The sequence below is a fragment of the Phodopus roborovskii genome, unplaced genomic scaffold (assembly GCF_943737965.1).
Source record: "Phodopus roborovskii unplaced genomic scaffold, PHOROB, whole genome shotgun sequence".
Classification (NCBI taxonomy): Eukaryota; Metazoa; Chordata; class Mammalia; order Rodentia; family Cricetidae; genus Phodopus; species Phodopus roborovskii.
Window position 1 is genome coordinate 18,415,006 of NW_026126514.1, and position 144,179 is coordinate 18,559,184.

Genomic DNA, 144,179 nt, shown 5'->3' on the forward strand with positions numbered 1-144,179 from the left:
CCCAGGAGTGCCAGGCAGACTTTAGAGTTGTAAGAAGCCTGGCCAGTGAGAGTCTTGACTTCCCAGCAACTGCTTACTGCATGCATAGCCATGGAGTCTCAGACTAACTTTGGGAATCTTGAGTCTCATGGATACCCTCCTCCTCAAGGAGGATATTTCAGTTTTCTACAGAATAGCCTGGCACTATTTTGAGTGTTGTAGATAACATTATTTGATGAAACTCTCAGAACAATTGTGTGCTCACCTTCACTTTAGGGATGCAGGCGCTGTGGGTGAGTGTCATCACTGGCCCAGGCACACACAGCTTACATGGTATGACCCATAACCCAGACATTCATGGCTAGCTGCTGCATTCTGCCAGAGAATGTCTCTGCTCTCAAGTCATCCAAGGGGCAGAGAGTGGAGGCTACTTAAGAATGCATTCTTATGTCTGACATGTCTTTCATCTTAACGCTCACCGAATCCCTCATGCTTCTCCTCCCTATGTGTCCCAGTCACTGTGCAAACACTGTCCAGCCCTGCTCGTATTCACAGCTTTGCCATCTATGGTTTTAGTCACTCGTGACCAACAACAGTCTGAAAATATCAAATAGAAGCTGCAGGAAACAATTTTTAAGTTTAAGATTGTCTGGCCCGGACATGGTTGTACATGTCTGTAGACCCAATACTCTAGAAGCAAAGGTGGGAGGATCTTTGCAAGTTCAAGGTCATCCTGGTTTACAGTGAGTTTCAGGCCATTCAGTGCTATATAGTGAAACTCTATCTTAAAAAAAAAAATCAAGAAAATGAAATATATGTGCTCTGAATAGTGTGCTATAATAAAGGGCCATCCCGATCCATCCTCCCCATGAATCATCCCTTTGTTCAGGATATCCCACTCAGTATTTTACCTGCTCCATTTGCCCATTAGCCACAGATTATCAGTCCCACAGTCTCAATGCATCACAGTCCTTCTGTTCAAGAAGCCTTGATTTTACTTAAGGTTGGCAGGGTGGAGAGGTCATGAATCAAAGGGTCTGGACTGTTGCTTTGTTGGGTGCTCCTATTGTTCATTCATAGCCATCACCCCAAATTCCATGTTTGCCCCCCAAAGCTGGTTCTTCAGAGACATGCAAGATCTAGGTAGTCCCAATTTAAGACAATACATTGCAAGATCTGTGACATGGTAGCAGTAGCTGCAATGCACACAGTGCTCCCTAGTGTGTCCATAAAGATTGTAAGGTGGTGTAATCTGAGAACTTATTTGTCTAATTACTTTCATCCCCTATATTCTAATCAGAACTCTGGATACAATAGCAGCCCCCCCCATCTGAGTTGAGTATATGGGTGAAAGATAAATGCATGCATTAGAGGCAGAAAGGATGCCATTTCCAGAAAATAGCGGATTGCTGGCAAGTCATGTCATCATTCCTGGGAGAAAACACTGGGAGCAGAAAGTCCATTAACCTTAGCACCAGAGAAGAATAAAGAGTAGCTAACTGGCTTCATTAAGTAGTGAGGAGAAGGGAACCTGGCAGGGATGGAGGGGACAAATAAAAGAAGGCAGAAAAAGTGCCCCATTAGGGGGCAAGAAAAAGACCAGACAGAGGGCAGCAGCTGGTGGCAGTGTGCCCCATGCCACTCTGTGACACTTCAACTCAGACCAGTGACTTTTACATAACCATATATATATATATATATATATATATATATATATTGTGTGTGTGTGTGTGTGTGTGTGTGTGTATGTGTGCAGGCACCTGTGTGGAGGTCAGAGAACACCTTTGGGAATCATTTCTCAGGTGCTACCCATGTGCTGTAATTAATTAATTAATTAATTAATTAATTTGAGATTGGGTCATTTATTGGTTTAGAACTTGCAAAGCAGGCTAAACTGGATGGCCAGCAAGCCCCTGGGCACCTCCTGTCTCCACCTCTCCCGTGCAGGGATTACAGAGGAGCCACTTGGCTTCTGGAGACTGCACTCAGGTCCAGCAAGCCCTTTACTGCTTGAGAAATCACTCCGGTGCTCTGCTTCCCTTTTAATAAGAAGCAAAGATGGTTCTTAGAAATGAGAGGTGATCCATAGTGTTTCGATTACGTAAAAACAGATGTGCTATGTAGCTATTCTGAAAAGTTATAGCAGTCAGGGACACTGATATTCTGCAGCACAGTTTGTAGCCACACACTGTAAAGTCTCAGTGTGTGGAGGCACATGCCAAAGCATTGCAAACCTGCACACTTCATGTCAAGGTCAGCTTAGGGGGCTGTGTAAAACCCAGAGGCACAGCCCTGCTCTAGGAAATGCATGGAGAACATTCTCCTTCAAGATCCCTGGGAACTTTCTGCCCCTAAAATATGTACAAACTTAGAAAGAACTTCTCTGGAGACAGTTTTCTCTCATTAAAACCCTTTATTTGCATACCAGGAACGACAGTATTTTTCTTTTTGTTTTTGTTTTTTTTTTCTAGTACAGTAGCTGTATGCATCTATAGTTGTAGTTAGTGTAAACTATTTGTTACAAGTCACTAGAACTCTAACCAGCGGGGTGGATTTAATAGAGAGAGTAGTAACTAGCGGCCCAGCCATCGAGTCTCATTAGAGCATAAATCAAAGGTCAAACTAGTGTTGTTCTGCAACAGTGTCCTGGAGCCACGAGAACCCGAGACAGACACAGACAGGATAGCACCCATTCAATAAATTAGGTTCTAACTAGAAAAAACTATAACGACAGATGGCCCAGAAGCACAAGAGTAGAGAATGAGCTATTTACATAGATTACTTTTTGCCAAAGCAATGTCAGCTCTCCCATCCCTCCTCTGTGGTCCTACCCTTGTTCTAGTGGGTTTCTTGGCTCAGTGGAAAATATGTAGGCAACTCATCAGACATTTGTTTTCCAGGTCCTGCGTTCTCTAAAACTTCGTGTCAAACGAAAGCATCTGAAGGGTACGTGTCTACCCTGCTAGGAGCAGTAACAGGGATAGCAGCATGGGTATTCTGCACTCAGTCCCAGGAATAACATCCACGCTCATGCTTTTCCAAACCTGATTTGAGCTTCCTTAGAAAGTCAGGCTGTGAGTGGATGGATTCTGGTTTCTAACAGGCACAGAGAGTATACATCGAGATGGTGTGTTTGTCCTGAGAATGTGCATGTGGTGGTCTGCAACTTAGGAGCCCCAGTGCTGTGACTGGGCCCTGTGCTCTCTGGTCATTTTGTTTTTAACATTCTTTTTTTTTTTTTTTAAGGCTTGTTATGACTGCAGCATTAATGAATAACAATGCTGACATTATTTCTGCCAAAGAAGGGCTCTGTGATGAGTGGCAGCAAGGACCATAATTAAGATAGTGCGGTAGAAAAAGCATTGGGCTGGTACATGTCTGGTGTGATGGCCTAGAGTGGATGGGTTCAGCATGAAGCTAAGGACTTGTCAGTGACATTTTCTTTGACTCTCGACGGTTTCCTTTTTGTACTTAGAACAACTTGAAGTTATTTGTTTGCTTTGTTTCCCTTCTAGAATATAAATTCCCCACTGTCTGGAACACAGAATTCTAGTGTTTTGAACAGTGCCTTGTCCACAGCATTCTTAATTAAAATCTTGCATTAACTAAATGAATCAAATCGTTTAGTCCCCTGGCCTGCCTAGTGTCTAGAGCCTATCTGAAAGCCCTCACCCTACTGTGAACTTGTGCAGCTGATATATTTGTGCTTCAGGGTGGGTGTAGTAGGACTTCTGTATGCCAGGTGCACTCTGCCTACCTCCCGAGAAGTAGCCATGAAGAGCTGACATTGCTTGACAAGAAACAGGGCAAGAACATTCTAGGAGTCAAATGGCAAACTCTAAATTTGTTTTCTTTCCTACCTGCTCTCCTACAGCGTCTTCCAGAGACCAAAAGCTTAAGAAAAAAGTTTCTAGGAGAATTTTCTCTTGGCAGTGCCTGTTAGGTAAGTCAGCAAAACATGATCAGAAAAGAAAAGAAAAACAAAACCAAAAAAAAAAAAAAAAAAAAAAAAACAAAAAACAAAAAACAAAAAAACAAAAAAACTCCAAAACTCACTCTACAAATAAGGCAAAACAATGCAAAAACAAAAACAAAAAGCCCCAAACCCCTAAATTAAAGAAAAAGCAACATGTGAAACAGAGGGAAAAGGGGGGCTGCCGAGGTCCTCTGTGGGTTAGAACATCTGGGTGCGGAAGGAGCGAAGTTGAAATGATGCGGAGAGGCTGATGGGAAAGGGTGGTGCTGCAGGGGCGAAGATGGCAGAAGACCAGCTCCTCTCCTTCTCTGTCTTCTCCCAATTCTGCGTCTGCTGAGGCTGGTGGTTCCCTGCGTCCCTCTGGGACAGCTAGTGCCTCCGCAGCATACCCTTAGGCTATGGAAGCTCTGCTGGAGTAGAAGTCGGGGACCGGAAGCCCAGTGTGGAGCGTGACCTGGGGAGTGAGACTGTAAGCTATGCAGGACTCAGTGCTTACATTCAATTAGTCACAGTGCCGTTTGTGTGCCCTCAATTCGATAAGGGGCCACTCACTTTTCTTAAACATCTATCCTAAAGACATTAAAGGAATTTCTAACAGGATTCCAGCTGCAGTAAGAGCCTGGCCACCATGGTGGACCTCACCTCCAAACCCAGGAGACACAATACCTACGTCTTTTATAGTATTCTGGTTACTGCATTTCTTTTGTCTGAAGACATGGCACTTATCTACAGGTAATGAAACTTTTGGCCTACACGCAGTGGCCACTGCCCAAGTCTATGGGCAAAGAACACATTAGCTTATTCATGAATTCCAGTTATGGGCAAATCTTTCTTTCTGGGACTTTAATAGGAAGAAACATGGGCACTTATGTTGTTGTTGTGCTAATTTCTAGGCAACCTAAAATTATGGTGACTAGCTATGGGAAAATACTAGAAGCATTTCATAAAAATAGCCACTTTTCCCTTTTTGTCCGTACCATCCCTGTCAACTGTCTTTGTCTAAAGATGCTATAACATCCTTGAAAGCCTGAAGCATGACTTGTGTGGTAGTCTTTGCAAGGGAAATGGCTGAAAAGGTAGAATATTTCGAATGAGTTTTTTCTGAGATTCACCTCGACAGCAGTTTAAGCTTTCTGTTTTCTGATGTCAGGCTGGCCTCTGAAGAGTTAGATTCTAGCCTCTCAGACAGCCCCACCTACTTGGAGGCAGAAGGCTGGAGGCAGGGGTTGCTGGGTTGTAGGCGGTTTTATTGCATATGCTCATAGCCAGTAATTGATTTCAAAGCATTTCAAGGCTGTGTCTGAGGATGGGGGCATGAATCATCTACAGGATTTTGATTTTCAAGTCCTATTTTTAAGGCCAGGTTCATGTTCAGTAATTCAAGGACCAGCTCAGGAGGGCTGTGAGGCCCTGGATTCTAACAGTGGTTGGCAGGCCCCACCCACACTCCTTGCAAGCTCCACCAACCCCCTCTGCTGCCCCCTGCCCCAGCCCACTAGCCTCTTTGCCCTTCTCTGCCCACCCAAAGGCCCTTGCGCCTTAGAAACTTGTAAGTTTGGGCAATGCTCCATTTGGGAAACTCCTCCCAGCCTGTGACCCTCTTCCTTCAGGGTTCAGATCAGCAGTGACCTCAACGATGCATGCCCACTGGCCACATGGCTTAACAGCTCTAACTGGAGTATAAGCTTAGGGAGGGTAAGATTTGTATCTGTGTGTGTGTTTTTTTTTTGTTTGTTTGTTTGTTTGTTTTTGTTTTTTCCCCTTTCCCACTGACAGCTATCAAATGTTTACAACAGAGCTGGCACCGTCAAAGGGGCCCTGTAGATATCTGTTGAGTGAAGGAGTGAGAAGAAACTGTTGTTTTGTATCTACAGGAAACTGAAAGTAACTGTGCCTCCCAGCCAACAGCTTGAGGCCAAGTGAAGGAGAGAGGAGCCTCTCCCTCGGAATCGCCTCCTTGGCTTTTGTGCCAGTCTGTTGAAGACATTCAATTCTATTTAGAGATGAAAAAGAGAAGGGTGGAGGAGGCTTGTGTTTCCTGTGGGTGGTTAACTAGACTGTGGCAAGGACATGAGGAGGGGTCTGCTGGTGTGCAGTCCGCGCCTTGGATCAGCCTCCCTCTTGGGGTTGTGGGGATTTTATTGCCCCTGGGCAGACTTTGAAGCAGCAGCTTGAGCAAGCTGCCCTGAGTCCCGGGGCCCTGGTGCTCACCTGCACATTCCTGTTCAGGCTGACAGCAGGGAAGAACAGGCCCTCCACATTCTCAAATGCAATGGGACCTTGCTGCTCATTGTTGATGAAAAACGTTAACGTCTTTCTGTTCAAGTCCAGGAGGACCCCAATGGTGGCCCCTTTTGTTATCCCCCCTTCCGTTCTGTGGGAAAAAAGAAGAAAAATGGAGGCTCATCAGCTTGTTGCCACTCTTAAACCTCCCCGTTTTGGTTTGTCGAACCATTCTTCATTTTTGCTTTTGATATTTGGTACTAGGGGTTGACCCCAGGGCCTCAGGTAGAGTAGGCAGTGCTCTGCCCTGTGTTTATCTCCAGTTCTCTTTTTACTTTTTATTTTGAGACAGGGTCTTATCAGATTGTCCAGGCTGTCCTTGAACTTGCACCACAGCCCAGGCAAGCCGTAAATTTGCAATCCTCCTGCTGCAACTTCCCAGGTAGATGGGACTGTAGACAGGTCCCACCAGACCTAGCCAAACCAGAATTTTGTAACCTGTTTACAATTTCCCCCAGCTTAGCTTTTTTGCACATTTTTTTTTTTTTTTGCTCTGAGACCTTTTGAACATAAAACTTTAAAGCCTTAGATATATTATATACTACTTATATTTGATGTATCCATACTTTACATATGAAAAGATGATTCAGACTTTTTTTCTTGCTCCCCCCCAAATTCCCACTTCCCTGTGGAGACAGCCACCCTCATCACAGACCCTTGTTTACTGTGCCTTGCTGAGGGTGAGCTGGTACACATGGCATCTCTACTACTGATCTATATCAGGGGAAACAGACTACAGAAGCCAGGTCCAAAGTAGCTAGCACATCAGCTATATTGAAGACTTTGCATAAATGCTGTGAATGTGACAGCATTTAATACAGAAGGATGGAATCTAAAAGTCAAATTAAAGGCACATTTATTTAGATGGAACCTGGAACATATGCACGGGCTATTGGACTCAGAGCCTTCTGTTTCCCATTAGGTAGTGAAACACACTCTGAAAAGATGCTAATCTTCTAGCATGTTGAATTAGAAAGAAGACATTAGAGTTTTCTGTAAAAATGACAGCATTGAAGGAGATGCTTCCCTGGGACATAGTTATACTACAGGGAATGCAGTGATTTCCAGAAACCCAAGGATAGACGTCATCTTACAAAGAACTATGCCTTCTGCTGCACCGATGATTCCACAGAAGGACATTTAGATAGGGATGGCCACACCTCTCTTCCCTCCTGAGTTCGAGACCTAGCAAAACTGAACTTCATCTCAGCAGGGCACAGAAATGTATCAGCGTCACTCTTTTCTCCTGCATGCAGAAGACAGACCGGACACCGCCACAGACAGGCTCACAGACTACATTTTGCCATTGACAAATTCATCAGCAACAGCACAAAGAGCATGCATCTTGCGTGCAAGCAGATGTGTTCAGCTTCTGGAATGTGCTTTTCTGCATCATGTGATGGTGCTGCTCTTATTTAGCCCGTCACTCCAAAATCAAGAGGCTAAACACAAGTACATGGGTGATGGTATCAGGAATCTAGTGGCAGAGTCCCCCACAAATGTGAATCACTGAAGGTAGCTGCTGACTGTATCCTGTCAGATTTGATATCAACATATAAACTCTTAGTGTGCTCACTTCCAGGGATAACCAGCAACATAGGCATGAATGGAGCTGGGCAGGATGTGTCTGAGGGCCAGGAAGTTCCAGGAGATTATTGACTATCAAAGGGTTAGTGGCAAGCGGCAGAAGTCGAAATAGAGAAGTTATTATTCTGCCCCTGATGGGCCCACTCTTCCTTTGATCTCACTGAACAGAGTGGTTTTTTTTTTTTTTCTTTTTTTCTTCTGTTGTTTTGTTTTTCAGAAATGCCAAAGAGAATGTATCCTGGGGAAATGCTCGAGAATAAGACAGACCATTGTCCATTAAAAAACACCTTTAGCCCAGAAAATAGGAGAAGAAATACATCTGGAGAGAACACAAACAGATGGGAAAGGAAATAATGTACTGAGTTAAAACTGTCTATACTATGGTGGTAGAGGACAATTTTTAAGGAGATTCTATATCCTGTCTCTTCAGCAACCTGGGTGTTATGATTCACACAGTAACAAGTGAGTTGTTCAAGTTTAAGCTGCCCCACACAGGCATCCCTAACACCAAGTTTAGTTAATGGCTTCTATTCTGAGGAACAGTACTGGTGATAATGACAATAAGAACAGTGGCTTCCATTTCCAGGTACTTCCAACATGAGGCATTTTTGCAAATCTCATCTCATGTAGTCTTCAGACCACTCCTGCATGGAAACATATTATTATATGAATTTGGAGGATTGACAAACCAGGACCAGAAAACATGAAGTACCTTGACCCAAAACACTTTCCTGGTAAATTCTAGGTCTGGGTTTTAGAACCTGGGTTGTTTGTGTACAGTGGATATGCCTGGGGGTTGTCTTTTGTAGCCCTGGGTGGAATTTAACAATGAAGGGCCAGGGAGAAGGCATACAACTCTTCCTCCCTGCAATGTGGGAAGCAGAAGAGTGGACCAAACTGAGAGATGAAGACCACATGCCCTGCTTCCTAATGCTGTCTGTGTTCATAGGCCGTTGAACTGGGGCTCTCCCTCCTGACCCCAAGCCACCATGAAGAAGGCTTGGTGCGGTGCTGCAGGGTACCTGTTGGTGTGCGAGTTGTTGTGCATGAACCAGCTCCGGTTATTGTCCACATACATTGCCCAAGCTTTGTCGTCCTTTCCTAACATCACATCCTTCATGACATCGATGCGAGCCACGCCAAATGCTGGATCAGGGTGGTTGTCATAGCGATCTATGGTTAGCTCCCAGTAGTGGACGCCCTTGGAGAAGCCGGTTTTCCCCAGCACCACCCGGTCATCGTAGCTACTGCAGGTCACGGTCAGGTTGTCATTGGAGAAGATGATGTCCGAGTGTGCCGAGCCAGGGTCAAAAGCAAACCACGCCACTGGGAACAACAGAAGGGAGCTGAGTTATTAGGGTGGCCTCTAAGGTTGTAGCGTGCTTTTGGGCAGTGTGGCACGCAGTGTCACATGTTCATGCTGCCATGCAGGAAGGAGGTGATTGGGGCCAGAGTCACCATAAGTGAACAGATGGGGCACATCCTGGGAGTTGACACTCTGTACCAGGAGTGGATGGAGGACGCAGGGCCCATTCAGCAGGGGTTACCTGGCTTAGACTGCACTCCCAACCAGTTGATCCGGGAGTGAAGTGGCATCAAGTCCCTTCACCTGGTGACTGGCAGACTAGTGCACCAGAGACATAAAGGGTGAGGGGGGTGTGCTAGGATGCCCGTGTAACCCTGAGGCAAGGAAGCTAGGTCTAAAATCCTGGATGGAGGAGGGATAAGACACACTGAGTGAAATCAGGAAATACTCGCAGACGGAAGTACAGAAAACTTCCTCAGCTCTCATACCTGCTCACACAAGCCTTGAAGCTGCAAAGCAACATAAACTAATTTTCATGTGCAACTGTGACTTGGGTGTAGAACGGATCGTTTCCTTTATAATTTGTAGATAAATGTCACTTCTAAAGCTGGCATCTAATATACATCGTAGAAACAGTTTGGACGTTAGGTGGTGATAGGGTGGGTTTTAAAATTAATTAATTAAGTTTTTATTACATACACTGTGTTCTGCATCCATGTACCCCTGTAGGCCAGAAGAGGGCACCTGAACTCGTTACAGATGGTTGTGAGCCACTGTGTGTTTGCTGGGAATTGAACTCAGGACCCCTGGGAGAACAGCCAGTTCTCTTAAGCTCTGAGCCATCTCTCCAGCCCAGGATGAGGTTTTTTGTACACACAGTTGTGCCCCAGTTTCTGCATATTTACTACAAAGAGTGGTCTGCAGAGGTGAGAGTTCTGATATACCGAGCCTGGTCCCCCTTCCCATGCACTTTGTCTCTGCTATTTGTAAAAGAATATTGTTATTCCATACCTGCCAACAGCTTTTTAATGTCAACTGTTGTCATTCCAATGAAAGGCATGGGGGAGAGAAATAGGAAGCAAAATTGACATTGACAAGAAAGTATGTTTCTTTTGATAGACTAATACCAACAAGAGCTCCACTGAGTGGGTTACATACACAACAGCCGGCTGACTCGTGCCTTGACTGACATTTAGTGCTAAAGAGTACATTGCATTGATGCAGAAGAAAGGGGGGTGGTGAAGGGTATAATGTTAAAAGAAAAAAAAAAGACAGGCATTTTTCTGAGAAATTGAGAAACTGTTATAATGGAGTTCAAATGACATTTGGAAAATTTTATTGACATGACAAAGCTGCCACCATTTATTTTGCAAAGGAATTGAGCATAGCAGTCACACAGGCAAAAAGGTAACAATTACAGTAGGTATACTTGCCTAATTGAGAGTAAGATGCAGATTGTGTCTCAAAATTGCATCCTATAAAAAGATACTACACATCAAGGCTATGAAGTGACAAGCAGGTTGATAAAAACTATTTGCATTCATTTAGAAAGCACAACTGACTATAGTCCCCAGAGGCCTGATTCATGAAAAAAAAAAAAAAAAAAAAAAAAAAGACAAAGAACAAAAAAAGCCAACGCCCTTTTTGTGTCCCTTTTCTTTTCTAGGTATAAATTGCTTCCGTGCTCTTTCCAGACAAAAAGTTCATCCTTTTATATCTCGGCAGAAGCTTTGCCAATCGGCTGTAAATGCTACAGCTTAAAAATTTCATTATCTTCCTGGTTTAATTTTGTACACTAACATTAACAAACTGAGGACACCGATTGTGTTAAAGGTGAGAAAAACTTGCTCAATAGAAGTAGGAAAAAAATAATAATCACTGGGTAGTGATAGCCTGCTCTGTGGCAGTTACTGATTTCCTACTAGTTTATGGCAGAAAGCCTTTGTTTGCTGTGACGAGCAAATGGTCCACATACAAAGTGTGGGGTTTAATGCACCTGCTAGTGAATGTCTCATAATTAACAATGGTAGGAATTGAGTGTTGTACAAACAAAGATTATTTATTTTCTGTCTTAGCTTGCTTTGCTCCCCTCACCTAAGAGAGGGGAGGAAGGTTGATGTGGGGTGGGACTGGGCTCAGATCTAAACAGGAATCACTGTGAGACTTCTCTCATCTTCCCTACGGTCTGGTTGCCCTACTGATGAGACCCATATCAAGGAGGAGGAAAGTGATTCGGACTTAAGACGTCCACAGGTGTGTGACCTACAATTTCCAGGGATGCCGAGGACTAGTTTAGGAAAAGTGAGTCTTGGATGGAGAGAACCATGCAAATTTTTTCAATTTAGTATTGTCCTAGCAAGCTGATTTCTAAAACAATAGGAAGGATAAGGCGCTGACTTGAAAGAATTTTACAAGAAGTAATTAGGTGACTTACTATAAAAGAGCACCAAGTTAACAATTTAAATATTATCACCTCTCTTGATTAGCTGACTTTATCCTGGGATACATTCATTTTATTCCATCTCATGGTTGATTTTTTTTTATGTTTAATTTTTGCCAACTGCCTGATTCCTCATTATGAGTCAGAGCAAATATGGAATATAAAGAACTTTAAAGCCAAATTTCATTTGCAGGTTTGGAAATAAATTAGTGGAATCTGAATAGGCTTTCAATTTTTTTTTTAATGAATCATGCCTTGTGGAGTCTTTCCAAAAACAAATATTCTGAACTCTTTTTCTACTAATTCAAAGACAACATAATACATTTATGATTCAACGATACAACTAGAACAAGCCTATTAAATATACCTGCCAAGCATCCGTACCCACATCCCATTTCATTTTATTCTCGAGACGATATACATTACAAAGACTGCAACAGTATTTTGGTACATTAGAGACAAGCGAAGGGCTCCATAACAAAGCATGTGGCAAAGAACAACAAGGAGAAACTTAAAGAACACAAGAAAAATGTCACTTTTCAAGGGAGCTTGAGGTCCCTGCATCCTTTTTGCACTGTCATGCTGTGGCCTTCTTCATTCCAGGATGTGGGATGAGCCAAAGGAAGAAAAGAAAACCCAAAAGAAACCCTTGGGAACGTGAGATGCTTGTCATGTGTATCCATGATTACAATATAGTCCCGAAGAGATCAAATTAGGTCTGCATTTTAGGAATTTGAAGATTCTGTTTGTTAGACAGCTCACTGTAAAATAACCCGAGCCTGGCTTCCCTGGAACCAACCATAATCCCTGTTACATTTTGGCTGTGAGCACCTTCCCGAGGCCTCATATTTTGATCATGGGCCCTGGGTGTCATGACTGAAGGGTTTCTAATTCAGCTATCAGTGGCCCCTGCCCTTTGCTAGGGAAACTGATCTGCTGTGAGCCTGCAGCCCTACCAGTAAGTACACTGCAGGCCTTTGCAGAAAATTCTGCCCCGTGCTTCGCCTGCTTTGTAGGATATATTCTACTATTGGCTATTTTTTTTTTTTAAAAGTCTTCAGTTTTATTTTTGCCAGTAAAGATCTCTTGAGTCTATGTTTAATCAGACCACTCCAGGCTGGATGCACTGATCCAGTCTCCCAGACTCAGCTGGTTTCCTGGATACGGAAGGTTGCAAACCTCCACATTACTGCCATGGCCTCTACTCAGCCAGTGCCTATGCCGTGCTATGGTGCCGCATGTGATGAAGAGAAAGTTTCCCATGGTGGTACCAGCTGATGCAAAAAGAACAACTTCCCGCATCCTGTTCCGATGCCATTACACATGGACCACAGCTCTAAGGTGGGTGGTTCCACCATACAAACAAGAATGCCAGGAAGCTCCCTCAGCCACACTGGAAGCCACAGACACAGACGCAGGTCACCCCCGTCACCACGCACACAGATGGCATGAACAACAAAGGTGTTTCAGAGATGCCTCCAAGACACAGAGATGAAGGAAAAGATCTGAGAGCTTGGCTCACCCGGTGTATTGAGAGACTGTAAAGAAGAATGCAAGCTCAGCTGGTGGGGTGAGGAACGGAAATCAAAGTAGGATCTCCCGGGGAAGCTGGGTTGCAGATTAAGGGTGGAGGAGAAAGGACTCATTCTACGGAGCGGCAATCTTTCCGAAGGCACTGGAAAAGGGAGGGTCTGCTCTTCTGAATCTGTGTCTAAATGTAAGATCAATGCAAACCAGGGGTCAGAAATCTGCTGGCTGCCGTTCCAGGTTCCCGAAGACCACCTAAGCAAAAGGGGTCACACAAAGATCCACCAGCCCAGGAGGCGCCACCCACAGGTATTAGCAAAAGCGTGTCTGAGGCCCAGGATTCTCAGAGGGTGGGGACCCCAGACCAGACAGCCACTGCAACACCGCCCTCAACTGTTTTATATTTCTCTAATGTTTAGCAATAGAAAAACATGAAGGAGGATTTTCCTTTCTGTTAAGTGAAAAACGTCGAGACTTACAGGTACTTTTTACCCATTGATGAGGAAATCAATACCTTTTTGGCTTTTTGTTTTTCCTTCAGCCATTCCTCAAGTTACTATGCATTTAACAGTGGTTTCTTAAAGGGTTCCTATTTAGGAGGTGATAACTTTTAGAAACTCTGGAATATTTTTCCTTTACTAATGCGTTTCCCCCCCCCCCCCCCTTTTTTTATTTTAATGAGAGCACCAAGACTGGATCTTTAAAAGGAGGAAGCAATACAGATTACCCTAGGACAGGCCTGACATCCTCTCTTGTTTCAGAATTATTCTCATGTTCTGTGGACAGACACCATTTAACTCGCCAGAGTTTTCTAACCAAGAGCAGAGTGTGGGCAGGGGGAAATGTCTGCTGCTTCCCAGAAAAGCCTGGCATGACGGCCATCATTGTACTAAAGGGAGATCTTGGGCACCAGCTAGAGTCCTGGTATGCTCAGTTTAATAGTGAAAATTAATCGCAAAGCATAGACATCATGTCAGGCTCCAGACACCCAAGGAAACACTTGCTCATTGAAAAGGGAATTTTGCAGTCCTTCGCCTTAACCCCAGCACTAGGGAGGCAGAGGCTGGCAGATCTCTGTGAACCTGGTCTATGGAGCTAGTTCCAGTACAGCCTCAAAAACAAACAAACAAACAAACAAAACCCAAAAAAACAAAATCCCCCAAAAGACAAAAAAGGAAAGAAGAAAGAAAGAAAAAAGGGAATTTTGTTTTGGTGACCAGTGGGTGTCCCTGGGACTTGTCTTGCTAGTGGCTTGTCTTTGTATACAGCCTTTTCTGATCAAAATGCTGCACTGTGCATTCCGGTTCAAGCAAAAGTGTGTGCTCATGTGTGTGTGTGTGTGTGTGTGTGTGTGTGTGTGTGTGTGTGTGCGCGTGTGCGCGTGCGCGTGCGTGCATTTGTGTGTAGAACATAATCCTATCTAGAGACCTCATAAGAGAGCCTACCACAAGTTTTAATACTGCAAAGAAGCAGCCTTCTTTTCCAAACTCACAATATTAATGTTAGCTTTTCAGACTTTACCCCTGAGGGGAGATTTAATTTTTTCATAAACCAAATATCAAAGAACAGGATAGGAAGCTAAAGCTTTCTATACCCAAGAATAATAATTTAGTAAAGTTTCTACTTAAGCTTCATATAGTTTGGGTGACTTGGGATGCATGATTATTTCTTTGTTCAGATATAATACAATTTTAAAAACGCATTGTTCTTCACATCTATTTATGTATGCACGTGTGCGTGTGTGTGCATGCCCATGTGCGCACATGCATGTATACACTCACATGCACACTCAAGAGCCACAGCACATGTGCAAAGGTCAGAGGCCAGCCTGCAGGAGCTAGTTGTCTACTTGTATCCTGTGGGTGGGTTCTAGGTAACTGAACTCGGATAGTCAGAGTTGGTGGCAGGCGCCTATATCTGCTGAGCTGTCTCACTGGCCTCCACATTATTTATGCCACAATCAACTTAAAGGGAAACTAACCTCTTAGTTTCATGAAAAGATCTGAAATGTGACCACACAGAGCTGCCAGCAGGCAGGGGCTCTTTTTAGTTGGAAAAGACAGTTGCCACTGTATTTGTGACAGTAAATGTTTAATTCACAAGAGTTTGCTTGAAAGTGTACTCTTCACCAGATGTGACAATCAATCCATTACACTGCAGATATTTTTTGGTTTGAAAATTAAGGTAAGTGATGTCTGGAGCGTATTGGATCTCCAAGCAGAGATCTCCATCAATGAGAACTGTATTCAAATGCAAGTGTGTCCTTGGAGAGATGTGCACTCTCCAAGCCCATCATGAGGAACACTCACCATGCTTATTCTCAATGCCACTTTGAGGCAGGGGTGCTAAGTGCAGCCATGGCTATTCTTGGGGTCAATAACAGCAACAAGACAGTTTTTCCCCCTATTCTTTTATGTGGATTGATTGATTGCCTATCAATAAGCCACATTTTCCTTAACTCATCTGATTCTGGAACTTGTCCTCTACCCAAGCAGAGAGGTTCAACAACCATTTGTCCTTTGCTTCTCATCTGTGATCTTTCATACCCAATCAGGTGGGACCTTCCGGAATTTTTCCAAACAAAATGAAGCAAAACAAACCACACACAATCAAACCTACCTTGCTATGGGACCTTTCCAAAGAAATCAGAGGGGAGAGAAGAGATCATTTCCACCCAGTTCCAGCCAGACTAACAGGCACCCTCCTCCCTCCACGCCTCTCCCATGGGGTGTGTTTGTCAGTTGTCCACAGGGCACTTAGGCCACTCAGAAACAGCTGAGGAGGAACCATCACACTTGCCATGAAGTCCCCTGGAGGTTGGATCTCCATCCAGCACCTTGTGTTTGGAGATACGGATCTTTACGACTCAGATGTGCCCTTTTTGGGGTTCCACCCACCAGGTACTATATAGGGCCAAACGGACAGATCACTAGTCCTGTAAACATTTGATGCCAGTCGTCAATCCTCTTTAAATCTTTCTGTTTCTGATATTTGTATAGATATTTCTAACCATGTTTTAACATATGGATTTTCTTTCTGGTCATGCTCCTCTGGACAAGTTCAAAGGCATCATAAGTACAATATGGCAAGATTGTAAACACTATTATCACTTCCTCATTTAGCCAAGGCATGTTTAACTCACATCGAACATAAATACAACCACCCCCGTTTGTATTCTGTGTTATACTGTGGGATACAGGGAGAAAGCGTATCCTACTTCCTCACCTTTCATTCATACAATTATTGATCTCAATAGTCTTCAGGGAGACAGCGCCTTGGCTGTTAGCATTCTCTTGTCAAGACAAAGAAGAATGAGGTTTTTAGTTTTGTTTTCCTGAACACAGGCTAATACTTGTGATGATGCTCATCACCTTTATCTGGCAATCACTGGAGAGAAGATATGGGGTGTCTAGAGACATTGCCACCACGTCACTGTGTGTCTCACATCTCTGGTCCTGCCTGGTTGAATTTTACTAAAAGCCACTCCATGAGAAAGACCAGTAGAAAAGTGTCTTCCTGTGGCTGAAAGTAGAGATTGCACTCTCGTGTGTGTGTGTGTGTGTGTGTGTGTGTGTGTGTGTGTTTATGTTTGTGTGTGCATGTGCAGAGGCCAGAGGACAACTGTAGATGTCATTCCTCAGGCACCATCCATCTTGTACTTTGAGATAAGGTCTCTCGTTGACTTGGAGTTTGCGCATTAAGCTTGCTTGGCCAGCCAGCAAGTCTGAGTTCTCCTATCTTTCTCTCTCCCCAGTGCTGGAATGACAAGTATTATCTACAGGACAAGCACTTTGCTGACTGAGCCATCTCCTCACCCTCACTCATATGGGTAAGTCCAGGAGGAGAACTGTATTCAAATGCAAGTGTGTCCGTTCACACTGCCTATCACCTCCATCAATGAGAACTGTATTCAAATGCAAGTGTGTCTGTTCACACTGCCTATCACCTCCATCAATGAGAACTGTATCCAAATGCAAGTGTGTCTGTTCACACTGCCTATCAGCTCCATCAAGGACTGATGGTTTCCTCTTGCTCTTTCCTAGGCTTCTTTCCCTTCCAACTGGGTTCTGGAATAGAGACTCAGCTGAGAGCAGAAGGCTCTGCTTAAAGGAAGCAATCAAGATTTACCAAAAACAAAGACCTACTGAGGACCACATATGCTCTTTACTGACTTCTAGATCAATAAGAAAAGCTCTCGGTGGTGTACCCTGTTTGTATCATGTTTCTTTTATCTGTTCAACACTTACTTAATAACTATCATGGGCCAGACACTGTTAGAATTTCATGGTTGAAAGGCATGAAGCTGACAGGAGAACTGAAGATAAGAAAAATTAACAGTCAAGAGAAAATGTGTCAATTATCACCTGTAAGTTTTATACTTTGTTTTTTTGTATTCTAACATGAACAGAGAACTAAAACTTTCTAAATATTTGAAAACTTACAATGTTAAGTATTAGAAGATGTAGAATAATTTGTATATGTCCACAGAGGCCAGAAGAAGGCATTGGATCCCATGAAAGCAGAGTTACAGGTGGCTGTGAGCTGCCTAAAACAGGTTCTGGAACGAAACTGGGTCCTCTCCAAGGGCGGTCAGCGCTCTTAAGCACTAGGCTGTCACTCCAGCCTGACAAATTACAATCTTTAACATGCTATTTGGGGGCCTCAAAGGGAGACTGAAGTGACGGAAGTTTCTTATGAACATTCACTAGTCCAGCTTCTTCTGTGTCGAGGTGGAGGCCCTGGGTGTCTTTCTGTCTGGCAGGCACAGCTGTGAGACTGGGCAGCCATTGGGCCACAGCCTCAGGAGGAGGGATGCGTTTCAGAGTACAGCAAACAAGATATCACCGAGAGAGCTGTACAAACAGCAGGAAAGATGAATTCTGCTGCAGTGTGAGCCAGCTGTGAAATAATCTTTTTGGAAGGATTTTAAAAGGGGACAAGGAAGTGCATGAGAAAGCAGGTTATTTTTCTCAAATGATCAAACAAGCAGCCGAAGTCACAATTATGTCCAACTGGTGTGTAATTTATAACAAAAGGGGCTATCTTAAGCTTTCTTCAAAGTGGCAGTAATTGCTGTCGAGTAATGAAAAACAAATCTGTTTTGAAAACCTCTCTTTAAAAAAATGAACCAGCTCTTGGCACCCTGAGGATGGCTGCGTACTTCCCTGATCAATCCTCCACTCCAGTTTGGAACACGATGGCACTGTTTATGAGCAACAACCCTCATCAGGAGGCCTGAGAATCCTTACACTTTAATTAGATTCACAGTTTCACAGGACCAAAGAACACATTTTCTACATCTGCAGTCAGTGACCATCACCTCCTACCTAGAGCATCCACAGTAACACCTGTGGGAACGGGACTCTTTAGGCTAATTACTTGCCTGGGGTGGGGAGCAGAGGATCTACAGAGACACCTGTCTGCCTGGCTTAGGCTGGACATGAAGCCACTTCTACATCTTCTTAGAGCGAAGAGGCTGTTCTTTTTTGCTGAAAGTCTACTGTGATTTTGGGCATTAGTGTCCTATTTCTGCCTAGTGGAGCAGACGAGGCAACTCTACAAGCAGGTTCACTTTGGAAGGTGACTCGGTAGTTTTCATTCTCTTTCCGGAGGTAAAAGCAAGTGACTCATCTCTAACATCACCATAGTGTGTTGCACCAGGTGTCAGATAGAACTGGATCTGAAATGTTACTTTGAACCTCAAAAGCTTATTTTCCCCATATGGGACAGGATAACAGCTTCCTCGGATGGCATGGCAGATATATTAGCAGTCCATCCAAAAATGCCCACATTTGAATCCCCAGAAACCTCTGGATGGGTTGCCTTTCAGAGGAAAAGGGACTTTGCAATCATCTATTATGTTCTTGAGATATGGAGACTGTCTCGGGTTGCCCATGTAATCACAAAGGACCTTACGTAAGGAAGGCAGAGTCAGAAGGAGGCTGGGAGATGCTATGCAGCTAGATCTTAAGATAGAAGAAAGGGCCGAAAGCCAGGAAAGGCAGGTGGCTGCTAGAAGCTGGAAATGACAAGAAGACAGATGTTTTTCTAGAATGTCCTCAAAGAACCCAGTCCTGCTGATACCTCACTTGAGAGTCTGATCTCAAGAAGTGTAGGTCTAAGGGGATATGTGTGTGCCGTCTTACATCATTAGTTTTGTGGTGACTTATGGCAAGAGTAGAAGGCTAATACATTAGGTGCATGGATACCACCGCCTCAGCAGAGCAGGGTGGGTGTTTGGATATTAGTGACAGGTACAAAGGTGTAGTACAGACTGTAGTCTGTTTAACTGCCTTAGGAGTGAATGGTTTAATATATGACTTTATATAGTAAAACAGAAAAACGTGTGTGTGTGTGTGTGTGTGTGTGTGTGTGTGAGAGAGAGAGAGAGAGAGAGAGAGAGGTGGGCATGCCATTTATGCTTTCAGATGGGGTCTCTCAATGAGCCTGGATTTCATTAACCGGTTTAGATCAGGTGGCCAGCAAGCCTGAGGGATTGTCATTCCCACCTTCCTGTGTCTTGGCTTACAGACAGGGGCCGCGGTGCTCAGCTCTTTATGTGGGTGGGTACTGAGAACCTGAATCCAGATCTTCACGCTCGTGCAACATGTACTTTACCAACTGGGTCACCTCCTAGCTCCACAATGAATTCTTTTTATGTGATTTCTCTGCTATATTTCACTATCCCCAGAATGTTTTCTGACTTCCAGGTAGCTGTCATTCTTCCTGGTGCTGTCTGCTGGACAGTGAGGGGGGAACCTCAGCAGCTTGCCACAAAAATGAAGTAAGGTCTAACTAAGGCGGTGGCTTTTGGTTTGTTTGTTTGTGTTTACTTCATGATGTGACTTCGAAGTCTGAAATATGCTTGACATCCACTGAGGGCCCTGGAGGACGCACCAATTTTAAATGCTCTAGATGGAAAGCTTTCCAAAATGTACAACATACTTTTTAAATTTTCACAGAAAGTACTCTGGATCTGGTTGGGAGGAAGTGTATTTTTTATTTAAATTTCTTCTCATTATTTTCTTCCTTGTTCTATGCCCTCAATAGCCTCAACCTCTCTAACAATTCCCCATCGTGTGTGTGTGTGTGTGTGTGTGTGTGTGTGTGTGTGTGTGTGTGATTTCATGTAGCACAGGCTCACTTAACTCACCCTGTGGCCAAGGAAGATCCTTGTCCCTTAACTCTCCTGCCTTCCCCCCCCCCCAGGTGTTGGGATTACAGGTTTGTGCCCCCACATCTGGCTCCCGGCCTTTTGACTAATGTGCTGCTTGGGTCTTAGCAATGAGTTAATGAGTTCATGACCCCTAGGTGCAAACTGGGCACCTAAAAATCAATGGGCCTGGACTCTGTGTCCTTCCCCCTGCTAACCAGAGGACATTCTTCTCTCTTCTTCATTTCAAGAGGGCAGTCTAGACTGCAGGGAGTAACACCACATGCCGCTAGTTATCTGAGCAAGCTGCCATGGAGTGTGCAAAACAGCAGAGGCCCCAAATTCCTAGGAGCAGGTTGTACTTAGAAACATGGGGCTGCTGGTTTCCTGATGTCACTGAAATGCTCTTCTAGTTAGAGCTTTGGAATGATCAAGTTTATTGTTGGTGTTAGTTCAAATAGATTCTGGAAGGTTTTTCCTGGTACATCACAATCCTGTCTACTTGGATTTCTCTCCCTTTATTTCTTTTCTGGGAAGTCCTCCCCCACCTCATTTGATTTTACTACCCACCTACCCTAATGTGTTGTAACTTATTTCATGTGGCTATTATGAATCAATCACAACAGTAACTCTATGAACAAATAAGGTCAAATTCTTTTAGAAACATTTTTATTTTTTTTAGAAGCAACTACCTGTTATTTTAAGTTTAACCTTAAGGTAGTAGTAGAATTAAGGTGATACACTATAGAATGATTGACATGGCCCTGGTATACAGTCTATCTGGAAAGTAATTTGGAAACACAGGTCAAGGGCCTCAAAAATGCTCAGAAATAATTCTACAGCCAAGAACCTATCCAGATGAACCTTCTATATAGAGACTAGAATTGAATAGTAAGTTCTGTGTAGAGGTCTCTATCCTATACTTTACTCTGAGGGACAAGTAAGGGGTGGCTCCTATTCCCCCAGGAGACTGCCAGACATGAATGATGGGAGATGTCATTCTGTAAATATGTTTCTCTTATTGGTTAATGAATAAAGTCCTGTTGGCCAATAGGAAAGCAAGATAGGTGGGACTAGGAGACTAGGAGGAGAGAGGAGGAAGTAGGGAGGAGATTCAAGATGGAGGACTTACAGGGTAGTATGCCGGGCTTTCTCTCCAGTAAGATGAGACCACGTGGAAATATTTAGATTAATAGAAATGGGTTAATATTTAAGACAGAGCTAGCCAATAAGCAATGCTAGTAACAGGCCAACAAATGAACACTAAAAAGTTCCCAGACTTTGAGAAGCTCAGCAGAGCGGAGTTTCAGGATACTTTTGTTTTACAGCCAATTCCTGGCCTCAGGAATATTGCCTGTGCTCCACTCAAGGAGATGCTATTGGTTCTGGCAGGCAGAGGGGAATTACAGGAAAATAAACCAAAGTTTCTCACTGCTTAACACCCCTGCCTGATTATTTTGGGTACAGTGTGTCACCCAGAATGGACTTCAGAACACAGTGTATTAAGAAGCCCTTGTTACATAATGGTTTCACCACCCTTTCACAGATGACTTTAGAGGCAGTGCATGGCCAGGATAGCATTTCAAAGTTTATGGGCCTTATCTTAAGATTTCATTAAAATCCTTCAAGAATCTTAGCTTATTTATTTATTTATTCAATCATTTGAATATGGTGTGGGGTAGGCACTGGCATGCCTACATGGATAGAGAACAATTATCCTGAGTCAGTTTTCTCCTTCTTCATACGGGTCCTGAGGACCGAACTCCAGTACTCAGGCTACATGCAAGCAAGTGCCTTTCCCTGATGAGTTACTCTGCCAGACCCAATTCATTAAAATTAGTGGTCGCTGACATTTATATTTCTTCTTAAGTCCGGATTATTTGGTTTAGATTTGGGACTGGCCTCATTCATGTATCAGTCCTGGACACATTCCCCAGAAACCTGCTTTCAGGGACTAACCTGACTTGAACTCATGTAACATTATTTTTTCCACTAGCTGAAATCACCGTGTATTGTTTTTGGACCAATTATCTTATGTGTGTATTGTCTGGGGTATGTGTATGTTTCTCTAAGATCTGTCCCCTTACTAACCTGGGAGCTCCACGAGGCAAAGGAACAGGCTTCTACACTTTCTACCTGCTGTGTAGTACCATGGCACTTACCAAACTTTCTGATAGACAGACAGAAACATTTGACTTTGAGAGGGGGAAATGATCAAAATTCATAACAATGCAGACATCTGATTCCCCCCTGGATAATGTAACCTCTAGGCCAGCAGGTTTTGTGACAGCGTGTTAGTGACAAATGATTTAAACCACATAATATAAATATGCCATTAACTTGGACTTCCTGTCACATATGAAATGTACCCTTCTTAGATATAGACCTTTGTTTGGAAGTTTGGAAAGAAGTTGATCCTTGCTAAGAAGAATGTAAAAGACTCTATCACAGCAAAAAGCTAGAATAAATCACCCCACCCCAAACCAGCAAAACAAAACAACAACAGCAACAAACTCTGAGGTAAACTTTGCAGAAACTGTAGAAAATAACAGGATAAAGTATAAGTACAACAGAATTCTCAAGTATCTATTACGGCATTTTCTCACCGACTTTCAGAAAACCAAAAAGGACATAATGAGATGGGCTTTCTCTATTGTGATGGATTGATTGAGTCTCTTTTGAAAGAGACAATTCGCTACATTTCCCCTCACTTCCTAAATCCTGTGTCTCTACTTAAATGAGGAGAACAAATAGAACAAACCAAAGTATGGAGAAAGTATGTGTGCGAACTTTATTTCATCATGAGCGAATCACTTCTGGGCAGTAACAGAGAACGGTGATATCTACATGATGACCGGGGTTGACTCGTAGTCACATACATACCTTATATTTGCACATAATATATTTAAAATTCATGGAGGGATGGATTTCTACAATACAGTTTCTTTGTTCGTAGAGAACGTGTTCCGTTAGTTTCACTTAGAAAATGACCCCCAAGTCTGTGACTGTGGTACCGGGGATCGCAGGTCCACATCCTGTAACTAATAATAGACACCAGTATCTCATGAACATTGACAGAGACTAAGAAATGACGCCTTCCTGCAGGATGAAAGGACAGACAGAGTACTCAGATGGTTATGTTAGTAACTGGTTTGGGCATAACTGAGTTCTATAATCTAGAGAGAAGAGAAACAGTTCTCGTGTAGTTCTATTGACATACATTAGTGACACTGCCACGGGCTCTCCCTGCTCTGCTTCCACGCTTGTCCCATGTCACCATGCCACTGTCAATGCACTGGGGAAATGTGGCCAGCACCATCAAGGTCATCTGCATTGCTTCTAGAAAGAATTCTTGGAGGCCCTTAGCATTTAGGCTGGCATTTCAGGAAAAGAGGCAACAGCTCTCAGGCTGGTAGGTCATCCCAGAAGGGAGTTGCTAAAATGTTAAATCTGGGCAAAGAGCTAGTTGTCATGTCACTGTCATCTCTGTGGGTACAGGGTCATGGGAGTGCTTGCTCCTTTACAAAGCCTCTTCCTCGAATGACTCCGCTCGGACTTACCACCCCTCCCCAAAAGCATTGCTTTCACAGCTATGGATCTTTCACCCTCGCTGTGAGACTCAAAGTTGTGCTTGTTTTAAACCATGTGGACCATTTTAGGGGTGACTGACACATTCTGAGGTTTGTGGAAGGTAGGAGAAAACACCGCAGTTCTTCTAGCTAACGTCTTGAACCAAGTCAACATCAGAGAGTAATTGTGGAGGATGCCATTGGGGTAGGAGGTGACTTCCATGATTAAAACAACACCCCAAAGTCTCGGAATGCTGTGGCACCAGCCACACATACCCTTCACAGGTTTAGTCTCATGTGCTCCCACTGCTTGTAAAATCAAGAACCAAAACCAAAAACATTAAAGCCTCAGAGGTTATACCAAGTCATCAAATGTAAGCCTCTTCTAGACAGATTGTCTCTGGTGACCAGGAAATTCATAGCAAAGCCAAGAATCAAATGTCCTCTAGAGAAACAATGCCGTACAGCGGCCCCGGGCAGCCTAACCACCCCTAGAGGGACTGGCAATGACCCATATGTCGAGGTAAAGCAGAGCTGCTGGTCTCTTCCTGTTTGGTGCCCACAGGAAATCTCAGTCCTGGTGCCGATGGCCTGGGCTTTGGGTAGGAAAGGAAATAGTCCAAGCTTGTTAAGCCGGAAGTGGTTAACAGGCTCTAGCACCCCACACCCACCAAAATGATGTTCTAGTCATACAGATCTAAAGTTGGAAAGAATCTATATTCCAGCCCCCTCAGGGGTGAGCAAGAGCTACAAAGACATGGAGAATCATTTGGGCAAGAGCGGCCACTGGTGTGGCGTGGTGGAGAGACTGGGAGCCTGCTCTAGAGCCTTAGACACCAGGGCACATTCAGGCCTTCGTGTTCAGCTTCTTCCACTGTAGCTTAGAGTGTTAGCAAAGGAAGCCACTGGAGCTGCTGATGTGGGGTCTCTGGTTTGCTCAATCCACATCTCACGGGCCTTCTAAAGGCGGGAGAGGGACAGCGGCTCTGGGGCCGGAGACAGCGCAAGTCATGGAAAAAACTTGAGGGATGTGGCTCTGATGGGGTTACCTCCAGGCTGCCAGCCACGTTAGACGCCGCGTAGTTCCCGCTCTGAGGGATACTGCTGAAGGGCCTTACCCTCGGACGTCTGGAGGACCAGTGTCTTGCTGTAGGGGCTGACTCCTGTTTTGTTGAAGGCCTTGACTCGAGCATTGTATGTGCTGTTGAAGTGAAGGCCGTCCACGGTGCACATTGTTTCTTTTCCAACATACACTTCCTGTCAACGGAAAAGAGGACCCCAGCACATGTGAATCCTGAGAGCAACACGGAGGGATTCTGCTCAGCGGGTAGAAGCACTGTTTCCGTACCCACCTGACCCAGACTTGAATTCTGTGAAGTATTGGACTGTTTAATTTGTTTAAAGGCCTCAGTTACTTAATCTGTAAAGTGGGGGCATCAATCCTGCTTTTCAAGGTGGGCATGGAGAGTAATCTAAATTTAGATTTGTAGTGGGCTCAGTAGGTTAAGAGTGACCCATAGCTAGTGTTTAAAACGTCATAATTGGAAGTCTGGTTAAGATTATGCTTATGGTTGGTGTTTATAGAGAACGTAACACCTTTATCCACCAGCGTGGCTTGTAAAAAGCATTTATGAAAACATGAGGGTAGTCTGTAAGCTGTGTCTCTAAGGTCAAGAACTGTCACAAGGATTATACTCAAAGCCACTGGCATGGAGGTTTGCACCACAGTACGGAGGGAGGCTGGGGAGGAAGAGTGACATTTCAGTGGTTTAAAATAAAGCCTGGGTTAATGCATTTTCAGTATAGGTCAGTGGTTTAAAATAAAGCCTGGGTTAATGCATTTTCAGTATAGGTCAGTCATTTGCTTTCCTCCTCAGCTGCTTTGCAAAGTAGACTGAATGTAATGAGTAAGAGCCACCTGCATTCAAGACTCAGTTTAAGGTGGCAGCTGTCCGCTTGTGGTCTTGGAGTACCCGCTGACCAAATCATCACTGCTACAGCGGTTAGGAAAACCTGCACACTCCATTAGCTCATTGGGGCATTCTCAACATTTGTACATATAAATTACCCATGCATGTTATTACAATATGGTTCTCGTTCCCACAGGTAACTGAAATAGGGTCTGAGATTTTGTATTTTTTAACAAGTCCCCAGGTAAAGCCAGGGCTGAATAACTAGATGGGCCCTTGAAGGAGTCATATCCTAACACAAGGGTGACCCCTTCTTATGGTGGCTGAGGAGTAAGTGGAAGGGACCCAGATATGGGAGCCACGGTCGGACTAGAAGGGACCAGAGGCTGATTTCTTTTAATCCTGGGCCCTCAGGAGAGAGAAGAGCCAGTTGGTGTTACGGTTCTGAGTGCAATGTCTACGAAAGGACAGCTAGAAAAGAAACAGCTGTGAAAGATGAGTGGTTTGGTTTAGATGTTAAGTTTAGGCTGGTTCCAGTGTGTCAAAGTGGAAACCTGGGCCTATCAGATAAGATGTGTGCATGAGAGAGATGGCTGGGAAGTCCCAGGCACAGGGAGGCAAGGGTTCTCGGAATGGCAATAGTCTTCGATGGTATCCACGTACGATGACTTTCCCATGCCAGTCAACACATATGTACATAGAGACCTCCCTACCAAATGAGAGAATCTTGAGGAGAATCATAGAGGACTCTTGCTTGAAAGTATTTAACCCTAGCAAAGGAAGAGACAGGCCTCTGCAGGCTTTGTTCTTGGAAGATACTGGCCCAGGTTTTGCTATTGACTGGAAGAAAGCCTCATCTTCTGGGGCTCAGGGTTTGCTTTGAACAGGTTCTCCCCTTCATCAGTGTTGAGATGGGCCTTGGTACCCACAAAGGTCCTCCTTCACAAGGCCCCAGCATGGGAGCTCCCAGGAACAAAAGCTCAGGAAGACTGGGGTTGAGTAGGTAGAAGGCAAGCTCTCTCTCTCTCTCTCTCTCTCTCTCTCTCTCTCTCTCTCTCTCTCTCTCTCTCTCTGTACATGTATGAGTGAAGGATATTTGGGCTGTGAACTTCACTACATTTGATATCAAGTTAAAACCCCAAATTGGCTGGGCACACCGTGAGAGATTTTTGCTTAATTAAATCATTTGAAGTGGGAAGACCCGCCTTGAGTCTGAGCCACACCTGCTGGCAGCCTATATAGACATGGAAGAAGGAAGCCTCTCTCTTTGCCTGCTTGTTTTTGCCCTCACTAGCAAGTCCACACCATCACCTGCACCAGAGCCTACTTCTTCAGGATTCCAGTGTAGACTGAAGAGCAGCTGAGACATCCAGCCTCGTGGACTGAACAACTACTGGATTCACGGCCAGCCATTGCTAGGTTAGCTATACCACAGCCTGTAAGTCATTTTTTAAAATCCCCTTTCTATATATTTATAAAGTCATCCTATAAGTTCTGCCTCTCTAGAGAACCCTGCCTAATACAGTATGTTTGAGACAGAAGCAGGCAAACACAGACAGGCTGCCACATAGAAATCACCAATCTGTGGGCACCACAGCCATGTCTTGACAAAGGAGCATGCCTGCCTCATATCCAGAGGGAACCATGAACTTCCCCGTGTGGTTAATATTCCCTTGCCTTGTGAATGTAATTCTTTTTGGGCACCAGTTCTGTCTGGTGAAAGGATCGGGGCAGGGAGGGGGGACGCCTGGAGAAAGATTTACTAGAAAAGTCCTCTCAACAAGGAGGCTGTAAGAGAAGAGCCTGCCAGCTAAGAAAAGTGCCAGCCCTAAACACTAGAATCTGTCATAGTAGAAACAAGACTTAGCCCATGGTTGATGGTATTATTAGCACTAAAGCATGATAGCGACAGTAACAGCCAGTACTGCAGACTCATCAGGGATACAGCAGCATGCTGGGTTTCCATAGAGATCTAATGGACTCTAAGCACAAAAGCCACCACATACACGCTGTGGTGGTGTGAGAGAAAGTGGCCCCTGAAGGGAGTGGCACTATTAGAAGGTGTGGCCTTGTTGGAGTGGGTGTGGCTTTGTTGGAGGAAGTGTGTCTCTGTGGGGGTGGGCTGTGAGGTCTCCTATGCTTAAGTGATGCCCAGTGACACAGTTGCTTCTGCTGCTTGTGGGTCAAGATGTAGAACTCTTAGCTCCGCCAGCACCACGTCTGCCTGAATAACACCACAAAGATAATGAACTAAACCTCTGAAACTATAAGCCAGCCCCAATTAAGTGTTTCCTTATAGGGGTTGCTGTGGTCATGGTGTCTCTTCACAGCAATACAAACCCTAACTACAACACATGTTACTGTCTGTGGCCCCTCACTGGCATATGTGGACCCAAATTCAGAGAGACAAGAAATAGGCTTTGTCACACAGCTAAGCTGTCTTTTCGAAAGGGCAGGATGATTTGACAGACCCCATCCATCTTTGATAACACAAAATCCCTGCTGGAGTGGTCCACCTCCAGGAAAGATGGGAAGACCGTGTTGTGACTGCACAGTGGGTCTTCTGAGGGAGTCCCTGGCATCACTTAATAAATAGGTTATCTGCTTACCCGGAACTGACCACCACTTCCATCATCCAGCTCCAGAATGTATCCTTCGGCGGCCACGGTGGACAGAGGAGGCTGTTTCCAGGACAGTGTAGCACTATTGTTGTGGGTGCAACACTCCTCTAGCTGTAGGATGGGGGTTGCTGGGACTGGAGAGGAAGCTAAAGAGAAATTAGTGCAGCTCTAGCTTCTGCTGAATTAAAACCAGTTCATTAGTTTATAATGAGAAGCTTCTCCTTGGTAAGGAAGAGGTCTGGAAACACACACACACACACACACACACACACACACACACACACACACGTCTGTCCGTCCATCCATCCATCCATCCATCCATCCATCCATCCATCCACTCAATAATGGTCTTCCAGATATTGTGCCCATAAACAGCAATAGCTGTAGATTTTTGAAATTTGGTACTGAGGGACACAAGCCGTGTCACTCGATTTGAAACTTGTGAAGAACCTGTAGCTTGGAACAGTGAGAGGTCAGGCCCATTGCTTTTTAGGAATAGAACAAGTTGGCTGGTAGCCCAGGAGCAGATCTGAATGTGACAGGGAACTCTTGATGGTTCCAAATCTTGGGAGAATCAGCTGAGTCAACAACCCTCTATAATGTGGACTGATACATTTATATTATTTAAAACTATTAAGTAGCTGAACCTTCAGACACATGAACATAAAAATACTGGTTGACAATTCCAGTTCCTAACCTAGGAACTCAATATGGGTAGCTGAGAGCAATGTTTTTAGCAGCTTTTGAAATTAAGTATTTATTTTATTTTATGTGTATGAGTGTTTTGCATGCATGTGAACATATGTATCCCTTGAATGTCTGGTGGCCATGGAGGTCAGAAGAAGATGCCAGATACCCTGGAACTCGTGTTGCAGACAGTTTTGAGCCACTGAACTGGTTCTGGGAACTGAACTCAAGTCCTTTACGAGAGCTGAAAGTGTTTTTAACCATGGAGCCATCTCTCCGTTCATATATATATGCCCCAGAACATTTCCCCCCAGCCTTGTGTTTAATAACAGGAGAGAATGGGCTGGAATTCAGGTCCAGGGGCATTTAGATGAACAAGTGTTAATTATGGAACACCTGGTGTACTCATCGCCACTGGACGTGACGAGTCATGCACTGAGTTAAATACGTTCCTGCAGTCATTCCAACCTGGATGATGTTGATTTAACAGCAGTTGGGAAACAGGGTGTATGGTGGGTGACCTAGGAGACAAAACCATCTACAATGTATGTGATATGAAGGGTAGAACTTTTAATGAAACCAGATCTGAGCTGCTAAACCCATCATTAAATAAACCAAGTCAGGGGAGTGGTTAATTGTAGGTGACCATTTTAGGACGGGCAGTCTCAAATTTCAATGGCATGGGACAAAATCTTTCAAGAGACCTGTCAGAAGCGGTAACTCCCAAGGGCTGTTGTGAGCATCCACATAGAAACAGGCATCACTTTGTGTTACTGTTGGGGGTGGGGACAGCTTGAAGTCTATTAGCGTGTGAAGTTTTTGTTATTAAAAATATGTTTCCTTTATAAAGGAATACATATTTTATATTTATGGTGGGATTTAGCCAAACTGTTGTCCAGAGGGCTTCTGGAGACATGGATGAATTTCCCTGGGATGTTTATTTTGTTAGGTCTATCATAAATCCATTCCTTGGACTGTCTCATTAGCTCATATTAATCTTTCGTTTTCCTTCGTTCATGCTGCAGGCAAGTGTACACTTCATCAATTACAAAATCAAAGAATACAATCACAAGATGATTTCCATTTAAATCCTACAAGTGCCTGCAACGTCTGAGCAGAAATGAGAGTCTTCATTAGACAAAGGCATCATCGGGTGATTAATTGAAATAAATGATGCCACATATAATTAAAACACTGGAACTTCATTTTGAGTCCCCAGTAGGAAGACTGTGGAAGAATAAATAACTTAGAAATAAAACTGTCGCTAACGTTCAGATCTCAGTATAATCTCAGACTTAGTAAGAAATGAACAAAGTGGTGGTGGTGGGGGGTAAGAGCACTACACGGAAACACTGGATGTCTAAATTGCAATCTGCTGTGTGTCTGAGTCTGTTTCTCTACGTGCTAAGAATAATTTTTTTCATTTTCATCTATTACTTATTTACCCCCCAAATGATGTATATAAAAAGCAAGCTTGTCAAAGTTACAGCCACATTAGCTAAGACTCAGGGTTGACAGAAAAATAGAGTTTTATGGTGGGTGTTATCTTACCCTACTTCATTTTATTAGGTATGAAATAAATACATGCCCTACAAGAAATGCAAAGTATTTTCAATCATTCTGTATTTTATAGATTGGTCATGGGTATAACACAACTGTTTCAGGGCTGATATCCGAGAATGTTTTAATTTATTGAAACTTTCTGTCTGGGGCTTCCGTAACTGCTTTGGTCTTGGTGTCTTGTGTTCATTCTGGGTCATCTTTGGCTTTCCCTTTGTAATTGGTTTCTCTTGGTCTGATCACAATGGTAGCATTTGTGATTCTCTTGGCCTGTAAACACAAACCACAGACTGAAAGTTCTTTTGGATACAAAGTGCTGTCATTTGTGCTTCTGTGGGAAGACTGGTGGTGGTGAGGCTTGGGGCTCCCAATGTTCTACAACAGTGTCTTCTGCTCGTGTTTTCAAATCTCATCATTTGAAGGCTGCTCTCTCCTTATTTAAGTTCTTCTCCTAATTCTTCAGGTCGTGGACACTAAGATCCCTCCAGAATTCCTCTGTGATAATGTTGTGAGGACAAAGAAGGAAGGAAGCTCGCTTCTCACTCCCAGCCAGGCCACAAGCCCCAAGGGACACTTAAGGAATACTTGGGTGGTAAGAGGCTTGCATGCATTCACTTATGGGAGTTTTCACAGCCACCCTCTTCTTATATCTGTTTTATTTACAAAGAAGCTGAAGCTCAGAGTGGTTTCAGGGCTAATAAGTGGTGGGACTGGACCCGGAGGGTGGGAACCACTGCTCTGGAGGAAGTGCATGGCATTTCTAGGAAGTTATCGCTGGTCCACTAGAAGAGACCATCACACATGTTCTGAGGACAGTCATTTCAGCCTCCAAACTTTGATTGCTTGTGCATGTGTGTGTGTATGTGTGTGTGTGTGTTCACCCATCCCTGCCAGCCCTCTCCTGCCATACACAGAAGAGTCTGTTCAGATAACTCTGTCCTTCACTATGTCCTTAGGACATAACAAGTTAATGAAGATTAATTTATCCTCATGGGAGCAGAGGCACTTAAAGGAATTAACAATCATTCAGTCTATGTGCTAAAAGGCTGGTGGAGTTTTAGGTCACAGTTTTGTCCTGGTATAGATTGAACATTCAGACAATCGATTTTAGCAACACACATTAAATGCTCCATGTGCTCACAATTCTAGGGTAGTATTCTTCAGAGAAAGTAGATGCCTGAAACCTGTTCTTACCCGTATAGCAGAACCTTTGGAAGACTACAAAAGGACTCTGAAAAACTACTCCCATGATCCAGGAGAGAGTGGACAATACCAACTGAGAATTTGGAAATTGATTCTTAAAATGATCTCTAATAAAAGCAGGAGACAAAATTTGGTATGCCATTTTTATACAATTAAAGACAAGGAGCCCAAACATTACCCCCAAAGGTTTGGAAAGAAGGTGAGGTGGTCTTCTATTCAAGGGACAACCAGAATTACGCCAGAACAATCAGCCATCAGAACAAGGAAAGCCCAGTGTTCTGTAGATGGAGTTCACCTGCTTAGGGAGACAGCGCCCTTTGCGGAAGACGATTTTTGCTAAGCAGCAGCTGCCTGAATAGAAACCCATGGACACTCACAGCCAATCCATCTTCCACAGTAACAAAAGGAAAACATGTCTTTGACAAGGTTTCAAAACCAGGAAGATTTGAATTTTTTTTTTTTTTTTGTCAAGAAACAGGCAGATATTTTCTGCATAAAAACGTCAGAAGTTTAAATGCATACTTTATGTTACTTAAAAATATTTTGAGTTTTTATTGTGTCCATGTAACATCGTTAGAAAAACATATCTAATGACATTGTAATTTCATAATGGGCAGATTGTGTTAATATTATTCCAAGTGCTATTTAATTTGAACCTTTTGTACTTGGACTTAGGATGCAGTTTGCGGGAATATTTTTACTGACAAGCTGTGAAAGGGTTCATTGGGTGGACTAAGAGTTCCTGTAGGCAAGGAGACAATGAGCAAGCTAACCTCACACTAGGAGCAGCTGTCCAGTGCTAACAAACATCCTAAGGGCCAGTGGTGGGGGAGGGGCTCAACTGCAGCCAGTCACCTGATTACTGCATTACAACCTTCGGCTTTTTCTTTTTGTCACAAACATTTGACAGGTAAAAAAATTATTCAGACTGAACAGGGCCAGGCTCTCACTGAATTGATTAAACTTAATGAACACAAAGCAAGACACATAAATTAACAAGGCAGAAAGAAAATAATCAAAAGTGAATTAAATTAAGATGAAGTGTTAAGCAGAAATTTCGCTCTTACACCAAACGGTCTTTTCTATTAATGTCGTAAAAAATTGTTCTGGATGTCCTGTGCATCAGGTCAGTTGCTGCTCATAGGGGCACTCTGCCTTTTAGCCCTCAGTGTAGTGGTATTCTCTGCTGCCGTGTGTGCAGACTTGAGCAGCGGGCACACATGGCTTTGTCCACTCTTGCCTCTGTGTTCACTAAGGGAACAAGTGACAGTTGTTCTTGGAAATGTGGTCCTCGATGCCGAGCACAGAGACCTCAGTTCTCAGTTCTAATACTGGCTGCCCGAGCTGCTCACTCCAGGCTCATCCTGCCACCTGGCCAGGACTGCCCAGAGGGTGGATGGGTGGACCAGCCTCAAAGGGCAGGGAGTGTGGGAACAGACTGCTCTGCCAGTTGACCAAAGCATTTCAAAGCCCTGAGGCTTCGACTTTCTACCTTCCCCTTCCTTCTGTCCCATTACCATGGTGAATTGGGTTGGTGCATTTCCCCCCTTTTCCACCAAAAGCTTTTATATTGCTCTTTTGTTGAAAGGATTGGAGATAGGCAGAGGCTGGCTGGGAGCAATTAACCTGGGGCTCTATACTCTGCAAGAGATAGTTTACTGACTGGAACTGTAGGTGTCAGAGAAGAGTTTCAAAGATTGCTGCAACACACACACACACACATACACAGACTAATGTATGAAATGAAACTAGCTGTTTCTCCAGGAAGCTACTACACTAGGAGGCACTAGTTTTATAGAACAGATTGGGAAAGACACGAGTGTACTTCTCAGGGCGGGCCCTAGCCCCGCCGCTCTCTGTAACCTAGGCTTCCGGTGCCCTGGTTCCCTCAGCTGACTTCTAGAGTTGTGAGAATAATGGAAGTAGGGGGGAAAAAAACACTCGCATTTGGGAGAATGTTTGGTTTTGTTACCATTCCATAAATGCCCTCACTTTTTATTACAACAGGACATCTTAACTTATGATCTATATGTCACTTAAAAGTTGGTTAAGGCACCATCTCAAAGCAATGCCTATCGATAATAAAATAGGGAAAGTGAGAAACCAAGAGCAAAGGGTTGTGAAAAGAATATGCATGAGTGCCAAACAGATGGACAAATTCACCCACACGACAGCAGCCATAACAGTATTAAAACTTCCCTGGCTACAGGATTCTGTCTGGCAAGTGGAAGCAGGTAGAAGTTTTCACTAACATCTATAGTTTGCAAAGCATCTATTTTTGGGACTCATTTATTACGTAGATGCTTAAATTAAGAGGCGAAGAATGAAAATCAATGTCTCCGTCTAAGGAAAGATTTCACTTTTGTTTTTATTATGTGCATGTGTGGGGTCTGTGTGTGTGAAGGCAGTGCCCAAAGAGACCAGGAGATGGTTCCTGTGGAGCTGGAGACCCAGGTGGCTTTGTGACCTGTCTGATGTGGGTCCTGGCAACCAGACTGGCCCTCTGCAAGAGCAGCAAGAATTCTTAACTGCCCAGTCTCCTCTGCAACTCTGAAGAGTGTTGTTTTCATTTTGGAATTGTTTCAAAGGCTTATATCTTCTTTGTTTGGCACAGTGTCTCACTATGTAACCGTCGTTGGCCTGGAGTGTGCTGTGTAGACCAGGCTAAGCTGGAACTCACAGGCCTCTGCCTCCTGAGTGCTGGGAGTAGGCAATGGGCCACCAGGCCTGGCTGAGTTTCCTCAGTTTTCAAAAAAGGCCAGGAAGTATTACAATGGTAGAGTTGGGGGACAGAGCAGAGGCTGGCAAGGATTTGAGCGAGGGTGGGGGAGGTTTAACACGTGATGAAGGGTTGCCTTTCTGGTTAGTTCTTGAGACAGAATCTTACTATGTAGTTCACACTGGTCTGAAATCAAGATCCTCTTGCCTCTGACTACTCATAGCTGGGGTCAGTCATCTCCACCTTTTCACCTGGCTTTGGAATAATTCTTTATCTCGACGGCAGTAGTGGTTGTATGAGTCTACATATGTCATAAACATGCAGTTAAAAAATCATAAATAGTCTTCAGATGGATTAGTCACATTGCCATAAAAAATACCATAGCTGGCATGCATTTTCAATCACAAGTACTTACACTTCCTTTTGGTGCCCAAAGTAAAAAACAAATAAAAAACTGAACCCCCCAAAACTTCAAACAGGCCTTGCCATACTCTTTAGTTCTGTAGCTAATCTTAAAGTTTATCCCGTTTTCATTCCTCTGGCAGCCCCAGCCATCCTCTCAGACTTGCGTTCATCTACGCTCAACATCTGTTTGTGTTCTCCACCCAAGGGGACGCCATCATTTCAATGACATTCAATAAATGTCAATTTCTGTGACATTTAACACTATTTAGGGGTCACTTCTTGTGGGAAGGTCTTGGCTGTACACAGTGACCTCCCCTTTTGACTGTCTCTGTGTTGGCTCTGGCTCTGCTGATGATGTGACCTCTCGAGGACTCTTGAAGAGTCAGGGGTTGAGTATATCTGAGTTTATCAGACTCGTTCAGCTTACACAGCTACAACAGAGGTGTTTTCATTCCCTGGCAGAAGTGAGTGTCACTCTAGATTTTAAAAAGATTTTATTCAAGTATATGTGTGCCGTGTGTGTGCAAATGCCCTCAGATGGCAGGGTGGGCATTCTAGGTGAACTTGGATCCTCTGAGAGAGCAGCCAGTGTACCCAGTGCAGCCAGTTCTCCTTTCCTTTTCCTCCTCCTCACCTCCCCTTCTTTTTTTTTTTTCTTCTTCTGAGTCTTTTTATTTAGACAAAGTCTTGCTATTTAATTTTGTCTTATCTGGAGCATGCTATGTAGACCAGGCTGGCCTTGAACTCACAGATGTGACTGTCTCTGCCTCCTATATGCTGGGATTAGAGGCGTGTACCATCAAGCTCAGCAGCAAGTGCCAGTAACTGCTGAGCCCGTTTCTCCAGTCCCACTCTGGATGCTATCACCTTCATCACAGGGCCGCCCATGGTGCTTCAAGCAGCAGTATCTGCTCAGGACAGCTCGCTGACTCTGGGGACATGAGACTCACCTTTCACTTGCACGAAGTCCAGCTGGTGAATGGACTGCAGCAGGGGGCTGTTGTCCAGGCTCAAGTCAAAGTCTGTGGTCATCCTGGGAGTGAGTGTGCCTTTCCCCCACTGGTCCTCAGTTAGGTGGACACGCCTTATGAGGGCATCTGAAATCTAATCACATCAAAGACCACAGCCTAAGAAACACAACATCACATTGAAACCACAGCACTACTCCTGGACTCTGTGTAAGCATCGCCACCAAAGGGCGAGGACCTCAAGCCGTTGCCATCTCGGTGTGCTCAGTGAGAAAGACTGTGTCACTATCAGGGTAGCACACAGTTTCTGAAGCAAATTTGAACATGTTTGTTGAGTCAGAAAGGAGGCCATTATAAATAACTAGGAACTTTAACCGATTAATAGATGTGCCTGGATTATGCTCATGCATTTATTACTGAGCTTCCAAATGCTGACGGCTCTGAAGAATGTGATACAATGGAAACCAGTTTATCCTATAGGATCAAAGGCTCTACCCTTCTGTTTCAGGCTGAGAGCAGCCAGACAAAATTCAGGAATTGAGTATGCAAGCAGAGAGGCTGCTACACATCCCCTTAAGTCTGAAGTGCCCATCTCCATGTGACTGTCACTGGATTCTTTGGAAGAGACCTCTTTCATTACTTTCTTTTTTCTTTTTAAGATTTATTTATTTATTGTGTATACAGTGTTCTGCCTGAATGTATACCTGCACACCAGAAGAAGGCACCAGATCTCATTATGTGGTTGCTGGGAATTGAACTCAGGACCTCTGGAAGAGCAGCCAGTGCTCTTAACCAGTGAGCCATCTCTCCAACCCCCCTCTTCTCTTTCTTACATTCAGCTCCACTTGTCACTCTCGGCTGGCTGCAGAACATGAATTCAAAGAGATCTAAATATTCCAGATCAGAAAAAAACAAAAACAAAACAAAAAAAAAAAAACAACAACAACAAAAAAAAACTCCTTGTCCTTGGTGTCAAAAACATAAGTAAACCCCAGTTTATAGCATAGCATTTTATAATTGACAATGAAAAAAGTCAGAACCAAAACAACCCCTTTAGTAACATTGCAAAAATAAAATAAAATAAAATAAAATAGTGGCTTTACTGAGCAGGAGGAAGAAGTAGTCCTTGCAAACAAGGACTTCTGCTGACAAAACTGTTAGGGAGAAGGCCTGATTCCCAGGCAAGGCAACACTCTCTTCTTTGGAAGAAATTACACGATTAAGCACAAGCATAGTGTGCCAGAAAGTTCCAGGAAGTCGGTGTTCTGCAGCAGGTTCTCCCACACTCACTGAGGATGTGGGTAGGTTCAGCTATTGAGGGACACATGGTAAGCCAGGCTGCGGGATGTCCCATCTGTGTGTCCTACATTCAGCGCTGGGGGACATCAGAAACAGGAAGCGAAACTCGTAAATACTGACCTGCAGGAAGCCACTGGGATCATTCTCCTTAATCACTTCCAAGCAGTACTCCATGAGGCCTGTGGTCTGGCGCAGTTTCACTGTGCAGTGGGAGATCTGGTCCCGAACCACCTGTGGTTGGTGTGGAAACAGAAAGGTAGGTGAAAATGGCAGAGGTAGGAGGGAGGCACACTGGGACTTGGGAAAACTCACTCAAAGCAGAATCGGAGAGCATCATGGAAATGGTCCTAAATGGATGAGAATACTTTGTGCCACTCTTTGCACAGACAACCACTCTGCCTGACAGATGTGGGAGGTCCTTATATGGAATGGCTAACAACAGGACCCTTCAGAAAAGATTGTGGAAGCCAGAATATTGAGGTTAGAACTCTGAACCCGGTGACTTTGGCGCATCAAGGACTTGGGCAGCACCCCGAAGACATTCGTCTCTGTGGAAGCTGAACCTGCTGTGAGCTGCTCTTGGGATGAAGGAATGAGCTATCTGTAAGGGCAGCTTTCACACAGGCAGCTGTGTGGCTATTGGTAGTGCTCACCCTTTTCTGCCCTGCTATCTCTTCTACAGGGTTTCACTACCTGAACAGCAAGGACATTCATCCGAGTCTTTTCTAGAGTGGTCTGGAGAGCACGAGACAGCCAGCTGGAGCCTGTACAGCATCGAGATGACGGCAACAAGTGAATTAGAGAAAGATGGCAGGTACAGATGGACCTACTTTAGAGTCACGTGACATTTGGAGAGCGCTTTTCAAATTGGCCCCAATGGCTGATCCGCGAGTCTGCTTTAGCCTACGTGGACTTTTTCTCCAGCATGCACGCTGCCTCTAGGATGTTCTACACCCAGAGACAAAGGCATGAAGCTTCTCCCATTAGAGGTGTTCACCTCTATAACCTTTGCACAGTGACCTGAATCCGAGTGACATTTGCAAAGAGGAATGAAAGCTCAGATTTCCCACAAACCTCAGACATTTGCTTCTTTGATATTTATACAACTTTGCCAAAGCCCCAACATTTCAGTCTTTTGGATTTCATGCATAATATGGAAAATGTTAATATGTATTAAAGACTTTTCCTTTCTTCTTTTCAGTTTAGATTATCAGTTTACTTTCCACTAAGGATTATGACACCTGTTTCCTGAAAGAGTCAGGAAATAGATGAAAATCATCTCAGTAACCTGATGTAAAAATCTAAATCTAATGTGCCTTGATATTTCCTTTTCGTGTTTCTCTGGAACCAGACTTATAGTTGCAATCTCGGCATTTGGCATTTTACCTCCCCACACTCAATACTATGGCACAGGAATTTTCCATGTTGCTATCAATGCTATTGGCTGTGTAGATAACCCAGTTGGTGGAGAATAACATTATTCCTATTTCTCTGCAATAGGGCACTTAATGTCTTCATAGTTTTCTACCGGCCCATTTGCTCACTTCTGGCTCTTATTCTTGAATTGTGATAATTTTAGGACATGCATGTGCTGAAACAAGTCAGCATGTGCTGACACCATTCAGCACTCTAAAGTTCCGTATCTGCTTTTAAATTTTCCTTCTTGGGGAAGGTGGATTTGGGACTTGTGGCTGTCTGAGCCTGGGGCTCTTTGCCCACAGCCAAGAAGCTCACTGTTCTGTGAAGGAGCTGGTGATTCTATGAGCATACAGAACAGGGATGTGCTGCCCAGCTGCCTCTCCCTAGGACTGATTTTGTTCCTCTTGTTACATCGTCACTGTCCATTCCGCCAATCATAACACTGATGAAAATCACTGCCCAGAATGAAGTCACAGGGTTTTCGGGACAGTGGTTTTTTTTTGAGTATACTGTTATTGACATCTAGTTTCTAATCTGAGATTTCCTACCTTATGGAGAACAGCCAAATAAATAGATCTTATAAGAACATAATCATTTTATAAGATCTAAAAGTCTTCTTATTTTTTTTATTAAAAATGTTGCATGTATGTAAGTGGTGTACATACACTTATATGTGTGCACCTGTGCTATGGAGGCCAGAGGTTGATGTCAGATGTCTTCCGGGACTGCTCTCCACCTTATATATTGAGGCAGTGTCTCTCACTTAAACCAGAGACCATCACCTCAGATAGTCTAGCTAGCCTGCTCTAGGGAATCCCAATGTCTGACTCCCAAGTTGCTACTATTAGAAGCCAACCACTGCACCCACCCAGCACTTTTTGTGGGTGCCGGGAACCTGAACTCTGGTCTTCACACTGGCACATCAAAGTACTTTTCCCGTTAAGCCACCTCCTCAACCCCAGTGATGAATATATATTTCCTCTCTGGTTATTAGCTTTCTGGCCAGGCTGTTCTTTCCACTTTTTCTTGTTCTGTGTTTTTGTTCTGGTGGTTTTGTTGAAGTTGGTTCCTAGGAAGCAAGGCTAGTATTTTTTTGTTTGTTTGTTTATTTTCTTTGAGTTCCACATTTTTGGACTTTGATGCTGGTGACCCAGAGAACCATTTGGCACTGTGTGTGTAGCTGCCTAAAGTCAAGTTGCTTTCCTTGGGTATTGTGCAAGTTGCAGGAGTGACACAAATAGGTCCTGGGAGGACCTCCCCCACCCCACCCTGCTTTCATCTGCACTAGAGCCTAACCCAGTTCCCACGGGACAGTGGATTGGTCTGCAGTGTACGACTCCAGGGAAAGCTCTGAGAGTGTATATATACACATGGGTAGAACTTGTCCTGACCACACTCCATCCAAATTAGTGATAGGCCAATTGCTTCCTCCTGTCAGTCCGCGTGGTATAACCCACAGAGAGGTTCGGTGTTATTGAAGAGGATTCCACTCTTTTATCCAACTTTGAACAAGATTAAGTCTCCACCCCGACTTCCATTTGCCTCTCCATTTTTCATGTGTCTTTATTTTTTTTTCTCCTTGTTCTTCTGAATAGTTTTAAATCATACTCTCCTCATGGATGCTGAAGTGCTGTCACTTATAAATCATCAGTCTGAGTATGTGATGATATTCTTTCTCCTACTTACTTTTTGAATGTGATCTATTACTTTCTATTGACGGTTAACACCCCCCACCACATACAATGCTCCCTTAGTGTTTCTTACTTGATCAAGATTCAGGCCAGCAGGATTTTACTTGCTATTGTTTTTGCTATTGGTGGGGAAGTTTCTGTGCACCCACCCAGCAACCGATGACACTATGAACTGCCTCTCTGGGAGTGACAGGTGATGAGCTCTGGCTTAATTTCTTTGATTAAACAGAGACTCCATCCCTCCTGCCCCGCACCCCCCCCCATAGAATATAATTTACCATTTTACATTTTATTCTTTAAAGAATAATGCATTCCTCAACACTTGGAGAAACTTAAATGAAAGAAGAAAGCAGTATACCATCTTTCTCCCACAGGGAGATGATTATGGAGGAAGAAGGCTGGGAAGAGATGAACTTGTTGGCATTCTGTCCGTGTAGAAGAACATTTACCATGGGTGGGGGCCATATCAGAGCACTGAATATGGAGTTCTAGCACAGAGCTGTACAGGGTGACTCTGTCTTGTGCCTTCGAGAGGAAGGGAGCTCTCTCCTAGCTGAGCAAAGGGCATCAAAGGCAACCGGAGAGATCCCTTCACTGGTGTTGGGCTGGTATATGTGTGTTCCATGTTTGTGGAGGAGACCCCATTGTGTGGGCATCCTGTGATTCTGTGGGGACACTGGGAACTCTATCTACACAGACCTTTTCAGCTTTATTCTTATAAGGTGGGGAGCAGAGTTTCACCCCGTGAAACTCTGGAAGGAATCTGCATTAATGACGGGCTTACACCAGTGATAACAGTGGTTACATTATTAGTGTTGACCCCTCTCAACTTGGGCAGGTCAAGGTTTTGAATTGTTCCGGGTGCTTAGTTTTTACACAGGCCTTCATCCCAGCATCCAGTCTAATTTCCTGCATTCGCATTATTGTGTTTGCCATACTGGGCTGGTGCTTGACTGGGATGAACTACCTTTCCTTGCTGACAGTGACTGTACCTAATAACTTAAACATTTCCTAGTGAGTGTGATTATATTTCTCCTCTTTCTCCCATCCCTTAATCAAAGGGTCCTCTGCCTGCTGGGAAACAATGAGCAGATAGGCTGATTCAGTAGTTTTATGAGCCAGTAGCACTCTGTGATGGAGCTTTCCCTGCTTAGTGGCATGGATATATAATGAATTGTTTAAAAAAAATGAGAGTTGGGCAGTGGTGGTGCAGGCCTTTAATCCTAACACTTAGGAGGCCAGCCTGGTCTACAGAGTGAGTTCCAGGACAGAGAACTCCCCACCCCCAATAATGATGATGATGATAATAATAATAGAAACACAGCATGGTAAAAACCAGCAAATACTGTGATGGAAATACTGCTAACTATTCCAACAAAACCCAGTGGTACAGCAGACTCCAGGAGGCATCCTACTATGGTGGACATATGGGAGCCCTCCACAAACACTGAGTTTTATTATCTTTATAGCTTTGCTGAGTAGTATTTTGATATATCAAATTCACCAACTATACAAGCACACTAAAGATTAGATTCCCCCCTTCAAATAAATGTGGACAACCATGATTATTGCTTCCAAGGGATCTTACTGTTGGAAGATAACAAGAAACTACATATCAGCATGTCCTATTGAAACTAGACCATTCTAAAACACCAGAAAAAGGGAGAATATATTTAAGATGCTTTTAGAATGAATTAAAGTTTTGAACATATTATAGAGAAAATTAACTCACAGGTAATACTTTAATTGTCTCAAAAGAATATGGAAATATGTCATGTTTGAAAAATAAAAAAATATAGATGTCATTAATGGCACATTTTAATGTTGTCACAGATTCCCTGTGAGGGTGTCAGGAACAGTAGAGACAGCTTGGGACCTTATTGGGTGGAGCAAGACCTAGGGAGGAGGAAAAAATAACATCTGGCTTCCTCTGTTGATCACCAGGACATTGTCCAATTCCACACAAGAACTAGAAATATTTCTTGGATGTTCAAAGATAATTTTTCTCCAACATCTTTCTGTCATTTGCTTCAGTTTATCACATTCTCAAAACAGATGAACAGCTCCTTGCCCTTTTTCAAACCACAGAATAGCCCTAACTTCAGTTCACATTTTGTAATTGGCCCAAAATATGGCCACACCTGATCATCACTCAACTAAGCCTTTCGGCATTTTAATTTTTATAAAACATTTTAAACAGCACAGTGAAATTAGCAAAATACCTCATAGAATGATCAGTTATGAACACAGGCAACAAGAAAAAAGACTCCCATGTGTTCAAAGAGAATAAGGTGTGTGGTTAATCCTATGAACACTGTGTATGGAAAAGTAAGTTCTTAGGAACATTTCCTCAGAGTGATGAATGAAGTTATAATTCCATTTATTCTTTCAGTAACAGAGGCAAAAGTTAAAACTTGGGTACTGTGCTGAGTCCTTTACAGTGCTCCACACTGAACACAGTCTTAAGTCCTTCTCAGTGTCTCAGACAGGGGCTGCACTGAGTACTCATGATTTCTCAAACTGAGGACTGTGATAAATGCTTTGCCGTAACTCACGAACTGAGAACAGTACTCTTTGTATCTTCATTTCATTCCACATGCAGAGAAAAGAAACCGGGCTACAGAATTCCCCAAAGTTAGAGACCTAGTGACAAGTGTGACCCACTCTGGTCTCTAACACAGAATCTAGGCTTTTCCCCACCTGACTCCATCTTGTCTCACCAGAGCCCTTTCATCTCCTCAGGCTGCCAAAGCTCTCAGAGCACAACATGAGCAGGGTACTAAGACCTGCATCCTATGCCTTTGAATTGCATGCCCTCATGTATGCGCGCGCGCGCGCGCGCGTGCGCGCACACACACACACACACACACACACACACACACACACACACACACACACTGCCTCTTTGTCAGCCAAGCACAGCCTTTGGCAACAGAAGAACATGAGATTACTGTCACACAGTCAACAAAGGAGGAAGTGCTGTGCTTGGCGAGGGTGTCCTTAAATGGGCAGTGTTCCCTCCTCACAAGTCTCCGGATCGGATCGCCGAAAACAATGAGAAAGGGAACAGGCGGGGACAAAAGAAGCTCCATGGAGGCTGGTGTCAGTAGCTATGGTAGCAGTGGCACCGGTGGCTGTCTTTAGAAGTGGCGACAGATACAATTGGCTGAAAATGACAGAGATGAATCATAAAGATAGAATACAGAACAGCTTTGCTGCCGAGGGCAACAATCGGCCACCTGCCTCTTTCCATCATCCTCCAAAGTCTAAGCAGGGTAAAATGAGGGCACCAGTGTCCTCTGCCCAGTGGCATCTGTGTGGCCTGCAGCACATGACAAGGGCTGTCATGGGGAAGATGAGGACAGCAGGCAGCAGGAGGGGATGGGGGCCCAGGGGTATGGCAGGCACCATTCTTGAGCATCAACCTACTGCACAGGCCATGGCAGACACTCTCAACCCCTCCTGTAGAGATGGCACTAAGTAAGGGGCACAGGGGCCTGTGATGCCCTCTACTGTTTGCTGACATGACATGGATCAATGACACTTTCCCAGTCCTTGATTCCCTCTTCCTTAGAGATTGCTGACCTCTGTTTCCCTCAGACAGAGCAGCCATGGTCACCTCTACAGTGACTACACAGCATCACGTGTCTTTCACTGTGCTCACGCTGTGGTGCCAGTGTTTGCAATGTTTGATAAGGAGAGACTCCATCGAGAAGCTCAAGTTTCACTGGTAGGCACTGAAATACTTTCCTTAGTTCTCGGCAGGGTGGGCAACTCCAGCTGTCCAGCTCATGCTCCAAAGGCAGCCACAACTCATCTTTAAGTGACTTGGGTGGTATTTTGAAGCAACGTCTAGTGACACAGGCTCTGAGCACAACTATTCTAGAAGCTGAGGCTAGTGTGTGTTCAAAGCTAGCCCCGGAAACTCAGCAAGACTGTCTCAAATTTTTAAAAGGAGGGAGGGAGTGTGGGCAGTGTAGATCAGTGGCAGAGTGCTTGCTTAGTGTGTGAGGCCTTAGGTTCAGTCTCCAACACACACACACACACACACACACACACACACACACGCACACACACACACACACATACACAGGTACAGTCCCCAAAATGCACAGGCTATTCTGAGGATTGCTATAAAAGTAAACTTCTGCATTTCTATGGGGAGGCTACAGTGATTGTCACTTAGTGATAACAGAGCAGGGAACAACAACAAAAATTCTCCATCAGTCTTGGGGATTGGCTGACTGGCAAGATCACCATCATCTTTCCTCCGATAGGCAGGAATGCAGTGGCCATTAACACACATCTCCTACAGAGTAAGCAACTATGATGCCAGCTCCCCATGAGGTGCTCTGTGACAGAGTTGCCAGTGGTTTTCTCCTTACAATGTCTACAGTACTGACCACTTGTTTCCCCAGAAGACCGCTGTTCACTTGTGCTGGAGCCATTTGTAGGTAACATTCATTGCTTCTATAAGTCAAGGCTCACCCTGAGTCACCACCGTGTCCCTCACTCCTCAGAACTCCTCACACTCCAACCCTCACAGGCACACATTAGCTACTGGTTGTTTGAGGAGAAATGCCTGGTTTCTGCGTGGAACTTCTACCAGGAGCAGTGGGGATTCTGGGCTCTGTGGTTACTTGGTTCCTGGAGACCAGTTCTTAATTCATGTTGTTATTATTCCCTCCTTTCTAGAGTATGAACAACAGTGATAGTGACCCCATAGAACTGCTGTGAAAATTGTTGAGATGATTCCCCACCATATAACTCCTACACTTTTGCAGTAAAGAATATTTCTCCAGACTTTCACTATTGCTAGGATCAAAGGCTAGGATACACATCTATGTTGCTGTGGGGCAGCTGCAGAATCATGTTCCACAGCAGGCTGAGATTTTACTTCAGAGAAAAGTGACTCTCAAAAAAAAAAAAAAAAAAAAAAAAAAAAAAAAAAAGCCATTCAGATCTAACCTGACTCTGAAAGAAATATTTATCGAGTCAAGCCATTTCCCAGATTGTTAGGTAAGCCTGTAAGACAGATGCCCACACAATGACACTTTCAGAACAGTTGGAAAGCACAGCTTGTCTGTGATTTCCCTCAGTTTCTCCTCATATTTAAAGGAGTTGGTGCACATGTTGCCATGAGTCATAGCTCAGTGTTCCTTTAAGGAATTCACAGGCTAATAACTAGACACCAGAAGAGGAGATGATGCTCAGGATGCAGAGGCTGACCTGGGGCTGGGCATGTAGGAGGAACTCCATCATCTAGGACTCTGAAGACTTCCATACACAGGCCTAGGTACACCCCTAGGAAAGCCAAGCCTTAGTCCCTTCAGCTTTTGTTCAAAGGTTCCTTGTGGAAAGCGTTTCTTTGGCATCCCTGAAGAGTTTGAGTTCATCCTGAGAACATGGCACACAGGCTTCTCACTTAGACCCACAGCCAGGAGTACATATGGCTACTCTCAAATGAGCATCAGGATTGCCAGGCTTGGTTTGCTACCAAAACCCATAGGCTCTTCAACACTAGCACTCTGGAGGCTAACCCCGCCACATCCCAAACCTAGGTTTATAGGCTCTTTCCAGATCTGCAATTCTCTTTCCCTAGGAATCTGGTCCCTTGATTGCATTATACTGTTGGTGTCTGCAAAAGCCAAAGAGGTAAGGCATCAGTGACCACAAGCTGGGGGTCAGGCTCTCATGAGCTCATCCTTTTTGGATGGACCTTGTCACAGAACAGCCTGCTGCTTGCCTCAATTAGACAGCGTCCCCTGAATGGCAATCCAAGTCAGAAGACAGGGGAGAAAGGTTTTCATCTCCACCATGTTGAGGTGCTGACTTTGGTCAGGGAAGCAGCACCGACAGCTCTGAACACTCTTTGAGGAGCTGCAGATGGCAGGAGGGAGGGGGGCGTGGAGAGTAGGCTACGGTTGGGGTCTTGTCACTGCATCCATCCACTTCAGTGTTGAAACTTCCTTGGATCACTTACTGGAACCTGATTTTAGAAACGGGAATTTTCTTGATCTTGAAGGTCTGGTATTAGGTAGCTAACCTGCTGGGTAATATTTGTCATTGGGTATTGACCTGCTACTAGGTCCCCTAAAGTGGTCCATGTTCTTCTTGACAGCAACCCCAACTGACAGCCTTGATCAGAGCTCGCTTCTTCTACTTTAACCCCAGGCTGTCACTGTATGTCCTCTTCCTCACCAGGCCTGAGATCTGCTGGCCATGTGTGGGGTTCTTGGCTGACTACTCAACACTGGACAGGCTTCTGCTTCTACTCCCCATCTTATTACAGTGGATGACAGGCAGGTTATCACATGTCCCTAAGACCAGTCCTGTCCATAGGATCCAAGACTCATAATGTGATGATTTTTACTATGTAGGGGTCAAAGTCTATAAAGAAAATTTATAAATAAATTTTATTTTAGAAACCATACTTTATTTACCTACTCAAGAACATGTTTTTGCCTATGTGTGGCTATCTTTAGCTAAGCTTTCAATCCTGTCCTAGGATTCACTTTCCTCTCTTTTTGTCTTCAAAAAACTAGCCTGTGATATATTTTCCATGGATGCCCTTCTTACTCCTGAGAGAGTAGAACAAATGCAGAGACTTTTATTTATTGTTATTTCCACCCCCAGAACAGATCCTGGCCCAGAGAACTAACCCAGCAAATTTTGGTTAGGAAACAGAAAGAGTAAATATGCCTGTCCCTGTCTGGCCAGACCATACAGGTGAGGAATGGTATCCTCCTGTGACTGCCCGCCATTGCCCTGGGAGGCTGAACAGTCGCTTCCCACTGTCCAAGGTACCACTCACCTTCAGCTTGTGTTCATGCTCCTTGTTGACCCGGGCCAACAGCTGAGCCTTCCTTCGGTTTAGGGCATCAATGAGAGCATCGCACTGGGCCACTAGGCAGGCCTCAAACTCCACACTGTTTTCCTGAATGAGAAAGCACACTTCTCAGGCACATGTATGGGGAGCTTGGGTAGTTGGAAAAACTAGAGCACCCCAGTCCTTCCTACCAAAGAGACGGAAAGGAACTCTGTCCATAGAGCACACTATTTCCAAATCACTGGTAAACTGTGTTCTGTACCGCGAGTGTTTTGCTTTAAATTTACACGAGAAAAGATAGGTATTTGTTACTTAAATTAATTTTTGTCAAAAGAAATCATCTCTGCAGCTTGAATTATAATACGTATAATAACCTTTTGGCTTGTTGGGTGGTACAAAAAAAAAAAAAAAAAGTCCACCGCATGTGCTTGGCTCTGCAGTGGTGTCTAGGAGGAAGAGGGTAGAGTCAGGGCAGGAGAGAAAGGGTTACTACATTTAACAGAAAAAAGAAGAGGGGATGACAAAGGTCTCCCTCGTTAAACATGGTCCAATGTTGCCATCCAATGGTAGCATAAAGCCTGAGGACAATAAGCAAAAGCACGTGTCCCTGCATGAAGAAAGGCAACAGAAGAGAACAACTCATATTGGCAACAACATTTTCTTGCTGTAAAAGCAGACAGGACACGGTAGCTTGCGGAGGGACGGGAGAAAGCCAGAGAATGAAGGAAATGTAGCCCTGGTATGTAAGTTGAATGCTGGCCGTTTTTCCTCTAGTTTAACCATGTAGTTCTTTCAACTGGCAATTCTGAATTATAGGCACATATTAAAGGTCTCTGATACTTAATCCAGCACCTTTCTTCAAATACAGGGTCTTTGTCGGAGACCGAATCAGAGGGAGCAGCAGCTCCTATGGATGCTAATTTCTGATCTCCTGGCAACCATCTTTGAAGTCTCAGAGAAAGTGCTTGAAGAATCATTTAAGGGCTTGCTGTGCCCTGGGCTGTGCTGAATGAGGGTGGGTGTGGGGGTGGGAGGGAGCCTTCCCTTGAAGGCTCTGCTACTGTTTTCTTACGGAAAGAACACTCCGCTCTGATGGAAAGGCAAGGCAGGGGCCAGCCTGGGGCGGCATCACTTGTGCCAGCAAGTGCAATGAAAGGGTTGATTGATATGTGCTGTTGCTTTGGAAAACAGAAGGAAGTGTACAAAACTGCTAGGGAAACAACAGTTTTAACACGGGAATGCATGCATACGGAAAAAAAAAAAAAAGGAAGGAAAAAGGAAACTAAAAAGGCAACAGAACCAGTGTGTGGTGCTTTGAAAGGCTGGCTTACATTAAAAATCTGTTTCTGCTTTGACTCGGGTTAGCCCCTCGGAAAGCCAATTTATGGAGGGCAGAGTTAAGGTCATTTCTGCGAGGCAGACCTCAAAACATGTAAGAATGGCAAACAGAGCAGAAGGGTCATTATTTTGTTGCCTCTTGTGTTTTGTGGTTTCCCCCTTTCGGCAACAGTGGGAAATGTATGCATTCTCAAGTCCCGGCTGACCTGCTGGTCATTGTGTCCCGATAAAGCCCTCTGAAAGCATAGACACCAGGGGACTGGGCCTAGAATGCATCCAAGTGTCCGAGACACGATAGAACAGGAGAAAGGGAGAGGGAGAGAGAGGAGGGAGGGAGAGAAAGAAGATGATAGAAAACGATTGGTTAATGTGAAGTAAATGGGGCTTGGGGACCTATAGGATTTTAGACACTGGGGAATAGTTGGGTTCGGAGGGCCTCCGTCTGAAGGCAACTTGGTAGCAGACTCAGTGCCTCAGAGTGGAAGGCGGGAAGCTCCTGGGACAGATGACTCTGGGTTGTGGACACAAGAGCTACCCCAAGAAGAGGCCCTGTGAGGGCGGCCTCTGTGAATGTGTGCCTGGGTAGAGGGGCAGGGCAGAAAGAAAGAGGGATTTCCTCAGAACACATCAAGTCCCAGGGTCTCACCCGGGTCTGGTTGCTGTCAGCCTGAGCCGCCCCCATCCCTGCACCCCTGCACTCCCTTTACCCCGGCACCCCGTTTACCCCTGCACCCCTGCATTCTGTTCACCCCCGCACCCCCACCCCGTACCTGGATTTGTTGCACCATGCTGCGGAGTTGCACCAGGAACTCCTTGGCTTCTTTGGCCCTGTCCGACAATCCGTTCAGCGCCTGGGAAAGCTGGCTCTGTGGAGAGAAGGAAGGAAAGCCTGAGCTGCAGTCACACAGGGCTAAGTGGGGCTACTTCAAAGCCACAGAGTCCCAAAGGCAGGAGCCATTAGCCCGCCAGAGTCGAGTCCTTTTGTCTGGACCTTTGAGGTAACATGGGTGGGTGGGTTCTAGTACCCAGGCAGGCAGTCCTTCCCTGGGCCCCTGAGCACGTTATTCTCTGAAGCAGAAAATGTTTCTGGCCACAGGAGTCAAAGGCCTCACTAGCTGATACCCACGTAGAGTACCCTCATCTCGCTAGTTCATTCATCTTTTATTTCATCTGTGAGGGATAAAAAGCCAAACTAGTCAGGGGTGGGCTGGGGCAGAAATAACGAAGACGATCAAATGCAAGATGAAGAAGTGTTGAGCATTGGTGTGATGCTCTGGGGCCACAGAATTGTTAACAGACCATGATAAAGACCTGGAGGGTACTCCACCCCACCCATGTCTTCCCCCTTTTCCCAAGTGCACTTACTCTAGCTTCTCCACCCCCACTGGCATCCTAACCAAGACCAAAGCCTACCCTGTTCCTAACCCCCATACCACCAAACCTCCTGCAGTTCTGCAGGGGCAGAGTGTGTCCAGGCCAGCACTGCTTTCTAGCCTTGGCATCTGCCGAGATGCTGGCCCCCAAACCACTCAGCAGTGGAACCTAGGTGAAGGTCCACCAGGGAATGGAGGGTCTAGGAAAGCTGGGACCAGTGTGGCCAGTGCAGTTTCTCTTCTTTGGTTTCTGCCTTTGAGGCAGATCGGTATCTTCTGGAGAGGAGGTCATACAGTAAGGACAGAGGGGGTAAGGATTGGGGGTTCTGAGTCAGTATCTGAAGGCTCTCACTCACCACTGTGTTTCCTGTTGGGAAGAATGAAGTGCTACTTAAGCCCTGTGCTGAGGTTTTTCCATTCCTTGAAGCTGCTGATACAAGAGTCTTTGTTCTAGCAGGCTGAGCAGAGCCATTGCCACTCAGGCAGTGGCAGACCTTTCTTTGCTCCTCCTTCCTGTGCCTTCCTGGAAGCCCCAAACCCATTCTCCTCAATCAGTACAATGCCTTTCTTATCCTTTCAGAAAAAAAGACAAAAAAAAAATCTCAAAATGGTATCTCTTGGTCCTGTAATTTTTTTTCTCTTATGTTTGTCTTATTTAATTAAATATGAAGGGAGACACTGCATTTTCTTTAAAATAGCTGATCAAATGCTGGGGGGGGGGAAGTAACATAGGATGGTAGAAAGAAAGCAGGACTTGAAGGGGTTAAATTCTGGCCCTGCCCTTTACTAAGTGACTGCAAGAAAGCCACCTATGCCCAAATTATGCCCAAATGATCATTGAAATAATATTTTGCTATTGGGCTCTCAATGAATATAGGACAGTGCTTAAGGGAACTATCCCATTTTATAGATGTTGCCAACTACTGGCTGTTTATGCGTTTATACATAGTTTGGCCTCCTGAATAAAATGAGAATTCCACTTACTCTTGGATGGTGTGGGCATTGCATGGGATACCATTTTAAAGGCCAGGACCCTTTAAATGCAGGTGTTTCCTTAATAAATGTTGGATGGTTTTAACTCACGTTTGCTTCCTTCATTTCCAGGTACCTAAACACCCAATGATGAGATGATGGGGGATGTTCTTATGTATGCATGAATATATGTTTCTCTAATTAGTTGGTGAATAAAGATGTTTCTGCCAGTGGACAGACAGAACTTAGTCATGTGGGAAATCCAAACAGGGATAGAGAAAGGTAGTAGTAACTGGAGTTGAGGAGACACCATGTAGCTGTCGTGGAAGCAGGAGGTCCAGGCATCATCACTAAGCCAAGACCACACAGAGATACACATTTAATAGAAATGAGTTAATAATTAAGAGAGCTAGCCAATAAGATGCCCAAACCATCGGCCAAACAGTTTATAATTAATATAAGCCTCTGTGTGTTAATTTGGGGCTTAATGGCTGCATGACCAGGTGGGATTCAAAGGGCAGATTCCTCAGTAACATCTGCTGGAAAACATCTTTGTTGACTTGTACTTTGCTATGTATTCCAACCCCAGAAGGTATACCAGCACGAGCAAGATAAAATGCATAGTGAGTGAGTCTACACTGCAAAGGGACCATTTATCTCTTTATTACTGTGTCTTACTGATACCACCATTTGGGGGTAAATTTTCTCCTTAAGAACTTTTGTCAGATCCTGGAGAAATGGCCCAGCCATTAAAGACTAGGCTCACAACCAAAAATATAGGAACTGTTTCCAGGATCTCAGGAAACAAAAGAAGAGTTTCTCATTTGGAAGCACAGCAATAAAATGAGAGACAATTCTAGAGGGCTGAGTTTGGTATTCACTGTTATTCTTAGAACTCATGTTTCTTCATTAATCCCTCCCCCCAAATGAATGAAAGTCTACTGGGCTACAAAGATTGTCCTGTCTGCAATAAATGTACTTAGAGGTTTGGGAACAGGAGTCAAATTCATTTGGCTACACACACATCTAACTACCTGGTTCCAACCTCAAAATTTATCATGTCTGCATAATATATATTATCACATCAGATCATAAAGATTTGTTGGCTGGTACTGTTACATATTTAGAAAAAGCTACGATGAAGTCTGGCAACAACTCAGTGGGCAAAGGGACTTGCTGTACAAGCATGAACTCAACACCTATAGAAAAAGCCAGGCTCAGTGACATTGTTCTGTAATCCCAGTACAAGGGAGCCAGAGATAGAAGGATTACTGGCCAGCTAGCCTAGCTTAACTGGTGAGCTCTAGGTTCAGTGAAAGATCCTGTCTCAAAAAAAATCAGTTGGGGAGTGATTAAGGAAGTCAGTCAGCATCACCATCTGGTCTCTCTGTGCATTTATGAGAACATACCCACCTGTAAAAGTGCACCCACCCAACACAAGCACACATAAAATACCTTCCCACACACAAATTTTCAAAATGTTATTTAGTAGTAGACAAAGAGTTCTGTCTTCATTCAGGATCTTAGATGTCAGAGCAATAAGTGAGCTTCAAAAATCAATTTTCCTCCTGATTCAGTCTCTTTGTGTCTGTGTTGGAGGCTGGGTGCCCTCCACCTGGCTGATAATTGTTTGATATTTGATAAACAGCTATTTTTTAAGATAGAGATCTATGAAATTTCCCCCTAAGCTTTGCCCACTTGCAAAATTTGGCAGCAGACAGAGAAAGTGCCGTATTGTAAGGGTTTGTGCTTGTTGCTTTTGTAGGATAGCTTCCTGAGCACTTTTATAAGCCATATCTGATTAAACATTATTACTTATTGATCTGGTTTGCTTAAAACGTTTGAACCTCTGCCTGTGCTAGCAGAGGTGTTCTGTATTCAGGACCACAGAGCAGTGCTGTGAACTTTCTTCCTGTGCACTGAATGTTCACATCCACAGTGTGTGTTCTCCTCTGGGCATGCGTGGAAGGAGGACAGCACAGTTAGTTCTAAAGGCTGTTTATAATGCCTAAGCTGAGGCACTTGAGTTTCCTGGATATTTGTTTTCTAATTTGAAATGGTTCTGAAAGTGAAGGAGAGTGTTACAATGAGGCAGCCACAGACACTCTGATGAATGTCTTGGCTCAGGGCATGCTTGGAATAACCAAGGTCTCCCTGGATGGAGGCACACTGTTTGAATCTGAAGTAGAGGAAAGCCCCACCGCCTCCTTCCTTGCTTGCTTGCCTATAGGGGATGTTTGTGTGTGAGTGTGAAATGCTTGCATATGTGTGATAGCCCATCAGAGAGGGTGGGGGGGGGGCTCTAGGCTTCGGGTGAAGCTGCTGTCACAGAGGCTAGGGACACAGTCAACAAATCTTACCATGTTACTGTGAATCTGATTCTGAGCTGTGTGTAGATCCAGGGAGGACTTTTAATCTTGAACAGTCATATACACACTTCTCCCATTGTCTTAGCTACTTTCCTCGTTTCTGTGATTAAAAGACAAAAACCTTAACACCTCTTACAGGAGAAACTTTATTTTGGCTCTCATTTTGAAGGTGCAGTACATTGTTGTGGTGATATCAAGATGGCAAGAGTCTAAAGCAGCTGGTCATACTGCATCCATAGAAAGGATGTAGAGAGCAATGACTACCTCTATTCAGCTAGCTTTCCTTTTAAATTAACACACGCACACATACACACACCCACACATGCACGCACACACGCACGCACGCGCGCGCACACACGGTTATGAGCACATACGTGTGTGTACGTGCGTGTGTGCGTGTGTGTGTGTACTTGCACATATGGGCATATATGTCACAGTGATATGTATGGAGGTGAGAGGCTAATTTGCATACTCTATTTTCTCTTTCCTCCTTTCTGTGGGTTCTGGGGCTTGAACTCAGGTTGCCAGGCTTGCAAAGCACCTTTACCCACTATGCCATCTTGCCAGCCCATTTCTCCCTTTTTATGTAGTCTAGGACCCAGCCCAGGGATGCTGTACAGGCCACTATTAGGTTGCTTCTTCTCACTATGATTAATCTGATCAAGATCATCCCTCAAGGGTGTTCCTGGAGGTTGGTCAACTAGGTAATTGTAGATCCTATCCAGTTCACAATCAACACTGTCAACACAATCAACCTATCTTCATTGCTAATTTGGCTGTGACAAAGAATCTCTTCCTGCCCAAACTCTACTAAGACTCTCTGGAACCCCCTTTCCATTAGGCCTTAGCCTTGGTCTATAGGACCCACGTGGACTAACACAGTTGCATCCTATCCTTATGATGAGCCCCTCCCCAACTTAAAGCACTTGCTTGAGGAAACCCAAGGTCAAAGAAAAGATTTACAGTTATCTAATACCTGGAAACAGAGCCCTGCCTCCCAGTCTTTGTACCAGGAGAAGGGCTGACTTTAACAAATGTCAGAGAGCAAGCCTAGTGGGTTTTGTGGAGATGAATTGTCTCCTAACTACATTTTACAGACTTCCTTGACTATATTAATCTCCTGCTCTCCACCCCCACATTCTCCCTTTCATTCCATCCTTCAGTCACCTTGGTACAAATGGAAGTTGGGTTTAATTCTTGCTAGACTGTTTTCTCTATTGCAAGGGCAGATTGCCTACTAATATTCTATCACGTCTTATCTGGTTTCTGGCTGTGCTTACTGTTGGCAGCTGCTAACCCTGGCTGTGACCCAGGAAGATCCTGCCTCCTTGGGTGATGAACTTCTCTTCCAGAAGCATGTGTGAGACAGCCCTACAGATGCTAGCTTCTCTCAAGCCCTCCCATTTCTCATATTACAAAAGCTCACCATGGTTACTATGAATCTGACTCTGACTTGTAGACAAAGAGAAGGTTTTAACCTGCTATTCCCTTACACAAAATCTCCTATCTTTATCACTCAACCTGCATACATAAGCACACAGCAAAAGCTAGTGAATGCATAGTCATATTTTCTTCCCTTTCTACAATAATTCAAAACCAAGTGTTCTGATTTTTACTCATTTTTAAATCATAAAAAAATGCATCAGAAAGTTATTATTCTATCAGATAGAAAGGACATCAGAGACCAACATATCACCAGAGTTTAAAAGACAGACTTTAAAGTAGATGGACCAGAGTGTGAATTCCAGCATTTTGCTAGTTGTGTGATCATGGGTACATTTCTAACTATAGCAGACACTGAGATGCTCTGCCCAGAATTCTCTCCTAGAAGCTCTGTGTCCTCAGAGCTGCTGGAAGCATTGGATGCTGGCAGATTGCACTGGGAATTGCTCTTGTGCAGAGGGAGCTGTTGTGCCAAAGGCTGTGCCAAAGGACTCTCCTAACTGCAAAACTTTGTAGATCAGCTGAGGTCACTACAGGTCAGCTCCCAACGCCGCTCAAACCTGGATTCTTCAGTTCCTTGCAGACGGAGATGCCAAGAGCGCTAAAACATTATCCACCCTTAAGCAACTTTCAGAGTGTGTGTCTAGGGAATCCAATCTAAACTCCAGACTCATCTTCAACACAAGAACAGTAACGATAAGTGTATCAAAACAATATGACCGAGATGGTAGGTAGGTAGGCAAGCAGGGAGGCACTTCTAACAAAGCTGGACATACCAGAGTGCTCTTTTTTGTAAGAATAATATGAAACACATACAGAAATCACTGGACACTTCGCCACATGTCCCTCTTTGGATTTTGGCCAACTACAGTTCTTCAAACACTGAGGTATATTATGGGACTTTTGTCGCATGACCTACAGTACCTCCTATAGAGCCCCGACCCATTGTTATCCTTAGCTATGGGATTTCTGTTACCTGCAGAGACATTGTGTTTCTTGTGCAGCTCTTTTGCTTTTCATTTTCTACATACAAACCAGTGGTGCATTGATAAGTCAGCTCTCAAAATTATTTTGACTTGTAGCAGTTGCCAATCTTTACATGATATAAATAGACATGACACCACTGGCATTGGCAAGAGACATTTCTGAGTTGTGAGTTGGTATAGTCCAGGTTAGCATACCCTTGGACTTATCTCAGAGAGCTTCAGCGTGAAGAGGTGTGTAGAATGTCAGACTGCCTGCCACAGAATATGAACAAGAAATGAACTTTGTTGGAGAGGGCACTGCAATGTTGGGCTTTGTTTGTGACCGAGACAGAACTAATATGGAAGCAATGATAATATTCTTTTTATGATTTATTAACTTAACCAATGTCTATGAAATGTAAACATGGCAGATAGTAACCTGTGCTGGAAAAAATATTTAAACAATATAATTCCCTGACAGCATAAGCCCGTAAATCCTAGCTACTCAAGTCCAAGGGCAGCCTGAGATAGAGTAAATAGTGAGAGCGTGGGCAAATTAGTGACCCCCTTTCTCAAAAGAATAAGTGAAAGGAGGCCTGGGATTGTAGTTCAATGGTAGAGTGCTTGCCTAGCATACATGATGACCTAGGTTCAATCTGCAGTACCACAATCTCTCCCCCACCTCTCTCTCTCTCTCTCTCTCTCTCTCTCTCTCTCTCACAGACACACACACACACACACACACACACACACACACACACACACACACATGAGAAGGAAAACAGATATAGGCTGGGGAGGTGAAGTACAGTTATTTCAGTCTTTGCGAGGTAGGATCAGTAGAATTTAGAGTTTGAAGCCAGCCTGGCCCAAGTAGCAAGTTCACTGCCAGCCTGAGTTACAAAGGGAGACCCTGTCTCCCCAAATCATGAGCTGGGTGTATAGCTCAAGGGTGGAGTGCTGCCTGTGTACACAGTCGTGGGTTTGATTATAGGCATGAAAGGATAATCATAATGAGAGTTCTGTTAATTAGGACAGTCTAATAACCAGGCACAGAGATACAGCTTCTCTACCTCTCAGCAAAATCAAAAAGCATAAATAAATAAAGTAGCTGGGCAGTGCACACACCTTTAATCCCAAAACTTGGGAAGCAGAGGCAGGTTGATCTCTGAATTGGACCTCTCCGCAAAATCAAAAAGCATAAATAAATAAAGTAGCTGGGCAGTGCACACACCTTTAATCCCAAAACTTGGGAAGCAGAGGCAGGTTGATCTCTGAATTGGAGGCCAGCCTGGTCTACAGAGTAAGTTCCAGGACATCTATGGCTACACAGAGAAACCCTGTCTCTAAAACCCAATAATAATAATAATAATAATAATAATAATAATAATAATAATAGTTCTTGTCAAAATTTGAACTCTAGGTATATTTTGCAAAGTTGTGACCCACCAAATTTTAGGAATTTCTATGCCTTGGACAGCGGGCTCTCAAACTAGAGACCTATTTTTACACGATAGGCTTTTCCTTCATTAAAAGGAGCCACTTCTGGCCTCAAGACACAGTAACAGCAATGTGCCGCTTCGCCCAGAGTTTGTAGTTTCTTAGGAAAAATCAATTGGCTGGTCTCCTTGGCTCTTTGCTTGATGTGCTTGAGCAGTGAGAGACTCCTCGCAGGGTCTGCTGGGACTGAAGGCAGGGAACTAGTAGAGACACAGGATGCAGGCTGCACAGGGCTCTGCAGAGTACACAGGAGTCCGTGGGTAGTCTAACCCAGATACGTGTGCTGCGGGCCAGTATGTGCAGCTTGGGCTCAGAAATGTGTCTGTCTTCCGTAGGCTATGTGGTGTGCAAATAGAGGATTTTATTGCTCTAGAGAGGAGGCGGCTGCCTTTCCACACACTCTGGCTTCTCCAGTGGAGAGCTGTCCCCAGCAGACTCTGAGTCTTTCTCTCTGGGTTCCCTGAGCTGACCTGGCTGCCTTCTTGACACGCTGCACACACTGTTCCAGCAGCGGGAGCAGCATTCTGTTGTCTGATACTGGGGGAAACAGTTTTGATTTGAGCAAACAGACTTAGGATCACCATTCTTAAGCACTCAAGACAGAAAATTTCAGTTACACAAATGAGGACGTTCACTGACCAATTAAAATCGGTGTAATCGAGTCAAACAATCATGGGGATGTACTTTTTGCACAGGAAGACTTGCACTGCTCCCTTCCAGATGCAGGGCTAAACTTTAAAACAGAGAAGCCTGCCCGAGTTTCCAGAAGGATCTAACTAGCTAGTGAAGAGAGGAGTTTTTACTTAACAAATAACTTTTTCCTTATTTCAAAAGCAGAATTCATTTCAGGAATACTGGGTAATGAAGTTGGAGGGCCAACCCCTCAACTTAATTGGAGACATATGAATAACTTTGGAAAGATACCTTGATATTTATCTTTAGACCCTCGTGTATATTTATATTTACATGTCCCTAAGTATTGGATATCATCAAAACTGGGTCATGAAGGACATCACTTCATTGCTGTGACATGAAAGGGCAATGCCCTTTTCATTTAATGTAACTTAACAATTCAATTTAATAACTTGATACTGTAATGTAATTTAATATCTATTTTCCAGTGGCTACAAAATGCTTAGATAATACTCACTATATGCCAGATGCTGTTTGTAATGTTTTAAATATGTTGTCTCATTTGGCTACTGAGACAATTTTTGCAGCTGATGAAATCAAACTGGGAGGTTAAGAGTTCTGAAGTCACAACACTTTTTAGAAGCATAGCAGGGCTTCCAAGGCAGGCAGTCTGGGGCCAGAATCTATGCTATTAACTTGAAAGCTGCAGTGTAATGCACTCTATACATTACCACAATTTATATAATTAGTCTCTTATTTTACAATTTAGATTGCTTTCACATGGTTGCAAGGAGCTGAAATGAAATCTATGTTGTAACTATTTGACTATTGAAAATTGTTCCTACCTCTAGAGGTGAGCGTGCTTGACCAAGAAACACTCATATCTAGAGTTTTGAAACTCAAGTTGCCAAAATTGCCTCTGAGGAATTATTATGTATATTCCCACAGAAGGTGGTAAGAGTAAGCCTTTCAAACAGTGTCTATGCACATTTGTGTTTGGAGTCTGGCAGGAAAACGATAGAAGAGGAGGGGGAAGGAGGGAGAGAAGGAGAAAGGAAGGAAGCAAAGTCATGGGGCTGAAGAGCTGCTCAGAGATTGAGGGCACTGGCTGTTCTTGCAGAGGATCCCTGTTCTGTCCCCAGTACACATGTGCTTTACAGCCACCTGTAACTCCAGGTCCAGGGGGTCCAACCCTTTTCTGGCCTCTGTAGGCTCCTGGTACACACTCATATATACTGAGCCCCACACAAACACACATAAAATAAAATTAATCTTATAAAAACATTAGGGAACAGAATCTCAGTTCTCAAAATTTACATTTAAATATTGCCAGTGTGATATTTAATATTTAGTTGAAGGAAGAGATATACTTCGCCCCAGGCTTCCTCAATGATCTTTTCCTGGCTAAGGGGGAAATTCTCATTGGTGGTATTTGCAAAGCATTTGGAAGAAGTCCTGGCATACAACGAGCTGCCTAAGCATTTGTCAAACAAGTGCTTTTCCTCTACTGTCACAACTGCTAAGGTAGCTTTGTGGCCAAGAAGGTTGGAGTCCCAACTTGGAAGGGGCAGTGTCTGCTGCAGAGGGATTAAAGTCACGGCGCACTTGTGTTTAGAAGGTCATGTTAAAAATGTCTGGTTCACAGAGCCTCATCATTTTGTGGATGGGTTCCTGTTTATTATCACTTCCAGTAAACATTCAATAGGCACCTAAGACATTCTCCTCTTACAGATGGGCATACACAAGATAAATACACATAAACACATATTTCAGAAATATCATTGGACTGATCGATCATGAATTTTAATAGATATCCACAGAACTCTCAAGCCAATTATAATGGGCCAATAGGAAGATTCCCTCCATTTCTTCAGAACGGGGAATGGGGAGCTTGTCAACACAACAAGCCCAGAGTTATTTGAGGGATCCTCAATTAGGGGGTTGCTCAGAGAAGACTGGCCTGTGGCCATGTCTGTGAGCAAAGCAGCAAGCAGTATTCCTCCTTGGTTTCTGCTCGAGGACACCCTGCTCAGACTTCCCTCAGTGATGGATCGTGACCTGGAAGTAGAAGTCAGATAAACTGTTTCCTCCCCTGATGGGAGATGTCATTCTGTATATGTTTCTCATACTGGTTAATGAATAAAGCACTGTTGACCAATAGGAAAGGAGATAGGAGGGACTAGGAGACAAGGGGGAAGTGGAAGTAGTAAGAGGAGAGTCAGCATGGAGAGACCGGGGAGACCAGACACCTGCCTCACTCCTGGGTAAGGAGACCACGTGGAAATACATAGAAATGGGTTAATACATAAGACAGAGCTAGCCTATAAGAAACAAGTAACTGGCCAACAGCATAATATCAAATTCAGAGTCTCTGTGTGTTATTTGGGGCTGGCGCGGCAGCAGAACAAGACTAGGCAGCGGGAGGAAAAACCCATACTCGTTACACTCCCCTAGTTGATTTTGTTCAGTATGCTATCATAAAAACGGAAAGCCAATGAGGGCAGGCGCCTTCCATGCAGAGGATAGCTGCCTTCAAAGGAGCTATTGCGGCCTCTCAGTCTCTTTTATTAGGGTTGGTAAAGATTTAGGGGATTGGGAGAAGAGGCAGATTCTCCAAGAGACAACCTAAAGTTTTCAAATGCTCAGGTTTCAACAGTCCTTCAACTGCTTCTCACTGCTGAATTAAAAATGAGTCACAAGGGAAGGTAGGGGCCCTAGCAGCGGCAAACCTAGAGGGTCCATTGATGACAGTGAACTCAGGTAGCTTTCCCTTCCTGGTTCAAAGCTAACCAAAGCTAGATGTAAACTCTCCGTAGTAAATTCTGTTAGCTCTCTCCTGTCTCAAACACTCAATCTGGTTTTAGGCCACCCTGGAATTTACTGAAAAGTTAGAACTAACAGAAGTGGAAAGTGGTTGTTTCTTTCCTGGTTGGCCCATCATCCTGGGCAGGCCCGGTTTTCATTTCTACGCCGGTAAAAGCCTCGGCCCGCAAACTGAAGTACCTGGTCCCTAGTTATCTACCAGTGTGCCCACCTGGGCCCTGCAAGTCCACCCTTCTAGTGCGACCCTGCTTAAAGCTCTCATCTTTTCCGTTGCGTTCTATTCTTTGGGAATGTGATCTAGGAGAGGCATCCCGATCCAAGGGGGCGTTCCAAATTTTGGGTGCACTTTTCCACACCAAGCCTGATTTCCTTCTGCCGCTTAGACCCAGAAATGTTCAAAACCTGGTCACGTGGCAATGCTCTGTCTACGAGGCAGAGTCTCTCCCACAAACACATGATTTACTTATGCCTGCTGGGAAAAGTGGCTGTGGTCCTTAATTTCAACTGTCAATTTGGTGGGATTTAGGATCACTATGGGTACAAATCTCTGGCTGTGCCTTCTAGAGATTTTTCCAGATTAAACCAACTGAGATGGAAGGCCTGCCCTAAATAGAGTTGGTATCATGATAGACTTAAGTTCCCTGGTTGAATAAAAAGGGGGGTGGTAAGTGCCAACACTCATTTTTTCCTGATTCCTTTCTGTGGATGCAGTGTGCCCACCCACTTCCTGCTCTGCCTCCATGTGTCCCCACCATCTGGACCGTATCCCCTCGATCTGCAAGTCACCACAAACTCTCCCTTCCTTAAGGTGTGTTTGCCAGATGTTTATCACACCAATGAGAGACGTGACTGAGGCAGATGCGATTCTTCAGGGGAGCAGGAGAGTCAGGCTCCAGAGTGAGGAATGCAGTAACGGACCGTCTCTGCACACGTCTTCACCGACCCTGAGGAATACTCTACTTTTCCTAATGGTACCAACGCGGTAAGGCTTGTGACACACAGGAATCACAATGCTGCTAGTTTGACTGAGTTTGAGACATTTGTTCCCTTCATATCAATGATAAAATCCACAAACCTCTTCTCTGATTATCTTCACATTATGTTTAAAAAGCTAGAATATGAAGAGAGTCAATTGCCCTTAACTCTCCCTTTTACCACCATTTCACAAACAAATTAAAGCACAGCCTTTTTTATTATTTTAGACAGGGTTTCTCTGTGTAACAGTCCTGGCTGTTTGTAGACCAGGCTGGCCTCAAACTCAAAGAGATCGCCTGCCTCTGCCTCATGGGTGCTGGGATTAAAGGCCTATGTCACCACTGCCCAGAAAAACACAATCTTATTCTAATAGCTGAAAAACTTTGGGGTATCTTAGATAGTGTCTACATCGGGATGGGTGATGCCTCACCAGGACTGATAACTTTGCAAGGATCCAGTATTTACGGGCTGATTTCTATCGACAATAACACTAATAGGGATCATCAATATTACCCAGGAAAATGGATTTAACTGTGTCTGACTTTTTTTTTCCACCCTTCTGCTCGGTATCTTTATCAACCTGTTTCCATGCAGCTCCATCCTGGCGAAATAGGAACGGTTTCCATGACAACAGTTTTCTCCCAGTGAGGTAGAATCTGAGGTTTGACTCCCACAGAAATACATCTTGCCATGGGACCTGATTGATCTTGTAAGCGACTAAATAATTGTGTGATGTTTTCCAAAGAAGAGCCTGTGACCGGGTGCACAAGCAGAGACAGAGAGTGTGAGGCGATGGCTGAACCCACCACTAACATCACACAGGGAAACAGGCCTAGCGTGCTGGGCTGCAGTGCTGGCTGGATCCTCCCTTCTAGGACCTGGATGAGCATCTGGTACTCTCCAGAATCACAGTGATGGCTCAATCCAGGATGGAGAGAGGGGTTCCATCTAATGACATGTTACTCACCACCTGCTTTTCCTCACATTTCCTGAAAAGGATGAGGTTTCCAGAGCTATTCTCAAGGCAACCAGGAGGCAAGAATTTCTAATTATCTGCTGCTCAGTTGAGATTATGAGTTACCATTGTGCACTTACCTCCATTTCTCCTTCTTAGCAACCCATTACTTTAAAGATATATCAAAACATCTCAAACTTGTTAATTAAATTAAAGGTCTAAAAATGACAATATGTTACAAAAAGCTCTTACTCCAGTGTACTACAATTCACCAAATGAATTCCATGGGACCTCACATCCCTGAGGCCACTGCACCCAGGGGTTTCTTCTGAATGGTGGCCTTCCCTGCTGACACAGCAGGCTCTGCTGAAGACAGGTGATGACCGCAGCGAAGATTGGAGGTGGGATGCTCGCACAGCCTCTGCAGTACCCGAGACTGCTTCTCACACCTCTGCGGAGGCTGTATCAGCCTGCAGCAGGATGGCACATATGCTAAAAGAACAGCTTCAGGCCGGGTGGTGGTGGCGCACGCCTTTAATCCCAGCACTTGGGAGGCAGAGGCAGGTGGATCTCTGTGAGTTCAAAACCAGCCTGGTCTACAGAGTGAGTTCCAGAACAGCTAGGGCTACACAGAGAAACCCTGTTTTGACTCCAGTGCAAGCATTCAGAGGAAGGAAGACTATTGCAGTGGGAGAAATGCAAAACTAAACACATTATATGTAAGCCTCTAGTTAACACTGTTCATATACCCTGTTTAGACGAGGGCCTGAAATGCATGTATTTCATCTGCTATAATGGTCTTCCTTCCTCTGAATGCTGGCACTGGAGTGCATCAGGTTTGCTTGTTTGTTTTTCCTTTCTGTTTTTGACAAGTGTCTTCCTGACTGTTGTGGGTGCTTGAATATGAAATGTCCCCCACATCTCAGGTATCTGAATGCTTGGGCTCTGGTGGATGGGAAGGCTGCGGGACCCTCAGAAAGCAGAGTCTTGTAAGGGGAAATAGGTCACTGGGGGCCCTATAGTCTAGCCCCACTTCCCATTCACTCTCTGCTTCCTGACTGCTGATGCAATGTGAGTGGTTGCTTCCTGTTCCTGCTGCTGTGTCTTCCCTGGCATGATGGTGTGAGCTCCTCAGTGTAAGCCAGGACGCTATGTTTCCCCTGACATGATGGTGTGAGCTCCTCATCGCAAACCAGAGTGAACAGGGTGAACCCTTCCTCCCTTAAACTGTTTGCCTTCCATTTAGAACAAGCACCTTCTGCACCCTTCTATCTGTATATTTAGAATGAACTTGAGTTAACTAATGGCTAGTTGATTGGAGTTAAGTGTGAAGAAGGAAGGGTAAGGGGAGGAGGAAGAATATAAAAAGCATAGAATATGTGTCATTTTGAGTCAGGAGAGACCGGAGGAAGAAGACAGGGGCGCATGAGCAATAGGGAGGAGGAGGTGGAGGAAATGGGAAAAGAATCAGGCTTAGGACCTGAGTCAGCACTCAGCACAGTGGTGTTTATTGACTCCAGAAGATCAGTTATCAGCTCCAGGCCTGGCATGGTTTAAGCCCAGAAAGCTAGGTAATGCTAATGCAAAACAAACAAACAAACAAAACAACCCCCCCACACACACAGATTTCATCTTAACAGAACAGGAGATAGTTTATTCAGGAGCCATTCTGAGTGCTTGTGGCCCAGGAAAATTCTATGTCACATGGAAGTAGTTTGTATCATAGTTTTGTAGGACAAAGTCGTCAATCAAGACAAGTTTAGTACATTGGTGAGTACATTAAAGAGGCCACTACAGCAAGAGTTCTTCTACAGGTCAAAGATTCTGTCAGATGACATTTTTATCTTTGGGGATAGTGGAAGCCTGTGCGACTGCTGAGTTAATAGATTCCCAAAGGTTTTTTGTCTGTTAGTGACAGGATGCTAGTTCTGACACAGAGTGGACTAGGAACTGTTGTCTGGAAGGGGCTGAACTAGCCCAGGATGAGGTAGACTTTGGACCTGTGACATTCCTATCTCTCCCCAATACGGCATTAGTATTCAGACAGCTCTTTCTCACTCACAGGGGTGTGGCCGCCCTTGGTATCAGATGCTGAAGAACCAGAGGAAAAAGGAAATGGATGACAGAGAAGCTTCATGTGGAACTTGCTGTGGGGGGGGGGGATTACTAGGCCAGATGTATGTCAGTGCAAGCATGTGTATGCCTGTGAATGGGTTTAGTTCCATGATAAAAGACCCCAAAGTTTGCAAGACGTTGTTTTGTCACTGGGCGAGATGTGAAATGGAGTTTAGCCCATCCACGGTGGCTCCAGCTGGTGTTTATGGGTTTCAGAGTTCCTTTACTCTTCCCTCACACCACACCCCTTTTCCTGCTTGCCCACCCACCTACCCTGTGGACTGCAAGCTGCAGGACCACATGTGGGGACAATGACATAATAGAGTCTATAAACAGTCCCTCTCATAGTGGCATACAGAAAATCTTCCCAAGCCCATCTACCCCCACCCCTCCCCTTCGCCCCCCAATCCTTTCATCCCTCCACTTATTATATCTTTGGGCTTCAATTCTTTGACAGAACCCTACCCAACACAGAAGAATAAGATTGTGTGGAATGCTCCAGTAGATGGTCACACACCCAGGAGTATGTAGGTAGCACAAATCAGACACGATGGATTATTTATTAAATAAAATAAAAGGAGACATGATGTTGGGGGAGAGGTAGAAAGGTGGGGCTGAATCTTGAAGGAGTTAACGGGAAGGGTAGGCGCTTAATATGATCAAAATAATTGTGTGACATTCTCAAGGGATTAATAAAAATTCCTATGTACTTTTAAAGGGGTATGAATAAGTAAATTAAATCTCCTTTGATGACAAAGGGCATCACACATATAAATAATCAAAAGCCCAAACCCCACACCCGCTAGGCTGAATACAACAAAGGAGGCAGACCGGAACAAGTGTCGATGAAATTAGAATGCTTGAGCCTTGCTGGTGAGTGTGTAAAATGGTCCAGCTGCTACGGAGGATGGAGTGGTCGTTACTCAGGGAGACAGAGTTCCACAGTGACTCAGCAGTTTATTCCTGGGTTTTTCCAAGACAACTGAAAACACATACTGACACAAGAGTTTTTATACTGGCGGAGATGTGGCAATCCAAATGCCCACCAAGCGATGAGTGGATCCACAGAGCGGAATACAACGGAGAGAGAGGAGGTAGGGGGTTCCCGTGTAAACCACTAGGTAGATGATCAGAGTGGAAGAAGCCAGATGCAGAAGGCTGCATGTCCCGTGGTTCTGAGCAAATCAAATGTCCAGGATAAGAAAAGTAAGTAAGTTGTCAGTGGCAGGGGCGAGGAGAAAGCAGAGAATGGCTGCTGATGAACACCAGATTTCTTTCCAGGGTGATTGAAAAGATCCTTGTTTAAATGGCTGTGATGTTTGTCTAGCACAGTTTCTATTCTAAAACTTACTAAACTGGTGACTTTTTGTTTGTTTGTTTCTTTTGTTTTGTTTTGTTGGTAAGTGAATCATATCCCTGTAAAGCTATTATGAAAACAAACAAACAAAGTGTAATGTGTTCCTGGTAAATCATCTAACAGGCTGAGATACAGAAAACCTAAATGAGATTGGGCATGTGGAGGCTACACTTCCATATGAACTAGAGTCTGCTCACTTAGGATGAAAATTGAAGTTGCTGGAAACCCTTGTGAGTTCACACTGAAATAAACACCACCAAACCAATTATCATGTGGTGGTACAAAGGTGTGAATGGATCCAGCACAATGTCCTTGTGGAAGAACTCAAGCTAATTTATTTAGCTAGAGGAATGCTTATTAAAAGGTCACAACCTTTAAATTGGCAAAGGGTGTGTGTATGTGATGTGTATGTGTGTGTCATGTGAGTGTGTTGCATATGTGTGGTTGTATATATATGTGTTGTGTATGTGTGTGTTGTATATGTGTGTGTTATGTATGTATATGTTGTGTATATGTGTGTTGTGTATGTATGTGGTGTGTGTGTGTATGTGTGAGACATGTGAGTGTGTGTGTTGTGTATGGGTGTGTAGTGTGTTGTATAACTGTGTGTTGTGTATGTGTGCTGCATGCATGTTAGTATGTGAATACATGTGTTGATGTGTGTGAGCAGGCCAGAAGACATGGGGTACCTCCTCTGTTCTTATGGCCTTGAGACTCTTGCTGAAGCAGAAGCTCACTGGGCCAGGCTAGTCAGCAGCCTCCAGGGATCTGTCTGTCTCTGCCCTGAATGCTGGGGTTATAGGCCAGGTATACACCACTATGTTTGGCTTTTAACATGGTGCTAGGGATTTGAACCCCAGTCTCCATGCTTGCACAGGAAGCACTCTTACCCACTGAGCCAAAGGTAAGTTTCAAAATAGTAAAAAGAGATGTAAAACACAGCATTGGAATGGGATTTTAGAAATGGAAGTATTTAGTGGCTGCCAGGGTTAGGGTAATTGTGAACTAAACACACAAACTTATGCAGGTGACAGAATAGTACCCAACAGCATACACAGAGAAGGGTACATGTAAAAGTGGGAAATCTGAATAAAATTAGTAGAACCAACCAATAGTTAGTAATATTGTGATACTCTGCTACTGTTTTGTAAAATGTTACCAGTTCGAGAAACTAAGAAATCCCTCAAGGACTTTCTGTGTCCTATTTCTCCATATAAATTGAAAATGAATATAACCTTGATTTAAAGAGAGTGGGCTGGCAAGGTCTTCAGTGGGTAAAGGAACCTGATGATCTGAGTTTGGTAGCCAGGACCCACAGAGTGGAAAGAGAATCAATCCCTGCACTTTATCCTCTGACCACAGTAGACATGCTGTGGCATGCCTGCACCTCTCCCAGGCATGTGGGCATGCGTACACAGGCACAGGCACAGGCGCACACACACACACACACACACACACACACACACACACACACACACACACACACCAAGTAAATAAAATATAGTGAAAAAATAAGAAAGCCAAGGAGATCACTTAGTTGGGACAGTGACTGCCTTGCAGACACGAGGGTCCCAGTTTGGTTCCCAGAAGCTGTGGCGGTGTGCACTTACTCAGGACACCAGGGAGGAGAAGCCCTGCAGATCCCTGGGGTTGGCTGACCAGCCTGCCTGGCCCTGTGGATGAGTTTCAGGTAGAGGTGAGAGATGTTTGTGCTGTGTGTGTGTGTTTCCTAAAATAAAACGTAAAAAAAGGTGGAATGATACTTGCTCTGCACCTGTACACACATACCATGTACATAAAATAGAGAGAGACAGGGGAGAGAGAGAAAGAAAGAAAGAGAGAGAGAGAGAGAGAGAGAGAGAGAGAGAGAGAGAGAAACTTTAAGAGCCTGGAGTATAGCTAGAGCGTAGTCTCTGTCTTCTGTTTTGCAATTGAACCTTTCAGCTTTTTACTCTCACAGAAGACCTGGAAGGCTGTCAGCTACAATTACTTTTAGGGTCAAGGAAGAAGTGTGTAGGCGTAGGCTCTCTCCCGTGTAATGTGTGTAACTCTGGCTACGTGAACCCTCGGTGCCTTGGTTTCTTCCTTAGCAAACTGGGGTAATGAAAATGCCCACAACATGGAGCCCTAGATATGAACCAGCTCAACATACATGCGGTGTTTGCAATGGCACTTCAAAGCACTCTAAGCACCCAGTACAGTGTTGGGTTTTACTCTGTGAAAACACTGACACTATAATACAGTAAATATATGAAAAGAAAGATTGCCCAGAAAGGCATGCGATAACAAGCCATCTCAAAGATGCTGATGATAAGACGGGCATAGTGTGCCATTACTCAGGTCTGGCTGGTACCACCTGTGGGACAGTATTTACACCGAAGGTGCTGATGGCCTTGGGACTCTGTCCCTTTCACACTGAGATGCTGTCCTGGCTTGCCCCAGGTAGGAGGTGGTCAGCCCTCCAGTGGCACCTTCTGCCGCCTCTGATGCTGCATGCGTTTGTCTATTCTGTTCTCAGCAGAGCTCCTGGGGTGAAGGCAGCTGTGCTGAGCAGTGCCTGCCTGATAGAGATGAATGGACACAGCTTGGAAGAGTACTCTATAGATGCTGAGAAGTCACTATCCCACCAAGGGCTCCGCCGAAAGCTACCTGACAGACCGACTCTACCTCCTTCTTCACAATACACACAACACTGGCATGTTAGAGAGATCTGGCCTTGAAGAGCAAAGAGAAACAGGATGGGGTATGAGTTAAGGCCATGAGGCCTTCTCTAGGAAAGGCACGCATGTCATCAGGAAGGGTCTGTGTTCCCCGTGCTTGAATCTGAAATCTGTTCTAACCCAAGAGATGTGACAGAAATGATCTTACATGTCTTCTAAGCTTGATTCCAAATCTCTCTCCCTCTCTCCTGTTTTCTTCTCTTTTCCCCTCCATCCTTCTCTGCCTTCTTCCCCTTTCTTCCATCACCACCTGCTTCTTCCCCCCATGGGAAATGGCTTCTCCAACCCTCCTCATGCCCTCTCTGCTGCTCGCTCCCCCTTGCTATCTTCCGTCTTTTTCTCCTTGGCCTTCGCTTTCCCCTTCCTTTCTTGCTGTCCTCAGTCCTCTCTCCCCTGGTCAGCCTTTGGCAGGGTGATGCGAACAGGAGAAAGCAGCTGGCCAGGCAGTTTTAGGATAAAGACCCCAAAGCAGTTCTGCCTCTTGTGTTTGGCTGGAAACTGGAATGACTTTGATCCCATCAGGAGTTCTGTGCTAGGTGGAGACTGGAAATGAAAGGCATGTTTAACATCATTGGGGCATAGGTAGCGTTCTTGTTATCTTAGCAAACTGACGAACATCTGAGGGTGTATTAGAAACTCCAGTCCAGACAGAGGAATGGAGAGGCTGGGTGTGCCTTGCGGGGACAAATGAAAGGCCAGCTCACCTGCAGCATGCTGAAGCCCAGTGAGGCCCGTTAATCCCAGAAAGGGACCTTCATTGAAGCCCTTTCTTGGGAGTGGCTTCTGCCACACGGGAACTCGTGCTTCTGTTCTCCTAAGTTCTTTCCTATAATAAACTCCTTTATAAAAAATTGTCTTTCTCTTCATAAAATTTGCTTCTTAAGTTTTCAAGTTGATAGACCTGGAAGCCACTGATCTGGGTGGCTTTGGTGGCCGTGGATAGCTGGACCCCTGACTCATCCTGTGTTGCTCACCTGGGGCAAAAAAAAAAAAAAAACTCCACTGTACTCAGGGGCCCTGGTTTTCCCCCTCTGATGTCAAGGGACCTGTGCTGTTCTTAGCTAAAACTATGGCAGTGGGCTGGGTGGGGTAAGAGCTAGCAGGGCTTGCCTGGAATGCCTCCACTGCACCCTGAAAGTGGGGAAATTTTTACACAAAGCTCTCTAGAAGACATGCATTTACATAACTCACCAGCGTGGGTGTAATTAGCAGAGGAACATAATACAAATAGCTCAATTTTCCTGAACCACCATTGTTAATGAGCTATAAATATGGGCTCTCTAAAGAAAAAGATGGGATAGGCAAGTCAACCACATTTAAGGTCTTTGATATAATACTTGCAGTGATCCAGCCATTGAGTTCCACTAAAACTGTCGTCTGGCTTAGTGTCAAATTAATTCTCCCAACATGTATTTTTCCAGAATCGCTAGTATGGTTTAAAAGAGAGAAATGTTTGCGTGGAAACAGGATAGAGCAAACTAACTCCTTAAGTAACCCTTGACAAGGGTGGGGCCCAAGGCCAGTGCTTTTAATTAGGAACTAAATTTTGGAGTTAATAACATGTGCTCAAAACCCTTTTCATGCCTACTGTGTGCCTGCTAGAACTTCTCTTCTCCTGGGAATTGAATTTGATGACCAACGGCTGAGGCTCTTGGAGCTATCTCTAGTTGCTATTAGCAACATGAAATTTATCTTTAATCCCTATGGATTTAATTTTTAGAAGGAAAGAGGAGATGACTATTATGGCCTGAAGCTGTGTGGCTGTTCCATCTATCATTACGTCAGCAATTAGTCTTTGCCTTCAAAGTAAGAACTTCGATTTGACACAGAGGCCACCCAGACCCAGAGTGCCCCTTTCAGTGGCTACGGTAATGTACCCAGATTCCCTCCATTCAGCACATCTCTATTAGCCCTATTTTTTTTCCACATGTGGAAAAATTCAGCTAGGAACCACAAAGAGTTGAGAGGTGGTGGACAGCAGTCATATGATGATCTCATGGCTGATAGTCACCGAGTGAATTATCATTTCACTACCCATAAAGAAGCAACCAATGAAGATCACAAAGAGTGTTGTTAGATGCCTTGCAGAGAGCATTTGAAAAAAAAAATATTTATGTGTATATGCATATCTCTGTATGTGTGTATGTATGTATGTATGTATGCATGTATGCATATGCCACCTGAGTGCAGGCATCCACAGAGACCAGAAAGGGGTGTTGAATCCCCTGGAATTGGAGTTACAGGTGCAGGTGGTTGTGGGCTCTCTGACATGGGGTCTGGGAACTTACTCAGGTCCTCTGGAAGAGCATCAAGTGCTTTTAACCATTGAGCCATCCCTGCAGCTCCAACATAAGAGCATTTTGTTCATATTTGTGAGATGCTTTATTAGTGACAACAACAGAGTGAACTTTATTTTGGCCTCTCCTAGTACTTACCAGAGTCTTAAGACTCCTGAGAAATTAGTATTTCAAACACACATTCACTCCCCAGGCCCTAAGGGATCCCCCCCTTGTCTCTTCCTGGCACTCACATATATCATTTCATAACTTCATGCTGGGGAGGTATTGAGAACTGCACAGTGTGGCCATCTTCCATTTGCATCAATGGCATGCCCAAGTTAAGGCAAGTAAAAGATAGAATCTTATGGGCCAACCATCACACACCCAGGCCACTGTTGACTGCATCACCACTCTGTGACATGCAGCTGTGTGTTCTTTGGAGTCTTCTTGCGATCTGGCTTCTGAAGGACAGGGAAGCATTATGCAGTGCACACTGACCACTGGGGATGCTGCCATCCAAATGCAGAAAAGTTCACTCAACATTCCCTAAGATTTCTTATATATTCAAGTTTAATGGAAGATTGATCACAAGTGTTCTTATAGGTGAGAATTTATCATCAAAAGATAAAGATGGGCCATAAAATGAGAAAAGGGGAGATAACTCGGTCAGTCAAATGCTTGTGCAAGAATAGGGTCCTGAGTTTGAGTCCCCAGCACTTAGCTTTTGAGTAGTGACTCCCCAGATTGATCCTTGGACTCCACATATGAACATGCATGACCTGTAAAAACAAGCCACCTCCCAAACACACACACACACACACACACACACACACACACACACACACACACACAAACCCGAAGAGAAATATTACAAACCAGAGTAGATTTATGGGGCCTAACGCCCCATAATGTACATCATCATTTTAATCAGCTACCATCTCTAAAGAAAATGAATGGCCATCTGAGGTTTAAAAAATGATTGCTTTAAAAATTTAGTAAGTGACATGGAATTAACTAATCTGTGGAAATAATTTTGGCAATTTAAGAGCATGATTTATGATGCAAAGGATAGAAAGGATTAGTCCTTCAGTACACTCATTTGCCTTCTTACTTTGAAATTACTTGATGGGGATGTCTTTCTGTATTTATGTTTCTCTTATTGGTTGATGAATAAAACACTGATTGGCCAGGCAGGGACTAGAAGGAGGAGAATTCTGGGAAGTGTAGGCAGAGAGGAGTTGTCACATAGTCACCGGGAGGATAGGATGCACCAGGCATCCTCTGCTAAGATAAGACCACATGGAAATACTTAGATTACTAGAAATCAGTTAATAATTAAGACAAAGTTAGCCAACAAGAAGCCCTAGCCACTGGCCAACAGTTTTATAACTAATATAGAGTCCATGTGTTTATTTGGGGCAGCAGGACGTAGCTGGGCCAGAAACTTACATCAACAGTTACCATCTCACTCAGTTTAGAGCCCTGGTTGTGAGATTCAGCCTTAACTTTATGTTCCAATAAGAACTTGCCAAGGCCAGGTGTGGTGACCCACACTTTTAATCCCAGCACTTGGGAGGCAGAGGCTGATCTCTGTGAATTTGAGGCCAGCCTGGTCTAACAGAGTGAGTTCCAGAATAGCCAGGGCTACACAGGGAAACCCTGTCTCAAACAAACAAAAAAATTGCCAATAAACTATGAAACTGCATCTTAGCACATTGATGGTAAAGCATTTCTTCTTTAAAGATTTGCTTTATTATTTTTAACTATGCGTGTGTGTGTGTGTGTGTGTGTGTGTGTGTGTGTGTGTGTGTGTGTGTGTGTTTGGGCTATGCACTTGAATGAAGGAACCATTGAAGTTCAGGAAAGAATGTCAGATGTGGGTGTTGGGAACGGAACTCTGGCCCACTGCAAGAGCAGTGCCTGCTTTAACCATGGAGCCACCTCTCCAGGCCCGGCCAATCACATCTTAAACTGTGAGGTTATACAAAAGGGGAAGACAGGCAGTAGGTAGAATAATGGTGGCCCAAGTACGTCCATACCCCAATTCCCGGAGCCCATGACTATGTTATGTTATAAGGCCAAAAGGAATTAAAGTTGCAGGTAAGTTAAGTTTTCTAATAAGCAATCAGGAAGCTCGCCCTGGATTTCAACCACAGGGTTCGCAAGGGCTGTAAGAGCAGGAGAGAGAATCAGGGGTTCAAAGGGCCTGACAGACGCACCCTGGCTTTGAAGACTAGAAGGGCCTGAGACAAGCAGCAGGAGAGGCTTCTAGAAGCTGGGTGTGGGACAAAGTAGGCTGTGTCCTAGGTCTCCAGGCAGGAAGGCACCCCTGCCAAGCTGGGTGTGCCAGCTTTCTGCCATACAGGATGGTAAGAGAGAACAAATCCTTATCTGTCCCAGCTACTCTTTAATGATTCATGCAGAGACAAGGAAGCCAAGATAAGGTGAACCCTAGAACCACAGATTTGAGGTTACAATATTTATATTTCAGCAGGGTGGTGGCGGCACTTGGGCAGCAAAGGCAGGAGGATCTCTGAGTTGGCAGTCAGCCTGGTCTACAGAGAGAATTCCAGGACAGCCAGGGCTGTTACACAGAGATAGCCTGTCTCGAAAAACAAAACAACAACAAAGCCCACAAACCCAATATTTATATTTATTTGATGCTTACATTCATGAGTTTTACTCAATTATTATTTACCAAAATTTTAGACAATCATGAAAAGCTTCCTAATGCACTATGTAAGGGTCAGCCCCGATAAGGTCTCTAAAATCAGATGCGCATGTCATGCATCCTGAACTGACCTATGGCCCAACATTCCATTCACATCTCTGGTGTTTAGTTCACCTTATTACAAGTATGGCAGAGCAACATTTACAATAGAACACAATTGTGTCTGTGGATTAATCATTTTTGAATCAGATACATTTTTTTAAAAATGCCTGCTTCCCTAGGAAGATCAGAAATTAATTTGTAATCAGCAAATATTGATATTTATTTGCTTTCAAAATTAGAAAAAAACATCAAATTCCTGTATTAGCCTTGAGTCCCAGTACATTAGCCATTAAGTCTATTCAAATATGCCATTCTCAAAGGCATGAATTCCATTGCCTAGTGCCTGAAAACAAAGCAGAATAAGGGAATTTATTCTGAAATAATCCCTCCTGGGAGACATGTTACAATGGATCCCAGCTCTCATCATCTCATATAGAAAGCTTCACATTCAGCAGAGGAGGCCAGCATTTCCCAGCAGTTCAGAAATGTCACTTCAAATGTACAGGGTAAGCAGTCCATCACAGGATTACCACTTAGAAATGAAGCCCCCGACTCAGGCTTGCATCCACAGCTTGGGAGACGAAACAAGGAAACCAGACTTCATTCTTCCTATGCACATTCCTGCTCCCCAGATTCAGGGTTTCACTATCTTAATTTCATCCAGCTCGAGATCTTGATTTCTCCACCAGCTTCCTGCCCTCCTTCATTTCTTTGTGTCTTTAGTCACTACTATTTCGCCCAGCTTCATACAATTTGCTAGCCTTCTTTCATATTTCTTCAAATGAAAAGCATCTTTTTTTTTTTAAGGTTTAGGATGAGGAAGCAGGTATTTGTTAAGCAAAACCAAGATCTGAGGCCACGTCTTAAGCCTGTTAAGATTCTTCCTGCCTTGACTTAGCTTCTATCCATCAAATGAAAGAACAAATAAATGAGCCCTTTTCTCATCACTAACAAAACTACCCTGGAGCCTTCCTTTTTGGAGCAGTCATCACTAAAGCCCTTTGGGTATCCAGCATAGGGTGGAGTGTTAACTGCGCAACTGCGGATGCTGTCTATACTCCCTGATCTTATTTGCATCACCATGAAATCCAGCAATCAACCCCCTGATGCAAAATGCTGGCCCTGCTTTCCCAGGGAAACAAATGGCTCAAGTGGCTGACAGCTAATTGTTCTGCTGCTGCTGCTGACATCAGTAATATCAGTGCTGCTGGTTCTTACAGAATTGAAATGTGTTTATCTTCTAGAAGAATCCAGAGTAATTTATGCTGTTCCCTGAGTTGCTCATATCACTTCCTATGAAAGAAAGAAGGGATTTGTTTTCTAGCAGTCACCATTGTTAGTACTATTAGAATTTGGACTTCCTATGCTTTGGAGTAATATCCTTCTCACTAAAATAGAACACACTAGTCTTAAAATACTAACCTGTCATATTTGAAATTTTCTTAAATTTTAAAAATGTGATTGCCAGCTATTAACTTATGACCCACTCAGTCCGTGAGAAACAGACGCAGAAATAGCGCTGTGTATGAAAACATTTCAGAAGTCATGAAAATCAAGTCTACTTCCCCCATTTTTATTGTGAAATTTAGAAATATGGTCTTTTAATCAGCATTTATTTACATTTCTCCTAGTAATGTAGACTGATGACTTAAACTTCAGCCACACGTATAAAATCCGTATGTTTTAAACAGTTTGACAAGAAACCATATGCATAAAATGCTAGAGCTGAAAGTGGAAGGAGATGTCTGCAGAGCCAAGTGGACACACACTTAACCACAGAGATCAACTAAAGATAGTTTACTCAAAGAGAGAGACCTCTGGGCCAAGTGCAAGCCAATTTTACAACAGTTTTAAATTAAATTCCAACAACCAAGGTTATTTAGTTTTAGACCCACAACTAATTTAGAAAGAGTGCTTCTCTAAATACATTACAGCAAGAAGTGATACCCAGCAAGTTATCATTAAAGACACCAGGGCAGGGGGAGTGGAGAATTGAGAAACGTGGCCAGGGAATCTTAGAATGTGGGTTAGTCCATGCCAGCTGCCCACCCTAAGGATCACAGCATCCTGGCATACTCTGGAAGTGGGGGTCAATGCTCCTGGGCAGCCCAAACATTCCCACTTCCTACCTCATGCTCTTGAACTAGGTCCCAAGCTCTATTCACACCCACACCGGGGAAAAGTTTATTCCATCTGGGCCAACAGCAATACTTCTGCTTCCGTTTAAAGAAGGCAAACAGAATCATGTCCACAAGTCATCTCTCTCCTCAGAATGAAGACTGAATTGCTTAGCCTGTCTTTCAGCTAGGATTGTGTGGCCCTGGGACTAACTTCTCACGGCTGTAATTGGAGACGTAAGTGGCACATGCCCCTGTGGCATGTTCCCCTTCACCTAATGTGGGGGTAAGAGGGCAGTTTTCACTGCGAAACTTCCTGCACCCTCGCAGGTGACAGAAACAGACCCAAGATGCTAGGCTCCAAAAATGGCTTTAACAGGACAGTCAGTTGACTGTTAAAGGAAAGAAACAATGTTTTATTTATGTTCCTACAGTTTAGACACCAAGGGTGTGTCTCAGTCACACCAATCCAATATGAAAAATACCCTGAAGATCATGGAAGGGATTTGTTATGGGATGCTGGAAGAATATGAAAAACGTTGCTGATTTTAAGTTTAGTTAGCCTTATTCTTAGCTCTCTGTTTGAAAGGAAGCATGTTCATATGCTCTCTAGGAAGAACTAATGGTCAAGAGGCTGAGTGGGCCAGGCCCACTGCCAGCCCAGGCATCAGCACAGCCACCCCCACCCACGAGCCCCACCCTAGCTCCAGTGTCCTGGGAAATCAGATCTTCCCTCCGGGAGGGAAGGAATAGAGTAGAAAACCAGAGCACAGCGGAAGGAAAGATTTTTCATTTCTCCTAAACAGTACTTCTGCAACTTGCCCTCATGTTACTATGGTTACCACATGACTTCTGAATTAGTTTCTACAGAAACAGCAATTGTGGGAGCTTATAAGCCTCACATTTGCCCAGGTGCCTTCATTAATAATAAGAAATGCTGTCTGTCTGTTAAAAATACACCCACTTGAGGGAGGCTTTTCTTTCAACATTATTATTATTATTATTTTCTGTGCATTCACAAACATTCAAATCAGGGCATAGAACAAGCAGTGTAATGGAGGCTGACTAGACTATTGCACATTCCTCCACTGAGGATATCTAACCATCAGGGAACCTTTCTCAGGCTCCAGGGTTGGGATGTGGCTCTGGTAGGGTGCTGGTCTAGCATGTGCGAAGCCCCAGTTTCACCCCCAGCAAAGCCAAACCAAATAACTAAATAACAACAAACAAGAACAAGAGAGTTCCAAATAATACCTTTAAAAGAAGATGTAGAAGAAAGTCTGTGAAAGAAGTATATTTTAATTGAAAGATTTTTGTGGGCCTTTCCTTCATAGATGAACCAACTTCTGTCTGTCTGACCATGTCAGAGCTAGGGTGTTGCCTCCCAGCTCTGAATCTTCCTTCCCCCACATCAGACTGTGCTTTCCTTGGGTTAATATTGAAGAAATACCATTTTCACCATATTATTTACCCTCTGAAATTCTATTATTATTTTTTATTTGCTCAGCTCTTTTTGGGATAGTTAAGCCTTCAAAATAATATGTCAGTACATCTTGTTGTTGACATTCTTAGGCCAGTGTCCTAGCAAGTCTCTGCATGTATCATACTAAAGAGCCATCCTGCCTCCATCTTAGGCTGGAAAGCCATCTTATAGTAAACATTAACTGGGTTCACTCCTGTGTAGGATTAAACATGCTTCTCAGGGATTGGGCTATTCCTTAAATACAAATAGTTCTGTACTGCCTGTTCCAGGAAATGGCAATCATGTCTTTGTTTCAAAAAGTTGTTTATAACCATCTTGCAACCCTACCTTTGTTTCGAAAGGTTATGTGACCACCTATGACTCCCTTGTTATGACTGCTTGTTATGCCCACCTCGCAACCATGTCTTTGTTTCCGGAGGTTGTTAGGACTAACTTGTTATGCTTATGCCTGCTCCTGTAACTCTACCTATTTTGCCTGCAAAATCTCCCATTTGGAAACCCCCCCCCCACACACACACACTTGACTATAAATCATGCAAACAGGTGTTTGCATGATTTACTTGTGTGTGCATGTTGGTCTTCCTCTTTTATGACATAAGACTCTTGACCTTGAAAGTGCATAATCCTTCTTCCTCCAGAGGGCTGGGCTTACAGGTGTGCACCATGTCTTGGATTCTTCCATTATTCATTTACCCATGCTCCTGCTCACAGACACTTGGGTTTCTCTAGTGCCAGACCCTACTATTAATACAGCCTTGAATGCTCCTGTAAGTCTTCTGTGGATATATATGTTCATCTTCCTTGAGTAAATTCCTAACTGTGGTTTTATTGATTTGTTATATAGGAATTTAACAGTTTTCCAAGACTCATTTCATTCTCTAACAATGGTGGGGACTTCCTTGTTCCTTGACCTTTCTATTACTCATACTAGTGCTGAGAATCTATCCATGTGCTTAGTGACATTCCTGCATATTTTCATAAAGCATCTGTTTGTGTCAGCTTTAAAAGTCAGATTGTTTGTTGTTTATTATAGGAATATATATCATATTTTCCTAGTCTATATCTTTTTATCTTTTTATTTATAGAAGAATTAGGATTTTGATGATGTATATTTTTATGGTTCCTGGGTCCTCTCTATGACATTTTTGCTCATCCTACAGAAAGGAGGAAAAGAGGCGATAAAAGGTGACTCTGATACAGGCTTCGTGGCACACACCTTTAATCCCAGCCTGGGGTGGCAGAGGGAGCCAGATCTCTGACTTCAAGGCCAGCTTGGTCTACAGAGTAATTTCCAGGACAGCCAGGGCTACACAGAGAAATCTTGTCCCAAAAAACAAAACAAAACCCGGAAACAAACAAACATAAAGTTGCTCTGAGATAACTCAGATGTCGGAATGAACTAAGTTTCAAAACAGTTATAATAACTATGTTCAAAACCCATCATGAATGAACTTATAGGGGATTTCAAAGAAGAAGCTGGAGTTATAAGATACATAGTTTAAAAGAACCATATGGGAATATTAGAACAGAAAAGCACATCTGTAGTAAATGTTAACTTACTGGGCTTAACAGCACACAGTAGGCAGAACAAGGGGTTCCGAAAAGAGGTCACCAGCAATTACACAAACTGAAGGAAAAGAAAAAGGGTGTGAAAGCAAGCAGGATCACTGGCTCCACAGCATCAAGAAGAAGGAAATGATGTCATTTCCAAGGAAGAAGACAGAACCAGAGAATACCCATTGTATTAAGCAGAACTAGCCAGGCCCAGGAAGATAAATGTCATACACTTTTTCTAATACATTTAATACAGACATCCACGTGTGCAGTATGTGATGACAGAGAGTGAACAGCAGGGAGAAGAAAAAGACAGATATAACATGTTTTCTCCCACAAGCAGAATCTAGTTTAGTTGTTATAATATGCATACACGTGCATGTATATATATATATATATATGACACATGTATATACATACACGTGTATGCATAAAATATAGGCACATGGTAGACTGCTAAAATCAAAATTAAACAGAAAATCATGACATTTCCCAGAAAAAACACATTGCATGAGGGGGAGTAACAGGTAGCAGCTGATATCCCATCAAGAACAAGGAAAGATGGACTTGAAATAAACCTTCAAAATGCTAAAGAAAAAAGTCCAAGTGTGTGCGTGTGTGTGTGTGTGTGTGTGTGTGTGTGTGTGTGTGTTCATGTCACAGCACTTGTGTAGAGGTCAGAGGACATCACTCAGGAGTCAGTTCTCTCTTGACACTCATAGGATCTGGGGATTGAATTTAGGTTGCCAGGTCTGTATGCTGAGCCATCTCTGGTCCAAAATAAAGACATTTCAAATAAACAGAAGCTAAAAGAATTTGTCTCCAGTAGGCCTGCATTTTTTTTAGGGTGCAAAGGGATGATGATAGAAGATTGCAATTTTAATCTGCTGGCAGGAATAAAGTACTAAAATTGGCATAAATACATGAATAGCAAAGAAAAAAACCTACAAATTTCCCTCCCTATTTGTTTAAAAGGCATGTGATTTGCTATTGGCAAAACTTGAAGCTTGTACCTTGAGATTTACGATACATGCATGTATAATACACAGAAGAGCAAAGGTAAAAAGCAAATGGCAGGGGAAGCCACCTGAACTGTTTCGAAACTCTCATGTTTTATGTGGATGTTGCCTCTAAACCTCTGGGGTCAGTTAGCAGCTATAGTAGTCCCTGGAACACACTGACTGACCTGTATACTGTGAACAGTATATTGTTGGGGACCAACACCATCCTCACAACCTCAGGTCTCTGAGATAGAAAAGTACTGCCTCTTAAGAAATAAACAGAATGTTCAGAACATTCCAAGGTACAGGCTTGTGGTTTCACAGCCAGCTAAAGAATAGCTCAGGGCTATCTCTCCTGTGGCAATCAGGTTAGCTAAACAATTCAGGGCATTCCTTCTACTGACCTTCTCACTCTGCCTGCGTGCCAGTGCCCATGCCCTGGCTATGCTCAAACCCTGCTCACATCCTGCCCACGGTCCTAAGATGGGCCTCCCCTGAGAAAATAAAATTTATCAGCTTGATCAGAATATTGTCTTGCTGTCCATTCTTTGTGTTCCTTGCCCCCCCCCCATTTTCTTCTAGGTGTTCCCCAGTTCATCATTGACTGCCCCAGGGGTCGGAGCAGTATATAACACCTCAAGTAGTCACTAAAAGTAAGCAAAGACATTTAGACAAGTTATCAGAACTCTCACAATCATTTCTAGTTTCTAATACCCATTTATATATAACGAACATGAGGAGCAGCAAGGTTAGAAACACATAAGAATTCTAACTACATTTTGCTATCTTACAGCTGGCTATGGCTACTTTAGCCAGACTTTGTTCTGTCATCACGGGGAGGTCAGGAGGCATGGTGACACTAATCCACGACACAGAACATTTTACCCAGAACCCCTGACTCTCCAGGGCACCTGAGTTCTATCTAGCCCACTGTCTCTTCTGATAAGTAACTTTCTAGTTATTTTCTACGGCACTGGGGAAAGAATCCTCCTAAGTGAAGCTTCAATTACCATTTTAAAGTGAGGGTCAAAGTGAATGAGATTTGCATGACTTCAAAGCTGGCTGTAAAATACCAGCTTGGCAGTGATGATTTGATAGAGGATAGAACACAGTACAGAAAGTAGAGGTGTGTGCTGATGGAGGACACCAACCATAGTGTAGGAGAGAGAACTTGGGCAGGTGAAGAAGAAAGTCAATCAAATAAGTAGAAACAGGACACTAATTAACACAACTGGGTGTGGTTGACAACCATACCGTCCTCAGGTGCGCTCTCAACCCTTTGATTTGCCTAGAATGTTGTTGATCTTGCCATAGAACCAGATATAGATTCATAGAGGGCATGCATGCATTTAAACACAGGTTCCTAAAAAGCCAGGCACCCACACAATACCCAAGAACAATTAACCTTTTAATGGATAGTTGAAGACTTTTATTAGCATATATTATTTCCAAATAATGGGTTTCATTATGACATTTTCATATATGTATATAATGTATTTTTTTGTACTTATCCTCCATTAGCTTCTTTGTCTCCCTTCTATTCCCACAGATCCCTATTTTCTCCTCAAATGCTTGTCCTCCTACTTAAATGTCTTTATTTGCATGTTTTGGTGACTCAGTTGAGTTTAGGCAGGGTTGCTTACAGGAGCACAGGCTACACCACAGCAGAAAATGTCACTCCTCCCCCCAAAAACCATCAACAGCTGGTAATGCCCCAGGGAGGGGCGGGGCCTCCTCAGTCTCTCTCAATTCCTTGGAGGAATGGTGATAGTCTAGCTTTGTTATCATTGGTTTTTAAAGAATTGCAGATAGAGGAACAAGGGTTTTTGTTTGTTTGTTATTTCCTTCCCCCTGAGGTAAAAGAAAGGGAAAACCAGACTCATGCTTGGACATTTCCCCAAATTCATATTTATAAAAAGTCAGAAATATAAATAATTGGAGTTAAGCATATTGCCTTTTCCTTGGAGACTGTTTGAATGGATCTTACTTTTATTTAAGAAAGACTTGTTCTTGTGAAAACATATGCTCTTAGGAACACTTCTCCCTGAGTTGTTTTCTATTATGTCTAGGGGAGCGATGGTGTGTTAAGACTGAATAGTGTGCACCACAGGAGAGGCTGCAGTTTAAGGCCCTGCAGGGATGGTAAACCATCTGTGGCTCACAAGACAAGATGGCAAGGGGGAAAAAAAAATCAACATGTCTGGGAATTCAATTTTGTTTTGTTCCGGTTTCTAAAGTATCGGTGGATTTTAAAAAGTAATTCAAAAGGTAAGTGTGGTGATATGTTGTTTATGATTTATTAAAGCCACCGGAGATCGAAATAGCAAAGCAGTCATACTAGTTAGCTGTAGAAGCTAAGCAGTGGTGGCACACATCTTTAATCCCAGGACTCAGGTTTAACAGGTAGACAGATCTCTGTTAGTGAAGGCCATACTGACTACACGAAATTGGTCCAGTCCTAAAAGAAACAGCTCACACAAAGGTGATCTCAGCACCTGGGATCACAAGGCTTTAATCTCAGCATGGGGGAGGTGGAGACAAGGAGTGATAGGGCTGGGCCGAGAAAGGAATAAAAGGAGATAGGAACTGCAATGGGAGCCTTTTGCCTCTGACAATTTGTGGGGCCAGGATTGCCATCCCAGCTGGGTAGAGGTAAGATATATTTGTTTGGCTGTTTTGCTTATCTATCAGCTTGATCCCCACTATCTGTCTCTGGGTCTTTTATTTTTCTCGTTACAGACAGTCCAGTAGGGTCCAGCTGACAGCAGACAGACCAAGAGGCTACTACGCAAAGGATCAGGAAATACGTGAAAGCCTTAACATCAGTGGTCACTGCAGTATCCTGACAGCGCCATGCATCCACCAAGAAAGTTAAAATGAAAGACAAATAATAGCAAGTGTTGGCAAGGGTGAGGATGCTGGCAGGATGTGCCACCAGCTAGTAATACCGTTTGCAGGATAGTGCTCTGCTGATCACATGGGTGTCCCACTGATCAGTCCTTCTCCTTGAGATATGCCCAACAGAAATCCTGACCCAGGTGCACAAAGGACAAGTGCTATGATGCTCATGTCTATACAATTTATAACAGCCTACATCTGAAATCTATCCAAAAGCCAAGCAACGCTACAACGGATGAGTTGCAGAATATTCATAAGATGGAATACTGTATAATGGTGAGAAGGAATGATTGCCCTGTAACTGCATGCCACAATTTGAAGGAGCATGGTAAACTTAAGATTGGTCAAAAGAAGCCCAATGTGCTGTGCAGTGACTTTTACTGATGTGTGAAGATTCCAACAAAAACTCCTGAGAAGAAACTGCATGGGGCTGTGAATGAAAACTCCTGAAATTCTACAATCTGTGCTTGCAGAGACTGAGGATCGGCTGATGAGAATTTCAGTACTGTGGAGAAACTGGAATGTTGCAGGTCCAGAGGCTAATTGCCTTCCTTAGTTTGGCCTCTGAACAGCCATTCCTTGGCTCCCTGCTCCCCACAGACCTCCCCATGTCAGAACTACTAACATCTTGTGACAATGAATTTTAAAAAGCTTGTTGAATCTATTAACTTAGCAAACAACTTGCTCCTACCAATCCAAAAGCGAAGAATACATCATATAGCATCTTAAGCCTAAAGCCAAGCTTACCCCATCTTACCATAAGTGCCTCTTTCGCTTACCCACCGACATATTTAAACTTGTTTTGACTTATGACTCTGTTCTGTGAAAGTATAAAGGCTTCGTGAGATGGCTTCCATGTTGGAACGCAATCTTGGCATAACTTAAGTCTGTGTTCCTGGGCCATGGTCACTCAGAATGGATCCAGAAGATTCAGAAGAAACTATCTCCTGTTCCCTCTAAGGGTTAGAGCTGTGGTTTTTGTATCACCAAGGATAGGCAAATTTGTCCCGCCACTAAGAGAAGGCACTGGTTGCCTTTTGCAGGGGTGGGGGTGGGGGCTGCTGACTGGAAGGGAGCTTGAGGAAGCTATCCACAGCGGATGCTTTGGTTTTCCAACTCAGCACTAACCACACAGGTGTGATGGGCTGGTAAAAATTCCTTGAAGGGCTCTAGCAGGCTGGAGCATCACAAATATGTCCCTGTCAGGCCTTGCCCCTCCACCCCATTCCCTCTGCCTTGCTAAAGTGTTAGATGACATTCTTAAAGCTAACCACCAAGGGCCACTTATTTGGCCACTTCCTCCTCCCGAGGCTGACTACCAAGGTCCAGTTATCAAAGTTCTGAAGTCCTGGCAATCAGAAGCCCCCTTTGGCTCACATAATTCCGTACCCAATCAAAACAAACCAACTCATTCTAACATGGGGGTGAGGTCGCCCCTTTTCCCCTTGTAACTGCCGTTTGCCTATGGGCTATGCCTGCCCCCTCTCTATCTAGAGGCAGTTCGTTGTCCCTCTGGGGCAAATAAATGTCCTTTGTGCTGAAAACTTGGTCTTGGTGTGTCCTGTGGGATTCCTGTCCTTTCATTCCTCATACTACACTACATTCATGGTTTCTACACTGAAATTTTCTGTGACTTTTTTTTTTTCTTTCCAGCCGTGGGCTTAAATAATTTGAGAAATTATTTTAGAAAACTTGCAACTTTGCATTTCCTTCTGTCTGATGTAAGCTAAAAAGTAACAGGTCATGCTGGGGTTTGCTTATCCGAGTCCTTCTCAACTCGGGTGATCTCAGGCAGGGAGGAGGTCTGAGGTCAGCTAAGACACATGCCAGGAACCAAGATTTTCAGCACTGCATATCACCAACAGGCAAGGACCGTCAACACAGAGAGTGAAGACAAGCAGACATCTTTGGCCTCTGCAGTGAATATCACTTTATTCCCAATTAGAAGTTCTGCACAGAAGCTGAAGTAAAGGACTCTAGGCCACACCCCTGCTCAGTCCTAAGGGTTCCCTGCTCACAGCGGGAAGGCAGACAGACATATTTTGCTTTCACTCTTAATTTCTCTCAGTCAAATAGTACTTCTTATTTTAGAAACGAAACCGTCACAAACAGCCTTTTTCATCCCCTCTCGACTTTCCTGCACACCCCTCTTTCCTTGTGAGGAAATGACAAAGGCTATGGACTATAGAACAGGGCTATTAGGGTCATTACTGATCAGCCTGTGGGTTGTAGCTCTGCAGGGAATGGGAATTGAGTTCAAAGCCAGTCAGCGTGCAGCCTTCTCCCTCTGCTGGGCAGCGTTTCTGTCCCCTCTTTTCCCTCTCTTCCAACAGGGGTAATAAAGCCCTCTGGAGACTTCCAAGGCCCACATTAAAAAAGGGGGGGGGTAGTGGTGGAAGATACTGCTCCATCCTCATCTTTTGATCACCCATACTTGGAGCCTCCCTGCCCCCTTCTCCTCCTCCCCCACTACCCTCCCCCTCGCCACTAAGAAACTTGACACTCTGGAGACCTGAAGTGTCTTCAGAGAGACACCAGCAGCCAGCGGCAAGCAGCTTTGTCTAAGACTCAGAGAAACACTGATTCTAGTGGCACCTGCCTCTGAGTGAGGCCTCTTCTACCATTTGCTGTTTCTTCCTGGAAGGGGTGTGGGTGGGATTTATAAGTCTCTTGTTAATTTGTTGGTGTCGTGGGTTCAAAGTGATGCATTTATATATGTGTTTATATATGAGGACATATGACAAGGATGTCTTCACACTGAAGTTGTCACTCATGAGTTTAAAACCTACTCCAGTTTACATAAACGGTTTGGGGACCCACCCCCACTTAGGATTGCATTCCAGAAGGACCCTGTTTGCAGCTTGCATCTGCCATGCACCCCCGACCCTCATTTTTGCTGCCCTTTCTGAAGTCATGGGATGGATTTTTAGCAAGTCCATTGACGTGTGTGACTCAGGGGTCTTGAACAGAATTAGAGGGAAGAAAGAAAATCTATGTCCCTGAAGATGGCTGAGCTGTCTGAACTCTCCAAGATTCTGGAACTGGGTAGTTATTCTGATCTGGATTTTTCCTTGTTACTGGTTAACTTCTGAGTAATGTGTCTATCTGCTTTTGGTATGGAATGGACGGACCACAAAATCTATCATGGGCTCTTTTGCCGAGTGAAAGCTAAAAGGATATTCTAGAAAACAGTAATTAAATAGCCCTTACTTGGTGGGCAGGGACTTTAGATATTCCTATTGTCTACTGCTACGGTCAGAATGCAGGAATACTAGTGCACCCATATAAACAGCTGGAAGGTTTTTTTTTTTTCTAATAATAAGAGCTGTTATTTATCAAAAACATGCCAATGCCTGGGACTTCTCAATGATAATAAGCTCTGAGGCCTGTTCTGGTGGGTGCAGTGTGGTTGTTGCCCGTTTCCCAAATGAGGACCTCACCCGAGGTACAAAGCAGGTCAATCACTTACCAAAGACAATCAAGTAAATAAAGACAATGAGGTTTCCTGGCTCCAAAATACAGGTTTCTCCTCAGAATTCACTGGCCTCCTTTACACAAAAGAATGGTAGCTAGCCCTCAAGATCACCGGTGACCTTTCATCTCCTAGATCTGCCCTTTCTCTTTCTCTACCTTGTATGTGTTCTCTGACCCTATGCCTGACTACTTGAATTCCCCTCAATCAAACCAGCAATGAACAGTGTATCCATTCTCTCCAGGCTTTTATAGATACAGTGTAGTTATACAGACATAGTGAAAACTTGGATTTACTTCCTCCATTCCCTCATTAGTTACAATAGCATCCCTGTGGCCAACACCTAACAAGAACTCACAGTTCCAGAGTTCAGTCTGCAGTAGCTTGCTTGGGCAGAATACATGGCACTGGGGATGTGGTGGAAGAGATTAACCCCATGGTGGACAGGAGGCAGAGAACAAGGAAGGGACTGGGAGTGAGCTATATCTTTCAAAGGCGCGTCCCTGCAATCTACTTCCTGAAGATACTACCTTCTCTAGTTTCCAAACCGTCCCCAAATAGCACCACCTGCTGGTAACCTAGTTTAACACATTAGTTTACAGGGAAGATGTTAGACATCTAAACTGTTGTTCCTTTCTTCCTCATGTCAATCCTTAGAGGTGGGATCTGTTACAGTTTCCATTTCAGAGCCGAGGAACCCAAAGAAACCCAGGTTTATGTATAGATAGCCATCATATATTCTTCACCCCTCCATGGTGTTTCCCTGATTGTCATAGACCCAGTAATCCAATCCTGCTTTCCCAGTCCTATTCTGTTAGCTGTCTGATACACTGGCGGGTTCCCTGTGGTTTTATCATGACAACCCTCTTCATGGAGCTGTAGGCCTTTGGCCCTGACTCTGATTTATACACTTGCCATAAAAAGAGTTAACCAGAAACTAATTTTTGCATCTGCCTTGTCCATTCTATTCTGTCCCTCGTGTTTTCTCGTGTGTTAATCTGAATTCCTGAAGGATATCTCGTATCACCCTAGCCATGTACAGCATTCAAATGCTGGTTGTGATTTGTACTCAGTCAATATGACATGATGTCTAAGACACTCTGACTTTAGGTGAGGCACCTATGACCTGTCAAACTGAAGCATTGGCTTTCATCATCCTCTGCCTCAATGCACACAAAGCCCTAAGCCGATTCTATTGAGCTGCCCTGCCAAATCATAGGGAAATCTGAAGAGAGATAAACACCAAATGAGATCACGTCCCATGACAAAGTTCACCCACAAAACCCTGTTTCAGATCTCAGTTTCAGTACTAAAAGAATAGTTTTCAGAGCATCTGGGCTTGAACTTGCCATATGACAGCATCTGTGCAAAACATTCTCCATATGGAGACATGTCTCCATATGGAGAATGTTTGGGCATATATAAAAGTGCTTGCTTGTGTGATCAACTAGACTTCTCCCTCACGGCATGATCCCCTGGGGAGCAATGCTTGCCAAATAGTCTCTTCACCCTGCACCTGAACTTGAATTAACAAGAACTTCACTTAGGCTATGGAGTTGGGTTTGGGATATAAGCCATATGATTTCCTTATCCTGGAAAGTACCTGGGGAGTAAAGGGAAGCAGGATAGAAAGGAATGCAGGGAATAGAGCATCCCACAGACCAAAACGATTCAACCCCTGAAGAAAATCATGAACCATAAGCCAGCACTAAAGGGAACTGATTTCAAATCCAATGTCTGTAGATTTTATGTCAATCTTTCCATGCATGCTAGTTCAATAACTTCAAAAAACACTGTGGGATTCACATGCACAGTAATCAAGGTCTGGAAACCAGCTACATGTCCACTAGTGGATGAAGAGATACGGAAAAAGTGATACACACTCACACACACACACACAAATATTACTCAGCCTTAAAAAGGAAATTATTACATTTGACACAATATAGATAGGCCTGGAGACATTATTCTAAGTGAGATAAACCAGACACAAAAGTATATTGCCTGTTTCACTTACATTCGGAATCCCAAAAGTCAAGTATACAGAAATAGAAGTTATATGGTAAAGGGAATTAGGATGTGTAGGTCAAATGATAAAATATAGTAGATGTACAGATAATTGGGTCTCGGGACTATTGTATAGCATGAGAACTATAGTAAAGAAACTGTGTTATATAGGACCTTTCATTAAAGGAGAATTTGCTGCTCTTGTCACGAAAAAGTAATAATGTGAGATGACAGGTGTATCAAGCTGCTTCATTCCATTAGTTGTTGGTACCTACAGGTGCCTTGGAACATCATGCTCTGAACCTTAAATGTGCAAGATAAATATATCTGAAAAACAGGATAAAATTTCCAATGACTACTTTACAATATAACCTTTTATACTTGCTGAGTTTCATAAAATTTAATGGTCAATAATGCCAAAGCTATAGCATGCAAATTAAATAATTAAATAAAGCTGGGGTTGGTGGTGCGTGCCTATAATACCAGCACATATGAGGCCATGGCAAGAAGATTGTGTGAATCTGAGGCCAACCTGGACTATACAGAGAGATCATGACTCAAAATAAAGATAACTTTAAAAATAAATTGATAACTTTGTTATAATAAAATGTATGATTTAATGGAAGGAAAATATAATTGAACTCTCTGGCCATAGTTAGGAAAGAATAATTAATTGGCCAGTCTTTGTCAGCTTTCAATTTAAATAATAACTTTCTACTGACTAATTTAATCATCTCCCATTTGCAGATGAAATTTTTGAATTACTTTTTTTATTTCCATTCCTCAGTGTAAGCAGAATGTCCAGGTTCTATTCAGTGTTTGTTCTAAGATGGATAGTGTGATGATGCCCAAACTCTCAGCTACTTGGGAGGCTGAGTCAGGAAAGAGAATGGAGTTAGTGGATATTAAGGGCAACCTAGCAAAACTCTGTCTTCAAATAAAAGTAAAATGAATAGGGAGAGATAGCTCGGCAGTTATGCATGGGCCCCTGCGTTTAATCCCTAGGACCACCATCAACACCACAAAAATTCTATTCTATCTTCTTCCTTCCTTCCTTTCCTTTTTTCGAGACAGGGTTTCTCTGTGTATCTTTGGAACCTGTCCTGCACTTGCTCTATAGACCAGGCTGACCTCAAACTCACATAGATTCACCTGCCTTTGCCTCTGCCTCTCTGCCTCTGCCTCTCTGCCTCTCTGCCTCTGCCTCTCTGCCTCTCTGCCTCTGCCTCTCTGCCTCTCTGCCTCTGCCTCTGCCTCTCTGCCTCTCTGCCTCTCTGCCTCTCTGCCTCTCTGCCTCTCTGCCTCTCTGCCTCTCTGCCTCTCTGCCTCTCTGCCTCTGCCTCTCTGCCTCTGCCTCTCTGCCTCTCTGCCTCTGCCTCTCTGCCTCTCTGCCTCTCTGCCTCTGCCTCTGCCTCTCTGCCTCTCTGCCTCTCTGCCTCTCTGCCTCTGCCTCCTGAGTGCTGGGACTAAAGGTGCACACCACCACTGCGGGTGGCTATATGTCAATAGATTCTGTGTTGCATTTAATGAAATCACTTTATGACACCTCTCAAACCATGATGACTGTGAGAACATTTCAAACGACCCTGATGTGTATGTTGTAAACTTATTTTAATATTACATGTTGTTGGCCAAATATATTACATTAATATATTGCTGGGATCCATGCCAGCCCTAAAGATGCTACACACTGTGATTTGAGGAGCTGCCATCACTTGGACCTTTGGCAGGAAAAAAGCCTGGGCTGAGAAAGCCAATGGCTACAGGAAGGCAGAGGAGGCACAAGGCACAAGGTGTGGCTAGGGAGACTCCCCAGCAGCTCCTGGGCAAAGCGTCAGCAGCTGGCTGACCCTACCAGACATGCCAATGAGAGCAAGCCTTGGAGAGGACTGAGAAGTCAGGCTGGGCTGGGGTCCAGCTTGGGATCAAAGAGCTTGCCTAGCTAGTTCCAGCACTGCAAAGCAACAACTGCAGAGAGCACGAAGGGAGGTGGAGGTGCTTGTAGACAGGTTGGCAGAAACCAGGAGCTCCACAGAGGACCACAGGAGAGTGGAGAGGGATGGTGGTGTCAGGCAGATCCTTTTGACGAAGGTTCTGTCTTACTGAAAGCTAGTGTTTATAGAGGTAGAGGGTGTTATAATAAAGAAGAGACATCAATTTAATGGCATAAATATACACAATTCCCCCTTAAAGAACAACAATAGCAAAACAAGTTAATAAACTTTGGTGATTATAGACATAGAATATAGAAAACCAACAATCAAAAAAACCAAAAGAACAAAAACCAGTGATTGTGGGTGCCTGGGATCATGGGAGAGTCCCCCAAAGGGAAAAATCCTACTTCAATTGAGTCTCATCAAATAAACAGGCACACACATACTAATGCATGCTCACCCATGCACACACACATACACAGAGCAATTAAAAATGGGCCCTTGGATATTCAGAATTCTTAATGTAAATTCAATAAAATAAAGTGGTTAAAAAAAAAACAATAAGATACACCACATGACTTTGGTAACCTAAAGAAGTGTTCTGATCTTTTTTCTGACCTTGGAAGGAGTTGGGCAATCAATGTGTAAGACCCAGTGCCCCATTCTATCAGTTTATAACTTTCCACTGCACAGGAAGAATCTAGTATTTTGACACCTTAACTTGCTTTTTAAAATTTCACAACGGTGACTCTCTGCTATGGAATAATCCTTTTGTACACTGTAAAGATATGTCACTCAAATTGGTTTAATAAAACACTGGTTGGCCAGTAGCCAGGCAGGAAGTCTATGCCGGGGCAACCAAACTAAGGATGGTGAGAAGGAGAAGGACAGAGTCAGGAGTCACCAGCCAGCCAAAGAGGGAGCAGGAGATGATCGTGCCATGCTAATAAAGGTACTGCCCCATGGCAGAGCACAAATAAGGAATACAGAGTTAACTTAAAATGTAAGTGTTAGCTAGTAACAAGCCTTAGCTATGGGCCAAGCATTTATAAGTAATATTAAGCCTCCAAGTCAATTATTTGGGAAGTGGCCACCCAGAATTTGGGAACAGGTAGGTGGGAGAAAAATGTCTGTTTACAACTCTCAATTAACAGAGAGCACAGCAGGGCTAGAGCTTTATGGTTGTTTGCAGAAGTGGACTCCATCACCACAGTCAGGATGGGGAACTCAGGGGAAGTGTGTCTGCTGCTCTGAGATGTTCCTATGCTTTTTAAATGGTGGAGCCATCTGGACAGAAACCATCCACACAAAGGCCTGTGCATAGAAGTCCAGGCAGCATTATGTACAATCTCTGAGATGTGGGAGCAAATGTGCTCACCATGTGTGCTTACAAAAACAAGCATGACACATCTAATACTCCGGACGTTTAACCCACTCTTCAAAGGAGGGGACCCTGAAACCATACAAGTGGGAGAAGTCAGGGAGCACATCCTGTTACTAAGTTTGTATGGAATACCCAGATTGGTCAAATCCACAAACACAGGAAGCGTCTAGCAGTTTCCAAGTGCTGAGGACAGAATGGAGTATTGAGGGTCTAAACGCAGATGGGGGATTCTTTCTGAATAATGAAGATGTGGGATTCCACTGTGGTGCTGGTTGCACATCTCTGTGAATAAATCGACTGAAAGCTACTGAATTAAGCTGTAAAAGAGTCAATGGTTTATATACTGAGAGGGGGCTGCTATCTCCATGTGAGAGTTAGCATCCTTTCGGGGCTGAGGTTGAGCAGGAGGCTTGCGTGACATTGGTCATCGCAACAGTGAATGCACAAAGCCAATAGTCTGACTCTGTCGCCTGTTAGCTGTCACTTTGGGTTTCTTGCCTTCTTGGCCTCTGTTTCCTCATTTGTAATGAGATCGGTAATGGTATCTGTCTCATAGTGTGGAGAGAAGTCCATAGGCAACATCAGAGAATGTCCTTGGGGACTGTGAGCTTGGGATGTAAGTGGTTAAGGTTATGAAAGCCTTGTCTGGGATTCCCTCTTACCTGGCTTCCTTATTCGATGATTCTAGAACTTTAGATTTGTTCCTAATTAGTCATTGTTTCTAATGCTGCAATTCTGAAGAATGTGCAGGTCTGAAGTACTTAAAGTGGTATCTTGAGTCTTGAAACCAATATTCCTCACTTGGCACCAGCAGATCTGGGGGTTTGGTGGAAACCTTTCGAGGGACTACCAAGTTCTTGTATTCCAGAACTAAGATAGCAACACAGGACATGCAGCAAAGTGAGGGAACTTACTAAGGAGGGACACACTCCCAAGAGGGGAAGCTGGCCTAACAAAGGCCCAAGAAAGGCCTTCAGTGGCTCAGATGGGAGTGCAGGACACAAGGGAGCTTTTATGGCCCAGCCTGAGCATAGCATCAGCTTTTCTACACTTGCCTTGTTACATGGAGTTCTACATACAGCTTCATGGGTCATATGCTTCAACATCTTAAATCTCCACATACAGGTGTGCATTTTAATATTAAAACAACCATAGGACTCTGTGTCTGGGCCAGCACTCCAGCTAGTTTTAGTTGCTATGCAGCTGGGTGAGGCTAGGGGGCCCAGCCCTCCTTTTTGCCAACTTGTTTTCTCATATGCTAATTTTCTAAGGCTTTTGGGAAGGCCCTACCACCTTGTTCTGCCTGCCCCATTCTCCTGTCTCAATTGGCTCCACTGAAGAATTACATCCTTCAGATCTTATTCAGAACAAAAAGAGGCAGTCCATGGTTACCAGTGGGAGAGAGTCAAGGAGCTCTGCTCTGGGCATGTTAAGTGTGAGGCAGTTACTTCCATCCAAATGACAGTTCCTGTGGACTATCAATGCAAATGGCTAAACACGAGCTCAAACATAAAAACTGTGAAATCTTGATAATTTGGAAAATATTTAAATAAAAATAGTAATCCCAGTTACTGGAGGATTGCAAGTTCAAGGCCAACCTAGGACACTTAGTGACACTTTGTCTCAAAACAAAAGAAAGGAGGGAAGGAGAAAAAGAAAGAGAAAGAAAGAAAGGAAGGAAGGAAGGGAGAAAGGCTAAGGACATAGTAGAGCACTTGTCAAGCATGTGAGAGGCCACAGGTTCCATTCCCAGAAGCAGCTTTCAATGAATCCATGTTCTATGTTAGGTACACGTGTGCATGTGCCATTTTGAGTCTACTGAGATTGGTCAAATACAGTACCCTTAATGCTGAACTTGTTAGAGCCATTCTGGAAATTCGGCATTCATACAAATTCCAACATCCTATTTTTCTCGTTTCTCAAAGTGGGAAATGGAGAAGAGTGTATTTGACGCCATTCCATGTTTTAGCTCCACCAATGGTGGGCTGACTTCCATTGTGGCAGAAAACTGGCCAGATACCACAGGCAGCTTGTAAACAGCAGTCTTCCCCTTTGGTTAGTGCTGAAAGCTGTTTATTGTATTTCCTTGCTAAGACTTGGCTAGATGATTGATGGTCAATAAAATCAATAAGAGCTGCTTGTTAGAAGCCCCATGGATTTATCCCTGCCACAGAAGATTTATTGGATTGGATGGAAGTCTGATTTTTACATTCGACTTTATGTGACGAATGCTCTTGGGATAACATTTCACAGGTGTGAGAGGGAGGATGGTCGAGCATAAGCAATGTAGCTTTATAGGCTTCATGAATCATTCTGTCCTGGCAAGGGTGTAAATATCACAACAGATGATGTGGGTGTGTAGTACAGTCAGCTGTTGGTCATTTGCTGTAATGAAAAAAAAAAAAAAAAACTACAGACCATCAAGAAAGGGTGATCACAATAGAGTATGTTCTGGAATCTTGCTCAGCTTTGCACTTGAGCTTGCTCTTTAGCCTATGTGTATTTGATGGCCCGGGGTTTTACTCTGAAGTCACTAGGTTGCCTGCACTAGGTTACCTGTTTTAGGTACCCACCTTTGTCCACTTCTGCCAACTGCTTTGTTCAGAGACAGACGATGCCTTGGAATAATAAAAATAGCAGCTCAAATATCTCTCTCAGATGTTTTCTGGATCATGGACACAATGATGAGTATGTATTGTCAGTTGTTCCTTAGAATACAAGCTTCAAGCAAAGTAAGAATAAAGAAGAGAAACAAACATCTCAATAAAGCCAAACTGTGGCCATTGGGTCAGCTTCTGTGCATCAGCCTCAGATGAGAATTGAACATATATGAAGCCCACTTGCTCACAAAAGCACCTATCTCAACACTAAAAAGCAATGTTCAGTGAAACTTTCCGAAGCTACATCCTTAAGGATCAGAGCAGTTAGCAAGAACATGCAGTTTTGATTTTATGCAAGTGTCCTTATCCATTTGTGCTGCTTTACAGGGTAATTCATAACAGAGATGTACTTGGCTCACTGTTTTAGAAGATCAAAAGCCTGCATCAGCTGAGGACCATCTGCTGCATCACGACACAGTAGGAAGCACCTCACGAGGGAGAGAAAATGAGAGAGGGCCCAAACTCATTCTCTCATCGGGAGTCCAGCCATATGCGATCCACCCATTCCCTGAGGCAGAGTTCTCTGGCCTAACTACACTCAGGGTCCCACCTCTCCACACTGCTGCTCTGGGAAGTAAGCTTCTACAGGGCCACCTTCAGACGACCACAGCAAGGCTTGTGAGTCACAATTTTGTTTGGCAGAGCTTAAATATGTTTCTAAACCATGTCTGTTCATGAAAGGGACAGCCCATGGCTTCTGCCGTGGGTTGCAACTTCATGTGGCACTAAATGTAATAGTCACAGAATATTTGGGAACAGTAAAAGGCTGAGAACATAGTATGATCAGACGTACATAATGAATCTGAGGTGTTTGTAATGTGTGGCTTCCCAGCCAGCCACTTGGTTCTGAATACAGAACATTTGCAGTCGGTACTATGGGAGTGATCAAACCCAGCAATGCCAGCAGACGCTACCTGAGACATCTCACCCAGATCTGAGGTTCCTGTGTGTTATGAATTGTAGTGTTTGCTGTGTTCCTACAAAGTTTTCTGCTCTTGTCGAAATGTAATATTTTAATCACCCCCCACAAAAAACAAAGACTTTGAAAATATTTTCCCACTGACATTCATGAGTATTTAAGTATCAAATTAGTACACCTTCGGATTAGAATGTTTCATACTAAGTTGACATTTGAGTTTTATAAAAATTTGTTGAGCTGGGCGGTGGTGGTACACACCTTTAATCCCAGTGCTTGGGACGAAGAAGCAGGCAGATCTCTGAGTTCTGAGCTTGAGGCCAGCCTGGTCTATTAAGCAAGTTCCAGGACAGCCAGGGCCACATAGAGAAGCCCTGTCTTGAAAACAGCAACTACAACAACAAAGATGTTGAATGGATGACTTGCAGTAGGACAGAATTTCCAGCTGCAATGCCATGGACATGCTCCTGCTATTCTTTTGCTTACTTAAGTGTTTTCAACATTGACAATTACTAAAATATTGATCAACTCTGGAAGATACTGAAGACATTTTGCAAACCCTCAGTCAAAATTTAATTTCTTATGCAAAAAAGAGCACATCTATCTCACCAGTAAATAAATTTACTTTTTGTCCCTAATAAATAGTATAATTATGTGTATACCAAGAGATTATTTTATAATAGGTCTTTTCATAATTTATTGTCCCTAAGTGTTTAATTGGCATACCTGGGTCATGTGCCTGTGTATCCTAGAGAGTGTACAGTTTTCTTGGGTGATCACAGGAAAAATGATTAAGAAGGCTCAACTGATTCCACAAGCAAAGGTGCAAGAAGAAATTGACAGTAAACACAGATCAGACTCCCAGGTATGGCTTTAAACATATATTTGCGTTTTCAAAAATACGTTCATAAATATTATAGATGAAGAAACAAAGTACCCTTTTCATTTGAATATACAATGTATAGTAAAAGTTATGTGTATAGGGTCTCTCTTTCAAAATAAGTTATATTTATGGTTCTTGTGATGACATGCGATATACCTACATGATGAGGTGAACTGAGGTGGATGGTATAGGCATTGTGACAGAATGTGTGGCTATGACATAAGGGTTACTTAAACTCAAACATTGCTATCCTACAGTAATACATCAGTTAATGGATCAAGCGCCCAACTGAGGCTACACAGTGGATACTTGGAAAAGGGGTGAAGCACATCCTGAGTGAACAGACCAGAATGGTACAAGAGTCCATCACGTCATCCAGAATGGCAAACAATTTAAGACGTAGAAAGTGTTACCACTGGAATTTTTCAATGAATACGTTTGAACTCTGATTGACTTCAATAACCGAAACCACAGGAAGTGAAACTGTGAACAAATGATGACCGCCATATAGTACCATGATGGTATGACATTGTACAATGGGATGTGTCAGGAGGACATTTACAATGGAGAGTTCCAAACTTATGTAACTATGGAGAATTACTGGGAATAAAGTTTGAGAACTTCTGACCTCGGGTATAGATCAGCAGGGCTGGAAAGGTGGCTCAACAGTTAAGAGCACTTGCTGCTCTTACAGAGATCTGGTGTTGAATTCCCAGCATCCACATTTGGTGGCTCACAACTGCCTGCAACTCCAGCTCCAGGAGACCCAGCACCCTCTTCACACACACACACACACACAAATAAATAATAATAATAATAATAAACATAATGGACTTTGGATTTTTATGCATGACCAGAGGTTTCTTGCCTTTGAATCCAAACAAAATTTATAACTGGCAGAGATTTGGTTAGTGATGCAGTAACTGCAGGAGATGGTCCTTTAAAAATGTGCATCAGGCATATGCTGGGTATTTAGAGCTCTTTTAAGTAAAGCTGCCCTTCTTTGCAAACAGCTTCACAATGAAGACAGAGAAATCAGTAGAAGTGACCAGGTAGACTTACTGTCATTTCTGCTTCACTGAACTAACACTGCCTCTGTGTTTGTAGTTACAGCATCAGAATGCAGCCTTGTAAATACAATGTTCCAGAGACAATATCTGGAATTAAAAACAATAGAATCCCCAGTGAAAATGACTAAGCGTTTTTTGAACCACCCATTTTTGTGACTCAGGATTTCTCAATTGAGAGTGGCAGATAAGACATCATGAACTAGCTAAGGAGAAAAAAAAAGGACGATGACATTGATATGAATGAGAAATTGAAGTCTCTGAGGTCTCATGTGGTCCAACCTGACTGACACAGTGAATGCTGGCATGCCAATTTCATCTCCCTGGAAGGCAGGTTTTGTTGTACTTCCCACGAAATCTTCCACCATCACCTAAGCTGGTTCCTGTTCTTTACAAGGATAATATTTGCAACTATTGTGCTATTTCACATTTTATTTTCACATAAAAGGTCCTTCTCCTACCCTGGATGTCAAGGTTATGGGTTGAGCATCTCTAATCTGTAAATCTAAAATCTGAAAATACCTCAAAACCCAAACTGATTTTTAGATTGTACAAGTGGAAAATTCCTCCCTAACCTCAGGTGAGTCTCCATCACAGCCTAGTACTTTAAAAATCTGTATAAAATGACCGCCAGGCTATTTAAATAAAATGTATATAAAACAAGTAACTTCTGGGCTTAAGTTTGGATCCTATCCTAAGATACTTTACTATGTATATGTAAATATTCCAAAATTAAAAAAAAAACCTGAAATACTTCAAGTATTTCAGAGAAGGGTATTCAAAGCCTGCACAGTGTCATACACACCAAATAGTCCATTAGCTCATGTAGGTGTGAAATGTGCCATTTATTTTCCAGTTGAAACCATAACTTGTGTGTGGATATTATCTCTAGTTACCAGACAACAGATGACAGGGGATGGGTTATCGCAAACTTTATACAAACCGAAATTAATAGTTTGCAAACATTTTACACTATTTTTTCAAATAATTTTGGGAATACCATTGAAGTTCTTTGCATCCTTGTGAGTGACAGAGAGGCACGAGACTCATTTAATCATGAGAGTAAGTAGCCCTTCAGTTTTGGAGCCTCCTGTCCTCTAGCTACTTCGTTGTTCATTATTTAAATTTTCTAAACTTTATTGAACCAAACTTGCAAATAAGTAAACACACACACACACACACACACACAGAGAGAGCATTGGAAAAAATAGGAAGTGGTAGTGTACACCTTTCTTTCCAGTGCCTGGGAGGGAGAGGCAAGAGGATCTCTGTTGACTAGGCCAGCCTGGTCTACATAGTAAGTCCAAGGACAGTCAGAGCTACCCGTCGAAACCCTGTGTCAAAAGACAGAAAGGAAGGAAGGAAGGAAAGAAGGAAAGAAAGAAGGAAGGAAGACAGGAAATGCAACACACCAAAATTAACCAGAGCACCAAAGTTCTTATAACTCAAGGAACTTCTTTACCGTTACAATGGACGTTTGGAACAGAAGCTGTGACACTTCACATTAAACTTTGCACATTCAGTTTTGAATATATTGTATGCACTTTTCTACCACCAAAACCAAAAAGATTCATGACACAAATTAGAAGTAGAAAAACTGAATGGGGGTAAAGGACACAAGTCATGAAAGAAGATACAAAGTTTTTGTTTTTCACAGTGCCTCAGTTTAAGGGGTACAGTTTTCTCCTCAGCAATATTGTCATAAGACCTGTAAGAATGTTTATATTATACACACATTGTTCTGTCTTCCTCAAGAAAATTAATAGAAAGAAAAAGGCACAAATATAGGCTACTGAGTACTGTAACCACAAGGACATATATTGCAACACACTGTAATGTATGGTTAACAGAATGCTATTTTGGAGGCATCATTTATGACATTTTCATATAAATGCTACAGCTAAGCAAATACTTTTCCAGCATAGTTTAGAAATGAAAGTGTAATCAACTGATGGCTTAGTTTAAGTGATTAAATTGTAAATCTTTGTTTTTAAAAAGAAGGAACCTGGTTGGAGGTTAGGGCAGGAGGATCAGGAGTTCAAAGTCATCCTGGCTACACAGCTAGTTAGAGGGCAGCCTGGACTACATAAGACTCTGTCTCAAAACACCAAAGTTAATTAATTTTAAAAGTAATTTAAAAAAAAGAATCATTTGAGACAATATCAGGATGAGTAGTAGCACATGTTTAGGGGAAAGGAAGGAAGAAAGGAAGGGAGGGAGGGAGGGAGGAAGGAAGGAATCTTTGCTTAGACCGCAAACATGGAAGAAAGCTTATGAAACATTTATTGAGTCAGTGATTCATAAAATCAAGAGTTTAAGACTCCTGAAGCTCTTGGGGACAGCTGAAAATTACAAGCAATTTTAATAGTAGTTTCTAATACCTATTTCAAAATGTCTACAAACCTCATTTGTATTGCAAGTTTTTCTGTCAGCCTGACTTGGATAAAGGAATAGAATAAATGCTGATATAGTTTAAAACTGATATCAGATATTTGGCTTGGACTATTATTTCATGTATTATTTATGGATTTCAAATATCATGAATATAAAAAAATTAATTTGGTAAACTGTCAATACATTTTAGCCAGATGCTAAAACTACTTGAAAACTATTTGGGCTTGAGTATTTGAGTTGATGCCTTTTGCCTAATTGATATATATTTATAGTATTTTCTTCATCAGTAGAAATGGTTAGTGTCATAGACTATGAATGACAACATTCAGAACTGAGTACCCAACTCTGAGAGAAGGAGGTATAGTCCTTTTGCTCGCCTATGTTTTGAAGGTCATAGCAATTCTGGCTCAGGCGCACTTACAGAGAGAGTAAATGAAGAAGTACCATATTATATTGTTAAGGAAAAATAAAGTTAAGGAGTAATGTTCAGTGTTCTAACAGATGACAACTGAATATTAAAATCTACCATTTTCCTGCCCAACTTTTCCAGGCCATTTGGTTACCTGGACAAAATGATACTGATTTATTATTCTGGAAAAATATGCCAAAAGTCAGACAGTACATGGTCTTCCAGCATGGGGTTTCTTTTTGTAATTTTTTTAAAGCAGATATAAATTTTTCAACCATAATGTCTACCCACAATTTTCATTGTCAAGTTAACAAACAGGCTTGACATTTCAACTGTACATGGGTCTTGGCATGGATCTGAAGGTTCCATTTGGTCTTCATGGATAGAACATGTGCTATCCATGGCAAGCAATGTTGTGTAACACCCAATTATAGCACTAGGGTCTCAGGCAGGGGGATTAACTTCTCAGACACTTCGTGGAGAAATTCAACTATAGGTCAACTATGTCCAGACTACAGTTATGAGTTTGAGTGATTAATCTTTATATGAAGGGGAGAAATGGCTAAGAACTACAATTTTTCAAACTTTGGAAATCAAATGTCATTTTTAGAAGTATAATTGGAGCGCTGGGCATGGTGGCACACGCCATAAATCCCTTGTCACTTGGGAAACAGAGACAGGGGAAGAGTCGCGAAAGTCCCCAATGATTGCTGAAAATGCTGGCATTTGTCTTTTCGTGTCCCAGTCATTATTGCTGCTCCGATCATAACCGCAGCGTAGGTGCCTCTCAAAGTCATTGCCTTATCTGTGGGCAGACAGCCCTGTGGTCTAAAGACAGTTTCTCCTGTGACAATGCTGGGCAGCTGTCGTACCTCTCCAACTAAACTGCCTTACAGCACATCTCTGCAAGTGCTCCCCTTCCTACTAAGCAACCTGGGCCCATTGTTATAAAGAGGGCTTTCCTCACAAAGCTTATCTTCCTGCTTTGTGTGTGTTGGGGGAGGGCCAATAAATAAGCACAAAACAGCGTAATTAATATATGTTGTCATGCTAGAGGGTGATAGGATCTACTGAGAAAAATAAAGCAGGGAGGGAAGGGTTGTCTGAGGCAGGTCAGCAAAGCCTCTATCTGGCCTTTATTCACATCAGAGCAAAGCCAAGCAGGCCAGGGAGGGAGTGGCCCTGTCTAGACTTTAGGGAAGAAAATTTCAGGAAAGAACACCCAATGTAAAGGCTTAGGCAGAGGGCAGCCCTCCCCGCGCCCCTGGTGTTGGGTGAAGGACAGCAAGAAACACAGATTGGATAGTCAATGAGTGGAAGAGGCCAAGTGGAAGATGTCAAGAGGATTTTGCTAGAATGTTCTAAGGGTGATCTGAGAACCACAGGAAGCCATCGAAGTAGAGGAGTCACATGACAACATGTTACAGGCATTCTTTTCTCAGTAGCCCTGGAGAGGCTCCATCAAAAGGGGGCAAAAGACAACTCTGCTAACAGGTGTCTCAAAGTTTGCACATGCAGCTACGGAAAGGGGAAGGTTTGAACCCTAGTGGAATGAGGGTTTGGGGGACATGACCGTTTTAGGACGCGACCGCTTAAAACACTCTGGTCCTTCTGCTCCGGCCTCAGGTCCCCCACCCCCGAGGGTCGAGGCCCAGACAGACTGCTTGCCTTGGGACCGCAGGATCTCTCCACCTGCTAGAGTTGTAGGCACCGGGAACAGTTTCCATTCCAACTGGAGCATCAGGTCCAGCTCAGAGCAGACTCATCAGTATTCAGCCAGCGGAGTCTCTCCCCGCCCCCGCCCTGCATCAGGGCTTCTGCCTTCCTTTACTGAGACAGCCCCCTGAGGTCCGCGCAACCCCATCGCACCGCCTGCCCCCCTTCTCTCTTGTCCTCAGCCCACCCTGCACTGGAGGCCTTTGCCACCCGCGCGCCTCTGTCAAGCCACGTAGGCTTTGCCCTAAGGTGGTGGCGGCCATAGTCTGCAGACTGAAGAGGGGGCGCTTTGGGCCCAGCTCACAGGCAAGACTGCCTGGGGAGGGAAACCCACGCTATGACATCCCTGCAACAGCTCCCTGGAGACATTCAACTTCCGTGCATCGCATCAAATGTCCCCAGAACCTCCTGCAATGCACCAGCTCACAAGGCAGACGCCAAAGGCACCTGCACTGCGCCCCCACTGGGATGCGCTGTGACCCTAAGAGGGAACCTGGAGGACCCAGGGCGCGGGAATTCAGGGGTGGGTTATATAGGACTCACCTTGTGCAATTTCCACATGGCCCCCAAAGCCTTGACTTCGTGGCTGGAGTGTTTGCCCTCCTCCAGGCACTGGTAGCACACCGGCATCTTGCACTGCACGCAGTACATGCTGTGGTTCTCCAGCTCGTGGTCAGTGCAGGTGGAGACCTTGCGTGGGCTCAGTCGCCGGCTTACGCGGCCCTGGGCCGGGGGCACCAAGCGGTGTTTGGCTAGGGGCCCCCGCGGCGGGTGGCAGCGCAGGCGGCAGGGGTCGCAGTAGAAGACGTCGCACTGTTCACACATGACCGTGGCTTCTTTGGGCGCTTTCTCGCAGAGCTGGCACTTGAGGGCCGCGGCTTTGCTCTGTTGGTAGCGGTCGATGACCCCTTCCAGGACGCGGTTCTTGGGGAAGCCGCGAAGCCCCCGGTCATCCAAGATGAGGCTGCGGTGGCACTGGGGACAGGTGATGCAGGAGTTGCGGGGAACCGGGGCCAAAGCCGGTGACAGGTGGGTGGGCGGTGGCGGCATAGCAGGGGGGAAAACGCGGACGCCGTTGGGCGACTTCTGGCACGGGGTAGTGGGGGCGCTGGCGAAACCTCCGTAGGAGCCATAGCCGCTGTCCGCCTCGCTGTATAGGCTCATCTTGTCCAGGTCCAGATAGTCATAGTCGGAGACCCCAGAGCCCGAGGCCCGGCGGCTCTGGGGGGACTCGGACTCCGGGGTCTGCACCAGGATGTTGCGGGCGCACGCCTGACATAAATTGTGAGAGCAGGGCAGGATGATGGGCTCCCGATAGAAGGAGCCACACACAGGACATTTTAACTCTTCTTCCATCTCTTCCATGGGGACCTGGCTGGAAGCGAGGCAGCAGCGGCTGCAGTAGAGGACGTTTGACCCGGCGAAGCTACGGATGGGCCTGTGGTGTCCAGCACCTTGGCCAGCGGCGGCGGTGGTGGCGCCTTCCCGCGTCGCCTAGGCGCCGGCTCCCCGCGTCGCGCTCTCTCTGCCGGCCGCTGAGCCTCTGCGCTGCGCGCCAGCCCGGGCCCGCCCCCTGCCGCGGCTAGCCCCGCCCCGCCAGGGAGCCGAAGCTCAGCGGACGGCGGCCGTGAGAGCGGCGTTCTCATTGGCCCCCCGCCCTGTCTGTCTCCTTTCCTCTGCAGGCCACAGGGGGCTCACTGGAGTCGGAGCTGGAGCCGCGGCTTCGCTCGCTGGCTGCTGCGGGATCTCGGGAGGGGCTTGGAGCGCGGGCCGGGAGGGAGGAGTGGAGCGGGATGATTCATCCCTCGCCCCGTTTCCTTCCGAGCTTGGGTGCTGTCACCTCGGAGCAGGGGCGTGAGAAGCCCTCCGGATCGCGAGTGGGTTGCTGCTGCCTGTCGACGGCTCTTGGCGCTTGCTTTGCAGCTGGGGTCTGTGCGCCCACCCACCTCCCGCTAGCGCAGCGCAACGCAACGCGGAGGTTGCTCCTTCTCCTTCCGCTGCTGGCAGTCAGCGAGCAGGCACCTCCCCCGGGTCTTCCTGGAGGCATTTGGGTTTTTCTCCGGCTTCCAGAAGCTGCTGATGCGCCCGCATCCCTGGAGTCTGAGGGAGCTGGTTGCGCTCCATGGCTCCAGTACCCCCTTCCTGCGCCCAAGTAGCTTTTCCCTCTCTCCGAGGCGAAGGCTCAGCATTCCTCCAAAGCTGTGCCACCATCGTTGAGAGCTTTAAATGTGGGGAGGCCTCTGAACCTTGGGGTAAAGATACCGGTCCCTCTCATCCTCCCCAGCCTCCCAAAGCTCTTCCCTCAAGGGGCCTCAGGGATGTTAGTTGTGTCGAGGAAAGGATGGTTTGTGTATTTCCGAGCGTCTATCATTTGGTAACTAGCTGTGTGAACGAATCACTGTGAGACTGCAGATTCCCAATGTTTGATTCCAAACAGCATCGCCCAGTGTCACATGTCCTGAGCAGCTACCATAAATTCCAGAAAGGGGGGAGGTGTCTTTCTTCCGTTTCTGTGAGATGGTCAGGGATTTAATGATAGCTCTTATACAGTAGCAGGTTTCTCTTTTCCCCAAACCTTGCTAGACATAATGGGTCCTACCCCTTGCCTTCATAACCCTTTAGATGACAACGACGATAGAATCTTTGAATCAAGCTATCAGCCTGTTAATCAATGACAGAATCTTGGAATCCAGTGACATTCCAAGGAAGTCATTTTTCTTGTGAGCATACATAGTTGATCTTCTGAGTAATTCATGAAGCAAAAGACAAAAATCCTTTGCAAGTTCCATGGGATCTTCCAAATTTTCAACTTCCAAGAAGACAACTTGGTTATTCATAGCTACATTTATAATTTAAAAGCACTTTTTGCCTAGGGAAAAGTAACTTCTATAATCTTATCTTTGGAGTAATAATACAAAATAAACTGGGTTATCTTGCAAGGGTATTTTTTTTTTTTTTTTAGTACGATGACAACAGTAGCTGATCATCGGTTGTGTGGGAGGAAAATTCACATTGTTATTTAAAACAGTTAGTCACAAATCCTACAGGGTTTATTTCTAACCCAGACTTTAATTATTAAGACCAGAACTACTAAAGGTATATGCAATCTGTTTATAGGCATAGAATTTCTTCAGGTGTGGTTGGAGCATTATCTATATTTTACAGGATGCATATACTCTGTTAATCCAAAGATACTTTGCTCATATCAAGTAGTTCATCCTTAAGAAACTGGTTAGAAAGGAGGATTCTTGTAAATTACAGTCCTTTCTTGGGACTTTTGCATTCCCTTGAAGAAGTCAGAGAAGCTTTGTGTAACAAAGTGAGAAGGGGCTGTCATTCTTTCTGAGTCTCGACTTTGCTTATCACAGTATACCATGTGTGTAAGAGGTCTGGTGATGAGCAGACAGCTTGCTCTTGGTTCACAGGAAAAGGTGGTCTGAGGGAATGTCCACTGGTGTGTATGATTCAGTGTCAGGTACAAATAGCCTCAGTACAATGCAGATTTATAGCACAGCCAAAGCATGGTTGATCTCTTCGGAAATAGCTTGAGATGGATCAACTGTTAGATCTGTTTGGTCAGAAACTAACTCATCAGTCAAACAACTGCCTTTTGTTTAGAAGTCCCATCTTCCAGGAATCATGACTAGATTCAATCCCTATAATAAAACCACCTAGACACAATCATCCCCATTTTTCAGACTAATGACCTGAAGCTAAGAAAACATGCTAGAGTGACCTTTTAAAATCTAATACTGATGAGGCTATGGTTTGAAGCCAAGAGTAGAAGAGGTTGTGGTTCCTTTTGTTCATTCACCAAGTAAATACTGAGTTGTAATCTGCCTGGTTCTGTGAGTAACAAAACCTAACATGGTCATTGTTAAACTTTCGCTATCCTGCCTAACTTCTCTGCAAGTTTACCATTGTCCTTGAATTAATTTCTCTGTTTGTGTAGGCCTTTAAGAATGGTCCCTCATGTTGCACTACTTGACCGCAATGTACTTTTAAGTCCACCCCCAGTTATCTTTAAAGGGGAATTAAAAAAAAAATCTCAATGCAATTATGACACTGTAGAAACGCCAGCCAACCAGGAGACTAAGGTTTCTGTTCCAGCTGGTGATCCACCAAGCTCTGGGGTATGGGATTGCTGGTCCTGAGGTTTTATCATCCCTGGGATAGTGACTGCAAAGGTTCTCATCTGAAAAGTGCCAGATATGACCCTATGGAACTTCCTGTTCACCCAAATGATGCCCTTTAGCAATGAGTTGCACACATTAGAAGTGCACTGGCAGCTTTTCCATTTTTTTTAAAGAAAGGATAGATATTTTCAGGTGAAACGTAGACTTGCTTTTGTATTTTTGTTTTAACTGTGATGCTCGATGACTAAGTCAGCATTTTCTTGAAGTCTAAAGACCCAACACAATGAAGAAAGAATTTTCTGGAGTCTCCTCATATTGTCTTTTTGAGCCATGAGATGGATGGGTGTGTGGGGAATCAACGCAAGAGCTGACCACTGCTTTGATACTTAACATTCACACTGGAAAACTTGAGTACTTTTTGAGTACTCATGGGTGTTTGCTGAGTGTGGTTGCATATGCTGAACATGATGCTTATTTTCCCAAAGGGAATTTCTTCATGTGGTGTAATCTATCCCATTAATATTTACTTGTGTGCTTCTGAAGTTTGGAACCACCCTCAAAGAGCTGCTATGTGTATTTGTTGTACTGGCATGGGGTCCCCTGCTTACACTTCCTGCCTACCCTAGTAATGTTATTTTCCTCCTCAGGTCTTTGATGAGGTTGAAGACTAGAAAGTCATAGACAATATCCTCTCTTATCTTAGCTAGATCATATTAGGTACAAGACTTAGACTTTCCAGAATACGACAGCTAGTGGAGTAATCTCTGTTATATGCCATTACCCTGGGACTGGACATTCAATATGTATTTCTTGCTTAATGTTGCTCTTGATAGTTGTAGGTCTAAATTTGTGTATGTTTTTAACCTTTCTTTCTCCTGACTGTACTTGATATTTGTTATCATTGTATATAGTTTTTGTATCAGGTTAAAAAAAACCCCTTATTTAGACAAAAGGGGAAATCTTGTTATGCTAGTGGAATTGGAGTGGTGGCCACATCTTAGGGCATGGATTCAGGTGTGTGGACCTGACCCCTTAGAAGGAAGAGGAGGGGCTGGCTTACTGTCTCTTGGGTTGTGGTTGGAGCATCCTGAAGGGCAGAGACTGCGTCTTCAGGAGCAGAAAGACCTTGTCAGTTATTTTCCATCTTTGTGTGAGTGTTCCCCAGTAAATACCTGTTAATCCTTTATCTGGTATTTGTGGACTCCTATAAGCCCACCTTCAATTCGTTGTTAGTATCTTTTTTTGTTTGTTTGGTTTTTGTATTTTTAGTAACATGGTAAGTAGAATAAATTAAGAATCCCTACCAGTCGGGTAGTGGTGGTGCCCACCTTTAATCCTAGCACTCAGGAGGTAAAGGAAGGAGGATCTCTGAGTTTGAGGCCAGCCTGGTCTATAGAGCGAGTTCCAGGACAGGCTTCCAAAGCTACAGACAAACCCTGTCTTGAAAAATCAACCAAACAAAAAGAGCCTCCACCATTTGATACTAGTAAAAGACAACCTTATGCAAAGTTTGTGATATTTCTATGGTAATTAATATTTTCCTAATGCTCTGGGAAGAGAAGACCAAAGAATCTAAGCAATGGAGCCTTCCTGAATTAACTCAGGAGATCCAACCTGTGACAGGAATCCAAGGATAATGGAAAAAAGGAATTCCCCTGATCTGCAGAAAGACCTGAGATTACTGACAGAATAAATTTTAGACTTATACATGACAGGACCCAAACATGTGCAGATAGAATTCCTGAAGTGTGAAGGAAAAAAGAGAACATGTTACAAACCCCTTAAGCAAAAAATAAAAAAACTAATGATTAATAAAGCAAAAGAGATGGAACTGTAACCAAATGCCATGGGTTTGAGTCTCAATGAGTGCAGCGCCCAAAGCAAGCATGATCAAAGATGGGAAGAAATGCATCGCCTGAAGCAGGTCAGGCAATGTCTCACAGAAAGGCAGTGCACAAGTTTCATTTGGGAAGATACATATTCATATGGGACAGCACTCAGAAGAAGACACATTCCTGGGCATGCTCAGTGAAGACACAACTCCTGAAGATGTTCAATTTAAGGTCATAGTACAAGAATGATGCTGAACACATTTGAGGACATACTTACCTTAAAGTCATGGAGCACACGCTGAAAAGTTTAAAACGGCATAGAAGAGAACTTGAGCATATTTAGCTTGCATGGTAAAGATGCCGGGTGCTTCCTGATATAAAGGACACTTTGAAGATGCTGTAATATCCATAGTTCCCCCTAAAAGTCCCTGCCTCACTCCAGAGCTAACAATATTGGCACTGGACTTTTTTGATTCACCCTTAATTGTGAAAATAATCCCATACTCTCCTGTTTAGTGCTGCCATACCAGGACAATACAGAAGAGGTAACTTACAATAAAGAGAAATTAAGTGGCTTGCTGATCTGAAGGCAGAGAGGCTGCCTCTCATATCATCTGATGTGAGCCTTCTTGCTGTGAGTCCCATGAAGGAAGGACAAAAAGGGGACAAGGTCGAGGCAAGACAGGGCTGACTAGGCTTTTAATATGGAATCTGTTCCTGTCATATGGAAACTCCCCAACAATAGTGTCCCCATAACTCTACACCTCCTAAGTTCCACCTCCTAGCACCTTTTTACTAAGGATCATTTCCCCCCCACAGGACAGGAGTTCTGGGAAACACTATCAAATTGTAAAACAGGCTAAAGCATTTTGAGACTAGGAGGCCATTACTCAGGCCAAAAAAAAGACATTCTTAAGATTTCAGAGGACATAGCAACCATAAATCTCATAAAAGAAAATGCTTGAAATAAGACTTTAAATCACATAAAAGTTTATTTAATTTTCTTTTTTTGATAAAAAGCATCACTGTCTAGGATGGCCTTGGAACTCACTGTGTAGTCCAGGCTGGTATCAAATGTGTCAATCCTCTTGTCTTACCCTCTCGGGTGCTGAGGCTGCTGGCATAGGCCATAATGCCTGACTAACTACTCCTCTTTCCATATGACAAAATCGGGTTTAACTACAGGAAGCAATAGTTATCAGCAATTGGGTAGGAAGACATACGAGACTAATTACTGAAAGAAGGAAGCCTGAAGTGAACCTATTCCCAGTAGGCTTCCTATGAGATGACAGTTGATAGAACTTGGACATAGATGTGCTGGGTAATTTTACGATAGCTTGACACAAGCTAAAGTCATCTGAGAGGAGGGAACCTCAATTAAGAAAATACCTCTGTAAGATTGGGTTGTAGGCAAGCTTGTAGGGCATTTTCTTAATTAGTGACTGATGGAGTGCCCAGCCCATTGTTGATGGTGCCATCCCTAGGCTGGTGGTCCTGGGTTCTATAAGGTAACAGGCTGAGCAAGCCATGGAGAGTAATCCAGTAATCAGCACCCCTCAGTGTCATCAGCTCCTGCCTCCAGATTCCTGCCCTGTTTCAGTTTCTGTCCTTACTTCCTTCAATGATGAACCATGGTGTGGAAGTGCAAGTCAAATAAACCCTTTCCTCCTTGGCTTGCTTTTTGGTAGTGGTGTTACATTATAACAATAGAAACCCTAACTAAGACAGAAAAAAAATTCAAGCCAAGCCCACCCGCTGTCATGAGTTCAAAAGACAGGATGGATTTGAAGAAAGCCCATGAACTAGAGTTTGCAGAGAAGAAAGGGTTTCTGCATGGAGGGCACATATGGAATTTGTCCCTGATATATGGATAGTAAGAACTTGAGATAAAAAGAGCCATCACTGGACTTCCTGGAGCAACAAAGCACCAGGAATTATTCATACCCTGTATAGTCAGAATAAAGAGAAGTTAAGGTATACCAAGATCTACCAATTCTATATATACATGAATGATTAGCAATGGTATTTAAAAGTAGCATTTATAATAGCATTAAAAAGATGAAATTGAATTAACATAATGTGTACAAGATCTGTATATTAGAAACTATAGCAGAGAAAAGAGAAAAAAAGTTGGCCTTAATAAATGAAGAAGTATATACTGTTTATAGCCTGGCCAACCCAGTATGGTTAAGACACTTAAAAGATTTATACTAACTGGTTAAGCCCTACTATAAATAAAAGAACATCAAAATGTAAGTGTATGCCTGTAGAAAGACTTCACATTATTACCAACACATTTAATAAATAAATGAAGAGTAACTTTGCACTGAGCAAATCTTCAAATAAATTATATTACATCATTACCACAGTACATGATAAAGCCATTTAAAAGAATGCATTTGTGTTGGGCAGAGGTTAGCTCTGCTAGGGACTAACCAACAAGCTCTCAAAGATAGTATGTAAACAAGGACCAACTCAAAGTCCTGGAATAAAGTGCAAAATAAATAGTGGTGATGGTTGACTGGTGGTCAATATACTAGTTGGTATAGCCCTTTGGATGGACCAGATGAGAACCTGTGGTGGTTTAAATGAAAATGGCCCCCATAGGCTCACAGGGAATGGCACTAGTAGGAGGTGTGGCCTTTGTTGGAATAGGTGTGGTCTTGTTGGATGAAGTGTGTCACTTGGAGTGGGCTTTGAGGTTTCAGATGCTCAAGCCAGGTCCAGCGTCTTCCTGCTGCCTGCTGATCCAGATGTAGAATTCTTGGGTCCTCTCCAGCACTATATCTGCCTGTGTACTGCCATGCTTCCCACCATGATGATAATGGACTAAAACTCTGAACCTATAAGCCAACCCCAATTAGATGTTTTCCTTTATAAGAGTTGCTGTGGTCATGGTGTCTCTTCCACAGCAAAAGAACCCTAACTCAGGATCCCAAACTGGGGTACAGAGAACGATAACTCAAACAAGCTTTAGAACGTTCTTCCCATTGGAGACCATGTTCAGAGTACAGTTACCCTTTCTCTAGTGAACTTCTCAATTTTAGGGATACTTAAACTCTGATACATATTCACACATCTTATACAGCTGCTTATCACAGGCAGAGTTAGGGTAAAATGGGCTTCTAAGAAAAGCATAGGAATTCCTGAAAATGCTCACCCAGGGAGAGGCATGAGTCGAGGAGATAGAAAGTTCCACCTCTGTAAAAGATGAGTCACTGTTGCTCAACTTTTTCTAAAGAGTATATTCTTGCTTCCTTTCTTGCTCTAACTAAACTCTTGGCTGTTGAGTCTGCTTACCATCTGAATTCTTCTCTTTTGGGAGTATGAGAACTGAGAGCCCTACTGGCATAGAGACCAGAGGAAAATGGAGACCTTATCTGAATTCCTCTCCTTACTGACCCAGCTCAGACTGGGCATGTCCACTTTGAACTCTCCCAGATGTCTCTGTCTCTGCCTATGCTCTCCCTCATATCTACAATAAATCTCCTCCACCGTACCTAGGAGCAGTCATGTCCTTTCCCTTTTTATTTCTTTTATTCATTCAGTACACTCAAAGACCCACCAGTGACTTGTTTCCTCCAGGTAGGTCCCACCTCTGAAGTCTCCACATCTGTGCAAAATAGCGCTAACAATAAATCCTCCAGTTTTAATTTTTAAAAAATGAGATTGAGTGAGATATTTCATACTCAAACCATAACAGGACTGTGCAGACGATACCAAAGGGTTTTGGAAGATTCAACAGTGTCCCTTTTTAAAATCTCCATATGTGCATATGTCTTTATATGGTTATGTAACCCTGTAGAAGCTTATTAAAACATGCACACTAAGATCCCAGCTGGAGCTGGAGGAGCTAGTGGAAACCATTCAAAATTACCCTTTTCCATTTCCCTAGAAATTACCCTGAGATAACCAAATGTACGAGGCCCATATCTTCCTGTAGCATTGCACAGCTTAGCATGGCTCAGAGTAGTCAAGGGAGAAGACTGGAAGAAATGGGCAGGAAAAGCCAGGAGTGTGGATCTTGAAAGAGCCAGGTAGCCATGCTGCTTCTTCTTATGGCTTGTCATTCCAGTCCTTACTAGGCGTGACATTAATTTGGTTTTTCTATTACATGATCATGAGCCCCCTGATATTGCTACAATAAACTTAACTGCCTTGATTAGCTTAAATTTGCCTCTCTTTGTTGTAATTAAAAGTCCAAAATAAAGTTAGTCAGACATATTTTAGCTGTTTATGTCTTTACATCTCCATTGAGGCAGATGCTGTAGATAACCTGCCCAGTTTTTCCTAGCCTGTACCTCTTTCATGATAAAGACTATCAGAAGACTTCTGTGATTCGTTGAGGCTATTTTCTAGCTAGAGAAGCAGACTCAATCCACTTACCAGGCAAGCTGAGGCTTCAGAGAGTGAATGCCCTTAGGGACAGCACATTAGGCGAGAGCTCAGTTGATGACATGCTTGCCATGTAAGGATGGGACACAAGTTTGGATCCCCAGAACTGCCATAAAAGACAAGTGCATTGGTGTATGTTTGTAAATACATACAAGGGAGGGCAGAGACAGGTAGATGCCTGGAGCACACCAGTCAGCCAACCTAGCTCAACCTATGAACTCCAGGCTCAGGGAGAGACCCTGCTCACAAATTAAGGTGAAGAATGTCTAAGGAAGACATAGCAAGCATGCTCACACTTACACAAGCGCACCCACACACGTATACCCATGAATATATACATGTACTACACACACACACACACACACACACACACACACACACACACACACACACACAGAGTCCCCAAGCTTTGCAGTGGAATGAACTCAAGCTACCCAGAGTGGTTTGATAGTTCACTCTTCATACCTTCTAAATTTGTCTTACTTCATTTATTTAACTGAGCTCTTTTGGAGTAGCCCTGCATTAAATAGTCACATTTGAATTTGTTTCTCAGGGCATGCTTCTTGGAAAAACCTAATCAAGCTAACTATTGAGTGAGAGGGGAGGGAGCAGGTGCGTGTTGAAAAGGGAATTTTGAGTCATCTGAGGATGTGGAGCAAAAGGAAGTTTCATTTATTGCTGATGGGAATGCAAAATAAGCATCATTTTGCAGAATTTAGCAGTTTCCTACAAAGTAAAACAAAGTTTTACTACATAATCCAGCAATTCTGCCTCTTGGTGTTTACTCAAATGGGTTGAAAGCTGCTTGTGTCTGTGTGTAGTATATGTATATATTCATGGGTATATGTATGAGGGTGCACTTGTGTGTGTGTGAGCATGTAGCGTTTAATTGGGCTGCTATAATAAAAGTCCATGATCTGAGTAGACTGTAAGTAACAGAAACTTACTTTGCACAATTGTGGAAGCAGGGAAGTCCAGGTTAGGGGTTTAGTGCTCAGTGAGAGTTTGCCTTCTGTATCAAAAATGACAGCTAGCAATATTCTATGGTAGAAGGGTCAAATGGACTCTTTGAGGTCTTCTGTAAGGTTATAGAGCCCATTCATGATGACAGAGCCTCCTAAGGGCTTTTGTTCCTAATACCATAACTTTGGGGTTTAGGATTTCAGTGTATGAAGTTTGAAGGACACAAACATTGGACTATTGCATATTTACAGCTGCTTTATTTATAATTTCCAACCTGCATACCCTCCAGTAAGCAAGAGGACAGCCATTCTGTGATGCACACATGGAACAAAATAGTGCTCATTAATACAAAGATGCCAGCCATTAAGCCACAAGAGGAGCCTTAAGTGCATGTTGTGAAATGAAAGCAGCCAAGCTAAAAGGCTTTATAAACACCAGATCTCAGCTACATACTATTTTTGGTTATAAATCTTCTGTGGGAAACAATACATTGTTCACAGCAGTTTTGTCAATATTGCCAGGACACTGAAGATAGACTTGAGTGAGTCTATTAGTTAGGATTTCTATTGCTGTGAAGAGACACCATGACCACAGCAACTCTTATAAATTGTGACTGGCTTACAGTTCAGAGGCTTACAGTCCATTATCATCATGGTGAGACATGGTGGCATACAGGCAGATGCCTGGAGAGGCAGTTCTACATCTTGATGCACAGGGAGCAGGAAGTGACACACTTTCTCTAAAAAGGCCACATCTCCTGATAGCACCACTCCCTAAGGGCCTAAGGGGACATTTTCATTCAGTCCACCACAGGGGGCACCCCTGGACCTCTATAATTTTTCCCTCTTTCCAGTGTGGCCACCCTGAATAAATATTCTTTCTCTACTTTTCACTAGTACTTACTTGTCTATTTAATTGACCTACTGAGGCTGGATAGCTGAGCCTAGGTTCTTAGGGCAGCTGGGTTCACGCTTCAACCCTAACCATTCCTGAAACGGTGTAGAACCGAGGAATGCTAAAATAGTTCCTTGGATTCCAGAATTTCTACCAGTTTCTCACCTTGGGACATATTTTTGGGGAGAAAGTATTTCAAGTTATTCTTCCCCAGCCTGAGACAGGGGAGAGTCATGGGGACACACTTAGTCCTGAAAACATCCTCACATGAACCTGCAATAAATGTTGGGTCAGAGACACTTGTGAAGTGACATTTAAAGGGGATAAGATAGAGCAAATGCTCATCCAGGCAAGGAGAATTGGCAAGACATGGCTGTTATAATACTAGAGCTTTTATTCTGTCCTTTGCTATGAAATTGTTGTCCTATTTGTCATGCAGAAAATATCTGCTTTCATCTTAAAAACCAAATGTGAGATGATGGCATGTGAAGTTTAATTGTTGAAGCAGAGAAGGAACTTATTCTCATATGGCACCTCATTTTTCACTAATTCTTTAGTTTATGGAGATCACACATAGCTCTCAAAGTCCTGACGAGTAAGCGATTTTAGAGAAATGGAGGCCCCCAGACACGACAAAAAAGGCTAAAGAGACACAGGACTTAGTTCACCCACAGGGGCAGCCAGAACAATTTTGCAAGGAGATATTTTGCTAGCCCATGTTTTAGAAGTATCGTCTATGGAACATTTCCTCCATTTCATCAATATTTGTGGGGCGGTTAAGTGGTAATCAGACGTGCCACATTTTAGGAGCTGCCCAGCACCTATTACCACATGTTTTCTGTCCTTGGTGTCACTAGCAGACATTTTGTGACCACGTGGCCTCAGATGCTTGTATAGTTCTGTTTAACTTCTGGGTTTTGAGCCTTGCTTGGCTTCTTTGATTTTGCTGCCCTGATTTTACTTCTGATAAAATCCTGAAAGGGCCTGCTCGTGTTTCTTTCCCCAAACCCCATTTTTTTATCTCTGTGAGTTTCTTACCATCACATTTTAAATTGCATATTTAATTATTTTGCATTTTGCACACTCAGTTACACAATCCAGAAGTCTGGCCTGGACACTCCAGAGACTTTGTGGTCACCTCCCTGGAATTAGGTATTGCAATAAATGACATTTTTCAAAGATAGCACAGTCCAGGAATAAACTTAGTTTAAACTTCCTTCTATTGTAGCAAAACCCATCGCCCCTACTAAACAGAATAGGACCCATCTCACTTGAAAGTGTGTCTATTCTGGAAAATGCTATCTAGGGAGTTTTCCAACAAACAATGCATGAGCATTTGCTTAATCAGGCAAATTTTTACTAACAAAAGAGATCTTTTATATTGATGTCATCACTGCTAGGAAAAAAACAAGTGATATTTCCTTCTAAGACTAAATGATACTTCCCAGTAATCTCCATGCCCCCATTCAAGCATACCCAGTCCCCACTCAAGCACCCAGTCCCCACTCAACCATCCCTATTCTCCATCACTGGCTGCAGGAAGTGATGAGAGACCCATCCTGGGTATGTGTGGTCCTCCAGTGACTAGTATCTTCCAGACAGTGTTCGATGAGTCTGATTAGTCTCTGGGTCTTCTAATGTGCATTTTCACCTGTTATTAAAAGGAGAATTGCAATGTATTTGCTGCTTTTAGTTAGTTATGTTTTAGCCTCCGATTTTCTCCTTTACTATCCTTAGGGAAACTTGTGGTTAGGTTAGTTGTATCTGTACCCTCTGGAATGTTGGTGCATGATATCCCTATACAGAAAGCTTATGAGAACATAGAAGTTAATCATCTCCTGCAACCATGATAACACAAGTCACAGAATCTATCACACCCTGTGGTGTTAAATTCCTCCACAACCTAGGAAACAATTGAGAAATCACATCAACTTTTGGCTTCTTGATTAGTGTAGAATCTGTGGGGTCGTGGAAATTAATCTGTGTATAGGAGAATTTGCTGTGTAAATGTAGGGACCTGAGCTTGAATTGCTATCACCCTCTATGAAACCCAGGCCTGGTCACAAGCCAGTAACCTCGGGGCTGTGTAGGATGGAGGCAGAAGATAGGTGAAGCTTGCTGGCCATGAGCCTGCCTCCCAATCCAAAGAGAGATCCTGTCTCCAGGCAGATGATGACAGAGCAGGACACCCGCCATCCTCTGTAGTTTTTTTTTTTTTTTTTTTTTTTTTTTTTTTTTTGTTTTTTGTTTTGTTTTGTTTTGTAACTCTTTGACTCGTTGGGAGCCCATCACCCAGCTCCCAAATAAATATGTGGAGATATTCTATTACTTATAAATGTCTAGCCTCAGCTTGTTTCTAGCTAGCTTTTCTTAAATTATTCTGTCTACCTTTTGCCTCTGGGCTTTTATCTTTCTCTAGTCTATATAACTTTCTTTTATTTCTTACATGTTGGCTTGCTGTGTAGCTGAGTGGGTGACTGGCTTCTGATACCCTCCTCTCCTTCTCTTTTTCCCACTGCTAACTTCTTCTCCTTCTATTTATTCTTATGTCTGGAAGCCCCACCAATTCTCTCCCACCTAGCTATTATTGGCCATCCAGCTCTTTATTAGATCGATCATGTATTTTAGGCAGGCAAAGTAACACAGCTTCACTGAGTTAAACAAATGCAACACATCTTTGCATCATTAAACAAATATTCCACTGCATAAACAAATGTAATACATCTTAAACTAATCTACAACAATCCTCCTCTGGTTTCTACACATGAGTGCACAGATATACACACCCATACAAACATGTGTTCGTATAAAGCAGACACATTCAACACAAAAACACAAATTTGGAAATAAGCATTTTAAAACTAAGTAATATTCAGTAAAATTCAACTCACAACAGTCATTAAACATAAATGCCAATATATTACATATAAAAGGAAATATTTGGCCACCTGAACATTCCCTCCTGGAATGAATTAATTAATTTTTTCTCCATGTAAAATAATTTCTTGAAGGCAGAACTAGATGGTGAACCTGATGGAGAAAGTTAAGAGGCTTTGCTTCCTTCAGAGATGAAAGTGAGGCGGGGACTTTGCAGGTCCCAGGAGGCCAGGGTCTCCTAATGCTGTTATTGACATGGCTGAACTGCAAGTAAAGAGACCCAGGTGTCAGCTCTTCCTGCTTCTGCATTTCCTCCTCTCTGGGTTCTTTTCCCAATTTTGTTCTGTGTTGTTGCACTGTGACTGACAGGTTCCTCTGCTCTTAGACCCCATCCCCTTAAAGAATCTCAAGGCCAGCTCTAAAAGAAAACAACATCAACAAAGTAGCAACCTGCTAGATTGATAGTTAAAGGTAACTTATTAAAGATCTAGACCTCTTCAGTAGAGATAGGAAGAGATAGGAACTGAGACATTGTTAGATGGTAATGTGTAATGCTTAGTAAGAATTCAGGGAGAACCAGTCAGCCATAGGGAGGGCTTTTCCTGGTAATACCCAGTTCTATCATCTTCAAAGGAGTGTATCAGGGCGGCAGAGCATGTACTCCCCTGGGAGCCAAAGCCATTAGGGGAGATGGGAACATCCCTTCATGCTCGTTTACCAAGAGCAGAATCCCCACTTCTTCCTCTTCTTGTGCTACTATTTGCCCCTGGATGCACACTGCTGAATCTGCCATTTGTTCATAGGAAAAATTAATGCCCAGTTTGCATTTAAACTCCAAGCTTGGTTACGAATCCCGCCTGACAATTTGTTAAAAGCTTTCCGTGGCAGGCAGGGCTAATGGGTTTCTGTTGGCACACCAGCTCACAGTGATTGATTGCTCATGAATGTCTAGGCAAGGCAGTCTTGAATTTGTGAGACTTTCTTCTTTTTCTTAACAGAGGGATGCCCTAATCAATTAATGATGTCTGCCCCAGGAAGTAACTAGTAGATCACATATAAATTATGTTTTATCAGCAATAAACATTGGGCTAAAATTTATTTCACTTTCACGTTGTGCCAGGTACTAGACTAAGACTGCTACATGTATTACTTCCATTTGTCTTCATGCCTCTTCAGGAGAGGCACTGATTAGCCCCGTTGTAAAGAGAAAGGTATTTGGCAATAGTGAGGTCTCCTAAGAGCCAGGACAGCGGCTTGAACCCTGCCGGTCTTAACACAAATATTTTGGAACAACCACTGGATGTGTAGATTAGCATCTGAGCTGAGGCTGCTGCAGGCCAGATTGTGGTACTCAAGTCCTTATGGGTTATTGGCCACTACCCAAGACCTGAGTGTACCACTTCCTTAAATGTACCCTCAAGCCAGACTTCCTGGCTTGGGGATATTGGCCCATCTTTCCATGTGTGTGAAAGGACAACCACTTTCTTCCTGGAATCTTTCTGATACTGACGAGTTAAGTCATAGGGACGATGATGTTTTAAATGAGAAATGTACATTTCATGATTCTGATAAATAGGATAGCCATGGGCCAAGAACCTAATCCAGGTTTACTCCTGGGACTGAAGTTCTAGAGTCTTTATGCCTTCTGTTTAAGAAGCCAGTATATGGACACTGGTGATGGTGCACACCTTTAATCCCAGCACTGGAGGCAGGTAGATCCCTGTGAGTTTCAGGACAGCCAGAGCTACACAGAGAAACGTTGTCTCAAAAAACCAAAACAAACAAGCAAAACCACAAACAAACAAACAAAAAGCCAGTAGAAGGCACTGAGTATATAAAAGTGACCACAAATATGGGAGATAAAATTATAAGCAGAGAAATAATTGTTTCTTCTTTGAAAAAGGAAGTGTAAGGTCAGGCCCTGGTCTGCCCCGTCACCTGGCAGAATGCACTCAGGCAGTAGCCTGGACAACCCAGGGTTCCATGGTTTTGTAGTCAGCACGGAGGTGCAAAGGACCCCTTCAGAAGAAAGACCCCTGCCCACTTCGGCTCTTTTCTCTTTCCTGCTGTTCCCTTGGGTCAGACAGGACTTTCCTGTCTCCCTCTTCTCTTCTGTCCTCTCTCGTCTCTGTGTCTCTTTCCTCTGCCCCCCCCCCTTTTAATAAAACTCCTCACTTAAGCCCTGTCTGCCTGGAATGTTTGTCCCCCCACCTAGGTCACCCTTGCCCACCATGGAATCCCCTAAGGTCCTCCGTGCTTGGTTCGGGTTCGGGTTAGGGCATAGCAAAGAAGCAAATCTAAAATCCTAAAAACAATTCAGGAAAAACAGAATAGCAAGCCTGACTGGGCCCCCAGAGAGCACTTCACAGTTTCCTTGTTTATCCACACATTTCTCTTTTGAGACCACTATGGTGCATAAGCACAGTATTTGGGGATACAGTTTGCACCAACTGAATGCTGGTTAGAGGATAGTGGTAGGATAAGGGGTGAGTTCCGGTGTCTCCTGCCGTACATATGCAAGACTCTGCCCACCTTGTCCTGAGGCCTTCGGTGTCTCCCGGTGTGTAGTTACAAACATGACGCAGGGCAAACTACTCATTTTTCCTGGCTTGCTCCTTCACTTGTAAAATGGGCATAAGACAGCGGCTCCCTCCAGGGCTGGTGTGAGAAAAAGTGTAGCTCACGCTGACAACTGAGCTAAACACTGTGAGGTCCCTAAAGGAAGGGTGGAAGATGGAGGCGGGGAGCGGGCTGTGTGTGTGTGGTGGGGGTTTGCTCAGCCAGATAAACTTTTTCCTGGCAACAGTTGTCACTTACCCGGATGGAAGAAATGCCAGCAGGAACGGAATCGGGCACATCCTGCTGATCTTCCACGCAGCACCGGAGGGGGTAGCACGGTGGCTACATTGCAAGCCCACCTCCACCGCCTCCCTTCCACCTGTCAAAATTGCAGGGGCTGCTTAGCAGCACGTGGAAAATCTAGTCTGCAATAAAATCGTCAGTCAATACATCTGTCCATGCAGGCAGGTGGCAGAACACGTTTGAGAATGCGAATGGGTAGAGGGTATGAACTCTGTCAGTTTGTACTGCCACCAGGCGTGATGTCGCAACACTCTTGTCACCACAGAGACGCTTGGCATCTGCCCGGCTTTGCTGATTCCTTTCAAGTGGAAGCTAGAAGGTTCAAGAGCAGAAAGCTTTCTCAGGCCCCAGAGGGAAGGAAAGGCCGCTGTCCTTGACTCTGTAAAGTGGAAATTTGCCTTTGCCTGGTGGCTCTAAGCACTCCCCTTTACTTTTTATCTCCTTTCCCTTCTTTGTTACATTCCTGGCTGAGTAATAACGGAGACAATGAAGAGGTCCACTTTGCACTCGGTAAACAGTGACTGAATTAAGTCACTGCTCACTAGATGAACACAGGACTGCTCGGTGACAGCCAGACACCTGAAGGATGCTCCCTCTGCCAGTGCACAGGGGCTGGCTTTCCAGTCTACACCACAGCAACTTGGGTAATTGTAGTAGAGGATGGTTGTTCTAATTGTATTCTCTCCATCTGGGGCAACTACAAAGTGTCAGATGTAAGTTAGAATTTAAACACAGGGAATGATCCTAGCTCCAGAAATGAAGTTAGATGAATCTTGGTGGCTATGAATGTTATTCAAGTGATTGTGTTGAGATTTGAGCCAGGCATGGCGGCATATATCTGAAACCCTAGTGCTCAAGAAGCTGAGAAAAAGGGGACCGTGCTTGGGGTCAGCCTGGGCTGCACAGTGAGTTCAAAACCAGTCTGTGCTACATAGTGAGACTGTCAAAAGCTTCACTCAATAGAGGAAGAAGGAGGAGAAGAAAAAGAGGAGGAAGAAAATGATGAATAGATCGCCAAATTTGTAGTCAGACCCATGTACAACCAAATTCTGATTCTTTTTATTATTTTTTTATTTAAAACATTTTTCATTTCCAAATTCTGATTCTTATGTGGCTTTGGGTGAGTCATTTTCTCTTTTTAATTTCCTTAACTACAGCCCCAGGGTGACAGCCTCTGACTTGCAGAGTGGGCATGAGGGGCACTCTATAACACATTTAGTCATAGGAGAGTGAGTTTGAGTTCCCTCTCTTTTGAATCACTTTGACAGATATGGAAAGGGGTATCACCCAACAAGTCAAAGAATCACAGCATGAGCTTAATTTTATTAAAAAGAAACAGTAGTGTCTTGCCATGGCATGCACAGACAAGGAGAAAGAAAGGGAGAGAAAGAGAGAGAGACTATTGAAGCAAAAATACAGATTTTTAACAGTGGAACATTGTCATTGAATAATGTCATTTTGGGCTGCCATTGCCACTTTTTAATTTTTTTTTTTAACCAATGAGACAGATGTTGTCTATTTGTATTTACACAGCAAATTAAATTTTGAATGAATATTTGATACTGCAGGAAAAAGGGCACCTTCAACTTTTTTTTTCAGGATTTGTTGATACTTTGATTTTTATATTTGCTGTTGCTGAGGATGCAACTGCACATAAACGTATAGCATAACAATAGCAGGGCTACACTTAGGACTGGAAATTCTGTTCCACCATCAATTCCTTTTTTAAAATTTTATTTATTCTTTTTTGTCTTTTACATCATGCCTCCCAGTCCCCCTCATCTCCCTCTGCCAACAGGGTCAGCTCAACTGTGATGCCCGGGTGGGGTGCAGGGCCTGCTTTCCTGAGTGTTGCAGCTGGTGGTGGGACTTAATTTAATTTGTTAAGGAAAATCATTGTCCAGAAAAATGACCTTGAGAAAAAGTCGACATTTCAGGTCCATGGGTACACAGCATATTTGCCAGGAGTATACAGGCTCTGAGAATAGGCAATGACCATAGGCGATGGGGTTGCACTTGCAGATAGTATGTTAAGATTTTTCCAAATGATGGTCCTCAGTCTTGACATCAACTATTTTAGGAAATAAATGGTGCAAATGGTGGCCTACTTTGCTGGTCTATTAACAAGCATATTCCCATAGGTCATTCATTAGTGTCCTAAGCATCAGAAAAAAATTACTTGGGGTGGTGACTTTTTCCATAGGCTGGCTTTAGAAGGAGCAATTTTGTAAACAGCACTCTTGAAGTTGCTTAATTGCATGCCAAGGTGTAAGTGGTCCTGGCAATTAAGTCTCAAAATTTAAAGCTGTTGTTCATTCTTTAGAATCATCTGGTTGGCATTTCTTGGCAATACCTGCCATGTCAATTTTAGTGTTAGCATATGGAGAAATTACCAAGTTCCATCCACTAAGTAAATGTGATTTATCCTTCGGTTTTTAACCACATGGCTGGATGGTTTTCACAAAGGGAGATGAGTTGAATGACTAATGGTACATTTTGTTTTACAGTACCATAAAAGGAGAGTAACTGCTTGGAGAGCTTGTTTACAAATGGGTTTTTGAAATGGCTTTCCATCTTCCCCAGAACAAGGGCAGGACACCTGACGTACTGACGAAGGTTCCAATCCATCTTCTCTTTTTTTGAAAAATTGAAGACTGTTTAAAAAAAAAAAAAAAAAAGAAAAAAGAAAAAAGAAAAAAAAAAAAGATACTAGGAAAAGACAGTTTCCAGAAAAAAGCATTGAGCAGAAAGAGAGGCTGATTAAGTCCTGAGGATTTACAAGCCTTCCTTTTTAGTGTGAATTTTCAAATGTAAAGGTGAAGACAATAGCTTAATTTGTAATTTGTGCTTTACAGCATTGTAAAAATGCCTGAAGTTTTTTTTTCTCTCAAGATAAAAATGAGGCATAATCTATAGTCATCTTCATGTGAAAAGTTTCTAATTTAAAAAATGTTTGCCATGGGTAATTCACAGTGGGTACACTTCCTTCCCCTGTGTTTGGAACCAGTTCTGTGGCCACTGAGGTCCTGAGCAAGCCGAATAAGAGGGGGAAATAACAAACAATTCAGAATTGATGACTTTAGAAAACCTTTTCAAATACACTTTTTAATTTATTTGTAATTACTATTCTGAATTACTGAATTACTACTGAAAATAATGTAGCCTGACTTCAAAAACCAAAGTTCTTAGAACACTCATCTCAGGACATACATAATACTTTTCTCTTTCAATAAAATGTGTGTGTGTGTGTGTGTGTGTGTGTGTGTGTGTGCGCGCGCGCGCGCACGCGCGCGTGTGTAAGAAAGAGAGAGAAACAGACAGACAGACAGACAGACAGACAGACAGACAGACACTCTAAATTAGTAAACTTGAGCTGGCATGGACTTCCCAGATTAAGCATTGTTCCTGGCTGAGGAGAGCACCGTGTCTGTGGAGATCGCCCCAATCAGTGTACGTTCCCATTGTCCAGCCCTTGAGAAATCTGAATAAAGTAAGGGTAGAGGGGAAGAGCTTGCCTTTCCCTTTCATTGCTGAGCTGACCATGTCCCCTCATCTTCCATCTTCCTCAGTCCTGGGACTGGGGTTTCCACCTTCAGCCACACAGGATCTCTGGCTTCCCAGTGCTCACTGGCATAGCATTGGCTTTCCTCAGGTTCGGCTTGCCCGAAGTCAGGGGGTGTTGGGACGTTTCAGCCGCTACAATCACATAAGCCAGTCCCCATCCCACACCTCTGCCCAGGACTAATACAGAGATAAAAGAAAATAGGCCTTTTCTATTTGGAAATGTCAGTCCTTCTCTGGGACAGGTGGCCAGGCCTACAGATGAGGGTCCATTCTGTAGATAAATCCCATTTTCCTTTATCCCAAGAAATTTCAATCTGGTTGGTTGTTACAATGCTGGTAAAATATACTTAGAATCTGCCATTTTAGCTCTTGTAAAATGAGTATTTGGTGGCATTAAGATAATTCCCAATGTTGTGCAGCCCCCACTTGCATCCGTTTCCAGAAGGATTGTTCATCATCATTCCAAGCAGAAACTCCATACACAGAGGATAGAAAATGGGAACAAGGAAGTATCACACAGCTGGGACTTATGAGTGTCTCTTGAGGAGCCACATAGACTTAGGTTAATGATTAAGGAAAATAATCAAGTCCCAGGAGTTAGCTCAAGTTCTTTGTGATATTAGGAAATGTGTTCATGGGTTTCAGTGTGCATCATAGCTAAACAAAGCTTTAAACAATCGACTTCATGTAACTAGAAGACAAAGAATTGAATGCTATTCATGCGACTTATCATATAGCTGTTGTCTGTGACTGCTGAGTAATACAAGATTTTTAAATTTCTCATCTGTGTGTCTTGTAAAAGATAGTCATCAAAAGGATAATTCTAAAATACAAGGAGAGAATGAAATAAATTTATAGAAAACCACAGTTGATTACTAGGGAGTAAGGAAAAAAAAATCACCTCAAAGGACAGAAGTTAAAGAATCACATTGCAAGCCAATTTAAAAACCACAACAAGAACTACAAAGTTGAAGTTTCATTTTTTTTAAAGGATGAAGAGGTTAGCTAACATCTCACGTGAAACACCAATGTCCTGTGTGTGTGAGACTGTTGAACTATCTTCCTTTGTGCCTGAAAAAATGTTTAAAAAATCTAAAGAAGCTACTTGTTTCCTTTTCAGTTGTCAGAAGTCAAAACTTTTTGCTAACACACAGAGATCAGTATTATATACTTGCAATAGGGGCATTCATTTCTATCACTTGTTTAATACTTTAAGAAGTATTTTACATGGGTTCCACTTTACCCACTGAGCAATCTCACCAGCCCCCAATGACCTGCTTGACTGGCAATCTGATAATGTGTATAACACATATAAGCTACTTGAATTAGTAATTCCATTCCTAAGAATTGACCTTATATCTGTATGGTGTGTGTGCACATGTGTATATAAATGAATGACTATGTGAACTAGAAGATAGCTATGTCTAAACAGATGGAGATCGATGTTGATTGCAGCTGAGAAAATGTGAATGTCTGCTCATCACAGCACATCCCTAGGAAACATGAGGTATTTCCAGAATATCTTTCTCACACCTGAAATGATCTGCCTTTCACTTTCCTCCCACAAGGGGTCTTCTCGGATATTCTATTCTTATGACTATTTTCTTAGTAGATGCTAAAGTACTCACGTCTAGCACACACTTGTCCCTTACTATTGCAGCCTAGAGTAATAGATGGGTTGGTTCTATTTGCTGATTGCTAGTAATGATGTTTCCCTATTTTAAGTCATCATGTTTTAGAGCTGTTGTTACTCAGCACTTATAAGTTAGATACCTTCCAATTTCCTTTTTAAAATGTGTGTGTTTTCAGATTACTTCTTGCTAATTGAAACTCACCATTTTTCCCATCTTCCATTCATTTATTTACATATTTATTTGGGTTTCAGGACAGGGTTTCTCTGTGTAGCTTTGGAGCCTCTCCTGCAACTCGCTCTGTAGACCAGACTGGCCTTGAACTCACAGAGATCCACCTGCCTCTGCCTTCTGAGTGCTGAGATTAAAGGTGTATGCCACCACAACCCAGCAGAACTCACCACTTCTAAAAGATATTTTAAAAATATAATCTACCATTAATTTCAGTATACTCTCCTATACTAATGATGGTTGCTGTATTTTCTATAGAACTAGAACTTTTTAGCTTTAGAGGCTTTTTTTTTAGTGTGTTTTTTTAATTTTTTTTTAACATCTGTCAACATTATACCAAATAGTTGCAAGTGTAAGCACATGTGAGTACACACACGGGCGCGCCCGCGCGCACACACACACACGTACATGTACCTACAACAGTACCTTTTGGACTGCCACCTCCCAAATGTTAGAGAGATACTTATTAATTATGAAAGCTTGGCCTTAGTTTAGGCTAGTTCCCAGTTAGCACTTAAAACTTAACCTGTTCGTTAATATATGTTCTGCCACGTGGTTCATTACCTCTCCTCAGTACAGTAAGCCTGACTTCCTCCAAGTCTGGCTGGTGAATCCCACCTGTCTTCTTCCCAGAGTTCCTATCTCTGCGGGAGGCCCCGCCTATCCTCTCCTGTCAGCTCTTTACTAAACCAATCAGAAGGTCCCTTGGCAGACGGTGCACAAAAAGATTTTCCTACTATTTGTACCTTTAAATTTTGTTTGTAACAACTGCTTCATTCCCTTATGGAATCAGATGTCACACTATAGTTGCTTTCTTTGCTTACTCCGTCTATGCTCTTCTGTCAAAAATCACAAGACACCGGATACCACCTGTGAAGTCTCACTTCATCTTATCTTCAGACACACATACACATACAGGCACCTGCACACACACGAGAAAGGGAGAGACAGTGAGAAGAGATATACAGAAAGAAATCTTAGAAAGGGCTAGGGACCGGCTTATATGATGATGAAGCTTAGAAACTCCCGCCACCCCGAGTTTGGGCAAGCTGAGACTGAGGAAAGCCAATGCTATGCCAATCAGCATTGGAAAGCCAGTGATCTTGTGTGGCTGAAGGTGTAAACCTAGTCCCAGAACTGAGACAGATGGAAGATGAGGGGACAGAGTCAGCTCAGCAATGAAAGGGAAAGGCAAGCTCTTCCCCTCTACCCTTAACTTTATTCAGATTCTCAAGGGCTGGACAATGGGAAAGTACACTGACAGGGGCGATCTTTGCTGAGTCCACAGACTCGGTGCTCTCCTCAGCCAAAAACAATGTTCAACCTGGGGAGTCCACAGTCAGCTCAAGTTGTCATAGGATGAACAATCCCAGAGCTGGAGGTGCAGTTCAGTCTCAGAGAGCCTGCCCAGTGTGTGCAAGACCCTGAGTTCCATCCCAGCAGAGACCAGAGGACCTGGCGGCACAGCTCTGTAATCCCAGCACTGGAGACGTAGAGGCAGCAGGATCAGAAGTTCATGGTCATCCTGGGTACTGAGAAAAGAAAGAAGAAAACAAAGGGAGAAAGGGATGGAGGAAGAAAGGAAGGGAGGGGGAGAAATAAATTCTGTTGCTGTTTCTGGACCAAAAGGATATTTAGGGCACATCTCCTGTACCGTCTGTATAATAGCTCTTAGTGTTTCTGAGTAATCCCATTATCTCAGTGGAGTCAATTTTACTCTTAGATCAACCACTCTGCAATTAGTGAAGGGTATCAGACCTTTTGCCAATAGCTAAACACACAGCAGTGTCTGCTTTGTCATGCTGCTTCCAAACAAGCAGAAATGGCTGAGCTTTCCCTCTTGCAGAATCCTTTGATGACCTGGGTCAAAGACCTCATCTGACCTGAATCTCAGAGTGTCACCAAATAATCTCAGTGCAAGCTGACAGGGAGCAGGGAAACAGAATGGACCCTTCCTTCAGCATGTGTTAAGCGCAGACAGCATATGGTTGGGTTATAAACTCTTGAGACAGATCTGCCACTGGAAGCTTTACATAGCCCTGCTGCTGCCATGGCAACTGCCAGAGCTCCAGGCTCTGCCTGGGCCCTTCCTCCAGCCCTTGGCCACTGAGCTGTGACTGCAGTGTCCTCTGGGAGGACCCAGCATACAGACTGAGGGGCACTGAGGCAGTGTAAGAGGGATACCGTTCCTATTCACTTCTCATAATGATGTTGCTGTTTCCAGCGAGAAGTACCTGCTGTGGGTGTGGCTCAGTGACTCTCAGGTAGGGGTGTTCCCTAGGGATAGGTACAGATGTGAGCTGACGCATAGGGGGCCTGCCTCCCTTCCAGGTCTACAATCAAAAAATCATTAGCCTGGGCGTGTGTGTGTGTGAGTGTGTGTGAGAGTGTGTGAGTGTGAGTGTGCATGAGTATATGTGTGTGAGTGTGTGTGAGAGTGTGTGTGAATGTGTGTATGAGGTGTGTGCATGTGTGTGACTGTGAGTGAGTGTGTGAGTGTATGTGTGTGTGAGAGAGTGTGTGTGAATGTGTGTGTGTGAGTGTGTTGTGTGAACGTGTGTGTGAGTATGTGTTAGTGTGAGTGAGTGTGTGAGTGTGAGTGTGCACGAGTGTATGTGTGTGAATGTGTGTGAGTGTGAGTGTGCATGAGTGTATGTGTGTGAGTGTGTGAGTGTGTGTGAGTGTGAGTGTCTGTGAGTGTGTGTATGAGGTGTATGCATGTGTGTGACTGTGAGTGTGTGAGTGTATGTGAGTGTGTGTGAGAGTGTGTGTGTGAATGTGTTGTGTGAGCGTGTGTGTGAGTGAGTGTGTGTTAGTGTGAGTGAGTGTGTGAGTGTGAGTGTGCATGAGTATATGTGTGTAAGTGTGTGAGAGTTTGTGTGTGTGAATGTGTGTGAGTGTGAGTGTCTGTGAGTGTGTTATGAGGTGTATGCGTGTGTGTGTGTGTGTGTGTGTGTGTGTGTGTGTGTGTGTGTGTGTGCGGGGAGAAGCAAAGACTTGAACAGTGCGAAACTACTTCCTGCCCTGGCATGATGTGACAGTCTGGTTTGGAGAATACACTGTAATGCAAGACTTCAGGATAGAAGCTATAGCCATCACCAAGAAATAGCTCACAAAAATTTAAGTAATGCTGTTTTCAATTATACCCACATGACTATTAACATCAGTGAATTAAATATAAGCTAAGAAATCAAAGTCTTTTTTAATTTTAATTCAACCCATTTACAGATCATTGAGATGTGTGATTCTGATAAACTTTGGTGCTGGAGTTTACTAACTTCTTCATATAGAGAAATAATTTTGTGAGAAATATGTCTACATCTTATATTTCAGGTAATTTCTTTATATTTTGCTTATTTATGTAATCAAAACTCACAGATGTATATGAAAGTCATGTCCTGGACTGAACCTAAAGATAGCCAGATCTTCATGTAGTGAGAAGAAAGTAATTTTCTGCATAAAGATTTAAGAATTTGGAATTCATGATGCCTAGCTCTAGGCTGTATTCCAGATTTTTGCATTGTTTATCACAGTGTATTAAGGAATAGACATAAACTCCCTCTGAGCCAGGCCCAGTAAAAGGCTGGACTGTCATTGTCTCTGGGATTTTGTCAGTGACTAGAAATGAGGATGGGTAGCATTCATGCTTTCCTTACTGGAAGAATTAGGGTAGAGCAATAATTCCCTTGCCGAAAATAGATGACAGGTATAGGGAATAGGTGAAAAAAGAGGTTGGAAGGATAAAATAACACATACATATTTTAAAATTTCAGGCACATTTCGCTCTCGGCACATTGGAGACTGGAAGGTCTCTCGGCTTCTTGAAGTCAGAGCACAGTGCTTTTGCTGCCAACTGTGGAAATGAATTTATAACACTGCATGCCTTCCCGCTCCATCTCCTGTTTCTTTCACACTGGGCTGCAGATCTGTCTGCGTTCTTTTGTCTCTCTGAGGCATTTGCCTCAGATGCACCGCTCCAATGAGTTGATCATAAGGGTGGGGGTCTGTAGCCTAGAGGGACAGACATCCCAAACTTAGAGAAACACTTGGTGAAAGTGCCCAAGAAACCAAGGTCCATCGCAGAGCTCACTTCACCTGCTACTCAATGGACCCATCCTTAGCCTCTGGCAATGGGATCTAATGCCCATCAAAGCAATTAGCATCCGTCCACATTGATTTCTCAAACCTGGAGAGATGTCAGGCTATGTTTCCTCTATCAGTCAATTCAGTCCTTTGTTGCCACTCTTGCTCAGTGAGTCCTTATCCAAGATTTTTTGTTATAATAGCATATTTAACTAGAATATCTGTTTTGAAACTGAAGTTCGTTTTCACACTTTACTTAAAACATTCATTTACACACACAAAAAAAGATATGTATAGACATATGCAGCAGGAAGAACACTTGCTATTTTGAGATGTGACAGAAAAATTATGGGGTACAGGGAAGAGGGAAGGGAGAGAGGTCTCTTTAGAGGGAGGGGAGAAAAAGAAGTCAGGCATATTCAAGATGGCTGGTGACGTCAGGAAAAGTGACGTCTGAGATGCAAATATGCATCTTATATGGTTCAAAAAAAAATCAGAAATTGAAATCTTCCTCCTACCATTTTCCCTATTCAGCCAGACTGCCTCCCGGCTTTCTCTGTCCTATTAATTGGGGAAGCTTTCAGAGTGTCAGGGTTTCTCTGGACAGACACAGCGATCGTGAATCAACCAGTTTACTTGTTCACTCAATCAATTTCCAATTGCATTAGGTACAAAGTGGACAAAGACGTTTGACCCATAGAAGGTTATATTTCAGCTGGAAAAGGCAGAAAGATAATTTATTCAGACTCAATAAAATTGAAAACAGTGTTTGCTATTAAGTTATTTAGGTACAGAAGAGGAAAACAGAGAGCCGGAGGAGAATCAGGGCGGATGTCAGAGGACCAAGCAAGCAGGTCAGGTCTGAGCAGTGGATGACAGGAGTTGGGGTAGCAACCATGGGGAAAATATCAACTCCATTCACACTGAGGAAGATGGTTTTGGGTCTACTATGTGGCAATGGCATTTTAAGTTGCCCTGGGAGGTCTAGCACACTTTGCCCCTAAGAGATGATTACAAGACACTGTTCACTGGCTGTCCTCAGGAAGGCAGGACTGCGCTCTTTGTTGCATCTCACAAACTCCTGTAAGAGCTTCCAATGCTTTGTGACACTAGTGTACACCACTGTCCTCTAGCAGGAGCTGGGTGCAGTGGCTGTAGCTCCACTATCCCAAGGGGGCATCTCTGTTCCTTTGCTTTTGGAACCAGTGGAGGACGACGCTAAGCACACAGACTCGTGCCATCTTAAGGTAGTTCTAAATTGTTGTAGAGAACTTGATAGTGAACTTATTAGGGTTATAGATACAAATGTTGGGCTTGGGTTTTGGATACTGGCCAAGTCACACAGATCTTCAATGTTGACTTTGGAGGCCTGTGGTTCTAGAGTGGGATGGGCTTACTGCAGTCCTTGCCTTTCAAAGCAGATTCCATGTTAGGAATCAGGACCTCCTAAGATTTTTTAAAGATTCCAATGTTAGGGTTTCAAGAAGGGAAATTGAGAAACATGACTTGGGTAAGAGGATTGTCAGGATTATTAACAGATAAACAACATGGTAGGGCCCTGAGGAGTTAAGGCCCAGGATGCAGAATGTGGGCCCTTTTCTAGAGGTCAGAGGAAGGGGGAGGTTGATGGTCCACAGTACTGCTTGTCCTTAGGAGGTCCTGATTCCCAAGTGGTAGGGGAAGGGAAGAGCATTGGGGAAAAGAATCTTGTTGGTGTGTGACTTAGAGGACATAGAGGGATTGAGGAGAGAAGGCACATTTAGTTAGGGTTCCTTTTGTACCAGGAGCCCTCTAAAGTCTTGGAGCCCAGTAGCCTAGGCCAATGAACTTCCTGGAGGAAGTGAGAATAGTGTTTGCCTGGGACTCAGATGCCTTGGAAGTCTTAGAAGGCTACTAAATACTCTCTCTCTCTCTCTCTCTCTCTCTCTCTCTCTCTCTCTCTCTCTCTCTGTGTGTGTGTGTGTGTGTGTGTGTGTGTGTGTGTGTGTGTGTAGGCATTCCAGACTCAACTCTGGAGACAGAGAGATGGAACATGCCCCATGTAGCATCTGGTCTGAAATCTGACATAATTTTCCTGGAATCTGGGTACATGGGGAGCTTTTTAGAGGGCCACAGAGCCACAGAAGTCCATGGGTAGCAGGCTTGCCATTTACTTTACAACAGTTGTGAGAAAGACGCTGATGTAGGTAGTAGACATGATCTAATTAGCACCTAGCCAAAACTTAACAGTTTTGTGTTGCTAAATAATCTATTAGAAGCTGGGTAGCTTATAAAGAAAAGAAGTTTGTGTAGTCTCCAGTTTTAGAGGCTGGAAGCCCAAGATCAGGTGGCCAAATCTGGTTTCTAGTGAGGTTTCCCTCTGTTTCCTCATAACGTGGTGAGATGGGAATTATGGATGCCTCCAGGCTCTCAAACCTCTTAGCATATAGGTAGATCCCCATGGCAGTTTTAAGATGTCAGGATCCTAATGTAGAACTCATAGTGATGGAGTTGTCACTATAGTAGTAGCTTAGTCGTCTGCGGTCACTTAAAAGCCTCCAGCAGATGAGCTCCTCTTCACCAGGCCATCAGCTCCCACAGTGTCTGGAACACTGGGCTGGCTGGGGGTTCCTCATCTTGACGGTGATGGACGGAACAGTGTTTCAGTCAAGCTACTCTGTTTCAGGGGGCCAGTGAGATGGCTCAGTGGGTAAGGTGCTTGCTACCAATCCTCATGACCTGATTTCAATCCCAGAGACACCACATAATGGAAGGAAGGAACCAGCTCCTGAAAGTTGTCCTCTGACCTCTGCACATGTGACCCCCATAAAAAAAAAATGATGAAAACAGACTTTTTAAAGAAATGTAGTGGGTCTTATTTGTACTGTTTATACAAAACTTACAGTGTGGATGTTTGTTTCTTAGTCTGAATTCCAAGTACTCACTGTGGTGATTTGAATGAGAATGGCCCCCACAGGTTCACACATTTGAATCCTGGGTTCCCAGTTGGGGGAACTGTTTGGGAAGGACTAGGAGGTGTGGCCTTGTTGGAGGGGGTGTGTCACTGGGGGAGGCAGGCTTTGAGGTTTCAAAAGACTCATGCCCTTCCTAGTGTGCTCTCTCTGCACAAGTGGATCGGTGGGTGAACTGTTGGTAGCTGTTGCTGATGCCATGGACTCCAACCCTCTGAAACCATAAGCACATTAAACACTTACAAACTGCATTGGTCATGGTCTTTTGTCACAGTAATAGAAAAGTAACTAATGCACTCAGTAAAGGTAGAAAACAAGTTACTTCATATGGAGTAAAACCTTTCATATGCAAACACTGTTGTGCCCAGTTACAGTGGCTGAACTGGATGACTGGCCTTAAAGACAAAACATGATATTTATTCCTTTAAAAACATGGCATTTTCTCCTCTTTCTCTTTGATTCTTAGAAGGCAAAACACAAATAAATGTAAAGTTTGTGACCTCCAAAGAATTACTCCAAACACTCTTTGTATCATGGATGGAATTTAGCCCCTGTGTTTTAGTTATTGGATTGTCCCTGTGGAGGACATGCCAACTTACAGAAATAAGAAGTCTGAGTAGTTACTCAGGCAGGATCTTTTCTTCTGGGACTGATTTCTTAATCAAGTATGCACATGTTTTCAGAAGTAGTCTTAAGAGACTGTTTTCTTGGCATGTGACACAGCTGCCACTCACTTCAGGGTGCTTCTGCCTGGTGTGAGGCTGGCAGAGCCACAATAAAGGGGCAATAGATGGAAAATGAATTTCTGGCATTTTGCCATGAATTTTAGTTATTTGGAAATGGTAGTTAGAAATATTCTTTAAGTAGTTGTCAGTTTTCAGCTTAAAATTTGTAGTAATTTCCAATTTATCCTCCAGAGATACCTTTTTACATGAGGAAAACACATCTTACACATATAAACCTCCATGACATTTTTTGGAAACCCCTTCAAGCTGTCAAATGGCCCTACCCTAGCACTTAGGAAACAAAACAATTACGATCACTTATGTAGGAGCAAACATGAACTATCTGGTTTGTGTTACTGCCATCAGCAACACCAACAACTGTTTCTGAGTTCAGGAAACCTCTGATTATGTCAGGGAAATGCAAAGCAGTGCCTGTGTGTCAGGAGCCCAGAAGACAGTGCCTTCCACTTGTACACAGCATGGATAGTATCTCTCGCCACCTGCTCAAGTGGGTCCTTGGTAATGAATTTTATGAGTAAATGAGTTAGTGAGCAGATGCATTAATGAAATGCTTGTGTTCGTGGAGGTGCTGGGGAAGAGATGTCCTGGGAGTCAGAACTCACTCTGCCACTTGTGCCTCTAAGAATCTTCCAGAGTTTATCTTTCTAAAGTTGTTTTCTTCACGAATCATTTTGAAGTTCTCCCAGACACAGTGGGACTCCAGAGTGCCCACAATGCAAGCCCTCCACAATGTGTGAACGTGTAGGAAGTGTTTTTAAGATTCTCTTTCCCAATCATCTTGCCTTTTGGCAGATGACACAATTAAGGTGCAGTATGTAGGTGGACATTTTCTAAATTATGGAATAAAAGAGGCTAGTGGGTGAGCGCAGAGGCAATGGCATTAACGGAGGAGAATGAAGAAAATTCCAGAGTTATAAAAGGCAAAAATCCTTCACAGAATATAAAGAGCCATGGAATGCAACACTAATAAAATAAAGCAGTTGAAAAGATACACCCAGCACTTCAGGAAGAGATGACTATAAAGGCAAAGATATTTTTTTTTATAACTGAAACTTTCTTTTTTGTGTGTGTGCTCTTTCTAATTTACTCTCCCACCACACCATACACACACACCCCACCTACATAAAAAAGAACAATGTTGTAGGCAGATATGATTTATAAGACAAAATAAGGAGGTTGGTGGACTGGTTTTGAGGGTAAAGGAAACTGTTACCAGGCCTGACAATCTGAGTTTGGTCCCTAGGACACACAGAAAAAGGAGAGAAGTGACTCCTTCAAACCATCCTCTGATCTCCACTAGAATGCCATGCATGAATACATGCACATATGCGCGCGCGCGCACACACACACACACACACACACACACACACACACACAATCTCACAAATTTCCAGTTTATTACCATTTACAAAGTACTTTCTAAATATAAAGTATAACTGTAAAAATACTATTTATGAAGAATACCTAATGGTAACATTTAGTAAGTTAACCACATTGAATTTAGTCATGAGGCTGGAGTCTTTAGCCTTGAAGGTTTTGCTGGCACATCCACAATGATCCGTCTCCAAGGGCCAATTTACTACTGACTGAGGAGTCCAATTAGCTTCCAAACTCTCAGTGTCACACATAAAACTTCCCAATGGACAGGAGTCCTCTCATCAAGACCAAGTCAATATCTCTCTAGAGCAGACCATCAAAAGAAGCCAAGTCAGAACCAGAAGGCTGTAGGAGCAAGGACAAGAATACAGAAGGAAGGAGCAACTGATGAATGAAAGGTAGTAGCCCGGGGTCGTCAATGTAGATGCTCCCATAAGCTAAGCAAGAAAGAGAATGGTGGTCTAAGGGAGAGATCTCAGGCAGTAAAACATGTGTATTGAAAGCATGGGGACCAGAATTTGATTTCCAGAATTCACATTAAGAAAAGCTAGATGTGGTAGTGTGTGCTTCTGATCCCATGACGAGGGAAAAGGAGACATATGAATCTCTGGGGCTTGCTGTGTAGTAAGTCTAGTCTACTTGGTAAGCTCCAGGCTAAAGCCAGGTCCTGTCTTCAACATAAAACAACAACAAAAACAAACAACAAAAAAGGTGATGGTGTCAGAGGAGCAACACCCGAGGTTGTCATCTGTACACAACATGCATGTATGTTCATGCACACACACACACACACACAAACACACACACATATACACACATAAACACACACACATACACATCCAAGGTTGTCGTCTGTACACATGCATGTATGTTCATGCATACACACACATAAACACACAGAGACATACACAAACACGCAGACATACACACCCAAGGTTGTTATCTGTACAATGCGCATATGTTCATGCATACACACACACACACACAAATACACACATACACACATAGACACATACATACACACATAGACACACACATAAACACACACACATACGCAAACACACACAAAAACAGGAAGAAAGAAGAGAGGAAGGGGAAAGAACTTCAGGAAACAGCTCATTGATTCTATTCAATCGTTTGCTACATTTTCAAGGAAAGTAAGGAATGGTAATTGTTATGTAACATTTTCATTTAAAATATATTTCTAGTTAACTAGCTTATTTAAAAACAAAACAAAATTACAGAAGTCAGACAAACCCCCACCCATGAGCAAGGTTAGAGTACCACACTCTAGTTCATGAACTGTATCCTAAGTTTCTACATTTGATGCCTCTGGATCATAGCAGAGGTGGCCTTTGTCACAAGACTTGCTTTATAAAACTCAGAGCATTGACTGAAGCCAGTTCTGATGGCTAAGATTGTTTATCAACTCGACAGGCTCTAGACTCACTCAGGAACAAGCCTCTAGGCATGCCTGTGAGGGCGTCTCTTGATTAGGTGGAGACCAATATGGAGAGCAGCATTTCATGGGCTGGAGCCCTGGATATGGTCATACTATATCACAGTTGTTCTGTTTCACGGGAGATCACCACCCCTCACATTTGCACAGAGTACCTTGAAAGAACACACTCTTTGGGTATTGGAATTGCTTTCCAGCCTAGTCTTGCTGACTCAAAAGCTATACCTTGTGCATCCTCAACACTGATCACTAGGGACAGAAGGCAACCCTTTATTCCTCTCCCCTTCACGTTTCCAGGAGATGGATATCACAGTGACTTTGTGAATTTATGGTGGGTGCTGCTTTGTAAAACATTGATCCAACTGGGCGGAGGTGGTGCACGCTTTTAATCCCAGCACTGGGGAAGCAGAGGCAGGTGGATATTTGTGAGTTCAAGGCCAGCCTGGTCTACAGAGTGAGTTCCAGGAGAGCCAGAGCTACACAGAGAAATCATATCTCAGAAAGCTAAAACAAGTACAGACTAAAGGAGGTTTTCCCATCTTTTAATGGAAACAATGCTCTTCCAAGATGGCCTGCTGAGAACAGACCCCATCCACACAAGCTGTTCATCTTGGGGGGGTGCAGGTGGGGAGGAAGTCCTGAGACCTGGTTAGGCAATTCTTGGGGGGGGGTGGGAGGTGCAGGTGGGGAGGAAGACCAGACCTGGATAGGCAATACCAATTGCAGAAGCATTGTGGTACCTTCTGTCCTACCACAGCTGGCTTACTGGATGTGTTTTTTAAAGTAGCAGGGTGGTAGTAGAAACATTTTTCATCTCAACTTGACACCCCAGAAGGCACACAGTGCCGATGGCAGCGGTGAGGCCTTGAAAACAACACATATTATCATGTCTCACTTTGGGGTCCACAAGACTGAGCAGCTGTTGCTAAGTGTGGGTGGCACTGTGGAGACGGGCTCTCAGTGTGGGCTTCACATTGCAGAAAGTCCCTTTCTGTCCCACCAGGTGATGGAAACAAGGCTTCCAGTCTTGCCCTGCACATCCATGGTGCCCTTCTAACAGCACTTTGTTGTTTGTTTTCTGAGACAGGTTTCTCTGTGTAGCTCTGGCTGGCCTGGAACTCGCTTTGTAGACCAGGCTGGCGTCAAACTCAGAGATCCTGCCTGCCTCTGCCTCCCAAGTGATGGAACTAAAGGAGTGCGCCACCACGCCCGGCTTTCTCCCCTCACTAATACAGTAATTGCTGCTGTGCAAAGGCTTTCTTTACCATTATAGTCTGCACATTATAGACTGCACATTATAGTCCAGTCTTGCCTATCAGGGAAGACATGTTTGGAGCTTTAACATGATCATACTGTCCTTTTCTTCATATTCTTTGCTGGGTCCTTGGGCCTCTGGAATGATTTTGCTGATCAAACACCCCTGCAATTAGACTCTCTCATTTGTCCTCAGATGTTTCTTGAAAGGGGCAGCGGGGTCCCCAGAGACCATATTTGTCCCAAGTTTGTTCCTGTGGTCTGGTGAGGAGATGTGGGACAATTGTCATAGTTTATCTGAGATGACAGTAGTAGTCATTTTCTATTACTGCCTCTGTTGTTTATGAAGTAGGAATACTCTAATTAAATTTTTTTATTTTATATATAGGTGTATGGGTGTTTTGTGTGTGTGTGTGTGTGTGTGTGTGTGTGTGTGTGTGTGTGTGTGTGGTGTGTGGTACCCATTGAGACCAGAAAGAAAGTGTATCCCTGGGGACTGGAGTTACACACAGGTGTGAGCTGCCCTGGGATTGTTGGGATTGGAGCCCAGGTCCTCTGGAAGAGCGGCCAGTGTCCTAACCACTTAGCTGTATCCCCAACTCCTTAAATACTCTAATTGTTTTAATCTCTTTCATTAATCAGTTAAAATGTTATTATAAAGTAATGCTCTAGGGCTACAGTCCATGCGGGAAGGGAGAAAGATGGAAGAAAACCTCGCTTCTTTGACATTTGCCCTTTTTCTTTGAAACTTCATTACTTCTTTGGGAGTCTTGAGTTCATGCACTGCTGTGACTGAGCTCACTGTCCCCTCCACTCAAATCTTCTCAGGCCCATTTCCCCACCCACCCAACTTTGTGCACTTTTCTTTTAAACCCCGAGTCCGATTTGACTCCAAATATTCATAGCCACGTGATGGTGTTCCACTGGAGAACGTTGGACTTATCCAGGCTATGCTATTAAGAGAAAACTGGAGAGGAAAGATAATGAAGGCCATGAGAGTTGGGGAAGCAAACTCTCTGGCCCATTAGTTTCTTCATCCTTTCTTTGTTTGACTCCCAATGGAAACTGGATATTTAATCTGTATGGATCTGGTAAAATAAATTATTTTTTATTAATTTATGGTTTATATCACCTCCATATCTTTGCTCTCTCTGGTAAATCCTTTTCTGAGTGAATAATCTTCAGCATACACTCAAACCTAGGGTTCAAATAAGCAAGAAGTTGATGGTCTGGTCAATAGAAACCTTCAGAGGTATTTGATGGTTTTCTCCAGTATGTGACAAGATGTGAATTTCTTCCAAGACAATTCTTACTGTTTTCCCAAACAGGAAGTTACTGCCAAAGGGAGGAGAACATAGTTTTCTGCATGTTTCAAGACAATCCAGGAGGGGAATAGGGAGCTTAGGAAAGATTAGTCATAGCAAGACCTGAAATCCTAACAACAACTGATTCTCCCCAAAGAGTGCTGGAGAAAGAAAACAAAAATACTTAGCCTTCTAATAAATTGTCAAGACCATGTTAACAGAAACAGAGCTAATCTTCCTAATGAACTAGCAACCTGTGGTGTACATCATCTCAGAACAAAAGAGCAAAGGACAAGACTAGAATGACCTCTAAATCTTAGACAGGAAGCGTTACCAAGTTAACTTGAAAATACTACTTTTAGTATGGACATTAATGATGCATTTTTGATAAACAATTGAGTATTGATATCCAAATTATAAAGCATAACTGTACACCAGTACGTTTACTACAGGAGAAAAAAGAGAGAGAGAAAACTGAGCCTCCCTTTCTCATGGCATTTGGTCTGGCTGGGATTGAGTGGCTTTTGTGCATATGTGCGGTTGCCGTGTGCTTCCTTGTAGCCCTGGCTCCTACACTCGTTCTGCCCCCCCCTTCTACAGGGATCTCTGAGCCTCGAGAGGACAGGAAGGTGCTGTATATACGTTCCCTGTAAGGCTGAGCCTTCTATAGTCTCTCGCTCTCTTCAGTGTTAAGCATCCCCTGCTGCAAAAAGAAGCTTCCTGAATGCGGGTTGGAAGACGTGTTAATCTATTGTATAATGATAAATCACACCCATAGAGGGATCTATTCCTTATGGCATCCATAAAGTGATCGCATCTTATTTCTTATTTATATATTTTCTGCCGTATGCAGTCATTGTAAAGTTATTTTTCCCTCTTTGTTAGTTTCAAATAAGCTGCAGAGTGGCAATTTGAGATGATGAGACTATCTTCTCAAACTTTCGCCCAGTGGTTTCAGCATACGTTGCAAATCATTCTGCTGAATAAATAATGAAGTAAAAGTTGTGAATGGAAGGATGGAGAGATGTTTCTGCAATTAAAAGCACTTGCTGCTCTTTCAGAGGACAGGAGTTTGGTTCCCAGCAACCATGGGGTGAACTGCCTGTAACCCCTGCTCTAGAGGATCTGACACCATCTTCTGACCTTCCCAGGTACCTACACACACACACACACACACACACACACACACACACACACACACACACACACACACACTTAAATAAAAATAAAGTAATTATTTCAATCATTTAAATGTTTGCAAACTGGTGATTTCCTGGTTCAATCATGTCTGCTATGCTCTTTTGCTTTCATTACTCTGTGTTGAAATCCTTTCCTCTTTCTCCCTCTCCCTGTGGGAATCATGTAATTTTAGTTATGTTTTTGTGCCGTGTGGCCACGGGTATGTGTCCCCCACTTTGGCTGTCCTGTCATATACAGAAAAGGTTCTGTGGAATGCGGGGAATGCTGGGAGTGTGAGCCCACAGAGCACACCAATGCTCCCTGCATGGTGCCAGTGTGATGCAGTTCTTGCAATGTCTAAACTCACATGCTCTTGACTCAGTCTTTCCCCAGTGGGAGTCTAGCCAGAACTGGCTGCTGTGGCTAGTCAACAAGAGAGGTGCTTCCATTGTTTGGGGTCCCGGTGTAGCTGTTCCTATCTCATGGATGACTTCAAAGCCCCAGAAAATGATTCAACACCATGGAATACCCATCACCTATGTGGGAAAGATTTGAAGTGCTCACAAAGAAACCTGAAGAATGGGCAGTGAGGTCACCCACAGCAACATCGCTTCGTCCACTGTGAATATGCCATTCATCTGCAGCTGTCAGCTGATATTTGGGTCAGTCCCACCTTTTGACTGTTGCGAATGATATCTCTATAAACATGGATATAAAAATGTGTTTTCAGATTCACTCTCAGTGAGTGTCTATTGTACTAATTGCTAAAAGAAATAAACCCCTCTCTCTCTTTGCCCTCCTTCCCACCTCCCCCCGCCCCCCAAGGAGCCATGGAGGCCGCGCTGGAGAAGAAAAAGGTTCCTGCTGTGCCAGAAACTCTTAAGAAAAAGTGAAGGAATTTCACGGAGCTGAAGGTAAAGCACTTTCGGAAAAAGTTTGCACTGAAGACACTCCGGAAGGCACGGAGGAAGCTCATCTATGAAAAGGCAAAGCATTATCACAAAGAATACAGGCAGATGTGCCGCATGGCTAGGATGGCAAGGAAAGCCGGAAACTTCTACGCCCCTGCAGAACCCAAGCTGGCATTCATCTTCTGAATCCGAGGTATGAGGCCAAAGGTCCGCAAGATGTTGCAGCTGCTCCGTCTTCGTCAGATCTCCAATGACACCTTTGTTAAGCTCAACAAGACTTCGATTAACATGCTGAGGATTGGGGAACCATACATTGCATGGGGGTACCCCAACCTGAAGTCAGTAAACGAGCTCATCTACAAGCACGGCTATGGCAAAATCAGTAAGAAGAGAATTGCCTTGACGGACAATTCCTTGATTGCTTGATCTCTTGGTAAATACGGCATTATCTGCATGGAGGATCAGATCCATGAGATCTTGATCTACACAGTGGGAAAACGCTTCAAGACTTCCTGTGGCCTTTCAAACTGTCTTCTCCACGGGACGGGATGAAGAAAAAGACCACTCACTTTGTGGAAGGTGGCGATGCTGCCAACAGGGAAGACCAGATAAACAGGCTTATTAGACAGATGAACTAAGGTGCTGCCTGTGGTATTTTTGTAATCTGGTCAGTTAATAAACAGTCACAGCTTGGGAAAAAGAAAAAGAAAAAAGAAAGAAAAAAAAAGAAATAAACCCTTCAAAATGCACTTTTTTTTTTTAACTGACTTTCTCCTTCCCTTTTTTGTCTTCCTGGGGTCATCCATTAAGCCACCACAGAAACTCCTTGATTCAGACTCCTAAACTAAGACACTTAAGAGGGAAGTGACCCCGAAATATCAAAGCCTCGGATGGGACAATCAGATGGTCAGGTGGTTACAGGGACCCTGCTGCCATTGGTATCTGAGCTGACAAGAACCTCCAGGAGTGACAACTCCCAATGGCTCAGACTCTTACAAGTGGCACCTGAGGACGAGGACTGATGACAAAGGGGATACTAACCTCTCAGAAATGCATATACGTACGAGGATTGTCCTCATGGACAATGGCATTGTCTGATTTGTTATCTGCCCTAGAACCTTGAAGAAAGAGAGTTGCAGAGTGTTGGTTTGGGGCAAGCCATGAAACCCAGAAAATATGCAGCAACAGGAAAGGAATGCTTCTCTCCTGCTGAGAGTGGGCTGCTATGCCTCTGTGGATCCTGATCCATCATCCTTCATAAGCATCCTCTGGCGAAGTCAGAGACCTTATACAGAAGCAGCAGGATGCTACGAAATGGGAAGACCTGTTGGTAGATGTGCCTGAGGATGTTGAGGCCCATACTGTGCTGGGTGGAAGCTGCAGTCCCTTCCACCCAGCTAGAAAGTAGTAGCCCTCCCCACTGCCAAGAACCACAGAAAAATCTCAGTGGCAACATGATTCCATTTCTCAAGACTTACCCTTGCATCCTGTCATCTTCACAGTATCAGTTGCATCCCTTCTTAGCATGGCCTGAACATTGTCCACTGTGGAGCAGACAGTTTTTCTCTGGAAGAACTATGGGATCTTGCTAATATGTCCTGACAGGGACTTGAAAACATGTGTAGGAGTGAGTCTGGAAGGTGCTGGAAAAGAGGAAGGCAAAATGTGAAGTTGTTTTGTAAAATTGTTTGTTGACCTAGGGTTATCTTCCCATGACTTAGGATTTAACCTCCTGGTGAGCTTAGTATGTTGCTGGCCAGGTTTTTTGGTATGTGGATGTAATAATAACTGACAGAAATTGAGGAATAAGTGCCACCTACTACCCTGTGGAGAGAAGAGACAGGAAGTGATTTTTCATTAAATTCAGTAGCTGCTCCTTAAGCAACTGCTGTTCTAATCAGCAATTGCAATTCTGCAGCTACCAGTAACAGTTCAGTCAGTCACAGTGTCCATAGCCAGGCTGCAATTCTATTCCCTCAGGCACTGGCTCTATCACAGCCGCTAACGGGAACTTTGCCTAAATCTTTATCCTTCTATAGAACTCAGGATTCAAAGGTCGAGATAAACTTCTGCTCACTCAGAGAGGCTGAATAGCAGATGGCTAACCTTCTCTCCTAGCTTCTGTCTCCCCAGAAAACAGGCATCCCTCTACTTAGCCCCCACTTCAGAACCCTAGCTACACAAGGTTCCTCCCTATGGCTTCCTGTCAGCTAGTTGATGACCCCCAGGCTAGCTTTATCTAATTAAGCAAATGTAGCACATCTTTGCATCATTAAACAAATGTTCCACAGCATAAATGAATGCAACACATGTCAAAGTAATATTTCACAAAAGGAAGGCACGTTAGAATTGGCTTACTGGTATACCAGAGACCCTAACACATACCTCTGTTCCCTAGGACAGTCTCTGCTAAGACAGTGTACAATTCAGCAATGTAAGAGGCAGTGCCATCTGCTGAGGAGTCAATGGTGGCTGACTTCTGCAGATTAGGACCACTGCTCTCCCAGGCAGACCTAAAATGGCCCACCAGAACTAGTCGGGGATAGTCTCAATGTCTTGCCTTGGGCACATACAAGGGCACTTGCCTGGTAAAAGGATTTCCCCATAGTTTGCTGATGAGATCTGCAAGTGAGGGAGGTTATTATTTTAGGAGACTGTGGCAGTTAACATTTTGCATTGACCTGACTGTCACAGGATGCCCCCACAGCTAGTGAAAAATGATTTCTAAGTGTGCTTGTGAAGATGTTTCCAGAAGAGTTAGCATTTAGACCAGTAAACTAATATAATACGCCATCACTAATATGCACCCATGAGGGCTGAATGGAACAGAAGGATGGAGATGGGCAGTCTCATGTATCTCTTTGAGCCGTGATACACACTCCTTCCCTTTTCTTCTTTTCCTTCTTCTTATTTTTTGAGGCCTTTTCTTGTTTTCTCCTGCTCTTGGAGCTTGGTTTTCAGGTCTTAAAGCTCAGATTGAACTGTAGGTCCAGCTTTCCTGATTCGCCAGCTTCCAGATAACGAACTGTGAGGCTGGCTAGCTCTAAGACCATAATCCAGCTCCTTAATAAATGTCCTTATGATTATCATCCCCCCTCTTATCATGTCTAATCTGGATCTTCCTGTTTAGAATTTCTGGAGGACAGAAATTATGTCCCCTGGCTTGTTGACAGTCTTCAACAAACAGGGAACAGAAGTTACTGAAAGAATTCCCTAGCACCTTTGTTCTTCAGTGGTTTATTCTGAGGGATAGTCCTTGGTTCCTCAAGGGTCTGTGGTGGGGACCGAACCCCTGATGTCCTCAGCAGTTCACAGTCATTGTGCCTTGACCTTTTACCTAGTTCTGTGTCACTCCTTGAGCAATCTCACTCCTGGTTCCCAGGGTCACTTTCTAAGTTCACTCCAGCCTTGTGTAGTAGGTTTTGTTTTCAGAGGAATGTCATCAGAGGTTCTATGCTTGACAGGCAAGACCCTAAAATTCATGTCTGGGTAACATCGTATTCTAGGTACCTATTAGTCTATTAAACAAAATCTCATTCAGAAACCATGACACAGTCCAGCACTGATTGACATTAGCACGCTCAAAGTTCCACAACTCATTTTCTGTTGTCAAAATCTGTTTGGAGGAAAGGCAATATCTGTTCCTTGTTTCCCAAAGTCCTCTGGAGCTGCTAATGAAAAATCTAGGTAAGGCTCATCTCTGTGAGAACAAACCACTAGAACTACCATATTTCCTATGAGGATACCTAGGCAGAAGTGTGGCACAACTGGTAATAACTGCATTGTCCCATGCATGTGTAGCCAACACCATAGCTGTCATTCTCCACACAGCTCCCGCTAGGTACTGGCTCTACCACGCACTACAACCTGTCTTGCTGAAGTTTTTGCCGTTCCTATTCATCCCAGAGCTATAT

At 43.7% G+C, this 144,179-nt stretch overlaps 1 protein-coding gene and 1 pseudogene across 8 annotated transcripts; one reads left to right on the forward strand and one right to left on the reverse strand.

Moving 5' to 3' along the window:
• Nucleotides 1-4,194: 4,194 nt before the first annotated feature.
• Nucleotides 4,195-103,177, reverse strand: Trim9 (tripartite motif containing 9). 8 transcript variants are annotated; one of them, XM_051195945.1, is made up of 13 exons: nucleotides 102,160-103,177; nucleotides 49,240-49,335; nucleotides 47,117-47,239; nucleotides 37,313-37,423; nucleotides 35,876-36,029; nucleotides 28,340-28,497; nucleotides 24,939-25,077; nucleotides 13,094-13,282; nucleotides 10,565-10,606; nucleotides 10,143-10,166; nucleotides 8,902-9,151; nucleotides 6,167-6,329; nucleotides 4,195-4,409 (listed from the first exon to the last, which is right to left on the reverse strand). In XM_051195945.1, the coding sequence occupies exons 1-13, from the start codon at nucleotides 102,979-102,981 to the stop codon at nucleotides 4,347-4,349; spliced, it is 2,334 nt and encodes a 777-aa protein (XP_051051902.1). In that variant the 5' UTR covers nucleotides 102,982-103,177; the 3' UTR covers nucleotides 4,195-4,346. The 8 variants fall into 8 exon arrangements, with proteins under 8 accessions (XP_051051902.1, XP_051051906.1, XP_051051901.1 ...); XM_051195944.1 differs by having other exon boundaries at nucleotides 4,196-4,409; nucleotides 8,848-9,151; XM_051195949.1 differs by lacking the exon at nucleotides 13,094-13,282.
• Nucleotides 103,178-140,184: 37,007 nt separating this feature from the next.
• On the forward strand, nucleotides 140,185-140,965 carry LOC127230755 (60S ribosomal protein L7-like; annotated as a pseudogene).
• Nucleotides 140,966-144,179: the final 3,214 nt, after the last annotated feature.

Bases quoted from the DNA above. Each gene is read 5' to 3' on its own strand.
- Trim9 (XM_051195944.1), bottom strand. From the start codon at position 102,981: ATGGAAGAGATGGAAGAAGAGTTAAAATGTCCTGTGTGTGGCTCCTTC. The intron at 47,240-49,239 runs GTACGGGGTGGG...TTTCTCATTCAG, and splicing joins GCATGGTGCAACAAATCCAG to GAAAACAGTGTGGAGTTTGA. The intron at 6,330-8,847 runs GTACCCTGCAGC...TTTTTCCCACAG, and splicing joins AACAACTCGCACACCAACAG to AACGGAAGGGGGGATAACAA.